General features: G+C 38.4%; 1 protein-coding gene across 1 annotated transcript; it reads right to left on the reverse strand.

The window, feature by feature from the left end:
• Window positions 1-860: 860 nt before the first annotated feature.
• Window positions 861-74,854, reverse strand: MROH2B (maestro heat like repeat family member 2B). Its single transcript, XM_078004356.1, has 42 exons — window positions 74,770-74,854; window positions 74,289-74,350; window positions 71,711-71,821; window positions 69,957-70,116; window positions 65,958-66,112; window positions 65,030-65,104; window positions 62,424-62,564; window positions 61,640-61,732; window positions 61,481-61,550; window positions 60,090-60,203; window positions 59,049-59,122; window positions 56,728-56,850; window positions 55,275-55,388; window positions 53,563-53,719; window positions 53,384-53,424; window positions 52,619-52,760; window positions 52,004-52,047; window positions 48,924-49,031; window positions 39,041-39,157; window positions 36,386-36,493; window positions 35,680-35,832; window positions 30,684-30,710; window positions 29,875-29,994; window positions 29,576-29,655; window positions 21,868-22,003; window positions 21,676-21,771; window positions 21,330-21,419; window positions 20,835-20,955; window positions 18,336-18,433; window positions 15,801-15,953; window positions 13,165-13,322; window positions 12,542-12,668; window positions 11,867-12,054; window positions 10,584-10,724; window positions 8,739-8,853; window positions 7,985-8,131; window positions 7,557-7,739; window positions 3,465-3,620; window positions 2,989-3,120; window positions 2,473-2,575; window positions 1,421-1,486; window positions 861-967 (listed from the first exon to the last, which is right to left on the reverse strand). Exons 1-42 carry the CDS (start codon window positions 74,852-74,854, stop codon window positions 861-863), a joined length of 4,791 nt encoding a protein of 1,596 aa, XP_077860482.1.
• Between the last annotated feature and the right edge of the window lie 44,313 nt (window positions 74,855-119,167).

Here is a 119,167-nt window from a genome sequence, read left to right on the forward strand (position 1 = left end):
TGGACCTCTTTTTAGTGGCAGCAGAATTGTGTGGGTCAAGTTCTGCCACTTTTTGATATCTGCTGGGACTTACTTTCTCAAGATAGAGGGTTATCTTAGGCAAAGCCATGTGGCTGTCACTATCCAAATCACAGGTTATTCCTGAAGTGAACTTGTGGGATTTGCTTTTTGCTAATGGAAGCCACCAAGGAGATTCTTTTTATTATTATTATTATTATTATTATTATACTTTAAGTTCTAGGGTACATGTGCATAACGTGCAGGTTTGTTACATATGTATACTTGTGACATGTTGGTGTGCTGCACCCATCAACTCGTCAGCACCCATCAACTCATCAGCACCCATCAACTCGTCATTTACATCAGGTATAACTCCCAATGCAATCTCTCCCCCCTCCCCCCTCCCCATGATAGGCCCCGGTGTGTGATGTTCCCCTTCTTGAGTCCAAGTGATCTCATTGTTCAGTTCCCACCTATGAGTGAGAACATGCGGTGTTTGGTTTTCTGTTCTTGTGATAGTTTGCTGAGAATGATGGTTTCCAGCTGCATCCATGTCCCTACAAAGGACACAAACTCATCCTTTTTTATGGCTGCATAGTATTCCATGGTGTATATGTGCCACATTTTCTTAATCCAGTCTGTCACTGATGGACATTTAGGTTGATTCCAAGTCTTTGCTATTGTGAATAGTGCCGCAATAAACATACGTGAGCATGTGTCTAGAGGAAGAAATATACCAACACTTCAATATCCCCATCCTAGGCAGCATCTCTTTCCTCAAAATGCTGCAAGTTTGTGAGGTAATAGGATGAAGACAGGAGTCAGATATAGGAAAAGCCAGCAGTTTATTTCTTGATGGCTTACAGAGGAATGCTTGTCTCTTTACACCTTCTCAGGAGGGTCTGCAAAGCAGCCTCAGCTGCTCTCTGGACACGAATACATGGATCTCGACGAAGAGCTTGGAGCCCTGAAATGGCAAGAATAGCAAATAAGCACATGAGGAGAGTCAGAGCCCAGCAAGAAGGGCAAACCAAGCCAAGGCCCAACTTTTTAGCACTGAGGGTCAGATCCAAGTGGGGCTCAGGTCCTCATGCTCGAATTTTATCTTAAAAAGGTAGAATGTGGAACTACAAGAACTGCTTTTAACATTGAAATAAGGGAAGAGAAGCCCTGACCTTGTGATCAGTAGGTTTAGGCAATTGGAAAGTTGTAGTCTATTGGTGTTTCTGATGCCTGCAAAGAGCTGGAGCTGGAGGTTGCTTTATACCCTGGAGAAATTCTAGTGTCTAGAGAGCATCAGATACAATAACTGGTGCTAAGATTTTCAAGTTCTGGGCTCACGTAGAACTTAGAGTAGCAATATTTTCTCTTTTCCTAAGAATGTAACAATATGCTGGGAAGAAACTAGGTTGGTACTCACGTGTGATCAGTTGTTCTCTGTCTAGTAACTCCACATATTGGCTGGTCAAATTGAGAATAATGGCATCTAAAGTTAATAGGAGACAATGTTACTGATTTCATTATAGAGGAAGAAGCCATGAAAAGTAGATCAGGTTAGACTCTGCACCTGGTGAGAAGGTAAATGGTAGGCTGGTGAATGAGCAAACTATATGACTTCCTTTGCACCCCCTAAAATGATGTCAGGGTGACTTCTATTGGGTCCAGAGTGCCATGCCTGCAAGTAGTCACTTATCCAGAATATTTGGCAGAGTTCACAGAATGATCTTCTGAGGAGGCTAGTTGTTGTTGGGATTTCAAGTGTGTGTAAGATAGAATCTCTGTCTTCAAAAAATGTATAATATAGTTGGGGGGATCATATATATGAGTCAAGAAGGAACCCTCATATTTTTAATTTGGTCTTAAAGGTGGTGAAGGGAGTGGGCCTGTAGTCTCTTGGCTGAATTAGTTGGAACAGGCTTCAAAGTAAGACTTAGAATTTCATGATAGAAGGATCTTTAGAGACTTACTTATGTTTTATTTTATACATCAGACAGAGAGGTAACATAAAGTTAAGTCAATTTCCAGAATCACATGGCAGAGCCAGGGGTTGCTGGCCCCCACATGAACATACTTCCCACTTGTATCATGTTACCAAAGCTCTCAGCTTGAACTGAGCTTTGGATGTTGAGTGTGGGTTATCTTATGAGATGAGGTGAAGAAAAATATTTATGTAAGAGCAGCAGCTGGGAGCAAAGAAGGAGCAGGACTTGGAGCCAGAAGGAGCATGAAGGGCTCAGATGGGAGGAGAATTAGTGTAGGTGAGTCAGGAGAGGTCATGAGTTTTCACTGCAAAAGGAAGCAGGTTTCTTTGCGGGAGGATGTTACAAGATGTAAGATAAAAGCCCTTCCTGAGATTTAATAAAAAAGGTTATATTGGTCATACTAGTGTTTATACTGGACAGCTTCTGGTCAAAGCAAAACCAGATGGAAAGAGCAGACATATCTGGGTAGGAAATGGGGGTGTGTACTCACCTGTGAGTTTGACAGCTGCACTCCTGATCACCTCCCAGCTGCTAGTGAAGAAGGTGAAGGAGTGTGTGTGGAGGATCCACAGAATTTCCTGGCTTTTCTTGGCCTAGAAGAGATGTGAATTACAAAGAGAGCAACTGGAAAGTGAACCTTTGTGACATTCAGCATCCTATAGGTCCTCAGAATGGATCTGTAAAGGCCAGTGAGCACTCATACAGCCATAAATTAATTGACTGCAAATTGTCTTATGCGTATTTTGATCTACATTTAATCAGGAAGGCATCAGAGTTTAAGGGATTAATCAACTGATATGAATTTTAGGAACCGAGGAGAACATATCCCAGTCAGGACTTGGGAATGGAGCAGAGGGTCCTGCGGCAGGATACCAAGGATCACTGCCATCCTTCCAAGGCAGTTCTGGCTCTGGCCAGAGATTCCTTGCTACATTGTTTGCCCTTCTAGGATTTATCTAGACCCTTGTCCTGCCTGTTTTGGAGGTGGCATCTATTGGACACTCACCAGTTTCACACAGAATTGCCTATAGAAATCCCTGACCCTTGGTAGATCCTGATCAAGGAGATGGTCTAATACCCCGTAGAGTTCCTGGAGGCCCAAAAAGGGAATGCAGACCATCAAGACATCACGGCAAGCCTGGAAAACAGAGTTTTCTGCATCACAGTCCAGAACATTAGGATCTCCTTCCAGAAGGGAAAAAATGCTGAACAGTACTGGGAAAGAAGCAGTAAAAGTCAGTGGTGTGAATGGCTTTATAGTCATTGCTGGCACCTTCCCAGTTTCAAGGATGGAAGAGTAAACTCGGGAAGAGACAGCAAGAAGAACCTAGAATTGGAGAAGAGGTTTTCAGATTCAGTTCTAAGGGGTGACTTTAGATCTGGCACTTTAGATCTGGCTTCTGGTGCAGCTAGACCAGGTTTATTGGTGCTTCTCAGCCACGGGGAGAGCAGGAGGTGCAGGTGTCTGTGGAGAGCACTTACAACTCCAATCTTGGGGTTGGGATCCCAAAGGTGCAGAAGGAATGAGATCAGGCTCTTTTTTATTTCTTCAGCAAAAAAAATCTTCCACCTTCTTCCTGTTAGGGATGCCAGGTCCTCAAATAAGAAGATGGCAGTCAATCTCACATCATCCTGCTCCTGTGGTGACGAATGCATGTCGTGGTGAATATCCTCTCAGATGCCATTCCCTGCCAGCACACTCTCAGCTCTAATCCCACCCTTCCCACTTCAGCAAAAGAAGGCTGGAACCCAGGCACTGGTCCATCATAGTCACAGCCTCTAAATGTTCCAAGAACTCGTTTTCCTTCCCGAAGCTTTCTCTCCACACTACATGAGTTTAAAAAAACCCTGGGTCTGGGGTTTATGTGATGCCAGAGAGTTGATTTCTGTCTTTGAGTAGCCAGTGGGGAAGTGTGAGGATGACCACAGGAATGATACACAGGGGTACTCATAGACAAAGCCAGGGAGGGCTTCTGCCAGTTGTGTATTTTACTTAGTTTGGTTGCGTTACTAACTTAGAATTATGAGGTCTCTAATCTTAATTGTCCAAGGCCTAGTACTGTTCTCCATGACACCAAATATTTTCTAAAGGGATTACAGGCAGTTTGGGAATTTGGGCCTTGGTTCTTAGAGAGGTTAAACACAGAAGTGCCTAGCTCTACTCTTGAGTATGTGAAGTTATGGAACTTTCTTTTTTTTTTTTTTTTTTTTGTCTAGGATGGCAAGCAATGATTTTAGGAAACCAAGAGAGGCCAGGTGCGGTGGCTCATGCCTGTAATCCCAGCACTTTGGGAGGCTGATGCGGGTGGATCACTTGAGGTCAGGAGTTTGAGACCAGCCTGGCCAAAATGGTAAAACTTTGTATCTACTAAAAATATATAAATTAGCCAGTCCTGGTGGTGTGTGCCTGTAGTCACAGCTACTTGGTAGGCTGAGGCACAAGAATTGCTTTAATCTGAAAGGAGGAGGCTGCAGTGAGCCAAGATCATGCCACTGAATTCCAGTGGTGAAGGAGCGGGACTCTGTGTCAAAAAAAAAAAAAAAAAAAAAAAAAAAGAAAAAAGAAAACAAGAGAAAGGTGGTGGAGGAAGATGGCCTCCTATTTTCTCGTTAGAGTTATGTTTCAGAGTTCCGACAGGGAAGAAATGAAGTGAGATGAATTTCATGGAAGTTTTTTTACTTTTAGGCCCAGAAAACCAGTTTAAAATACCCATATGAACAAAGAGGGATTAAAGAAAAAGCAGTCCTGAATAGCAGAATATTATTTAGATCCACAATAAAGTTAATATAGATCTTCTAAAAAAATGATGATTTGTTGGGAAAAGGCCGGAAAAGCTCAGATGTGACCTTGTATAATGAAAATGAAAGTAGAAACACATTCTTTAGATTTATTAGGAATAAGGTCAGGATATATTTTTAAAAGATATCTCTTTAGAAAGGGAAAGCTAACCAAAAACAAGGTACTAGAAAAGTAGAGAAGCATCTAGTTAAAAAAGTTTGAATTTTGCAAAATCAATGAGCTAATGATAGGTCCAGGAAAAATCGACCAATTGGGATGATGAAAAATCTGAAAGAAAAAGTGGCAAAAGGGTTTTGGGTGCTGGGAGAAATATTAGAGAACGTCTAGTCCAATGTCCTCATGTTTGCTTGAGAACATTGAGTCACAGAGGGAAAAGCGATTGCTCAGGGTGACAGGGTAGGGAATAGTAGCAAGAAGGGAACGGAGCATGTGGCAGCAGCCACATTTTCTGTTCTGTCATTTCATTCAAGTGTCACCATGTTTTGAAAAGTCTAATAAAGTATTTAAATATTGAAAGAACGAAAGAAAGGAAACTTGGAGATTATAGAGAGCTATCCTTAATCTACAGAAAAATATCAGGGCAATAGATCATAGAGTTAAATATACTTATGTAAAGATGGCATTACTGGAGAACAAATAAGAGCCAAAGTTTTGTCCAACTTTACTTTTATGCAAACATGATGGAGTTGACACCTATTAGAGATGAGCAAGGTCTGAGCTAACCACCAGTAAGACTTTAGCACATTTTATCCTTCTCTGATGACACTGAGAAATAGTATCTTGACCACGAAATTGTTAAGTGGACTTGTGATTTACTGGAGGCTCAGATCTAAAAGAATGATTATCAGATCAACAACAATCCAGGAAACTTAACAGCTGGGGTTCTGAAGGAGTGACTTCAGCCCTGTGCAATGAAGAAAAAGAATATCATTGTTACTTTTACCCCAGTAAGCATTTTTGAGGACAAGATAATTAAAAGTTGCTGTTTTTTTTTTTTTGTTGTTGTTGTTTGTTTTTTTTGGAGACAGAGTTTCACTCTTGTTGCCCAGGCTGGAGTGCAGTGGCATGATCTTGGCTCACTGCAACCTCTGCCTCCTGTGTTCAAGCGATTCTCCTGTCTCAGTCTCTTGAGTAGCTGGGATTACAGGCACGCACCAGCACACCTGGCTAATTTTTGTATTTTTACTAGAGGTGGGGTTTCACCATGTTGGCCAGGCTGGTCTCAAACTCCTGACCTCAAGTGATCCATCAGCCTCAGCCTTCCAAAGTGCTGGGATTACAGGCATGAGCCACCATGCCTGGCCTAAAAGTGATATTGGTTAATTGGAGGAAGTAGTTGGAAACAAGCAGAAAGATATTTTCAAAGGCCAGGTTTAGGCTAGCACACACACAAGAAAAACCGCAAAAATACAAAACTGAAGAATGCTGTGGGCATATATTACAGACTAAAATCTAGAGGTTCATATAGTTAGCATGTCAAGATCAGGAAGAAAGGGCAAAATTTTAAAAAAACGAAGCAAAGAAATAGGAAAAGGTTGGATTTGAGAGATAATATTTCCTTAGATTCTATTCAATACTTCTTGAGCCTCATTTAGAGGTCCAGCTCAGTCACAGGCTTGCAAAATATTTAATGAGCAGAAAAATGAGGTTTATGATGAATAATGAGGGAAATGAAGACTTCTCAAGTCTGCAGACTGTACGGTAACTAGGTAATCGAATAAAGCCTTAATGTTTATGAAGAATGCACTAGAGAAGGCAACTAGCAGTTTTCCATCTCCTTTGACAATAGCACACGAGGAAGCAGATTTAGATTACAAAATAATAGGTTTGGGTTAAAAATATTTTTACATCGATGGCAATGAATAACCAAAAATAAATACTAAAATGTGCTTCCTGGAAGGCATAAGGGAAAAATTACCCTCTGCCTAGGACTGCTCACTGATCTTTTTTTGAAACTGGGATTATGGAGCAGGCAAACTTTTTCTCTAAAAGGCCAGACAGTAAATAGTTTAAACTCTGTGGATCCTAAGGTCTCTGTAACAGCCAATCAACCCTGTTAGTGAGTGTAAAGGCAGCAATAGACAATAAGTAATCAATCAGTATGACTGTGTTCCAATAAAATTTTATTTACAAGAACAGGCTGTGGGTGGGATTTGGTCCATGGACTGCAGCTTACTGACGCCTAGATAAAATGAGTCTCTGAATGTTGGAAGTGGAAAGATAGTGTTAGAAGCAACATTGTCTTTACTCAGGTCCTAGTTCGTCTTTGAGCACTGTCATAATTTATGCTTCCCCCTAAAGCAACCTTGAGATGAGGACTTAGGTGCAAGTAATTTATTTGGGAGGTGAGCCCAGGAAGCAGGTCGGGGAGTGGGAATGAGATAGGGAAGGGAGGAAAGCCAAGAAAGGAAGTATTAAGGAGTGTGTCACTGTTATGAACAAGTGGAGCTCAATCTTTCTGAGGGGTGAGGAAGCCGGGAAATTTATCTACAAACTCTTGTTTCTTATTGTTTGAGGGTCCTTCCCAGGGCATTTCTTCCCCCAACAATTCTGGCTCACTCAGCTTAGATCAATCATGACTGCCAAGCCACAGAGCACCCTCAGGCAGGGAGACACAGGAAGCCATCAGCTTGTATGGAGATTGTGCAGGTGACCTGTCTGGGGCAGGTCAAGGAACATGGGTGGGACACTGACAATGTCTTCTGTGAACACTACCTAAACCTTTTTCTGTTCCTTAACTTCTGGAGGGAAGATTCCTAAACAGGCTCACTTACATCTTCAAAGAAGGTCCTTGTTTGCAGCACTATTTCCTTGAAGTAGAAGCTCACGTCTCGGTCTGTGAGCAGATTCAGGATTTTTTTTAGAGCCTTCAAGCTTTCACAGACGACTTCGGTGCGAGCCAGGTGATACAGGCCTCTGATGATAGATTCTAGCATTAACTGCTTATGTTTCTTCACCTATTTTGAAATAAGACCTCTTAATCTTCAAAATTGTTCTGTGCATATCTGGAATAGGGAAGGAGTCCTCAGACAAGAGGACTGAAATTTTGTCAGGGTCACATGTACTTCAACCCAAGAACTACTACTTCAGCAATGTATCTGGATTTCCAATTAATTTTTATGCAACTACTAGGTGTGGGTTAGGAAGTAATTATTTCAAAACTCTACTTAAGTGAACCTTTTCCCCTTAGAACGCCTTTTACCTTGTGAGGAGCCCCAGATGCTGTGTTGCCGAGCCCTCGGATAGCCATCTGCCTCAGAGTGGCGTTGGAGTCCCAGGCACTTTGATCCATCAAGATCAGCACATCTCGCAGATTCCCATGCTTCCAAAGGATTGGCTCCTTCATGAGCTGAAACCAACACACTCCTCCCCTTTAGTTAAGGGTGTGGCCCCCTACTTCAGGAGAGTGCCAAAGACATCATAAGTACAATTAAAGAGAGGACCCCACTGCTTGTGGAGCAGAGGAGGAAGCCCTCTGGGGAACCAGCAAGTCTTGCTGAGGCTGAGCTCTAGATTTGAGCAGCGCACAGGTCAGGCTTAGGTGGTGCTGTGAACCCGGTTACCTGCATAAGAGATGTCTAGTCTCAGTGGAAAACGGGGCAGGGAAAACAGGAATGACTGAAAGTTTTCCTTCTCTGGATTGGCTGGAATAGTCTTTAGGCCAGAATTTGAAGCATCAGTGCTACAATGCTTTGTTTCATCCCTCACAGATTTATTGTCCCCCTTTCTCTGTCTTGTGCAAACTAGAGGGCAGGAGGTGGGTGAGGTGGTTTATTTTTCCTCTTTCACCCCCTGCTTAGGTACCATATCTCTGGCAGTAGCTGGTCTCTCCTCTATTAAAGCCCCCCACTTTGAAGTCTCTCTTCCCTGGTTCCAGTGCACACTGGGCTCCAGACCCTAAGAGAAATACCCCAAGGGGACCCAGTGAGTGTGCTCTGAGGGCTGCTCTCCCTTGCCTCAGAGAAGAAAGCGGTGCCGGTTATCCGGTAGCTCTCCGAGGAGGAGGTGAGAGATGAGAGCAGCTGTTCCATGATGTCCAGTATGACTCCGTGTTGCCACACTGCCATGCTCCTAGAAAATGCACGTTTTAGCAGAGACTTATTTTTCTAAACAATGGAGGAAAGCTTAGTCTATTTGTTCATCAGGCAAGTAATTTGTCTAAAAAGGAATGCTTGGCTGGGGGTGGTGGCTCATGCCTGAAATCCTAGCACTTTGGGAGGCTGAGGCAGGTGGATTGCCTGAGCTCAGAAGTTCGAGACCAGCCTGGGCAACGCGGTGAAACCGCGTCTCTACTAAAATACAAAAAATTAGCCAGACATGGTGGTGTGCACCTCTAGTCCCAGCAACTCAGGAGGCTGAGGCAGGAGAATTGTTTGAACCTGGGAGGCAGAGGTTGCAGTCAGCTGAGATTGCCCCACTACACACTCCAGCCTGGGCGAAGAGCAAGACTCTTGTCTCAAAAAAAAAAAAAAAAAAAAAAAAAAAAAAAAAGAGAGAGAGAGAGAGACACTTGATGAAAGCCCACCAGGGCTCAAATTTTAAAATGACCTATCCAACTGTCCAATTTAAATGTAGTTTGAAATCCCATCAAAAAGCAGGCTAAGGACATGAATAGATAATTCTCAAAAGAAGATATACAAATGGCCAACAAACATATGGAAAAATGCTCAACATCACTAATGATTAGGGAAATGCAAATCAAAACCACAATGCGATACCACCTCACTCCTGTAAGAATGGCCATAATAAAAAAAAAAAAAAAAAAAAAAAAAAAAAGATGTTGGCATGGATGCCATAAAAAGAGAACACTTTTTCACTGTTGGTGGGAATGCAAACTAGTACAACCACTATGGAACAGTGGAGCTTCTTAAAGAACTAAAAGTAGATCTACCGGTTGATCTAGCAATCCCACTACTAGGTATATCTACCCAGAGGAAAAGAAGTCATTATACAAAAAAGATACTTGCACACGCATGTTTACAGCAGCACAATTTGCAATTGCAAAAATATAAAACCAGTCCAAATGCCCATTAATCAATGAGTGGATAAAGAAAATGTGGTGTGCATATATATATCTATCTATATATATATAGATATATAATGAAATACTACTCAGCCATAAAAAGGAGTGAAATAATGGCATTCACAGCAACCCAGATGGAACTGGAGACTATTATTCTATGTGAAGTAACTCAGGAATGGAAAAGCAAACGTTGTATGTTCTGTCTCATATGTGGGAGCTAAGCTATTAGGATGCAAAGACATAAGAATGATACATTGGACTTTGGGGGTTTGGGGGAAGGAGCAGGAGTGGGGTGAGGGATAAAAGACTACACATTGGGTACAGTGTACACTCCTCAGGTGATGGGTGCACCAAAATCTCAGAAATCATCACTAAAGAACTTATTCATGTAATCAAACATGACCTGTTCCCCCAAAACCTAATGAAATTAAAAAAAAATTTTTTTTTGAAAGGCTGATTAAGAAAATGTTCAACAGAATTCTAGGTATGTGAATATTAAATATTTCTTTCAAAAAATAAGTATAGTTTGTCTAAAGATGTTCACCTGAATCATGTTTCTTGAGGTGAGTGGTGTGTGTGGGGCTGATCTTACCGTCACTTCCCACTCCCTTTTCCTTCTTCCCTGTTTGTCCTCCTTCGACTATGAGTCCTAAGTGAATCATTATGCTCAGTGAAGTTGCCTGTATTGCACGTTTTTTTTTTTCTGTTTTTGTTTGTTTGTTTGTTTTTGTTTTTTGTTTTCTTCTTTGTATCTGGTTCTAGAAAGTCTGCACATTACCTGGCCAGTGAACATACGCCTATGTGATGTGTACTAGGACTGCTGAGGAGAGTCCATAAGTTGTCCCCCTCATCAGATTCCTTTGCAAGGCCTTCTCTCATGGCTTGGGCTTGCAAACATCTTAGAGTAGCAGTTGAAAGCCTAAAGAAGACAGTCAGCGTTACAAAACTAAGTCAACCCTTATAGGGAACTGCAAGTTCCCAAGTTTACCTTCCCACTCCTCACAATGCTTTCCCACTGCTGGACTAGGGGATGTTGTATAAGGGAAAAACAGGCAGCCCTATGCTCACATTTTAGCCTTAGGATCCTTGGGGACATTCAGATGACGTGGGTCAGTAAGTAACGCCACAAAATCTTGTCAACACTCCCCCCATGAGAAAAAATAAGCCATAAGAATAAAAAGTGAAAAATACCATATTTCACTGATTCTAAAACAGCATCTCTAAAATCAGGATGCATCCTGCAGTAGATGTGTGTTACAATTGTTCTTGGCCAGACAGTACTTGTGACGTAGTTGCTATTGTCTGTGCATTCACATCTGTTGCCTGTTAAGGTATAGCTCTTTATATTACCATCATTTTAGTAAAGTTACATGTATTATTGGAACTATTACTTTTAATAGTAAAATCAGCAATTACTTTTGCACCAACCTAATACATGTGTTGAATCTAAATGGTGTTTAAAATGTCTTTAAAAATGTTGCACTATAATTTTACATTGGAATGAAAAGTTCTGCAAAAAGCAAGGAAACAGAATGATGTGATATAAAATGAAAATTTATACCTCATAATCCTAAAAGAGTTCTTTTGATAAGTACAGAATAAAAATTTTAAAGTTTAAGAAAGCATTGATTCACTGCTTACTTTGGAGTCCTTTTCTGTTTTCTCAATGGTATGCAAAAATACTTTTTTTCAATTGCTGAAGTCTCAGAATTAATGAAATATGGTATTTATTTTTATTTTTCTTCTTTCCCTGGTAGACTTGAAGATCACAAGAGTCCAGCCTCTTTAGGAAGATCTCAATGATAGAAACCAAAGATAATACAGTAGTTCCTCTAGGAAAGAAAGCATAGACCCTCATTCTTTAAGTGACTGTTCTGTGTAGCTACACTGGATACTGGCTCAAGAAGAACTATGGTGTCATGGCTTAGGGACAGTAGAGCCTTGTTTCTTCATGGACAATGGATGTTATGACAGAAGGGGCAGACCCTGACTTCTGCAATGCTGCTCCTGGAGTCTGGGATTGGGACCTCTGTGGAAGATGCTTCCTGACTGGCCGTTTACCTGCAGGGGTCTGGGATCTGCTGCTGTTCTCCCTGCTGCATCACATGCCGCCTGCGGCTCCAGGAAGACGTGGGCATCTTCTGGCCCAGTGTGCAGCTAACCAGCTTCAGGAGGAGAGTGAACAGTTCTGAATACAAGCCGGTGACAGAGGTGCCTATTGAGATCACTTCATACATAGCACAGGCCACCTGAGAGGAGAAAGGGCCTCTTGGTCAGGCCGTCTCATCTCCTCCAACACCATCTTCTGTCTGGGCTGATGTTCAACTTTGTTTTCTCCACCAGTAAAAACACATAGACATGGGAGGGTTTATTGTCTGGAAATTTCTCAACTCAGGGACTGCCACGTCAGTCCTGTGACTGCCAGGGGATACTAGTCATGTAAAATAAAATGTTTTCAGCACTGGGGTTTTTCGACAAAAAAGGGTCCTTCGGATATCTTCTAGACTAATCTAGAAATATAGATACATAGATTTTGGGGGTGGGGGTTGATGAGAAATTTGCTTCTAAAAATGATCAGCCACAGACAAAAGTACAGCCATAACTATAAACTGAATAAAGTTAGGGTATGAGAGAAGGAGGTGTCATTAATGTGAGAGCACCAAGCTCCAGGTGGGGATAGATCATAGAGGATGGCGCAGTCTCAGGCAAGTGATGGGTTCAGGCTGTCCAACTCACTGAAATTGCCTCAACCCTGGCGATGTCATCTTCTAACTCGGTCTCCAGTTTGTCTATTAAGGCTTGCAAGAGTTTCCCACTGGAGGCTGGCTTTTCAGCCAGCGCCTTCCACAATGTCTTTGTGTCCCTAGGGTGGCGAAGCAGGAAATTGGTAGATAAGGCACAACCCCTCAGGCTCTAAGCTTCTCCATCTGACTCACTCTAAAATCACATTATGACTAATCACAATTTCAAGGGCAGATGGACATGCTGCCATGCCTGGGGATAAGAAAGATGTTTTACATAACAATTCAGCAACCTAGCCTTGGGTTACAGAACTTTGTTAAAGTCCACTAAGATGGGAACCTCTCATGTAGGTGCATTCTAGGCCACCAGAAAGAGGAGAATATTCACTTTTTAATATTCTCTTATTCCTATGGCATATGGTTAAAAATATTGTTATGCAATACATATATATCTTATATATATGAAAAGCACTTGGAAAAACCTCATTTGTGATTCAAATACCAATTGTTAAATTGTTATTCAGATGAGCTATTTTCAGCCTTTGTTTGCTATCTTGCTCTCAAACCATAAATCCCTCCCCAAGGCCTTTCAGAGTGGCCTTCTCTATAAGAATCTACCTGTCAAAGGGCAGAGGCTTCTGTAAAAGGTTGTCAACAACTGTTTCCATGTGAAAGCTGGCTATCTGGGAGATGGCTTCTAGCATGAACTGAAAACTTTCTTCTTTTTGTCTGAGGACTGGCATGTGATGGTAAATTGTGCTTAAGATCTCCAATAGCTAAAGAGAAAAAAACGAAGTCAAACATTAAGTTGCCATTTTCCCTCTATGTGAATGACTCAGAACAGGTACCTGTCGTGGGTGGGCAGTTGATGAATTCTAAATAATGTTAAAAATAATAATTGATTTCACATGTGGCCTATTTCTCACTCAGGAGGATTATTCATGAATTGGGTATTTATTCCTAATTCAATTTAGGAAACATTTTGTGAAAGAGTGTATTATGACAGTTGCTGTGTTTGCCATTGTTGCAATTTACCAAAGATGAAAAAGATGTACCCCTTTTGCAAAAAGAGTGAGTGATCCAATAAAAAATATCAATCATAGACCTAAAGTCCTGTACTTCAAGGCAGTCTATGGCAAATGGTATACATGAGGTGCATACAACCAGAATCCAGGAGGAACTGATTCACATTGGAGGGCCATTTGGTTTGGGTCTTGAAGCATTTGTAGCAATTTCAAAAGGCAAGGTGGAGACAGATGGTGGGGAAGGGCATCCTTGTCAGAAAGAAGAAAAACAGATAAAGATGTGAAGTTAAAAGACATGAGAATAGGTGGAGCACAGAGGATTTTTAGGGCAGTGCAACCACTCTGTATGATCTTATACTGGTGGATACATGTCATTACACATTTGTCAAACCCATGACTGTACAACACCAGGAGTGAACCCTAAACCCTAAAGTCCATGGACCTGTGGACTTTGGGTGATAATGATGTGTAATTGTAGGTTTACGGATCATAACAAATCTACTCTGGCGGGAGATACTGATAGTCGGGAGGCTGTGTGCATGTAAGGGGAGTGGGTAGATGGGAACTGTGCTTAATTTTGCTGTGAACCTAAAACTGCTCTAAAAAATCTATTTTTTAAAAAATCATGGGAACATGGGCATAAGAAAATGCTGAGATTCCTAGTGTAGGAGAATGGTCCAGGCTGGAGTGTAGAGAGAACAAGGGTAATAAAAGGAAGATGACTTTATAGAAAAGATGAACCCAGATCTCAGAGTACTGAATGCCACCTTTATGAATTTGGATGTTAATCTGTGGGCAGTAGGGAATGATATCACACATTTGGATTTTTGACATGGACAAAGGCATATATCTATGCTAAAGTACCTTTGCTTCTAGTAGACATTTCTCTCTCTTATTTTGGATAGACATTTAAGTTAGACATTAATTTAAAATATATTTTCTCTGAATTACAACTCCTTAGTTATAAATAGCCCCCCTTTATGATTACCACAGATTCCCAGCTCAATGATGGTTGGAGAGTATTTAGGTCCCTATTGTAAGCCTTTGCCTACTGTGTGAACAACTCTTTATGCTATACACTCAAATATATGGACATTCCACATTTATCAATTTATCGATTTTGGCTGTCCAGTGCCTACCGCGTAGTATATACTCAATAAATATTTTCAAAAAGACTTATTGAAAAGTAATCAGCACAGAAGAAATTTTCAATGCCCTTGACACAAAAGCTGTGCTTTGGAGAGTCTTTAAATTGAGAGTAGTTGACTGGACCATAGGGACAACAACTTCTTTCTCTTACTCCCTTTGAATTGCTTTCATTTAGGTAAAGATTTTTTTTTTTTTTTTTTTTTTTTGAGACAGAGTCTTGCTCTGTTGTCCAGACTGGAGAGCAGTAGCACAATCTCAGCTCACTACAACCTGTGCCTCCCTGGTTCAAGTGATTCTCCTGCCTCAGCCTCCCAAGTAGCTGGGATTACAGGCACCTGTCACTATGCCCAGCTAATTTTTGTATTTTTAGTAGAGACAAGGTTTCTCCATGTTGCTCAGGCTGGTCTCAAACTCCTGTCCTCAAGTGATCCACCTGCCTTGGCTTCCCAAAGTACTGGGATTACAGGTGTTAGCCACCTCACTCAGCCCATTTTTCTCTTCTTATTAATGTTTGAATAACTTGTATTCTATTTTTGACTTCAGAAGAGAAAAGAGAGGTATCTCCACTTGGAGCTCTTAACCAAGCTTCCTGAATTTAAATCTTGTTCACTCTGCTTAACTCTCCAGTTGGGAAGAAGAATTGAGGACTTTCCCCAGTCCAATGGTTATCAGACAATAAACACTATGGGGTGTGGGAGAAAAGCCTGAAGAGTAGCAGTGAAATTAGAAACTCCTGCCCTTGGTGGTTGTCTCTAAGGCATCCACATGGTCACTCTTATCCTTACAGCTCTAACAACCCAGTTTTCAATCATCCAAATGGCCTTGTTTCAAAGATGCTTCCTCTAGCCAGAGTGAGACAGTTTGAAAAGCTTTTATATTAAAAGACAAGAGACGCAATTGAGACAGGACCTCAACATGAGCCTTGTTGTTAAACACACAATGTGGGTCTCTAATGAGGCCTCTTGAGGCTGTGCAAGCCTTTGCATGCCGCCCATCAGTGGACAAACAGAGGCAGTGGCTGACTTGGCATTTTAGAAGTGATAGAATTCTGCTCAGTTGTAAAACTGGCTATCAGTTCACCTGATCTTCCAGAGCAGCTCCCTGCTCCTTCAGGACAGTGATCATCCATATGCCACAGGCCTTTGTGCATGTGGGGTTGAGGCTCTCCAGACCATCCAGCATTTCCTCTAAGAACATCAGAATTTCTTCATTTGGGATGAATTTACTGACAATCTGAAAATGCACCCAGAAAGATTCATGTAATCAACCACCCCATTTTATATCTAGATACTTACAACATGCTGTTATGGTTTGTTTTAGGGTATTAGAAGCCACTGAACTTTTCAACAGTTTTGACTGAGGCCCCAGAAACTAGAGAAAATACTAGAACAGGGCATAGACATGACCTGTTATTACTAAGCAAACTTTCCATGGAGTTGTCTTTTTATCATTTCATATTTATTGAATCCGAAGCCTGCTAAGGCAATTTCCTCTCCAAGCCTAAAGTTATAGCATACTACATAGGGAAAAATAATGTAGAATGCTTATATAGCAATATATACATTATAAATTCCTTTTACATACATTCCTATATCATAGAAACATGTCTTGAATCTGCCACATAATACCTAAACCTTGAGAATTCAGGAAAATCTATCAATATGTACTAATTACCATGCTGAATAGTCAGGTGGTGGACAATGTACATATGGAGTATGGATTATTATGAGCCTTGTTTCTTGCTCTTCCATATTTCAATATTAAGAACAGTCCATAAAAGGTCAATAAAATGGAAGAACTTTGCAATTGTTATCTCTAGGTGCAAGCACTATACAGAATGCTCGGTTGATAGCAGTGTGTGAATTTGAGTGTGTATGTCTGTGTGTGTGCATTAATGAAAAAGGAGTGGGAGGGCAGGTGAAAAGCTGGTGTTTGAATGAGTTCCAGGATCATTATCTGGGGAATTAACTAAGCAAAATGGTAATGATTATGAGTTTGTAGACATGAGAAAGTTCCTATTTACAGTGGTCTTCCCCTTGCATTAAGTGGCCGGATGATATTGTGAAGATATGAGCTCCTTTCCTTGAATATTTGCACATCCAAGCCATTCGCTGAGTTATTATGGTTCTAAGATCAAAGGACTATGCCATGGCTACCATTCTATGTAACTCCAAATGCTTGTCTGTTGTCCAAGCTTCATGATTAGCTGTTTTGTCTCACAGTGGGTTGGATGTTGATTCAGGAGCAAAGGAAAGAAGGGAGCTCATGTTTTTGAGCACCTATTATGTGTCGGGCCCCTTTTAAGGCATTTGACATATGTTCCCTTCCTGTCCCCCAAATGGCTTCTCTGTCATTTGCTGATCAACTACTCGTGTCTCTGCTACAGCCACCTTCCTTGGTCCCAATTGCCTCATTTGATAGCTGGAGTCTTGCAGTTTCCTCCAAACTGACTTCCCTAATTTTGCTCTTAACAGTCTACATTCAAGTCTCCACATAGCTGCCAGAGTGGCCCTTCAGAAATGTAAGTCTTGTTGTGTTTTTCCTCTCAGAACCACTCTTAGCCTAGAAGAGGCATTTGCACACTAGGGATATGAGCCCCGTCCTCAAGATATTTCACTTCTCTCTTTAAGTATATTGTCATAACGTACTGATTTTGCTGGATCCTTTACTGCCACCTGTGGAAAATTGCCATTAACATCAATATAAATCTGTAATGTCTACATTATGGGTGATGTTGTCACACATGAGGGTGCCTTTTTGCATTTCAAAATTGGCATAATTATGTCTAGTGGCCTGACTCTTCTCAGAACCCTCCACTGGCTTTTGATTTCAAATAGAGCAAAAAAAAAGTTCCTTAAAAAGGCTCAGAAGGCCCTTGGATCAGCCTCTGGTTATCTTTTGGATCTCATTACTCGCTCTTTCTATACTTCAGGGGCTTTGCACTTGCTGTTTTCCCTCTGCCTGGAATTCTCTTTTCCAGATATTTCCATGATTATCTCTTTCAGGGTGTCCTTCTCCAGAGGATCACTTCATACCTATTCTTTATTCCCTTTCTTGACTTTATTTTTCTTGGTTATCATTATCTGATGTTTATTTTTTGGATTTCCTTAACTAAGATGCAAGCTCAGCGAAACAGGAATTGTATTTTCTGCTTTCTTAGTGCCTAGAATAGAGCTTTGCATATGGTAGGTGCTCAGGAGAAGGGAGGTAAGTGAATGCATGACTGAATGAGTGATTGAATTGATCGGCCAGTCCTCACAACAACTACAAAATGGTCTTTTGTTTTTGTTTCTTGAGGATGAGGAGACTGAACTTCAATCAGTGCACACAGAGTGCATCTGATTAACTCCAAAGCTCTTGTTCCTTCCACTCCAACCCACAGCATCCCACGTTCTGGGGAAGAACACTTGGTCTACAAAGTTTCCCACCATATGAAATGATCAGTAGTGAGTGTTGACTAGGCATGTGTACTCAGAGTTAGAAAATGACAGGACCATGAGTCCTTCAATCAGCTTGAATATCTATCTTCCTTTGCAGTGGGGAGTATGTAGCTTACCCATTTGGAAATCAATCCAGAATCTTTATATCCACTGGCCACTCCTCCATATTTATTACCTTAGCTATTTTAGAAGAAATCTTGATCTGAACCTGCACGTCATCACTTTCCAGCCCTTCCTGCAAACCCTGCAGTCTTTCCACTTCCAGGCGAATGCCTAAAATCAACAAAGGGAGAAATGTTTAAGCATTCAAAGACCTGATAGGGGTTGACGAGGCTGGCTACATTTTGATATGACTCTAAATTAGCTGCTGTCTGATGAGAGGGTGAACATAAGCGCTAACACATACTGAGGGGTTTCTACATGCTGGGCACCATGCAAACACTCTGCATACAACAATCTCATTTATTACTCATAAGCATTATCTGAGGTAGACTCTCCTATTCCCTTCTTGGTTTTGCAGATGAGAAGGTGGGAACAGAGATGTGAAGATATGGCCCAAGGCACATGGTGAATAAAAATAGGAGAGTCTGAATTTGAGCCCTGGTCTGTCTGACACAAATGCCCAGGCTCCAACTACTCTGCTATGCTGCTATCTCTCTTGGATTTCTATTCTTCAGTGAGCTCCCTCATTGGGGAAACTGAAAAGTAACTATGGTAATGAGAAGTTTACATCAGCAACTGTGTAAGTGATTGTTGATATCAATTTGTAAATGCAGGCCTAACCAATAAAGATTTTGTTTGTTATTTGAATGTATATTAATCATGGAAACTAACACATGAACCATTCTACGGAAGGCAGCCTAGCCCAGTGCAATACATGTGGACTTTGAAGTCAGATGCGCCTGAGCTCAAAACCCAGATACTCTACTTTCAGTGGTCCAAGTAACTGGAAACTTCTTAATTTCAGATTCTCCCCTTTCAAAACTAAGTGAGAAATGTCCATGAGTATCGATGGGTATTTAATTTAGCATCACACTTGTTACTTGTGTCTAGTAGGTATTTTAGTAGTACATGTTCTTTCTCTCCACCATGCTTGTTTGGTCCATCAGGGAAAATGTCAATGTAAATTACAAAGTATGGGAGTTTTATTAACAAAGAGTGTTTGAGGACCTGAATTTTTCATATTTTAAGAAAATGAAGTAGGCTAAAGGAAAAATAGGTAGAACAATAAGAGAATCCAAATTCCTTTCTTCCTATGAGTTCCCTACTGGCATATTTCTGTTATTACTGTAATGGTTTTTGTTTTGTTTTGGTTTGGTTTTTTTGAGACAGTCTCCCAGGCTGGAGTGCACAGGTACGATCTTGGCTCACTGCAACCTCTGCTTTCCAGGTTCAAGTGATTCTCTTGCCTCAGCCTCCCAAGTAGCTGGGATTACAGGCATCCACCACCACTTCTGGCTACTTTTTTGTATTTTTGGTAGATGATGGGGTTTCACCATGTTGGCCAGGCTGGTCTTGAACTCCTGACCTCAAGTGACCCACAGACTTTGGGCTCCCAAAGTGCTGGGATTACAGGGTGAACCACCACGCCCAGCCTGGAATGGTTCTTTAGTTCTCACTTCCTTAATTCTGCTTTTTTCCTGACTTGGTAAAAACATATATCCTTAATTATCTTCCTATATCCCAAAGGACTTTCATACCTACTTTGATTCTGCTGAAGAGTTTTTTCTTTTCTTTTGACTGACTATCTCTCTCCCCCTAACCAAATCCTACCTTTTGGCTTTAACACGCTTATAAAATGTGAATATTGGAACTGTAATATCTCTGTGTCCCCAGCATTAGAACAGTGCCTGACACATGGAAAGGCACTCAACAAATATTTTGAATACCTAAAAGAATGATGTGTGGAACACAGGCAGGCATGAGATGACATTAAGTCTAGACTGTTTCTGGCTGCGCCTGCTCTGCAGAACTGCACACACACAATGTAGAGCTATCCTTGATGAAACATGGACTCAATTAACCTGGACAGGAAGCCCTGATTGTTGGTTTCAGCCTGAGACGGAGGTTTAAAAATTCCTAATATCTGTGGTATTGACAGTTATTCACATGTACTTGGAGAGCAGGAGGAGCTCCTGCTCTGAAAATTTCCACAATGTTCTGTCTCTTGGAGAGCTTTGAAAGGCACTTAGTACCATGATAATACTGCAATTTTCTCCTGAAGAAAACCATGTGATAGAGGAAGCATTGCTAATATGCCCAATTGCTTAGTGATTTAAATCGGAGACTCTCAAAACATTTTACCTACTTTAATGGATCTTTATAATGCTTTGGTGTTATTATCTCTATTTTAAAAAATGGGAAAACAGAGCCACTGAGGAAAGAAATACTTGTTTCAGATCTAGGAGACAGATTCTGTGATATAATTAAGGTATTAAAACAGAAATTGCTGAACTGGAGAGGGAAGGAGAAACAGAGAGAGAGAGAGAGAGAGACAGAGACAGACCGAGAGAGAGATGGGGAGGGGAGAGGAGAGGAGAAAAGGAGGAAAATGAGGAAAGAAGAGAGAGGAGAGGGGAGAAAGGAGAGAGACATAGGTGCATAGGAGAAAAGCTGAGAATAAAAGAAGATGGGTTTCTTTTCTTCATTTGTGGGCTCCCCACCTTTCCCTCACCTTTTATATAGAACAGACCAATAGTTGAGCTAGCAGCCGCCTGACGGATGGTGGGCAGGGTATCACAGGAGTGAGGAGCCAGGAGTCCAAGCAGTGAACCAATTTTAAAGTTCTCTGGTGCCTGCAGGATAAAGGAGGCACCCTGTTGTGATGAGGTAGCTTGGTCATATCCCAGGATATTCCCAACACTGCATCTCAAGTCTCTTATTTTCTCTCTGCAGGTCCTTGGAATGAAATCTGATCTTGCACTTTCTCCTACAAGATGCCTATTTTTAAGGGCAGTGGAAAAGTAAGCATGCATGTAAAGACAACCCAGTAGCTCAATTTGTATGTGTGAGCTGCACTCTGAAGTTAGAGCTCTCTCCAAAAATACTTCAAAAAGCACTTTGCTCTGAGATGCAAGATCCACCATGCAGGAGTTTTGGATTCCAGACGTCTCGGAGATCCCTGCCGTTCACAAGCAATAAAGTCTATTCATTCCAGGGGATTACTTACCACAATATCATTTGTCAGCACTTTCGCGGTGATCTGGAAGGCTCTTTCTCTTTCCCACTCTTTTTGTGAAACAAGCCACATTCGGAGAAGCTGTTGGTCAAAGAATAAATGTTCTTTCTTTAGTATTCTTCATATTCATCTAGTTTCATATTCTCTCTTTCTGTCTCTGCCTCTTCTGTAACAGGGTGCTCGCCTCCCCACAATTTTTAAGTAGATGGCTGTATGTGGGGTGTGGGTGGGTCCAGCTGGATGTCTTCATGTGAGGAAAATGCAGTAGAGTTTGGAGTGAACATTGAAGAACAGGTTAGGGAGAATGAGAATCAGTTTGAGTAGAGGCTCTACTCACATTAAACATTTCCTGACAGTCCTCTGCATTCACATTATCCCACATCATGGTCTTCAGAAGTTTTCCTAGGGCATCCATGGATCGTTCATAGAGAAACTGAAATCAAATACATGTGTGTAAGTCTCAGGCTGGGGTGAGAAAGTAAGGTCCCACTGCAGATTTTCATTCTGCTTAGGCCTCACTAGTGCATACTTGAATGTGCTCCTTGTCCTTGTCTGTCTGGCCTTCACTTTTCAGATTTTCCAGAGGTGGAAGGGGCAGCAGCCTCCGAGTATTCTCTTCAAGAATGTTAAGGTGATCTTGTAGTGACAGCTGAGGTTTCAGTTTACTGAAATGAGAACCAGGTGGAGGAATGGATATTACAACGACCAACAGAACATACCCTGTGGAGTTCCCAAGAACTGCCAATCACGTCTGACCACGTGACTAATGTGTCACATTTTCTGACATGTTGGGATGTTGAGAGAGGTGGTAACAGGAGTAGGGAGAGATGGGAACGTAGAATCAGACTGCATTGGTGAGCATAGTCAATACACCTCCATTCTTTAGATTGATGAACAAATCACCACTCACTTTGTGTTCCTTAATACTTTATTATATGATCTGTGACCGTTTTAACCCACTTGTTTTCTCCGTCTTGTGTGTGTGTATGAGAGAGAGTGTGAGAAAGAGAGAGAGAGAGAGAATGACAGAGAGATATATATGTATCTCCTCAACTAGATTGTAGGTCTGCAGCAGTGACTTTTATCAGTTTCATGTGCCTTTTCATGTTCTAAATAGTGCCACATATACTATAGGTTCTTATGAATGCACAAGTGAACAAATGACACTGGAGTGTTTCTTCCTTTCTGCCTTTCTTTCAAATGTTTACTATAGACTTCTTAAGGATATGAAAAAGTCTAGACATGACTTGGGAAAATGCACATGTTCAATAAGGCTGAAAAACCCCATTTACTTTTAAATAAATGTAAGTTAAGACAATAAGATACCATTAGTCAGCTACCAAATTAGCAAAGCAATTAAAAATGATGACACCATCAGGGAAATAAGGTTCTCTTAGAGAGGAATAAAATTCAGTACCAGCTGGGAAAGCTCTATGTAGTATTCTCGTCTTTATTGTCTGGCTCACTGCTAATCAATGTATCAAAGTATAATTTATGTATAGTAAGCTGCATCCATTAAAACAATTTTGAGAGATATTCATACTTACGAAAACACTGACAGTTAGATAACCAATATAGAATATTTCTATCATACTTTATTTTTTTTCTATTCCCCTTTGCAGGTTATCTTTTCCTCCCCCTTGACAACCACTGATTTGCTTGCTGTCATTAGAGATTAGTTTTCAAGTTCTACAGCTGTGCTGTCTCTAGCCACATGTGCTGGTGAACATGAGTTGTGGGCTGATCCGGATTAAGATGCAATGTAAGTGTAACACATGGGATTTTGAAGATTTAGTATGAAGAATAATATAAATTATCCAATTTTAAAATACTGAATATATGTTGAAATAATATAATAAATATATTGGATCAAATAAAATATACTATTAAAATTAATTTAATCATTTCTTTTCACTGTTTTAAAAGTGGTTACCAGACAGTTTTAAATGACATATGTGACTTGCATTGTATTTCTACTTGACAACACTCTTCCAGAGCCTGGTTAATTCTTAATTCATCTTCAAGATTGATTTATTTGAGATTTCTACAAACCTCTCTCATTTTGTTAACATGGCAACCTGTACTTTCTCTTATCTTGCCTCTTACCACATTTGGAGAAATTACGTGGGTGCTTCTTACATCCGTTTCCCCCAGTAGGCTGAAACTCTGTCAGGGGAGGGTCATATCTTGTTCATCATCACTCTTTTGCAACCGAGTTCACTGACTGATATGACATAGATGCCACTTAATAATATTTATTGAATAAAACTATCAACTATTATACTTAAAAGTTCAGAAAATAATTTTTTGCACAAAGGTGTTCATCAAAGTATTATTTATAGTTTTTAAAATAGGCAACAATTATATATAGCAATAGGAGGTTGGTTCAGTAAGATGAGACATATTTATACAAAACACTAGGCAGCCATTAAAGATATATTTGTTACCTCAACGTAATCAACACCATATGTTAAAAGCTTATAACTAACATTATACTCAATGGTGAAAGGCTGAAAACATCCCCTGTAAGATCAAGAATAAGGCAAGGATACCATTTTTACAAGTTCTATTTAGCATAGTACTGGAAGTCCTAGCCAGAGCAATTAGGTAAGGAAAAATTAAAAAGGCATCTAAATTAGAAAATTAGAAGTAAAACTATCTCTGTTTAGAGATGACATAGTCTTATATGTAGGAACCCTAATGACTCTACCAAAAAACTGTGAGAACTAATAAATGAATTCAGCAAAGTTGCGAGATACAAAATCAACCTACAAAAATCTGTTGCATTTCTACATACAACTGATTTGTTAAGAAATGAACAAACTGAAAAGGAAATGAACAATTCCATTTACAGCAGCATCAAAAAGAATAAAGTACTTAGGAATAAACTTAACCAAGTGAAACACAGAAACCCACTAAACATTGTTGAAAGAAATGAAAGAAGGCACAAATAATGGAAAGGCATCCTGTGTTCATGAATTAAACAATAATGTAAAGATGATGAGATCTTAATATTGTTAAGATTAGATCTACAGAGTTAATGTAATTCCTATCAAAATACCAAAGGTGCTTTTTGTAGAAATAGAAAAATTCATCCTAAAATTCACATGAAATCTCTAGAGACCCTAAATAGCCAAAACAATTTTGAAGAAGAACAAAGTTGGAGGTCTTATATTTACTGATTTCAAAACTTTTTACAAAAGCACAGTAATCAAAATAGTATGTAACTGGCATAAAGTTAGACATGTAGGCCAGGTGTGGTGGTAGGAATCTGTACTCCCAGCATTTTGGGAGGCTGAGGTGGGCTGACAGCTTGAGCCCAGGAGTTCGAGACCAGCCTAGACAACATGGCAAAACTATGTCTCTACAAAAATAGAAAAATGAGCTGGGTGTGGTGGTGCTCACCTGTGGTCCCAGATACTTGGGAGGCTGAGGAGGGAGAATCACTTGAGCCCAGGAGGTCAAGGGTGCAGTAAGCCGAGACTGTGCCACTGCACTCCAGCCTGGGTGACAGAGTAAGACTCCGTCTCAAAAAACAAAAACAAAAAAAGAGACATATGAATCCATGGAATAGAATAAAGAGCTCATAATAAACCATTAAATGAACTACGACAAGGGTACCAAGACCATTCCATGGGGAAAGGACAATTTTTAAAAAAACAAATTTTATTAAGTATATTTAAGGTTTACAACATGATGTTATCAGATATACATAGGAAAAGGTTACCATAGTGAAACAAATTAACATAGCCATCATCTCACATAGTTATCCATTTCTCTTCTACCCGCTCCCACCTCTGCCCCATGGCAAGACCAAAAGTAGGAGCAGCTATAATCTACTCACTTAGCAAAATCCTTAATACAATACAGTATTATTCAATATAGTCCTAGGTTGTACATTATTAGATCTTTAGACTGGTTCATCAGACTTCCTTGCTACTTTATATCTTTTGACTTACATTTTCCATTTCCCACCCACCACTAGAATAAAACAGTAGCCACTGTTTTTTATTCTCCATTTCTGTATATCTGACATTTAAAAAAATTCCACATACAAGTGAGATTATGCAATATTTCTTTTCTGTGTCTGGCTTATTTTACATAGTATAATGTTGTACAGGTCCACTCATGTTGTAGTAAATGGCAGGATCTCCTTTTTAAAGGCTGAGTAATATTCCATTATGGGCATAAATATCACAATGTCTTTATCCATTCATTCATTGACAGACACCGAGGTTGTTTCTACATCTGAGCTATTGTTAATAATGCTGCAATAAATATGGAAGTACAGATAACTTAAAATTTTTTTAATTTAAAAAGCTGTATGGGTACAAGTTGTTTTTGGTTACATGGATGAGCTGTATAGTAGTGAAGTCTGAGATTTTAGTGTACTTGTTACCCAAAGGGTGTACATTGTACCCCAATAGGTAATTTTTCACCTCTCAGGGAGTGCAGATATCTTTATGAGGTGGTAATTTCATTTCCTTTGGGTATATACACAGAAGAGAAATTGCTGGGTCACATAGTAATTCTATTTTTAATTTCTTTTGGGCCCTCCATCCTGTTTTCCATAATGGATGCACCAATTTACATTCCCACCAACAGTGTGCAAGGGTTTCCCTTTCTCTACATTCTTGCTAACATGTGTTAGGGTTTCTTTTTGATAACAGCTATCTTAGCAGGTATGAGGTAATATATCAGAGCAGTTTTGATTTGTATTTCCATAATTATGAGTGATATTGAGTATTTTTCATTTGCCTTTTAGCTATTTGCATGTTTTCTTTTGAGAAATGTCTACTCTGGTCCTTCGTCCATTTTTAAATCAGGTTATATATTTTCTTGCTATTGAGTTGTATGAGTTCTTTTTAATTTTGGATATTAACTCCTAATCAGATACATGGTTTGCAAATATTTTTTCCAATCCATAGGTTGCCTTTTCATTTTGTTGACTATTCCCTTTGTGCTGCAGAAACTTTATAGTTTGATGTAGTGGCATTTATTTGTTTTTCCTTTTGTAGGCCAAGCTTTTGATGTGAGGACAATCTTTTTAAGAAACGTCGTTGGAAAAACTGAATATCCACATGCAAAAGAGTTAAGTTGGACCCTTATGTTACACCATATGCTAAAATAAACTCACAATGGATCAAAGATCTAAATGTAAGAGCTAAAGCTATGAAACTCTAAGAAGAAAACATAGGGAAAAGCTTCATGATCTTGAATTTGACAGTGATTTCTTGAAACACAGGCAAGAAAAGGAAAAATAGACAAATGGACTACTTAAAAATTATAAACTTCTGTGCATTTGGGGAATACAAAAGAGGGAGTGAGAGTGGGGAGCAAGGTTGAAAAAAGCTACTTATTGGGTACTATGCTCACTATCTGGGTGACAGATTCATTTGTACCCCAAGTCTCAGCATCATGTAATATAGAAACTTGCACATGTACTCCCAAATATAAAATAAAGGTTGAAAAAACAAACTGAAATAAAACTTTTGTGAATCAAAGGATAGAATCAGCAGAGTGAAAAGGCAACTTATTAGATGGGATAAAGTATTTGCAAATCATACATCTGATAAGAGGTTAATGTCCAGAATAAATTTAAAAAATACTATAATTAAACAACGAAACACCAAACAACTTGATTTTAAAAATATGGAAAGGACTTGAGTAGACATTTCTCCATAAAAAATATACAAATAGCTAAAAAACATATGAAATGATGTTCAACATAACTAATCATTAGGATAATGCAAATCAAAACCACAAGAAAATACCACCTCATACCCATTAGAATGGCTATAAAAAACAAAGTTTTGGGTCACAAAAATCAATATACACAAATCAGTAGCTCTACTATATACCAACAATAGTCCCTTTTACAGCAGCTGAAAAAAAATTAAATACCTAGAAATATACTTAACCAAGGAAGTGGAAGATCTCTATGAGGAAAACTACAAAACACTGCTAAAAGAAATCATAGATAACACAAACAAATGGAAACACATCCCATACTCAAGGAAGGGAAGAATCAATATTGTGAAAATGCCTGTACTGCCCAAAGTAATCTACAAATTCAATGCAATTCTCATTAAAATATGATCATCATTTTTCATAGGACATAGGATAAACAATCCTAAAATTCATATGGAATAAAAAAAGAGCCCACATAGCCAAAGCAATAGTAAGAAAAAAGAACAAATCTGGAGTCATTACATTACCTGACTTTATACAAAACTATAGTTACTGAAACAGCATAGCACTGGTGTAAAAATAGGCACTTAGACTGATGGAACAGAATAGAGAACCCAAAAATAAAGCCAAGTACTTTTAGCCAACAATGTGAATGTACTTAACAATACTGAACTGTACACTTAAAAATGACTGATTATAAATTTTATATTTTATTTATTTTGCCACAATTAAACATCAACAAAAACTAAAAACTAAGAAAAGTATGATGTTTGTGAAGAATTGGTGATAATGTGGAAATATGTACGGTGAAGTTAGAAAAAGCAGGATGAAAAATCATATGCAGAGTAGAATCTCAACTCTGTTATAAAAATGGAGGACTACAAATAAAGACTTAAAGGAATGTATTAGCACATTTTCACAGTGCTATAAAGAAACACCCAAGACTAGGTAATTTATAAAGGAAAGAGGTTTAATTGACTCACAGTTCCACATGGCTCAGGAAGCCTCAGGAAACTTATAATTGTGGCCGAAGGCAAAGGGAAAGCAGGTACGTCTTCACAATGCAGCAGAAGAGAGTAAGCATGTGAAGGAGGAACTGCCAAACACTTATAAAACTATCAGATCTCATGAAAACTCACTCACTATCACGAGAACAGCATGGGGGAAACACTCCCACGATCTAATCGCCCCCTTCCCTTCACACGTGGAGATTACAGGTCTCTCTCTCAACATTTGGGGATTACAATTTGAGATGAGATTTGGGTGGGGACACAAAGTCAAACCACATCAAGGAAATAGACCAGAGTTTTAGCAACAGGGGCACGATGGGTGGTTTTTATTATTTCTTAAAAATTTTGTGTGGTTTCCCAATCTTTACAGAGGACTTCTATTTCTTTTTCTTTTTGTTTCTTCATCTTTTATTTTAGGTTCAGAGGGTACATGTGTAGGTTTGTTTTATGGGTAAATTGTATGTCATGAGGATTTGGTGTACAGATTATCTCATCAATAAGCATAGAACTAGATAGATAGTTTTTAAATTCTCACCCTCCTCCCAACCTCTACCCACAACTAGGCCCCAGTGTCTATTATTTCCTTATTTGTTTCCATGTGTACTCAATATTTACCTCTCACTTATAAAATTAGTGGTATTTGGTTTTCCTGCATTAATTTGCTTAGGTTTATGGCTTCCAGCTCCATTCGTGTTACTGCAAAAGACAGATTTAATTCTTTTGTGTGACTGTATAGTATTCTATGGTGTAATGTATCACATTTTCTTTATCCAGTCTACCATGGATGGACATCTAGTTTATTTCAAGTCTTTGCTGCTGTGAATAGTGCTGCAATGAATATATGCATGCATATGTCTTTATGGTAGAGCTATTTATATCCCCTGGGTATATACCAAGGAATGGGATTGCTGGGTTGAATTGTAGCTCTCTTTTGTGAGATATCTAAACTGCTTTCCACAATGGCTGAACTAGTTTACATTCCCAGCTGCAGTGTATAAGTGTTCCCTTTTCTCCACAACCTTATCAGCATCTTTCTTTGAGTTTTTAGTAATAGCCATTCTGATTGGCATGAGATGCTATCTTATTGTGGTTTTAACTTCTATTTATTTTACTGCAGGGTGAAAATATTATTTTTAAATTGTGCTAAAAATTATTTTCTTTTTCAGGATTATTGCTGCTAACCAACCAGAATGTGATTAGGGCTTTCATAAGATTTTAATTGAAAGTTTAAAATTTGCTTGGAGGCCAGGATCTAGAAAGAGGAATTTCCTTTTGCAGAGAAATTTTAGTCCATATATCAATACATGTAATTCATCTGAGTGGCTCTTCAGTCTCTGTCAGTCATCAAATGACCAATCTCTCAGCCAGATCCGTAACTCTTTGGAAGGAGAAAAAGCCCCAATTTGAAGCTCTTATTAATGAACTATGTTCAGTTTTTGGAGTGTGTACCGAATCTGCACTAATAGATGTTAGTTGATCAGGAGGAGGATAATTGGGAAAATACTTTTTCAATAAAAACAACAAACAATTATCTACCTGAGATATCTAATGGCGATTAAGGCTTTCCACCGAACAGGGCTAGCTAAGGAATCCAGGGGCTCGCCTCTAATGAAGTCCTGCAACACAAATAAGGAGATCAAATGTTTCAGAAAGGCTCAGGAAAGTTTCCAGATGCAGCTGCAATCTCATCGGACCATTGGGTGCCCTGGGTCATAAACAAGGCAGAGATCTGTTATGTGGGACTGGTGAAGTCTATTCACTTTTTAAAAAGATAGCCCTGAAGTCTTGGTAATAGAATACTCAGGACCTTCCTTATTCCCTCTCTGCACACTCACCAGCATGTAGCCAATCAGCATCTCCTTGTAGGAAAACTGGAACCCCTGATCCTCAGCATCTTGGACAGCAATGCCAATCTCAGTGATGCTTCTTGTGAAACTCATTTGCAGATCCATATCCTAAAGAAAAAGCATTCACAACGCAAGTCAAGGTCTAAGGCACCACACTCAGGTCTATTAACATGTGACCTAGCTTTGAAATATGTTCCCAGACAGGAGTGAGGATCTTTGCTTCCTTTGCCATCTCTACTCCAGACTAGGGTTTAAGTTTCAGGGAAAGTGAGAAACAAAGGCCATTTTTCCTCCCTACCACACACAATAGAATAAAAGTTCTCTAGAGCAGTGGTTTTCAAACCTTTTTGACCATAAACAACAGTAGAAAACATTTACAATTCCACCTAATATCTATATGCCCCAAATATGTTTAATATATAACAGAAATAATAGTTATAGTTTTTATATGTAAAGTACTCTGTTATTTCATTAAAGAATTTTTCTGTTTTTGACCTATTAAACTGATTTCATGGTCAACTTGTGGGTCACAACCCAAAGTTTGAAAAACGTTGCTTTAGTTTATAGCTCAACTTCTAAAGACCCTGGAACCAGAATATAGTCCCTTGTTCTGCCCTGGATTAGGATGATGGATTCTGACTTCAGAACTGGATTTTTACATGTTGGAAATCTTTCAAATGGAATCAAATCAAAAGAACATCTTTGCTTGGCATACTTCAGGGGGGCATTTATCTATCTATCTATCTATCTATCTATCTATCTATCTATCTATCTTATCTATCATCTATATCTCCTACCTTGTTCATCACAGACATGCCAAGAACCTAAAAAAAAATAAAGGCAAAATTAGATTCTCAATGAGTAGCAGTCAGATATACACTCAACCCAACAAAATGACCCACCCATCAACCTGAAGGAAAACAGTAAAGCAGAAGGTAGAGCCTTGCCAAGGGGGGTCTTGCCAAGGGGAGGGAGGCAATTCACTTCTTCCATTTTTAAAGTGAGACCTTGTACATTTGCAGAGTCTTTCCCCCAGGTGAATCATGAGTAAGCTGCAGAAGGCAGGTTAGAGACCTCAAGTCTTGGGTTTTTAGCCTTCACAATCATTTAAAGAGGCTCAACAGACTTTGGTAAGGAAGGGTAAAGGCTCTTAGGGAAATGAGAAGTGAAAAATTATAAAATGAAAAGTCAAAGGGCAGCTAACTCTGGAACTGTGAGTACAGTGAGTTCTGCTATAACATTTGTGTTGAAAATGCAGATTTGTTCCAATGAGATTGACATACTGTATCAGAGAATACTTTTAGTACATGCTGAATTCACATTTGCTTGTGTGCAGTTTCCTCGGTGAGAGGAAAGGTGCACAGGTGAACCGAGCCACGTAGGAATACTCAAAGCATACACATGCACACACCCCATGAATCTACCAGCTACCTCAGTTTACTGTGTGTTATGAGTCTTTCCCATCCAAATCTGGTATTACAACAATCCATTAGACTTCAGATAACCCTCCTTCCTTTTACCATTTCATAGGAAATTCCAACCTTCATAACTGACCTCAGGTGTTTCAAGGTAAAATGCCATTTTTTAGGTAGCATTTCTGTATTTTTAATTTTTTGTAAAAAAATTCCTATTCACTGGCAAAATGATTGCATACACAGGAAACCCGAAAAACTCCACCAAAAGACTGCTGGAGCTGATTAATGATTTCAGTAAGGTTTCAGGATACAAAGTCAATGTATAAAAATCAGTAGCATTTTCATACACGAAAAATGTCCAGGCTGAGAGTCAAATCAAGAACATAATCTCATTTACAGTAGCCACAAAGAAAATGAAATACCTAGGAATACAGTTAACCAAGGTCATGAAAGATCCTTATGAGAACTACAAAACACTGCTGAAAGAAATCAGAGATGACACAAATAAATGAAAAAACATTCCATGCTCACAGATAGGAAGAATCAATATTGTTAGAATGATCATACTGCCCAAAGCAATTTACAGATTCATTGGTATTCCTATCAAATTACCAATGTCACTCTTCACAGAATTAGAAAAAAACTATTGTAAAATTCATATGGAACAACAAAAAAAGCCTGAATAGCCAAAGCAATACTAAGATGGAAGTATCATACTACCTGACTTCAAACTATACTATAAGGCTATAGTAATCAAAACAGCATGGTGCTGGCACAAAAACAGACACATAAACCAATAGAACAGAATAGAAAACTCAGAAATAAAGCCATACACCATATGATCTTTGACAAAGTTGACAACAACAACAAAGAAGCAATAGGAAAAGGTCTCTCTATTCTATAAATAATGTTGCTGGGATAACTGGCTAACCATATGCAGATAAGTGAAACTAGACCCTTATCTTTCACTATGTATCAAAATTAACTCAAGATAGATTAAATATTTAATTGACAAGTGGGATCTAATTAAACTAAAGAGCTTCTGCACAGCAAAAGAAAATATCAACAGAGTAAACAGAAAACCTACAGAATGGGAGAAAATATCCTCAAACTATGCATCTGACAAAGGTCTACTATCCAGAATCTATAAGGAACTTCAACAAATCAACACGCAAAGAACAAACAACCCCAATAAAAAGTGGACAAAGGACATGAACAGACACTTCTCAAAAGAGGACATATAAGTGGTCAACAAACATGAAAAAATGCTCATCATCACTAACCATCATAGATATGCAAATCAAACCCACAATGAAATACTGTCTTATAGTGGTTAGAATGGCTATTACAAAAAAGGTAAAAACAAACAAACATACAAAACAGAAGCTGGTGAGGCTGGGGAGAAAAGGGAATGTTTATACACTGTTGACGGGAATGTAAATTAGTTCAGTCACTGTGGAAAGCAGATTGGAGATTTCTCAAAGAACTTAAAACAGAGCTACCATTCTATCCAGTGATTCCATTACTGGTAATGTACTTAAAAAATAGATCATTTTACCAAAAAGACACATGCACTCATATGTTCATTGCTGCATTATTCACAATAGCAAAGACATGGAATCAACCATGGAGGACTGGATTAAAAATGTGGGATACACACACACACACACACACACACACACACACACACACACACCCCATATTTACATAGTTTGGCTGTATCCCCACCCAAATCTCATCTTGAATTCCCATATGTTATGGAAGGGACTTGGTGGGAGGTAATTGAATCATGGGAGCAAGTCTTTCCTATGCTGTTCACATGATAGTGAATAAGCCTCATGAGATCTGATGATTATATAAGTGGGGAGTTTCCCTGCACAAGCTCTCTTCTCTTGTCTGCTGCCACATGAGACGTGCCTTTCACCTTCTGCTGTGATTGTGAGGCATCCCCAGCCACATGGAACTGTAAGTCCATTAAACATTGTTTTCTTCCAAGTCTCAGGTATGTCTTTATCAGCATAGTGAAAATGGACTAATACAGTACATATACCATGGATTACTATACAGCCATAAAAAATAATAATATCATGTCTTTTGCAGCAACATGGATGGAGCTGGAGGCCATAATACTAAAAATTAATGCAGGGACAGAAAACAAAATAAGTGTGAGCTAAATATTGAGCACATAATCATGGGAACAAGACACTGTGGACTATTAGAGGAGGACAAGGGTAAAAAAACTAACTGTGGGGTACTATGCTCACTACCTGGATGCAATATACCCATGCAACACACCTGCACGTGTACCTCCTGTATCTAAAAGTTGAAAAAAAAATTCAATGGGAAATAATTTTGTTCAGATCTATGAAAAGAAATAATCTGTCCAGGAGGGGCTTCTAAACTAAAGAGTGTGTCACTGATGGAGTTTTTTGAGTGTTATGCCTCAACCTCATTTCCTCCTTATGTTTTTACCTATATTATCTTGTGTATATGTTGTTATAGCAGAACGGACTGTACCCTGAAAGTGTATAGTAATGTTTATCTTAATCATTCTTATTTTCTTTCCTCTTTTATTTATTTATTTTTAGAGATAAGGTATTGCTCTGTCACCCAGGCTAGAGTGCACTGGGACTAATGGTATGTACCACCCCACCTGGGCAATTGTTTTATTTATTTATTCTTATAGATGAGGTCTTGATACTTTTCCCTGGCTGATTTCAACCCCCTGGTCTCAAGTGGTCCTCCAACTTTGTCCTCACAAGGGGCTGAGATTACAGGCTTAAAAAATAATTTCTTGTAGAGATGAAGCCACACTATGTTGCTCAGACTGGTCTCTAACTCCTGGCCTCAAGTGATCTTCCCACCTTGGACTCTCAAAGTGGTTGGATTACAGCCATGAGCCACCTTGCTTGGCTCCTCTCTCTTGTATTTTCCTCATAATGTTCCTCAATTACTGACTATAAATTAATGTAACATAAAACATAATTTATTATGTTTTCTATTTTCATCATTGCTTATCAGATTTTGGGGGCATCAGAATCAACTCTTGAGGAGCATGTTGAAAATACAAATTCAGTGATTCAACTCTGAAGACTGGGATTCATTAGGCATCTCTATTTTTGACAGGCTCTCCAGGCAATTCTTATGCAACTAAGGTGTGAGGAAGACTGCCCTATACCCTTCCACTAGCATATACTGATGACTACAATTTCATGAGTCCTTATGAGTCTATTCTTATCACATGTACATATGAATAAATTTGAAGAGCACTTATGCATCAACATGTGGTTTGTGGAGACACAGACCAGAAGCTAAAGGAGTCAGCAAGGTGCTGACAATCTAACAGGAGAAGCAGATGTGCTTATAATCAATGAAAGCCTCCTACATCGATCTATAAATAATCACTTGACCCTTTAACCATATAGATTTCCAGAGTTTTCCCAAGACTTACTGAAGTAACTTCTCTAGAAAACAACTCTAGGAAGCTATATTTTAAACTTGATTCTTATGTGATTCTTAGGTGGCCAGCCTGGTATCTGTCAGCAAAATGGATGAATTCACAACATGTATAAGGCAATTTATTAAAGATACAAATAAAATGCTATGGAAGACAGAATGATCAGATAAATTTCAACCTGGTTTGGTGGCTCTGAAGGTAGAACATTCTTCGTATGTTTGAGAAGCATCAAGAAGGGTCAGGGTGGCTGGGATGAATGTGGAGAGGAAGACAGTGCAACATAGGTGAACTGAAAAGCCTGACGAATGACCTATTTTATTCACTTAAAGTATGTATATGACACTTACTATTTGTGAGACACTGTTCAAGGTAATTTGTAAGTCTTATCACATAAAAAGTTAAAGAACTACCATGGGCTAACACTTCTGATACTATTACAAGGAAGTAATAAGCCAGGTGCCCTAAAATAGTACAGGAGTAACTGTTTTAAGTTCAAACATGGGTGAGATCACTATGGATATGATTGATCTGGGACAATCACACATCACAGCAGTGGTAGGACATGAACAGCTCAGGGCCTTAGGAAAGAAAATAGATTACCTGATGCTATTTTAAAATGAATTTTTCTGTTCCCATATGTTCTCATTTCCCAAACATAGCAGATCCTATCTATCTTTCTTTTGGCCTGTATCCTTTGAGCCTGAAGGATGCAGCCATCCATGTTGCTGCAAAACACATGTTTTATTCTTTTTTTATGGCTGCGTAGTAATCCATGAGACATTTACTGTATTAGTCTGTTTTCACGCTGCTGATAAAAACATACCCAAGACTGGGAAGGAAAAAAGCTTCCCAGGGGCTGAGTCCCTGCAAGTTTTAGGAACCCCAGCCTAGAAATGGAGGCAGTCCTGCAATGGGCGTTACCTGAGAGCACTGGCCATGAAGTAACAGGACTTGGGATATGATGTCTTGATTAAGTCTGGAGAGAAGTTGCTTCTTGGGAGCATGGAGGGCCACAGCTCCATAGATGACCATGACATCTGTCTTGGTCAGGCTCTTTTTCCCAGAAAAAAGGCTCTGAAGACCAGGAAAGGGAGATGTGAAAAATGTGACTGAAGGAGTTTTATTTTCTCTCATGTTTTTTTCCTAATCCCATGGACCACTATAGGGATAAGAAACTGAACTGGGATGATTCAAATAAGTCTAAAATGAATGTATTTTTGCCTGTTTAAATGTAAACACGCAGGATGGTCCTGTGGGACGATCAGGGCTTCAGAGAGATGACTGGGAGAAGCTTTTGTTAATTATTTACTTATCAGGCCCCTTTCCTTCAAGGTAAGCAGAGTATACATGAGAGGAGCTATTCCTGAAGGCTGAGCGGTTGGCAGAGCAGCAAACCTAGGCACATGCAGAGCGCATTTAGGATCTTCCAGATCAGCTTTAGGGTCAGAGAAAATAGACTTTTCATATAGCTGATCATCCTGCAAAGACTAGGCTTAGACGGTTCTGACCTGGAATAAGAACCTGGCGACAGGAGTAAGCGTAATGTAGAGAAAGGATATTCACTGAAGAAATCGGGGTTGTCTGGCCTTGCAATCCTGAGAACCTTGAAGAAGATGATTCTTCTTACCTTACATCGATTCATGAAAAACTTTTCCTGATTTTGAAATGTTTTAAGTACTTTTAAAACAATATCCAAATGGTTCTCGGCACAGTGTCCTAAAATAGATGTGATTCCCTAAAATCAGAGAAGGTATGACATTTTGAGTTTAACCATTTATTTACTCAACAAATACTTACTGAGCACCTATTATGGGCCAGGTACCCTTTTAGGTGCTGAGGGTACAGTAGTTTGCAGAACATACCAAAGTCCCCATCTCTGTGAAGTATACAACCAGGAGGACTGACAGGGAAGTAATAGGGAAGTGAAATAAGTAAACACATCAATTCAGTAAACAGGTAAATATACAGCGTGTGTGCCAGATGGTGATGAGTGCTACGAAGATGAGTAAAGCAGGAATAGGTAATGAGGATTGGGGGAAGTTTGCATTTTTAAAATAGGATAGTCAGAGATGGTCTCATGGACAAGGTGACAATAAGCAGAGCCCTGAAATGAGTGAGGGAGTGAGCCATTAGACTGTCTGGAAAGGAGAGTTTCAATCAGAGAGAAGGTAAGTGCAAAGCTCCTGAAGTCCACTGAGAGGGCTGAGTGAGCAGTCAGGGAGGAGAGCAGTGCAAAATGAGTCAGACTGGAGGTGGCAGGTTCGTCACAGTAGGGCCGTTTAGGCTATCCCCAAGATCTTGGACTTGTAATCTATGATTGCTGGGATGCTAATGGAGGTTTTTTCCAGCTTGAATTAACTGATGCTTTTAAAGAATCATTCTGTTCCTGAAACTTTATTGTATCTTAAGAGGTTAAATTTCTGAAAGTCGGCAGCTCTTGTTTCACACTCAGGTTATATATTCTGGCTGTCCCCACCTCTCTTGTCCAAAGCTGATTTCACCAGAGTTCCTTCATGGCAATTTGCTCCTGAAACCTGTTATATGTCTGTCATTCAGTTGCATAACCCTGCCAGAGCCATTATGAAAACTCATAGACTAGATCATTCTTGTAGAGTCTAGATAATAATCGTTCTAGTATGAAGCTAGAATTGGAGCTCTGGCATCACATGATTGAAAACATTATGCTTAGGAGATTGAAAACCAAATAGGTTTGGTGGGTTATGAAAGTCACGTGTTAACAGTTTATTCATCCAGAGGTCATTTACTAAGCCACTTTAGTATGTAAGACATATTCAAGGACTTAAAATTAAGTCAAAAAGGCATTTGAGAAGCTCAATTGGACGTCATAACTTTTTATTTTTTTATTTTTTGAGACGGAGTCTCACACTGTCACCCGGGCTGGAGTGCAGTGGTGCAATCTCAGCTCACTGCAACCTCCGCCTCCTGGGTTCATGTGATTCTCTTGCCTCAGCCTCCCGAGTAGCTGGAATTACAGGTGCATACCACCACACCTGGCTAATTTTTTGTATTTTTAGTAGAGACGGGGTTTCACTATGTTGACCAGACTGGTCTCTAACTCCTGACCTCATGATCCGCCTATCTCGGCCTCCCAAAGTGCTGGGATTATAGTCGTAAGCCACTGTGCCCAGTCACAATTTATTTTTTAAGTCTGTGAAACTCTCAGAGCTTGAATGCTTATTATATGCTTATATCTAAAATCAAGTTACTTTGTTTCCTAACCTATACCAGAGCTAAGATGGAAAAAAAATGATATTGAGATGGTGCCAATAGCAATAAATGATGATAATATCTGACAAGAAAAAAGGAAATAATAGTAACATAAAAGCAGTTTCAAAAGTTCAGTGAGGTCTAGTGGTTTCTGGTCATTTAATGTGTGAGAAAGAACCCTAAATATCTCATAATTTCTGAGGAGAAAGTATAACACACTATACTTTTTTTATACTGGTGGTCTTTATCAGCCTGGGAACTATTTTTTGTTGGTTTGTTTGTTTTAAAATATACATCTTCAGTGGGGCGTGGTGGCTCACGCCTGTAATCCCAGCACTTTGGAAGGCCAAGGTGGGTGGATCACCTGAGGTCAGGAGTTCAAGACCAGCCTGGCCAACATGGCGAAACCCTATATGTTAAAAATATAAAATTAGCCGGGCATGGTGGCAGATGCCTGTAATCCCAGCTACTTGGGAGAATGAGGCAGGAGAATAGCTTGAACCCGGGAGGCGGAGGTTGCAGTGAACCAAGATCCTGCCACTGCACTCCATCCCAGGTGACAGAGTGAGACTCTGTCTCAACAACAAAAACAACAGCAACAAAATGCACATCTTCTGCTTCCTCCATATTTACATATGCTCTATAGCCACAGGCTATGGTAGGAAGTAGGTAAAGCTTTGCAGAAACACTTCAGGTTATCTTTACATTCTCTCTAGATTAGTCTAAAAGTAGCTTTCAGCTTGTAAATTCAATCATTTTGATGCTCACAATCATGCTGTAAGTCAAGCTAAGGTCAAAATATATCAAATATACTCTCGTTAGGTAAGAATTATTGAAATTGATTTTTCAATATTTTCACGAACTTGGCTAAAAATGAAGTATTGATTTTTAAATAGAAAAGCCTAACTTTTCTGAAAAATTCTGTTAGGCTATTCTGAGTGTATTAATTGATAATTCTGATTAAGTAGAACATTATTATAAAAGCTGTCAGATGTTTTGTGGGTAGGATTAGTTGTTATCATCATAAGAGGAAATTGAGAGCAAGGGGTCCCACCTGTCTTTGATCCCCCAGTTGGTTGGGAGCAGTCAGAAACTCCTTAATCTGTGAGTTTACAAAGTCTGAATCTTGGCAGGATGCTAAGGTGGTTCCCAAGGCTTTCCAAAGGAATTTCTGGAAAACAAAAGATAAGCAACAGGATTTTAAAGGTTGGAAAGCAAGATTCTGATGAAGAGTGGAAAGAGTTAAAATAATCATCTGAAGGAAAGAAATTGGGGTGACTTAATCCACTTAATAACCAGGTACCTCAAGCATTCTGTCTTCTTCAGAGTGTTTCCTTACTCCAGGCTCTGCCCTCTGTCTGTGCTCTCCTATGTTCTTCTCTACTTTGTGCCCTGCCCCTAAAATATTCTTCACTCTCCATTCTAATTTTTTATTTTCTTGCTTGTCTCCATGCTTAGGATTTGGGTTCATTGTAGCAAAGGGTCTTATTCATTATTTCCACTGTATAGTTCCTGGTTGTTTATATGTGCTCAACAAATGCTCATTGAACATGCTCAATAAAAAGAGGGTTTTGTGTTGTTGTTGTTGTTGTTGTTGTTTTTTAGATAGAGTCTCACCCTGTTTGCCCAGGCTAGAGTGTAGTGGTATGATCTCAGCTCACTGCAACCTCTGCCTCCTAGGTTCAAGTGATTTTTTGCCTCAGCCTCCTGAGTAGCCAGGATTACAGGCATGTGCCACCATGCCCGGTTAATTTTTGTATTTTTAGTGGAGATGGGGTTTTACCATGTTGACCAGGCTGATGTCAAACTCCTGGTCTCAAGGGATCTGCCTGCTTCAGCCTCCCAAAGTGCTGGGATTTCAGGTGTGAGCCACCTTGCCCAACTGGTTATTTTGAAGATGGCTTTAATTTTTTTATAAGGTTCAAATCATTCCTAGCCATATAGTATCAGATTGGCATTTATTTAGAATCTCCATATTGTCACACACAAGAGACAAAACTGGCTAGTTGGTGGTTGACTTCAAGGACTCTGCATAGCTGGCAGGACTGTTCCTAATGAGTGGTCATTATTGACCATAGGAGAATCTGTGGAGCAGGAGGACAGGACATTCTAATAGACACAGACCAAGTTAAATTAGTACATTCAGGAGAAATGTGCAGCTCAGTCTGGCTTGAAATAAGAGGGGTGCATAAGGTTAAAAAGAGGTGGAGCAGTTGCTGTTATCTCAACTCCCAGAGTGACAGTGGCCTCAATCAAAGTGAGAATCTGACCAGGTCGCATCCACCCCACTTTCACTTACTCAGGTCAAAGTCCCTATAATAAGGAAATTATACTGGAAAAAACTGTGTACAATACAGATGTAAATACAATTTGGGGACGAAGCTGCTAAAGTCTATTTAAGCCCACCTTGGAGGAAAGAGTGGAAAGAATCTGGGAAAGTCGTGCTGCAGGAAAAAATTGATGTCATGAAGGGAAAAGTTCGACTTAGGTGTAAAATATTAGTCTTAGTGCCTCCCAGTCCTGCTGACCTGTTGCTTCTCTGCAGATTTTGGTCCAGTGCATAGTACATTCCTGCTTTGGTGCTTCACATGGAATCCAAGAAATCAGGAGCCTAGCACTGGGAGAAAATGTGGTAGGGTGCAAAAATAGCAACTTTTCTATCCTACTTCTGTCCATGCCTCCTTACCATGGGGTGTTGCAGCTCCTTCAATCAAAAAAGGAGTCTATTTTTCCATTTATTTGAACCTGGGCTGGCTTTTTGACTTGCTTTGGCCAATAGAATGTGGCAAAAATGATAATGGGCCAGTTCTGAGCCTATGTTGTAACCAAGCGAGTGAGAGAGAAATGCCGCACTTTGAGACGAATTCAGGAGTCCTTTATCAGCCAGCGACTGAGAGACAGCTAACGCACGAAATTCTCTCGGCCTAAAGAAGGGGCTAGATTTGCTTTTATACTTTGGTTTAGAGAGGGGAGGGGGATTCTAGCTATAGCATTCTTACAGAAGTAAAACAGACAAAAAAGTTAAAAAGACAAATGGTTATAGGAAAACAAACAGTTCCAGGTGCAGGGACTTTAAATTCATCACAGGGTGATAGGTGTGGGGGCTCTGGGTATTATCTGCCAGACACAAAAGCAGAGGCTTTATTGTATTCTCTGCCAAGTGAACTCCTGGGAACTGCGGACATTACTTGCCTCAGTACCTTTTTAGTTAATTGCACTCTTTGATATGTTGAGAGTCAGCTTGCACAAGTTAAGTCCTTCAGGAAGAGGGTGGGTAAGGAGCCCTTGATGTCTTGTAAATGAAGGAGCCAAGGGTTTTCTCAGCTAATGGAGAGCCTACTCATATTAAAATAAGGTGAAGTATTTAAGGGAGAGTCTATTCATGTTAAATACAAGGTTGGTTATTACACCTATACCTCAAGAGTCCTTACATACTTTGTTGCTATCATCCTGAGAGTTAGCTTGGGCTAGCTTGCTAGAGGATGAGAGAACAACAGGAACAGAAATCAACTGTGCTATTTAAGATGCATCATAGGCCGGTGGTGTGGTGGCTCACACCTGTAATCCCAGCATTTTGGGAGGCTGACGTGGGAGGATCATGAGGTCAGCAGATCAAGACCATCCTGGCTAACATGGTGAAGCCCCATCTCTACTAAAAATACAAATAAATATATTTGAATTTTACAAATATATTTTGTATATTTTTATATACAAATATACATTTGTATTTGAGTTGGGTGTGGTGGCATATGCCTGTAGTCTCAGCTACTCAGAAGGCTGGGGCAGGAGAATTGCTTGAACCCAGGAGGCAGAGATTGCAGTGGGCCAAGATCATGCCACTGCACTCCAGCCTGGGTGACAGAGCAATAGTCCATCTCAAAAAAAAAAAAAAGATGCATCATATACCAGCCAACCTCAAGTATACCTTGTAAGCCTAGTTAAGATTAGATGACTACCCACCTGAGCCCAGCCCAAAGTGTCAAGGTATAAAATTGTGAGATAAATAGGTAGCTATTATTTTAAGCCACTAGGGTTAGTTTGTGATTCAGCAGAAGCTAATTAGTACATTCTTACTTTACTCTTGTTCAGCGTAAGGCTTGAGAGCATCTCGGCAGCTAATTACTAAAATTGCTCTGCCTACCAGTACCACCATTATTCTGGAATAATCTTGTGAGTCTGGAAGCTGTTGAATACATGGCATGGACCTTTGAAGGGAGTAGTGGTTCTCCCACATGGAGTTTGAGATCTGAGAATGGACAGACTGCCTGCTCAAGTGGGTCCCTGACCCCCAAGTAGCCTAACTGGGAGATACACCCACAAGGGGAAGACTGACACCTCACACCTCACACAGCCAGGTACCCCTCTGAGACGAAGCTTCCAGAGGAATGATCAGGCAGCAACATTTGCTGTTCAGCATTATTCACTCTTCTGCAGCCTCCGCTGCCAATACCCAGGCAAACAGGGTCTGGAGTGGACATCCAGCAAACTCCAACAGACCTGCAGCTGATAGTCCTGACTGTCAGAAGGAAAACTAACAAACAGAAAGGACATCCACACCAAAACCCCATCTGTACATCACCATCATCAAAGACCAAAAGTAGACAAAACCACAAAGATGGGGAAAAAGCAGTGTAAAAAAGCTGAAAATTCTAAAAATCATAGCACCTCTACCCCTCCAAAGGAATGCAGCTCCTTGCCAGCAACAGAACAAAGCTGGATGGAGAATGTCTTTGACGAGTTGAGAGAAGAAGGCTTCAGACAATCAAACTTCTCTGAGCTAAAGGAGGAAGTTCAAATCCAAATCAAAGAAGCTAAAAACCTTGAATAAAGATTTGACAAATGGCTAACTAGAATAACCAACATAGAGAAGTCCTTAAATGACCTGATAGAGCTGAAAACCATGACACGAGAACTACGTGACAAATGCACAAGCTTCAGTAACCGACTCGATTAACTGGAAGAAAGGGTATCAGTGATTGAAGATCAAATGAATGAAATGAAATGACAAGAGAAGTTCAGAGAAAAAAAGAGTAAAAAGAAATGAACAAAGCCTCCACAAAATACGGGACTATATGAAAAGACCAAATCTATATCTGATTGGTGTACTTGAAAGTGACAGAGAGAATGGAACCAAGTTGGAAAACACTCTGCAGGAAATTATCCAGGAGAACTTCCCCAACCTAACAAGGCACACCCACATTCAAATTCAGGAAATACAGAGAACATCACAAAGATACTCCTCGAGAAGAGCAACTCCAAGACACATAATCATCAGATTCACCAAAGTTGAAATGAAGGAAAAAATCTTAAGGGCAGTCAGAGAGAAAGGTTGGGTTACCCACAAAGGGAAGCCTATCAGACTAACAGCTGATCTCTCAGCAGAAACTCTACAAGTCAGAAGAGAGTGGGGGGCCAATGTTCAACATTCTTAAAGAAAAGAATTTTCAAATCAGAATTTCATGTCCAGACAAATAAGTTTCATAAGTGAAGGAGAAATAAAATCCTTTATAGACAAGCAAATGCTTAGAGATTTTGTCACCACCAGGCCTGCCCTACAAGAGATCCTGAAGGAAGCACTAAACATGGAAAGGAAAAACCGGTACCAGCCACTGCAAACACGTGGCAAAATGTAAAGACCCTCGATGTGAGGAAGAAACTGCATCAACAAATGGGCAAAATAACCAGCTAACATCATAATAACAGGATCAAATTCACACATAACAATATTAACCTTAAATGTAAATGGGCTAAGTGCTCCAATTAAAAGACACAGACTGGTAAATTGGATAAAGAGTCAAGACCCACCAGTGTGCTGTAGTCAGGAGACCCATCTCACATGCAGAGACGTACATGGCTCAAAATAAAGGGATGGAGGAAGATCTACTAAGCAAATGGAAAACAAAAAAAGGCAGGGGTTGCAATCCTAGTCTCTGATAAAACAGACTTTAAACCAACAAAGATCAAAAGAGACAAAGAAGGCCATTACATAATGGTAAAGGGATCAATTCAACAAGAAGAGCTAACTATCCTAAATATATATGCACCCAATACAGGAGCACCCAGATTCATAAAGCAAGTCCTTAGAGACTTAAAAGAGACTTAGGCTCCCACACAATAATAATGAGAGACTTTAACACCCCCCTGTCAACATTAGACAGATCAACGAGACAGAAAGTTAACAAGGATATCCAGGAATTGAACTCAACTCTGCACCAAGCAGACCTAATAGACCTGTACAGAACTCTCCACCCCAAATCAACAGAATATACATTCTTCTCAGCACCACATCGCACTTATTCCAAAATTGACCACATAGTTGGAAGTAAAGCACTCCTCAGCAAATGTAAAAGAACAGAAATTATAACAAACTGTCTGTCAGACCACAGTGCAATCAAATTAGAACTCAGGATTAAGAAGCTCAATCAAAACTGCTCAACTACATGGAAACTGAACAACCTGCTCCTGAATGACTACTGGATACATAATGAAATGAAGACAGAAATAAAGATGTTCTTTGAAACCAATGAGAACAAAGATACAACACACCAGAATCTCTGGGACACTATTAAAGCAGTGTGTAGAGGGAAATTTATAGCACTAAATGCCCACAAGAGAAAGCAAGAAAGATCTAAACTTGACACCCTAACATCACAATTAAAAGAACTAGAGAAGCAAGAGCCAACATATTCAAAAGCTAGCAGAAGGCAAGAAATAACTAAGATCAGAGCAGAACTGAAGGAGATAGAGACACAAGAAACCCTTCAAAAAATCAATGAATCCAGGAGCTGGTTTTTTGAAAAGATCAACAAAATTGATAGACTGCTAGCAAGACTAATAAAGAAGAAAGGAGAGAAGAATGAAAAGATGCAATAAAATAATGATAAATTGATATCACCACCAACCCCACAGCAATACAAACTATCATCAGAGAATACTATAAACACCTCTACACAAATAAAGCAGAAAACCTAGGAGAAATGGATAAATTCCTGGACACATACACTCTCCCAAGACTAAACCAGGAAGAAGTTGAATCCCTGAATACACCAATAACAGGCTCTGAAACTGAGGCAATAATTAATAGCCTACCAACCAAAAAAAGTCCAAGATCAGACGGATTCACAGCTGAATTCTACTAGAGGTACAGGGAGGAGCTAGTACCACTCCTTCTGAAACAATTCCAATCAGTAGAAAAAGAGGGAATCTTCCCTAACTCATTTTGTGAGGCCAACATCATCCTGATACCAAAGCCTGGCAGAGACACAACAATAAAAAGAGAATTTTAGACCAATATCCCTGATAAGCATTGATGCAAATATCCTCAATAAAATACTGGCAAACTGAATGCAGCAGCACATCAAAAAGCTTATCCACCATGATCAAGTGGGCTTCATCCCTGGGATTCAAGGCTGGTTCAATATATGTAAATCAATAAATGTAATCCAGCATATAAACAGAATCAAAGACAAAAAACCCATGATGATCTCAATAGATGCAGGAAAGGCCTTTGACAAAATTCCACAGACCTTCATGCTAAAATCTCTCAATAAATTCAGTATTGATCTAACATATCTCAAAATAATAAGAGCTATTTATGACAAACCCACAGCAAATATCATACTGAATGAGCAAAAACTGCAAGCATTCCCTTTGAAAACTGGCACAAGACAAGGATGCCCTCTCTCACCACTCCTATTCAACATAGTGTTGGAAGTTCTGGGTGGGGCAATCAGGCAAGAGAAAGAAATAAAGGGTATTCAATTAGGAAAAGAGGAAGTCAAATTGTCCCTGTTTGCAGATGACATGATTGTATATTGAGAAAACCCCATTGTCTCAGCCCAAAATCTCCTTAAGCTGAGAAGCAACTTCAACAAAGTCTCAGGATACAAAATCAATGTGCAAAAATCGCAAGCATTCTTATACACCAATAACAGACAGAGAGCCAAATAATGAATGAACTCCCATTCACAATTGCTTCAAAGAGAATAAAATACCTAGGAATCCAACTTACAAGGGATGTGACAGACCTCTTCAAGGAGAACTACAAACCACTGCTCAGTAAAATAAAAGAGGACACAAACAAATGGAAGAACATTCCATGCTCATGGGTAGGAAGAATCAATATCATGAAAATGGTCATACTGTCCAAGGTAATTTATAGATTCAATGCCATCCCCATTAAGCTACCAATGACTTTCTTCACATAACTGTAAAAAATTACTTTAAGGTTCATATGGAACCAAAAAAAGCCCATATTGCCAAGACAGTCCTAAGCCAAAAGAACAAACCTGGAGGCATCATGCTACCTGACTTCAAACTATACTACAAGGCTATAGTAACCAAAACAGCACGGTACTGGTACCAAAACAGACATACAGACCAATGGAACAGAACAGAGCCCTCAGAAATAATACCACACATCTACAGCCATCTGGTCTTTGACAAACATGACAAAAACAAGAAATGGGGAAAGGATTCCCTATTTAATAAACGGTGCTGGGAAAACTGGCCAGCCATAAGTAAAAAGTTGAAACTGGATCCCTTCCTTACACTTTATACAAAAATTAATTCAAGATGGATTAGAGACTTAAATTTTAGACCTAATACCATAAAAACCCTAGAAGAAAACCTAGGCAATACCATTCAGGACATAGGCATGGGCAAGGACTTCATGTCTAAAACACCAAAAGCAATTGCAACAAAAGCCAAAATTGACAAATGGGATCTCATTAAACTAAAGAGCTTCTGCACAGTGAAAGAAACTACCATCAGAGTGAACAGGCAACCTACAGAATGGGAGAAAATTTTTGCAATCTACTCATCTGACAAAGGGCTAATATCCAGAACCTACAAAGAACTCAAACAAATTTACAAGAAAAAAAACAAACAATCCCATCAAAAAGTGGGCAAAGGATATGAACAGACACTTCTCAAAAGAAGACGTTTATGCAGCCAATAGACACATGAAAAAATGCTCATCATCACTCACCATTAGAGAAATGCAAATCAAAACCACAATGAGATACCATCTCACACCAGTTAGAATGGCGATCATTAAAAAGTCAGGAAACAACAGGTGCTGGAGAGGATGTGGAGAAATAGGAGCACTTTTACACTGTTAGTGGGACTGTAAACTGGTTCAACCATTACGCAAAACAGTGTGGCGATTCCTCAAGGATCTAGAACTAGAAATACCATTTGACCCAGCCATCCCATTACTGGGTATATACCCAAAGGATTATAAATCATGCTCCTATAAAGACACATGCACCGGTATGTTTACTGCAGCATTATTCACAATAGTGAAGACTTGGAACCAACCCAAATGTCCATCAATGACAGACTGGGTTAAGGAAATGTGGCACATATACACCATGGAATACTATGCAGCCATAAAAAATGATGAGTTCATGTCCTTTGTAGGGACATGGATGCAGCTGGAAACCATCATTCTCAGGAAACTATTGCAAGGACAGAAAACCAATCACCGCATGTTCTCACTCATAGGTGGGAACTGAACAATGAGAACACTTGGACACAGGAAGGGAACATCACACACCAGGGCCTGTCGTGTGGTAGGGGGAGTGGGGAGGGGTAGCATTAGGAGATATACCTAATGTAAATGATGAGTTAATGGGTGCAGCACACCAATATGGCACATGTATATATATGTAATAAACCTGCATGTTGGGCACATGCAGCCTAGAACATAAAGTATAATAATAAAAAAAAATACATGGCATGACATGACGTGCACAGAGCTAGTTTGTATTATAAGAAGATAGAGCATTACTCACCAAATCTTTCCCATGTGTGTTGGTGGGTTTGATAAACCCATATGGAAAATCAGTACTCTGCACCAAACTAGAGAGTTTTGAAAATTACATATGTGAGGAGAATTTTGAAAATTACATATGTCAGTCAAAGATTGATAATGAATAATTTGTGGAAAGAAATACTGAGTACTGGAACTGAGAAACGTAAATATTTTTCCAGGAAAATAAACTTATGAATGGTATTAACATAATAAAGACTATGTTAAAAGACCATGTTCCAAGCTACTATTACATGAAGCACACGCCCTGTGTTAAGCACTTCACCAGGGACTTTATATACTGTATGTCATTGAACCCTCAGAATACTACAACCCTCAGAGGTGGGTATTGTTTCTATTTTATTGATGAGTATGTTGAGCATCCAGAGAGATAAAATAATTTACCTAAAGCCCCATTAGTATTAAGTAGGGGGGAAACTGGCTCCAAACCCCATTGGGAATGGATGGCTACAAGGTGGAAGGTTAGGTAGGGGCCATTTAGAGACAGAGGGATAGAAGAACTGACTTTAAAAACATGGAAAAGAATAATGTTTGAAAAATACTTTATTGCTCTGACTTGTCCTGTTAACCGACACATGGATGTGGGGCCTTTAATCATTGTTCTCCATGGCCGTACCTCTTTGTCACTGGAAATTAAAACATATTTCTTTGGGCACCCTTTCCTAGAAGTGGCTTTTGAGTATTATTTTAGCTATAAGCCTATGTTAAATTGTAGTAGATTCTTTTTGATAGCCAGCATCACAAGACTGGCATAATGGAAGCCAAGACAGAAGCTGACATTAAGCATTGCTGTTAGCCTTCCAGTATCTATTCTTCTTCCTCCTCTAGAAAGAACCTCTGAATATTAGTCAGGCACATATCTATCTTATCTACCTCTCAGTCTTCCTCGCAGATATGTGAGGCCATACAAGTAAATTTGGGCCAAATGTGAGGTGCAGAGAAGGTAGTATTCAGCTTTCAGCTAGTGGCCTTAAAAAGAAGGAACTCTTTTTTCTAAATGTGCCTCCCTCCCTTTGATTGTAATACAGACAAGATGGAGCTATAGAAGCCATTTTGGATCACAGGTAAAAGCTAAGGTTTCCCCCTTAGCTGAAAAACCAACCTTCTCAATGGAGGTATTGCTGTAACTGCCCATTTGTTCTTTGAAATCCCGAGTCAGTTGAATGGTCCAGGCCACGTCATCGATCTTCCACAAGGATTCTTTGAGCAACTGTTGTAGGAAGTGGAAGTTAGATATGAATATGACAGTTTCATGTGCTTACTTGGTATTTTTTTGGTTACTTATCTTTTAAAAGTTTAAATCTATTTTAAACAGTATTATTACTTTTCCCATAAAATAATTAATTCCTTTGAAACTTTCCTGTTAGTTTATTCTAAAAAACATTTTATGATATGTTCTGAATTTGCATGGAGAATAAGATACACAGAATGTGGAAAAGCAACTTCCTTTTCTTCCTTTAAATAAACATTGCTAAAAGACCTAAAATAGAAACTAATCTAATCTGAAACTTAAATTTGGCATTTTTCTAGTTTTGATAGATTTGGAAAAACTCCATTTGTTAATATTAATTTAACTTATTACATACTTAAAAAAAAAAAAACCCAAACAGGATAGAGATTTTTGGAATCAAGAATTAAATGTCTTAAAGAACAGGCACATTTCAATGTACAGGTACATTTCTGCAAACTTCAACTCTAGTAACTAAAGATTCGTGGTTTTACCAATATCTATGAGACAGGGTCACATCAATCCTTTGAATCCATGTCCTTTTTCTTTGAACAATACATAGAAAGGTGTTCTTTTTTCTTTTTGACAAACACATTGCAATATATATATTATTTCTCCTATATTTTTTCAACTTAAAGCTTAGAAAAGGACACAACGCCAAACAAAACCAATGAAAGGATGTGTATGTATGCTCTTAATAGGAGCTCATTCATGGGTTCTTTAAAGAAACTAAACAGTTTTGGAAATTTAAGAGAAGAAGACATGGGCAGAAAGTTTTGGGGAAAAAAAGACCAGAAATATATTCAAAATTGGAAGAGGAAAAGGAACTGTTGTCAAGGCTTCCCATTAGAAAAAAAAATATTTTTCTCCCTAGTAGAGATAGTTATTTTAAAATGGTAGCAGAAGAAAATCTGGTGGGAATTTTGAGAGAGGGAATGGAACATAAAAGAACCATAAATATAGGAGAGAGGTGGATCCTAGAATTGAGGACCAGGAGAGTAGAGCAGTCACTTTCTTTTTTTTTTTTTTTTTAATTTATTTATTATTATTATACTTTAAGTTGTAGGGTACATGTGCATAACGTGCAGGTTTGTTACATATGTATACTTGTGCCATGTTGGTGTGCTGCACCCATCAACTCGTCATTTACATCAGGTATAACTCCCAATGCAATCCCTCCCCCCTCCCCCCTCCCCATGATAGGCCCCTGTGTGTGATGTTCCCCTTCCTGAGTCCAAGTGATCTCATTGTTCAGTTCCCACCTATGAGTGAGAACATGCGGTGTTTGGTTTTCTGTTCTTGTGATAGTTTGCTAAGAATGATGGTTTCCAGCTGTATCCATGTCCCTACAAAGGACACAAACTCATCCTTTTTGATGGCTGCATAGTATTCCATGGTGTATATGTGCCACATTTTCTTAATCCAATCTGTCACTGATGGACATTTGGGTTGATTCCAAGTCTTTGCTATTGTGAATAGTGCTGCAATAAACATACGTGTGCATGTGTCTTTATAGCAGCATAATTTATAATCCTTTGGGTATATACCCAGTAATGGGATGGCTGGGTCATATGGTACATCTAGTTCTAGATCCTTGAGGAATTGCCATACTGTTTTCCATAATGGTTGAACTAGTTTACAATCCCACCAACAGTGTAAAAGTGTTCCTATTTCTCCACATCCTCTCCAGCACCTGTTGTTTCCTGACTTTTTAATGATCGCCATTCTAACTGGTGTGAGATGGTATCTCATTGTGGTTTTGATTTGCATTTCTCTGATGGCCAGTGATGATGAGCATTTTTTCATGTGTCTGTTGGCTGTATGAGTGTCTTCTTTTGAGAAATGTCTGTTCATATCCTTTGCCCACTTTTTGATGGGGTTGTTTGTTTTTTTCTTGTAAATTTGTTTGAGTTCTTTGTAGGTTCTGGATATTAGCCCTTTGTCAGATGAGTAGATTGCAAAAATTTTCTCCCATTCTGTAGGTTGCCTGTTCACTCTGATGGTAGTTTCTTTTGCTGTGCAGAAGCTCTTTAGTTTAATGAGATCCCATTTTTCAATTTTGGCTTTTGCTGCCGTTGCTTTTGGTGTTTTAGACATGAAGTCTTTGCCCATGCCTATGTACTTTCAAATCATATATTGGATAAGAATCACTGATAGAAACCTTTAAAACATGCCAGTTCTCAGGTACCACCCCCAGAGATTCTGAATCTGGAAGGATGGAGATAGAAGGTAGAGGAGGTGCTGTGGAGAGATCATTGAAAACTGACTCTTCTAAGAAGCCATAGGTAATTCCTAGGTAGGTGCCTTATAAACTGAAAACCTATATTAAAAGCTCCCTATCTGTGGGCTTCTTCCCTCCTGCAAGTTTCTGAAGTCACATCTTTGTGAAGTCAATGTCCACCGCCTGTCTGCAATTTACTATTTCTGGGATTTGGTATCACCTGTAGTGCTGTTAGTTGTAAAGCTCCAAGAAGTTTATGGGTGAGAGAGGAAATTCGTTTTTGGAAATGGGATACAATGTGGCCGTTTGTTTTCTAGACATTAGGAAAAAGACATTAAGCCACAAATAGAAGAGGAAATACAGTTGTGTTTAGGGGCACGGAAGTGGAAATTATGTTAATCTGTGCTTCATTATGTGGCTGGTAAAAAAATAAAGTTGCAAGAAGTAAAAAGTTGAAAATTAGAGAAGATTTAAGAAAGACACAGGAAAAATATTGCTAAGTAAAATCTTCAAAACTGTCTGAAACTTACCCAAGTGGATTTAAGATTGTTGTCCAAATTATGGCAATTTAAAGAACGTTATCCTTAAGTGATCACTTATAACATTCTAGTTCTTTTCCAAAGAAAAGAAAAGGTTATTATTCTCGGGAATCTAGTTCCTTTAATTTAGGATGGGTAACTTTAGCTGATTTCATCATGCCATTATCAACAATTATTCTAGAAGCCAGCCTTACCTGAAGCAGCATGGTTTCCCATAGAACGGTACTGATGTTCTTTCCTAGAAACAAAAATTGATGTAATAATCGCAAAAAAAACCAAAAAACAAAAAACAAACACAAAAACCACCCCTAGACTCAAATTCTCCTGGCCAGGCCTCCAGTGGTGCTGGAGTTCAATTTTAAGCTTTCTTTTTGCTCATAATGCTTATCTGAAATCAAATATACTACATTGGCTAGGTAGAGAGAAGGTCTTCAATCCATCATAAAAATCTAGGCTTTCCGCTAATTTTGATGACTACTGAAATGACCATATTTTGATATTCTAACATGATTAATAACTTTTTAGAACAGTACTAAAATAGAATTTCTCTAGATACAAGAAAAAGACAAGCGCGAAAGTAAAAATTCCCGTTAAGAATGTTACCCACTAGGTCTTCTTGTAGTATGAATATTGGCAGAGAAACAGAACATAAGGAGTCAAGAAGAAAAAAATAGCTATCTACCTTGCATATCAAGTTCATTGTTTTTATTGCCTAAAATGAGCAATAATGGCTTTACACAGAGAAATGGTGCATCATTTCTTTATGTTCCTGCCCTGCTGGGTAAAGACCTGGCCCCACTCCCTCGTACCTTCCAGAGGCTGCAGAAGCTCAGGTAAACGTTTTTTCCATAGGTCTACCAATTTTGGGTGAATGATCTCAGGCAGTATCTTCAAAAGCCCTATTGCACCAGCCCCACGTAACTCCCCTAAACTGGCAGGCATAGATATTACCTGAAGGATAGAAGAGAAAGAGCTTATCAATTTCAGGGGCCTTTAAAAGGCCCACTTATTTTTTCCTTTTACCATTGTTCCAATTCCTTTGATTTCTGCATTGGATAATCTTTTAACAAATCATCACAGTCTGTTCTTATTTATTCTAGAATGAAGCTAATACTTAGCCCTTCTCCCATTTCCTTTTCCCTGAGGATGAAGGTGAAAAATACATGGAAAGCACCAACCAAAAATAAATGGAAAGAAGACTTAGATATATCAATTAATTAAATAAAGACACGAGGAAAGAGTGCTTGAGTAAATGATCCATATGGGGCCAAAGAGAGAGATGGGAAATCCAAACAACAGATGTGGAATTTGTTTGATGGTACGTACGAATGCGATTCAGTATATGCTCACTTTAAAATTATAAGTAAAGTTTAACAAGTATTTCAGAGTGGGAAGGTAATCGTGTGAATAATAAATACTCATGAATGTCACTAGTATAGCAGAAATTTATTATGCTTTTTTAGTGTTTCTTTTTGTTTGGAGTCTCCATGTAATTTATATTAGCATTTATTTGGAACTGAATTATCCTTATCAGCTTAAATTTGCTGTAGTTTGGTTCTTTGTAACTCACTCACCAGAAGTCTGGCCAGTAGCTGCTGTGGTGAAGGAAGTTTCACTAGAAAGAGAAAGCAATTTTCATCATCACTGTAGGGGTTAGAGATTGGGGTTGGGTTTAAGATCAAAGCACTGTAGCCTTCCTGGAAATGGATCCCTCATAATAGAAAAGCTTTTCTGTGTTTATGAATGTACAGACCAGCTCCCGTAGAGATGACAAGTGCTGTTGACTCCTTGGCACTGTGCTTCTTCTTCTCCTCTGCCATAATCAGGATTCTGATGATACTAAACAGGGGCTCCAGAGCTTCTGTGTATTCTGCAGGTACCACAAAGGTCAGGATCCTTGGCCACAGCACCTGTGGAAAATAGGGCAAGATGCAAGGATTACTTATTCTTTTCCATTACTTCTCCCTGGTCCTCACTAGATGTTTTTCTCTGATGTAGAAGCTTTTATCCTGTTATTATTTTGCTTTTCGGGCCAAGTCAAGATGAGATCATTAAATGAAGCCTCTGCATAGCACATTCATTTTCAGGTGTTAGCCGTAGTGAGTGTTGGTCAGTGTTTCTCCATGGGGATGTTGCTGGAATGTGGGGCAGGACAATTCTTTGTCATGAGGGACTGCTCCAGACACTAGGGGAATGCTGGCATCCCTGGGCCCCACTCACCAAGTGCCAGTATTCCTCTTGTCAGTGTGACAACCAAAAATCTCCCAAGTACTTCCCAAAACTCCAGGATTGGAGTGTGACTGCCCCAGTGAGAAGCTTGGGAGAGGATAGTGAATGGGCTGCTACTGTCCTCTGTGCTTCAGGCTCTGACCTGCCTGCTCTGGAAGTCTGAAACATTGTGTTTCTTTAGTATGTTTTATATCCTTTAGAAAACTCTCTTGTGGTAATGGAAACCTTGGTGTCAACTTGTACTCTTCTCTCTTCTTTGTCATCTATATTTAATCACCAGACTCAGTCTTTTTTTCATTGTGAGATCTCTTGTGCCCTTCCATGTCTCATTTCTATTGTAATGACATTGCTGTAGTTCCTACAAGTTGCATCTGATCTCCTAGACAGTCTCTTTGCTGTTAGTCTACTCATGTGTGAATCTACTGATTCCCTACAATTATCATTTTAAATGTTTAGCTCTTGCTTAAAATTCTCACTGGTTTATCAACCATAAGGTAAAAATTTGGCATTCCAGGCCCTTTAGGGTTTGACCCTAGATTATTTTTTTCATCATTTACTTCTATATCAAAAAGTCTTAAACTTTAGTATGTATCAGAAATATTGGAACTTAGTTGATTGTAGACTTTTGGTCTCTATGTCCAGTTTTGCTGATTTAGTAGGTCTGGTATGTGACCTGGAAATCTGCATTTTAAGTAAATATCTCAGATAACTCAGGAACCACATATCATCCTAGATGAAGCCTCTGATCTACTACTTAAATGGTGTGGTCTGTTGTTTGTCTTCTGATTGTGCTATGTACTTCTGGGCACTACAGATTTTAAGGCTCTTCCCCTTGAGTTTCAAATGAATCAGGTCTCCAGTGAGGCCTGAGAATGGCTGCTTTTAACACTTTCCCAGATGGAATAGGGTAAGTTGGCATTGGTTGCATTAAAACCACTACTTAGTATTACCGTATGCATTAGAGGAAGAAGAGAAATCATATACTAATATTATATATATAAATTGTCATGAACTATCCAGATGTAAGATACTTTATATTAATTATCTTAATTAATTCAACATCTGTTTTTGAGGAAGCACTATGTGCTGGACACAGTATTGCCATACACCTCCTCTAGTCAGAGCATCAGGAAGCTGATGACAAATGGAGCACAAACTCATGCCTTTATTCTTACACAGACTGGACTTTAAGAAGGTGATCAAAGTAACTGTAAGTGGTGACAAAAGACCCCTTACCTGAGGCATTCCAATGACCAGTGGGTCCAGGGTTTTTAAGACCTCAAGGCTTGTTTCTCGGACAGATTCCTCTTCCTTTTCATTCTCATGAAAGTTAGTTTTCACTGGTTTCTCCTTTAAGAAAGGTCAAACAGGTGACTTGTTAGCGACTCCTAAGGTTAGTCTCCTCTGTCTTTCCTTGGGTGCATTCTCAGACTCTGGAGTAAAGGATGTAGTCCCCCAACTTAAGTGGCTCATGGAACCTAGAAACCTAGAATTCCTTGGAGGAATTAGTTGGGAAACACATCCCTTGCTAAAAGAGAGAAACAGAAATTGTGAGGCTCCTTTAACTGCAGATATCCCCTCTCTTTCTCAGACCTTTGTCATTGTCTTCAGGGCAAAATTTTCAAAGCGTGCTTCTTTGTGGAGGGAACTGTGATTTCAGTTGCAACTAATTTGCTAAAATCACAGAGATCATAAGCGCATATTTTTCAGTCAATTGATCCAAAGAAAGCTGACCTCAGTTGCTGTGGTCTGAGTGTTTGTGTTTTCCCAAAATTCGTATGTTGAAATCCGAACGCCCAAGGTGATGGTATTAGGAGGTGTGGTCTTTGGAAGATGATTAGGTCATAAGAGAAAGGCCCTCGTGTTTGGAATTCATGCCCTCATGAAGGAGACCCTGGAGAGCTAGCTATTCCCTTCCACGGTGAGAAGGCACCATCTGTTAGGAAGGAGACACTCATTGGACAGTCTTGGACTTCCCCGCATCTTGAACTGTGAGAAGTAAATATTTTCTGTTTATAAACCATCATTTCACGGTATTTTCCTTTATATATGGTGAGTGTTTCTAAAGGATTTTAAAAGCCTGCTCCATCAGCATACAGCTTTTTCTCATTTATATAACAGATACATTTCTGTTTGTGCACAGCAAAGGGTTAGAACCCTAATACACTTGTTTATGATTTCAGAAGTATGCTGTTTTAGAAATGCACTTCATAGAACTTACTTCACTGCTCCATGGTATTTTGCTATAGCAGCCTGAATGAACTAAGACATCATTGCAGCAAGTATTGATATCTCTTTTGCTTTCTCTGAAGCAATCCAGTTTCTGTGCCCCTCTCCAGACAATCCCAATCCAAGCTTTTGGTGGCTAGGTTAACTTAGAGAAAACTGATTTAACCTATCTTGTGCTTATTGTAAGTTAGAGGTCATTTTAGAAAAAAAAAAAAAAAAAAAAAAAGAACTGAGAAAACTAGAGGCTGTAAAAAATATCAGCAAAAGTGACAAGATTAAAATATTACTTCCAAATCAGTTATTTAATTGAACTCTAGTCATTTTTATTTTTTTTACAATGTATTTTTTTTACTCTACTCCTGTGACAGATTAAGGACCCTAACAGTTTTTTAAAAAGAAACATAGTTGAGCGAACTGTACTTTTTATAGTGCATCACTCAGAACTGTAGCCTCTGCATACCAGATTCCTGTTCAACGTTGCAGACTGGGAGAAGACATAATCAATCAATGGCCATCCTTCCCGAGCTTCAATATAGGACTTTTCACACATGGTTTGGATGAGGAGAAGAACAGAATTTCTTACCTAGGGTAAGAACAACGCAATAGCAACATTTTACTATGTTTTGCAGAAGGGAAATTTACCTTCCTTTTTTCTATAATCTTAAGGATAATTAAGTGGGAACATTTTTGAAAAAGGAACATAAATTGAGTAATGTTAATACAGGTTGAATAATCCTTATCCAAAATGCTTGGGATCAGAAGTGTTAAAATTTTGGAATTTTTTTCAAATTTTGAAATGTTTTCATTATACTTACTGGTTGAGCATTCCTAATCTGAAAATCCAAATTCCAAAATACTATAATGAGCATTTTCTCTGAGCATGACCTTTGAGTGTCATGTTGGCTCAAAAAGTTTTGAATTTGGAAGCATTTCAGATTTCCTTTGGATTAGGGATGCTCAACCTGTAGAAAGTGACTGATAGGTTATGAAAGAGTCACCAGAAATGCTCTCTTTAGGCAAAATCTTTCTCCTTGGTTCCCAAAGACATATTGTCTATCACTATAGATTATGAATTGTTGGGTAACTTTGGGCTAAAACACTGCTTAGCTTTTAAAATACTCAATGAAAGATAACGTATTGAACTACAGGTCCACACCTGCTTATTCGCAATTTCAAAGTCCAAACAACTATGAAAACTGGAATTTTGTTTCTTAAGTTTAGTGCCAACTCATTTGGTGGCAAACCCAAACTGAACTGTTTTAAAGCTATTTGTAATCTTATTCTATGCTGTGTGGATATGCATTAATTTTCTTGCAGAAATATTCATGGAATTTGATTGTGGGTTACTATCAGAGAAATGTTTTTCTAAAAGCTGAAAAATTGTCAATTCTGAAATACATCTGGCCCCAGAAATTAGAGTGAAGTTTTATGAACTTGTATTATAGTATTTATAATAATTTGGTTTTAATTTGTTTATTATGTTGCTTCTCTGGTGAATAGAAACCTGAGAACCAATCCCTTAGTGAACAGGCCTTTGAAAAGAGAGTGGGAAGAAAAAAACCATTTTGAACAGGGAAGCAGAGTTATATGGTGGCCAAAACAATTAGCATAAAGACTCTGAGTAGTCTACCTAGAGAAGAGGTACACCTTTTCTCTATTTTTGCCTGGGGAGTTGGCCTTCCTCAAAGATCTGTGCTCTTTATGCTATCCTAAACTCTTCTCGTAATTCTTCTTTTGTCTTTTGTCAGTTACAAGGCCAGGTTTTTTTGTATAATCACTCTATTGCTTTTTATTGCAAAGCTTTTACTATTTTAAACGTAGTCACTGGCAGTCAAAGTTTCCTAAAAGAATTTATTCCTCTTAATTGGCTTCTGTCTAGCATTTTATTCCAAACAAAATGTGGTATTCTTACAAAAATGTAATAATTGATAATGTTTCTTGTTTTCCCAGTATAAGTTCTATAACTTCTAACATAGAATCCCCCCACCTTTTTTTTTTTTTTTTTTTTTAAAAAAAAGAGAGAGTCTCACTCTGTTGCCCAGGTTGGAGTGCAGTGGTGTAATCTGGGCTCACTGCAACCTCCACCTCCCGGGCTCAAGTGATTCTTGTGCCTCAGCCTCATGAGTAGTTGGGATTACAGGCGTGAGCCACCACACCTGGCTAATTTTTGTATTTTCAGTAGAGATGGGGTTTCACCACATTGACCAGGCTGGTCTCGAACTCCTGACCTCAAATGATCCACCTACCTCAGCCTCCCAAAGCACTGGGATTGCAGGCGTGAGTCACTGTGCCTTAGAACACTTTAATCAAATAATCAGAAATATTGAGCAATCCACTATGTGCATTACTTGCTCTAGGTGGTGCCTGGTTGGAAATTAGGATGTCTATGCTAAGAACAAGGTTTAGGGATTATTATTTCCTGAATGAAGATACATTATCTTTATAATTAACAAGTAAGTTTTAAACTATCTGAAGTACATTGGCATAGTGAGATACAGTCTCTTTGCTCTTATTCTACTCATGTGTTAATCCACTGATGTCCTACAATTATTTTAAATAAGCAAAAATCTTCCTTTCACTGAGATGTCCTTTAGCTGTGTGTACTTTAGGCCTCTACCTTGATGAAGTTTATCTTTTTGGAAAAGATGGAGTTCTTTGAAAAACGGAATTGACCACAGAGTTCTTTATAAAATAGTCTCATAAGTAGGTCATTAAAGAATCAAAGTAATTTCATTTATTCTTAAAGCTACCATCGACAAAAGTTTCTATTAATTCTCTTACTTTTGTATTGAGATCACCCATGACGATTTTGACTGTTCTTTCTATTGAAATGATGTGATCCCTCAACCTGGGCTCTGAAAGACAGAGGGAGAAACTGAGAGGCCTGACTCAACAGAAGCACAGTATGTGCTAGGATTGACGAAAAGCTATTCGAATTATGGCACATAATTGCGAAGTCAACAGAAGCACAGTATGTGCTAGGATTGACGAAAAGCTATTCGAATTATGGCACATAATTGCGAAGTCTCTTGTCTTTAACAACTTATTTTTTTTCAATTCCCTCCCATCCTCTTTGTTTCCAAATCTTTAATGATGTCCAGTGCTTTCTTTGTTTCTTATTACATTTGTTTCATTTTGTTTAAAATGTTAGGTTCCATAGTGGTTTCAATATATCATTCCTGGTAGATCAGATCTAAATATTGTGAGACTGCTTCATATTCATCTGCTGATTCTTCAGTAAATCAAAGTGCTAACTGAACGTTAAAAAACTATATCATACTATGCAAAAACTAATTTTTGTATTTTAGCAAGTCTAAGATATCACCAGTTTTATGATGTACCATTATTTCATATTGCACCAAAAAAAGTGGCTAATTATAATTAAAGATGCATTCAATTGTAAGATGCATTCGATGTTATGAAAATATGTACTTCCTGGAATAAAATATGGCAATTCATTAAATTCTGCTTTTTTGTAACCGTATCAATCTCTAGAGAATTGTACACTCTCTCCCACTCACCCCCTGATATTGGACCATTTAACCAACCTACAAGAGCTTCTAAATTCTAACTTTAATTCTCAAAAATTCTGCTCATTCTTCTCAACTGGGTGCATCCATAAATGTTATGAAAGAAGTGAAGTAACTAAAGATGCCTGTTGAAAGGAATTATAGATTGTGGAAGATTGAGAAGACAGAGTTTCATTTGCACATGATGTTATATAAGCATCCAAAAGATGTAGAATAGGATTAAAGAGTGCATAGGCTTCAGTCTGCTTCTTGGCATGAAATAAACCACGTTGGTTTCGACCCTCTTGCTTACCCTCAGCACTGACAGCCGATCTTAACAAAGTCAAGATTCCCATTCGAATGGCTTCATTATTACTTCTTATTTGTTCATCAAAAAATTCCATCAGCTCTCCAGGATTGGAATGGGCTGCAGGTTCAAGAAACACTAGGGCTGTAAGAACTCATTTTCATCTTTGGTAAAATACTTGTGAATGGGAGGAGGGAAATTCACCATGAAGATTATCCAAGGCACTCTTCAGTTGGTAATTTGATTTTATTATGTCCATGCTTCTTCAGTGTCACAGAATTAATCAAGCAGTTTGGTTCCTAAGAGAGCTTGCTATGCCTAGGCCATTTCTGTTCATATCCGTGAATGTGGCCTTATTTAAAAATGAGGGTCTTTGCAGATATAATGAGGTTAAGAAGGTTATTAGAGTGGGCCTGAATTTAATATGACTGGTGTCCTTATAAGAAAAGGAGAAGAGACATGGGGCACAGTGAGAACACCATGTGAAGATGGAGGGAGAGATGGCAGTGATGCTTCCCCAGCTGTGAGAGCTGCAGGCGTTGAAGCAGGGAGGGGTGAAAAAAGGCCTGGCTAGAGGACAGTGGTTTATTCTAGAAAGTATCATGGGTAAGGTGAATTAGTTAGGCAGGGATTGGGGAGAAGAAGAAAGTATAACGACAAAGGGGCCAGTCAGGAGAGAAGTAGAAAGTTATGCATACACATGACAGAAAGATATGCAAGGAGGTAGAAGTGATGTAGTATTTGGGGGAGTGAGGAGGTTCAGGAGGTATTGGATTGCTGCTATCCCTCCTCCTCAGGAACTGTATGGGAGCATAGTTTTGTATTCTGACCCTGGGATTTTGGTGCCCCCCATGCATCCCATGTCAGGCCTTCTAATCAGGTGATATAACGTAAGGTCAAGATAAAGAAGGATAGAGTGGAGGACAGAGAGAGAGAGAGAGAGATACAGAGTGACTGATGGTTAAAGAGATGTAGACATTAAGAGATAACCAGGAAGAAAAAAGAGTGACTTTGGATTTGACACAGACTCAAATAATCTCAAATATCAAAAAAAAAAAAAAAAAAAAAGAAAGAAAAAAGAAATTTCCTATTTTTAGGGTTGTCAACTCATTCCAGTTTTCCTGGGACTTCCTTGGTTTGAGAACTGAAAATTTTATCTCCCTGGACCTATCCCAGTCGTGGGAACCCTGGCATCCTTGGCCATTCTTCCCGTCCTGCTCCTCCTGGGAACTTGTGGGGAGAGGGGCAGGCACAGAAAACTGTGAGTTAAAGAAACAGTGTGTGTGTGTTTGTGTGTGTGAAAGTAAGTTAATGCGACGGTTTGCCCTCCTTTTACCATTGTCATCATCATCACTTGGGGACATTTTTATTAAAAGCCTTCTGGATGCTGGTCCTACCTAGAATGAGAAAACAGCTTGAAGCTTCCATTTCATTTTCCTTTACTGGAGGCTCTGGAGCTCTGCAGATCTGAATGGGGGTGGAAATCAGGTGGTAGATGTTAAAAACAGAAAACAGGTTGAAATTAAAAATCGGAGTTGACAGCATGGTCTTCTTACCTGCTGCAGTAAATTGATAAAGATGGATCTTCTCAAACTCCTTGGCAGGCCAATGTCATACAGAACTGCTGCAGTCAGTATTTGCTTTAGACTCTAAAGTGGAAACTCCCACAGGTTAGTTGGAGGCTGCCAGGAAAGCAGCTGCACAGGATGTGGAAGGCAAATAATTGTGTTCTGAGAGAAAAACAAGCTCCTCATCTTCCTGCAGTTACAAGTTTTCTTGAATGATTCTGGCCCCTTCTACCCGGTTCAGTGCCTCAGCAGCTTGGAACGAACATCCTCTTTTATTTTTTTTTGAGACGGAGCCTTGTTCTGTCACCCAGGCTGGAGTGCAATGGCACGATCTCGGCTCACTGCAACCTCCGCCTCCCGGGTTCAAGCGATTCTCCTGCCTCAGCCTCCCAAGTAGCTGGTACTCTATGGGCATGCACCACCACGCCCAGCTAATTTTTGTATTTTTAGTAGAGATGGGGTTTCATCATTATGGCCAGTCTGGTCTCAAACTCCTGACCTCAAGTGATTCACCCGCCTCTGCCTCCCAAAGTGCTGAGATTACAGTTGTGAGCCACTGAGCCAGGCCCAGAATGAACATTCTTAATCCCTTTCTGAAGTTCCCTTCATCCAGTGATACAATCCTTTTCCTATCTCATATTCTTCGAGAGATACTTAAATTCAGCTGCCCAAACAGGAGTTTAAGCTGCTTCGGCTCTTTTGAGACTTACTAGCCTCTGGGAGGGTTGCATGCGGGTTCTCTGATTCAGTTCCTTTAGGGTATGACTCTTACCTGAGTGACATGGAAATCAATCTCTTTGTCTTTATACTGGCTCAGGAGCCAGGGCACCTGGCCCAGAGCGTATCCGCAGAAGTCTTCCCGATGCAGCAGCAAGCTCACCGTGGGCCCGTGGGCCTTAATGATGCTCAAAGTCTGTACAGGCAGCAAACAAATACCATTTCTGAGACTTCCTTGGGTTTTTCATGGGTTTTCAGAACACCAAGAGCTTTAGGTACGCCCCAAAACTTTCCTCGCTGCTTTCAGTCAAGAAATAGTTCTTTAAATTCTTTAAAATCTTTTAAAAATGTTCAGATTAAGATCATTCCATGGGACAGAGCTGTATTTGTATTTACCTCTGTATTTATACTGATACTCATTTCAATACTTGCCCTTCTCTCCTATTTTTTATTTTATTGTATTTTTTTGAAACAGAGTCTCACTTTGTTGCCTAGGCTGGAGTGCAGTGGCACGATCTGAGCTCACTGCAACCTCCGCCTCCCAGGTTCAAGCAATTCTCCCCACCTCAGCCTCCTGAGTAGCTGGGATTATAGGCGTCCACCACCATGCCTGGCTAATTTTTGTAATACCAGATTGTATTTTATTTTATTATATTATATTATATTTATTTTATTTTATTTTATTTTATTGAGACAGAGCTTTTCTATTTTTTAAACCTCTCTCTAATAGTCACTTTCTTTCAGTGTATTAAGCAATAGAACTTACCTCATCTTAAAGAATCTTCAAGTTGTTGTGGTGGCTCATGCCTGTAATCTGAGCACTTTGGGAGGCTGAGGCAGGCAGATTGCCTGAGGTCAGGAAATCGAGACCAGCCTGACCAACATGGTGGAACCCCCATCTCTACTAAAAATACAAAAAGTAGCTGGGCATGGTGGTGGGTACCTGTAATCCCAGCTACTTGGGAGGCTGAGGCAGAAGAATCACTTGAACCTGGGAGGTGGAGCTTGCAGTGAGTGGAGATGGAGCCGCTGTACTCCAGCCTGGTTGACAGAGTGAGACTCCATCTCAAAAAAAAAAAAAGAATCTTCATTGATTCCACCTCACTTTGACCCCAACTATTACCCCCACCTGACTCTGTTTCTCTTTCCTGCCCTTGGAGCAAAGGGTTTCCAAGGTATGGTCTTTATTTGCTATTTCTACTTCTCAGCTCCCATTCGCCTCCCAATCCACTAGAATCTTGCTGCCATTCAGTGTAGAAAATCAACAACTTCCAGATTATGAAATGTAAATGTGATAAATTCTGATTATAAAAATGTAGAAATCACAAATGTTATGATGAAGAAAATGTAATACACATAGTACCCATGGATAAACACTGGTATATTTTAGTATATTTTTTATTTATTTGACTTATTCTTTCCTATGTTTTCTGTGAATTTTAATTTGTTAAAGATGACATCATTCTTATAGAGTTCTATATTCTTCCTTTTCTATCTAATGTTTGACAATTTTTTGTATCAGCTACATTTTACAACAAATCATCTCAAAACTTAATGGCTAATGGCAACTATCATTTATTTCATTAAAGACTATGTATTAGCTGGGTGGTTCTTTCACCATACATTTCCAAGGAATGGACACTTGTCAAGATTTTTCTTGAGTGCTGTAACACTCAGGACTAGATCTTTGCTTCTTGAAAACTTCTCCTTTCTAAGCTTCTAAGACCTCATTCTACTTCACTTTCCTACATTCTTAGCACATTCCGTATTCTCCATCATGAGTTCTTCTCCCTTGCTTTCCCCTTAATATTGATGCCCTCCAGAACTCTATTTTTGCCACTTTCCCACTCTATATACTCGCTTTAAACAACTCCATCTAAATCCACTTATTTGGTTGTTACTTATGCAATGATGATACTCAAATCTGTATGTCCAGTTTTTGCTTTTCTTTTTAAACTCCAAATGTGAATATCCTCAAACCTACTAATATCTCCACTTGACAGTACCATAGGTGTTCAAATCAAAATGTCTACATCAAACCCATTTTGTACTGTTCCATATTTGTAATTCCTCCTCATTTAAATTGATGATCCCAAGATCACCTGAGTCAGAAACCTAGGAAACCATCCCAGGTGTTTCCATTGTAATAAGCTTCCAAATGATGCCAAGTGCTGGTCATTCTATTCTTCAGCATCTGACTACTCTGATCAGTTCCACAAACACTATGTTAATTGATCTCTTTACCACTTATGAGCTGGAATATTTCTATAGCCTTCTAGCCAATAGTCTTATCTTAGTCCACCCCATACCCCTCTATTTTTAATGTTGATATTAGAATGATTTTGCTACTACAGTACTCAAATCCTTGCTTAAAACCTTTCAAGCATTTCTTGTTTATTAAAAAAAAGTCCAAACTTGTATGTAGCAGCTAAGGCTCTTCATTATATGACTAAGACCATCTTTTTGGTTTCATTTCTTTCTGCCTTATATCTTTTTTTCTCTCTTCCCTTCCCTGTCTCCCATCACACTAACTCAGGTGTGCATGATCCCCCATTTTCAACCTCTGCCTCAGTAAGTTTTAGTCCCTCTGTAGGGAATGCATCCTCGCTGTGGTGAGCAGCTTCATGGGCTGCAAGGATCAATTCCAATGCTGCAGCTCACCAGGGCAGCTAAGTGCTTCCCTCTCTGTGCATCCTTCTCACTTTGTGTACCTTCTGTGCACTTGCCTGGCTCTTCCTGTGGGGAGCAAGGAGAGTAGTCGTTAAACAGATGCATTGAATTTGTTTTCCAGGTGCCTTGAAGAAAACACTTCCCTACAGAATATTTTTAAAGTTCCATGTTGCTAATGATTTAACTACCTCAGGATGTTAAAAAAATAAATGCTTTAATAGTTTAAAGTGTTGAAAAGAAACTAGAGAAAGCTGCTAAGTGTTAAACTTTTTATAATAAAGCAATGAAGATACCTAAATAGAATATCATTTAGCCTTCTTAAAAAAAACTATAGCAGTTAAGCAAGATAAGGGGAAGACACTTTTAAAGCAAGATATGTGTGAATGTACTTTGTAATCTATTCTTTACAAGGACAAGGCACTGCAGTATTTTGAAGCAGCCAAGTATATTCTTTAGATGTTATTTTATTTAATCATGATATTTTTAGACACAAGAAGCATCTGTGAACTGCTATTTTTCCTAATTAGTGACTCAGCTCAAATATGAGTTTTAATATATAAAACGTGAAATATCTAACTTTTTGGGTTTTCTTTACTCATTTTATCTTATTGATTGTTCTTTCCACATACTGAAATGTCAGTTTCATGAGTGTGGGATTTTGATTTATTTAATTCCTGCTATAACCTCAGGATCTGGAACAGTGTCTGGCATGTCATGGGGATTCAATAAACATTAACTGAAAGAATAAATAAATGGTGATTTGAAATAGGTGGAAAAAAAAGAAAAAATGGATGAATCTCATAAAATACAACCAATGGCTTCCAAAAATACTGACTATAATTATCATGTTACAAACAGAAGAGAAATTTCAACCAGCATGTAGGGACATCCAGCTTGAGGCATCCTGAGGCCCACTCACCTGCATGGGTGAGGCCGAAGGAGCCCACTTCTCCATTATATACCGGAACAGCATGAAGATCTTGTCAGACAGTCGGTTGGCATCCAGTCTCGGGTAGGGAAAATCTCTCCAGTGGTTGACATATTTGTAAATGGCTTTGCTGAATTTCTCAAGGGCTGCATTTAAAACACACAACCACAGACTGAGAAAAATATAAAAATGGGACAGACGATAAAATAATTTGAGAAGAGAGTGCTGATGATTAGTAAATATGCAATGGTTTTTATATGATCTTACGACTGCATCAAATACACATATAGAAAGTACTCAGCCACAATAGTGAAATGCAAATTAAAAGCATAATAAGACACTACTATCCAGAATGTCTAAAATTTAAGACTGTCAATGCCAAGTGTAGACTAAGGTGCAGTTGCTATTCTCACATACTGCCGTGGTTCAAGCATTTGGCAGGACTCTTTGGCACTATCTAACAAAGTTGAATATGCATTCTATTTGACCCAACTATTCCAGTCTTATGTATATAGCCATTAGATATGTGTAGATATGAGCACTAAAAGTTTGTACAAGAATCCATTCATATTAGCTTTTTGTTTTGGTAATAGCCCCAAACAGAATATAGTATAAATATCTGCTAATAGGTAGAATTCTATTACATTCTATAGACATGTAAAAGAATACAGAAATAAAAATGGGTGATAGCTCCACAGAACAACATGGATGAGTCTTACAAACAGGCAAAGCTAATGGTGTTTGAAGTTAGGACTGTGGTTACCCTTTGAAGGTAACATGAGGGAGCTTCTGGGCTCTGACAGTCTCCCACTTCTTGACCTAAGTGGTGGCCACATGGGCAACTTCACTTTGAAAGAACTCATCAACATGTACACTTCTGATTTGCGTGCTCTTCTGTGTCTATCTTTTACTTCAATAAAATTAAAAAGAAATCTAAGCCTGCCAAAATACCATTTGGGCAGTGAATCCACATATATTTGCATGAAATGCATAAAATAATAATATTATTTTCTTCAGCCCTTGTGTGCTACTTATTTTGCTCACATTCACAAAATACCCCGGAAAAGACCCTGAGCATGTTATAGCAGTAGAGCTGGCCATTTATTGGCTCATTCATGGTCTCTCCAAACTCCCTATAATTTCTTTGAGAATCTCCTGCTATACTTTCTAATAATTTATTTCTTGGTGTATGTGTGCATGTGTGTGTGCGTTTCTAACTGACTTGTAAGCAACCTGAAGTAAGGGATGATGTCCTGCTGGTTCATGGTATGTGAAGCAGCCAGCATAATGTCTGCTAATTTGCTGATTGATCAAATGACTAGGTATGAATGAATGGATGGATGGCTGAATGGCTGGCTGGATGGATAGTTATTTTTTATACCTTTTCTTTAGTTGCAGTCAGGCAAAAAGTTGCTTTAAGACCAAAGGGCGCTTAGATAATTTTATAACACAGAGAATTCCCTTAGTAATGTTCATGAGGATTTCCAGTTTTATTTAATTTTACATTCTTGGTTGTTAATATTAAATGTAGAAATGCTGTTAGAGGCTCCAAAGTTTTTTTTTGCAGGAACACAGTGTTAGCTATGATAATAAGTAGGAATAGTAAAAAATATTGAAAGTAGGTTAGTCTAGTATAGTTGCACAGGTCCTTGAGTCAGACTGTCATAGTTGACAGTCTTAGCTCTGCCATGTACTGGCTGTGTGACCTGAGGCAAGCTGTTTGAAACTTTCTAAGTCCAATGTTCTCACTTGTAAAATGGTGAAAAACATGCTACCCATCTAATGTGGTTGCTGTGAGAGTTAAATGAAATAGTAATCTTTTTATTTTTATTTTTTATTTATTATTATTTTTGAGACAGTCTCGCTCTGTCGCCCAGGCTGGAGTGCAGTGGCGCGATCAAGGCTCACTGCAAGCTCCGCTTCCCAGGTTCACGCTATTCTCCTGCCTCAGCCTCCTGAGTAGCTGGGACTACAGGTGCCCGCCACCACGCCTGACTAATTTTTTGTATTTTTAGTAGAGACGGGGTTTCGCCATGTTAGCCAGGATGGTCTCATCTCCCGACCTTGTGATCCGCCCACCTCGGCCTCCCAAAGTGCTGGGATTACAGATGTGAGCCACCGTGCTCTGCATGAAATAGTAATCTTAAAATACCCAGGGCAGTGCCCAGGCACACAGCAAGTTCTCAATATATATGAGATAAAAATATTACTTTGATGACAGAACAAGAAGAAATGGGAAAGATGGAATAGAAGAACCTTTATTAATAAGTAAAGAAGACATTCCTGACAGTGTGGGCTTTTAAATTACAAAATAGTAGTGTTAGGGTATGTTGGAAGTGGAAGGGAACGTAGCAATCACTTATTCTGATGTTTTTGGAGTTGAAACTGGGACTGAGAGAAGGGCAGGGTCACTTGGTGGCTCAGTGGCTGAGCAGAGTCAAGAGACCAGGTCTCCAGTCTCATCCAAGAAACCTCCCTGTACACTGTAAACACTACTTCCCAGGAATTCCAAGGCACGTTTTTCTCTGTAGGCTCTTGATTTCTGTGACGTATTTCAGTTTTAGATAGAGGAGTTCGTGACCATAGTTTGCTTGCCTGTTTTTCTTGATTTTATGATTGCTTGTAGTTTGGTTACTTTGTTTCGTTATCATTATTAGAATATTGCATTATAATCAGATGCCAAAATTTAACCTATGCTAAGAACTGGTAAGTGCTGACAATCATTGCCAAGAAAGTATCCTCCAATTAGAGAAGGAGGTCAGTTGAAATGGAAGTTTGTACAGGGCAGTGAAGAGTGTAGACTGGGTGGTCCCATAGACCTGGGTTTGAATGCCACCTCTGTATCTCATTGACTGTGTCATCATTTTGGGAAAATTCCTTACTTTCCTTGCACCTCAGTGTCTCCTCTATACAATGGGAAAATAGTACTTATCTTGCAGAATTGCTGTGATGATTGAATGAGATAACTCCCTTGCTGAGGACTTTCCATGTGGTAGGCACTCAAAAAGTGGTAGCTATTATTATTCAAAAGGACAAGATTGGAATTAAAGGGAAAATAAGACTTTTGCCTAATTTGTAAGACAGTTCACAGTCTGGTTTTAAGCAAAAAGGAAATCATCGGGATACCCACCAATACAGAAAGTCCCCTTCATCCTTTCATCCTCGGCCAGCCTGAGCATGGTTTGCATGGTGAGCAGGGTCATCATCATGAAGGGAATACTCTGGGACACTGCAGTGAGGGGCAGAAGGGAGAGAGGTGTTATTTGTCTTCTCAAATTCGGGGTTCTGTGACTCCAAATCAACAAAAAGCATTTCAGGGCTGCATGGAGGAGGCAGATGAGGTGTAGTAGAAAGATGTTTCTATAATTCCCCCATCTCTGCCCCACTTTAATACCAGGCTATAGTTAGATAATCAAGGAGGGGCTGATTGAAAATAAGGTTCTAGCTACACAGCCATTTGTACCTGTTGTTAAGTGGCAGTTGCTTATTTGGAAGGCAGCTATTCTCACCACTATACCATCAATGCTGCCAGCAATTGCTTAGTTGGATAATTAACTTATTAATGTCAATCTCTCCCACCAGATCTTCCCTGTATCCCCCAAGTATATGTAAATATATATAACAGATGATTCCTAAATATCTGTTAAATACAGTAGTGTAGAAATAAATGATAGGGATCCCTATTTCATGAAAGTGTTCAGTGGTTAGTAGAATATACCTTACAGAAAATGTGCTTCTGCAAATGCAAAGCTGGATGAAGGGGAAGGTGAGGATGGGAGAGTGGCCAAATTCAGAGCAGTCTAGACTAGTGGCTGGGCAGCAGAATCGTCCATGCTCATTTTAAATAGCTGCCCATATCCCTCTATCAATATTTCTTGGTACAGAAGAAGGTAGAGATGCTAGCTCTTCTACCATTTGCTCCCATTTAGCTTTTAGACAATTAGCAGTTGTCATTTCCCAGGGAAAACATGGAGAATATTCCCACTATACCATAGCTGGTTGCCAATTCAGCCAGGGCAAGCACAACGAATTCATTTGGTAGCTCTAAGATCCTGAAGTTACTTTGTACTTCATACATCACAGAGTTGAAATCATGTGCAGCAAGAGACACCAAAACCTCACCAGCTAGCATTCTGATTTCTCTGAGCATCTGAAGAGGAAAAGAAAAATAACAATAACAACTGAAAAAGGGGTAGAGTGAGGCTATGGAGGGGAACTAGTCAGCATAATATTTATGTATGTATTTATTTATTTTTAAAATTACAGATTCACGGGGTACATGTGCCGGTTGGCCACATGGTTCAACTGTGTAATGGTGAGATTTGGGCTTCTAGTGGACCCTCACCATTCCTCCCACCTTCCCTTCTTTTGGAGTCTGTGAAAACGTCTACTGACCCCCAAATCTGCAAGAACACTATTAAAACTAGTTTTTTAAAGTGCAATCAAGTTACCTCTGCTTTCCCAGCAACTGACACCTACCAAGAATCTTTCACCATGGTTTTCTAGCAGCCCGTTCTCTACTATCCAGCCATACTATTTATAAGCTACTCTAGCGTTGGGACGAAGGGAGAACAGGCTGTTACAAAACCATAGTGAGAAACGCTTGGTAGGTGTCAGTAGCTGGGAAAGCAGAGGTAATTTGAATACGTTGAAAATGCTGGTTTTAACAGAGTTCTAGTAAACAGGGAGGTCAGTAGCTGTTTTCTTGCTGATTGATCTGGTACCATGAACACAGGACTTATATTTTATGTTTAAGTGATGCAAATTACTGTGGTTGAAAGACTGAAAGGAAAAGTGAAAGGAAATGAGCTAGGAATTGAGAGCTTTGGTTTCAGTGTTAATCTGGCCTAATTATCTCCATCGTATTGATGGTACTGGGAAAGACTTCCGATTTTGGTGATAGTGAGCTAGGTAAATTTGATCAACTCCTCCTCCTGAGGAAAATAAAAAAGACCCAGATAAGATATAAAAATATATACTCATAAAGCCATCAGCAAACTCACAATATAGGTTGGAACGAATTACTGAGTTGAGGCCTGGAAATGATTATTGATCTAGAGAGATAAGCCCTGCATTTGAGACTGTTTTGTTGCATTTTGAAGCAATAGTCAGAGTTCAGAGCCAACCAGTGGTGAGACTCTGCTCATCCCACCTCTTGTCTTTTGGGCTAAGACACCAAAGGGCTGTGCTCAGATGAAAGGTTAAATTGGTGTTCTCATGAATAACAATCCAATTTTGAGTTATAGAAGTGACCCAGAAATCTCAAGCCCTGAAAGCATCATAAATTGTTAGTGCCATTGGCGGGAACAAGTAATTCTTCTTTCTGGAAGAGATAACATCATCCTAGGATTCAAATTATTTCTACAAATTATTATTTTTTGCTATGTTGTCTATCAGACAATCTAAGATAAGTAGGTACATAAAAAATAAGTCATAAAGAATCCAAGAAAATTGGTTTCTAGTTCTGTCAATAGACAGCTATGTTCCTTTGAAAAAAATATATCTCTAATTGTGAACTTCCTCTTCTAAAAGGAGGTTGGATAATATCACCTCTAAAATAATTCTTATCTTTGCCTCAGTTTCCTCATCTGTGAAGGAGTAAATATCAGGCATTATAAGGATATCCAAGTTACTGCAAAGAACAAATACAAGTGATTTGTGGTCCTGGCAACAGTGTAGAACAGTCCACATGGGTGCAGTTGGATCACTTAAAGACCCTTTTCACCATCATGAACCAAACTTACATTGTTGTCTCTCATGTCCTTAGAAGCATAATAAATCAACTGTTGGACAATTGCATCATCCAAGATGTCAGTATTCTGAATAACAGAAGTGAGATGACTGTAAATGTCTTCCTGTGAACATACAAAGGCATACATAGAAATTTGGATTGCAAAACTAAAGAATCAAATGAAGTCCTAATGAATAACACCATTAAAGTAAGCAATTTATCTTTTCTACACAATGAATTTCATATTATATGCCTTAATTAAGACTTTCTTTTTTTTTTTTTTTTTTTAAGGTGGAGTTTCACTCATTTTGGCCAGGTCAGAGTGCAATGGCATGTTCTCAGCTCACTGTAACCTCCGCCTCCTGGGTTCAAGGGATTCTCCTGCCTCAGCCTCCTGAGTAGCCAGGACTACAGGTGTGTGCCACCATGCCCGACTAATTTTTGTATTTTTAGTAGAGACGGGGATTTGCCATGTTGGCTAGGCTGGTCTCGAACTCCTGACCTCAGGTGATCCACTTGCCTTGGCCTCCCAAAGTGCTGGGATTACAGGCATGAGCCACCGTGCCTGGCCTTAATTGAGGCTTTCTGAACATAACGTGCATCTTTAGGAGTCAAAGGCTACAGAGCAAACTTAATTCTAGAAACTATTTTAACTTGGCTACATTTCTATGGCAAGATCTGATTGAAGACCAGGATAGGCTACCTGCCATTCCATGTCTTTTGAAAATCACTGTTGTGGGACACTCAGGGGAATGGAAATGGCTGTCAGCCTAATTGCTGCCCTTACTACCAGGGAGTGATATGGTACTAGGGAACACACTGTAACTCCCCAAGAGGCTGCTAAACTATGAAATTGGATCCTAAGGGACATTTACAGGCCCTTGTTTCATTCATGCCTCTGCAGACAGAAAGTTGTGGACAACCTTTTAGACAGGGCCTCCGGTTGTGTGGCTTGACTCGATGCCCTGTGTGAGGGCTCTTGTAAATCTTTTAGGTGGCTATGTGTCCTCTGGAAGACAAGAGACTGGTGTTCTGAAATCTCCAACAGCTTCAACATGTACTTCCAGCCACTGCACCCATGCTTAAGTTGTTAAATAGCATCCTTTGCATTATTCCTCAGGGCTGGTCCTTGGGAAGTTTGAGAATAATGCATAATTTTTCTTTGCTTTCTTCCTTGTATTTTCTGGGCCTGCCTAACTATCTCTGTGAGTCTTTTTCTTGCTCCATGTGCTTACTCTTCTGTCTGCAGGCCTTGTTCTTTGGCAAGGCTAACATTTATGGAGCTCTCACCACATTCCTGGAACTGTGCCAGACTCATTATCTGGAACATTTTATTAATACTCACAAGTCCCTGTGTTAGGTACCACAAATATATTCATTTTATAGATCAGGAAATTGAGCTTCAGGGAGCTTAATGTACTTAGTATTACGTACTGATGCTACAATTTGAAACCAACAGACTGAATTTTAGCTGGCACCTTAACCTCTTGGTTATGCTGGCTATTATTATTCTTTAACTAGACTCACCATAAAATAAATAGGAAGTGCTTCTTAAAAACATGTATTCTCTGATCCCTTTACTGGAAATTCTTCTTCAGTGCTTCTGGGATCCGGAGGTTATTCTCCAAGTGATTCCCAATGTTTGAGAAAGAGTGCTCTTTGGGAAAGGTGACTTCTACTGAGAGATTAATGTAATGGTTTTCAACCATACCTAAATATTTGGATCACCTCCAAGAGCTTTAAATGCTCAAGATTTTCACAGACTGATCCAATAAGAATCCCTGGTGGTAGGGCCTGGGTGTTGATATTTTCTCAAAACTCTCTAAAGGATTCTAGTACGTGGTCAGGGTTGAGAACCATTGAATTAAGAGACAAAGGTATAGGCACTGCCCTTCACATGGAGACAACACTGAATAATGATTAGGAACATTTTTTTGGAGTCAGATGGACTTGCTTTTGGATATAGTCCTCTGTTCTTAGTTGAGCAAGTCGTGTAACTTCTCTGTGCCTAATTTTTTCTCAGTTATCAAATGGAACTAGCAATATCTACCTGATAAAATTGTTCTGGGGAGTGAATATTATACAATACACTGTTGTTTGGAAAATATCTAGCATTTTCCTTCCCAGGTAAGTGTTCGATGAAGGGCAGTTATTTCTTTTATTTTACAGAAGGTTGTTGAAATGTGAAAAGTCTTCAATTCTTAGGTAAACTTCTAGCTGTGAAATAGCATTATAGATGAGCAGGGAAGAGCTTTAGGGATTTTTGTAACAACCCTCAAATTATAAAGGAAACAGTCTCATCCACATGTTTGTAAGTCTGACATACACCTTTCAACATCTGCCTATATAAAGTTATAAAAAGGAACTTTTTTTTTTGCTATTTTCTAGACATAGATACTGTGATTCTTGAAATGCTAAATATCATTGCTTAAACATTACAATGACTTTCATTACAACAGTGTTTACTGAAAAATTGAATGCCATGTGACTCGCCAGAGAAAAATAAGAAAGTTGAGGCAAAGAAAAATATATACAAAATATTGCAACAACAAGACTGAAAAAGGGAAAAAGATTTTTTCTACATTCCCTACCTTGTTAACAATATCTTCCTTGTTCAGCATGCCAAGAGTGAGGTTAATATCCCCAAACATCTCTAAAATGTACAGAAAAATATGAATTAAAATATGTGCTGAAATGTCCTCCTATTAATTATTTTGTAATCAACACAGAAAGTTCATTCATTCATTTATCCTCTCTCTCTTTGTCTCTCTCCCTTGACTGCTAGCTCTTTGACGGCAGGAACTGTTTTATTCATATCCATGACATAATTGAAACTAGCAGATGCTCAATTATTATTATTATTTTTTAAACCTGAATCAAATGTGAAAGGGAAGATAAAAGATGCTGGATTCCTCTTCATCCCTCTAGGCAAGTGGGCATTGCCTTGTAAATTATCTCTTGCAGGGTTTAGCTCTAAGTGTCAATGAGTTGAATTTCTCACTCCTGACTTGAGCATCAGAAGGCAGGGGTGCAACGTAGCTGTTTATTTTTCACTCGTCCCCCCCTCAGTACCTCTCCCATCTTCTTTTTCCATGCCCTCTTCAACTCCATCTATTCTCCTGTGCCTGCTGACTCCCTCTTTTTGTCCCATCCCCATGTCCTGTTTTCTGACAATGACCTAAATGTGTTTGACTTGCATTTTCTATGAATATATGTTTTGGAATAATGCACTCTAGAAAACTGGAAAAAAATGGAGTCAAAGGAATTGAGCAATTTCAAGCTACATGGCAAGTTGATAGGAGAAATGCTTTTGGAGATGAAGATTTCTCATGAATTTCCAAACCAAACAATATACTCATTTAGGGCAATCTTTTTGGCAAAGCAGAAAGGCAACCATACCTGGAAATTGGGAGAAATACTTCCAAAGGACTCTTCTAGTATTTAAAATTAAATAACAAACTGCCTTTCTTTGATATGTAGCCACTTTCTCCTCAGGTAGACTATAAATTTTAAAGCACAACCATCCCTTAGGCTTCCAGTCTATTATTGATCCTTCACAATCAGCATAACTTTATTATGTATTTTGCATACCATTTCATAAATCCTTTGAGGTGTACAGACCTCCCACAATGACGCACCACCCCCAGACCTCATATATGCCTATAATTCCACAGACACAAAACACAGGGAAGAGCCTTGACTTCTCAGGATCTGATGATGCTTACCTATGAATTCCTCTGTACTGGGTGTCATGTCTTGGCTGTTTCAGGGTCTCTAAAAGATAGCACCTAAGTATTCGAAATAGTAAGGCTAGAAAATCAAACAGGCAGGTTGGCAAGTTTCTCATATAAGGTTCACATAAGCCTCTCTAAATGAAAGTGCCTCCTCCACTTGATTGGCACAATGGTCTGGGAGCTTCCAGCGATGGGCTTGCTGTTGAGGTTGATACTGTATTCTACCACTATGACATTTTCTTGTGTCTGAACTCCTGCTAACCAACAAAATGGCTGCATCTCACCAAATATTTCCCTTTGATTACCAGAGTATTTGGGAAAGAAGTAATTAGAGACTGGGATTCAAACCATAGTTGTAGACCAAAGGTGCTCCTCTCCCTAAACTTGAGTCCATTGATCACAAATTCAGGAATGGTTTTCTGTGGTCACTTTAGTGTCCTGATGTTGGGAAAGGCTTTCTGGTGAACTTGTTGATTGTTATACTTAGTGAAAGTCAGTCATATGAACTGAGCATGCTCAGTGGGCTGGAATGTACTTCAGGGGCAGTTGGATGGAATGTCCAACTGACAGCAGCAAAGCGAAGCCCTCTCTACCTCCCTCTCCATTAATTCTTCACTGGCATGTTCAGGATCTTGGCCTCACTCCAGGCTCAGGCTTTTTCTCTGTCTTCATGCTTTCTTTTTGTTTTCAAATTATTTTTTATCTAGACCAATTTTCCATAATGCTTTCAACTTTTCTAGCATGAACTGAAATCTGGTCCCCAACTATAAATCTATGTGATGACAATCTTCGATATATGTCCAGACGCTATGTGAATATGGAGGATGATAGATAATGGAAAGAGGGTACTGCTAGTCTGTAGGGCTAAATGTAGAAGGCGCTGAGGAGGGGAGCTCATGACAATTTTCATCTGCTGCTGCTTTTTTGGCTATCTTACCTTCATCAGCAAAGCTTATTCCAGATTCAAAGGTCAAGTGCCTCCAACTAAACCTTTGAATTAATCATTCTTCTCATAGACATTTTGCACTGTATTAAAGAGTTCCTCAACATTTTCCTCTTCCAAAGTCAGCATCACTTTCAGAGTTTTGTCTGGAAGTGACTTATCATGGGATTTAGTTGGTGTCCTTATTTAAAATGTGAATTCCCAGTCCCCACTTCAGACCCAGTAAATTGGAATGAGGGGGCAGCAATCTATAGTTTTAATGTGCGCCCCTGGTGATTCTTAGGTTCGTTAAACTTTGAAAAGCATTGACCAAGGTCCTTCCCCAAATATTCATTAGTGGATCAGTAAATAGCAGTTAACTGAAGAATGTTTGTTGTGTTTCGGCAAGGAACTCTTCCCCAGCATCATGACTCACTCACTGAAGAATAGGCCAAGATTGGTGAGTCAGGGAAGTACTGGGGTGATTAGAGGCATTTTGAAACTCTTAACATCTTATAGGGAAAAAAGATATTACAAATTATGCGCTCTTAAAGTCTTAAAGAACCATGTACAGCAGAATCGATAATAAGAAAGCTAGGAATTTAGGTAATTATTACAACCATTTTCTTAATATTTTTGTGAATGGTGACAAATGATTTTTCTGTATGTCTGTACATAAAGACTTCCTTGATTTCATAGAGATTAGAGAATTTAGGAGACAACTGATTTATATTGGCTTTAATTTATTAATCACTACAATCAAAACACGTTTTGCTAAAATCCTTTCAGACAAAGCAAATTCACTCATTGAAACCAATATTGTAGATAGTTTAAAAATCCCCAAATCCTCAAAACAGCTAATTTGCTGTCATTTCATTTCATTTTCAGTGGCCTGGTTGTTGCATCTTCCCATCATTTCTTCCTCTTCTCATTATACGAGGCTAGCACAATATGGGTTTGATTTCTCTAAGACTCTACGAGGATTCTAAACATGAATTCTCAAAGTGAATAGGATGGCATGTGCTAACTATGCCTAAATCTAGCCTGCTAAGGAACTACAGTGCCTCATTGGGTATGTGGTAGCCATCGCCTTTCAATGTAACTTATCAAATGAAGCTACCCAATCCCAGGCCGACTATGTTCCCATGTGATGTTATCAGACAAGAATATTAATAAAGCAGTAAAGGTAAAATATAAAGCTATAGAAAAATAGATACATAGAAATAATACAGAAACATTATAAAAATTGAAATTTTGTGGTTTTATTACTTTTATTGTAGATGATTTTAATGTAGACAATCATTAATTTAAACTTTGAGATTTCTCCTTTTATTCTTCAAATGAAATGTTAGATTTTTATAAAGTATATTAAAAGTGAAATTAGGCTCTGTTTTGTTTGATTTGTCAGTTTCATGGGATAAGCCTAATCTCTTTTACTCTAAGATACAAAAGGGAAAGAAATATTAGCTGGCAATGTCATGTAGAAGTAATTATGCCTTTTGACGTTAGTAGCCCTAATTTCTCTTCTTTCCTTTTCCCTTCCTCCTCCCTTACTACTTCTTCCCTCTCCTCTTGTCTCTCCTATCTTCTCTTTTCCTCTACTTTCCTATTCCCTGGTCTCTCTTTTCTTTTCTGTTATTATTATTTTTTACTCTTTTTCCTTTGCTTTTCTACTTGTAGTAAGTAAAACAACAGAATAACTTCCAGTAAAATTTACGTTAGCTGAATTCAGCACATATTTACTGACTACTTAGTAGGCAAGAAGCCCATGATAGGGATTCTTGGACAGATCGTAAAAAGAGAACCATGTCCTAACCTCAAGGAACTTGCACTCTAGGGGAGAAGCCAGTCCACTCATTCAACAAATGGAAAAATGAGCCAGGACAGTGATCGTTATAATAGAGGAGTAAACAAAGAACATGGAAGAGTTGTGAATTTTGTCTGCAAAGCATGATGGTAGGACTTGAGTTGGTCCTTGAAAGTAGAGATGAATCATCTTCATAGCATTCAGAGAAACCTGTCTTATTCTCCAAGTAGAAGACTGCACATCCTCTAATTATTTTTTCTTCTTCAGCATGAGTAGCATGAGTAAATTGTAGCATTTTTACTATGATGATTACTTCTTTTGCTATGAAGAAATTCTTCAGTTTAATTAGGTTCCTTTTATTTATTTTTGTTTTTGTTACATTTTCTTTTGAGGTCTTAGTCATAAATTCTTTGCCTAGGCCAACATGCAGAGAGTTTTTCCTAGGTTTTCTTCTAGCATTTTTATGGTTTAGGTATTAGATTTAAGTCTTTAATTCATCTTAAGTTCAATTTTGTGTATGGTGAGAGATGGGGATCCAATTTCATTCTTCCACATATGGCTAGTCAGTTTTCCCAGCACCATTTATTAAACAAGATGTCCTTTCCCCAATTTATGTTTTCGTATGCCTGTGGATCAGTTGTCGGTAAGTATTTGGCTTTATTTCTGGGTTTTCTATTCTCTTCCATTGGGCTATCCATCTGCTTTTATACAAATATCGTGCTGTTTTGATACTATAGCCTTGTATTATAATTTGAAGTCAGGTAATGTGATGCCTCTAGATTTGTTCTTTTTGGTTAGAATTGCCTTGGCTATTTGGGTTCTTTTTTGACTCCATGTGAATTTTAGGATTTTTTTCCTAATTCTGTGGAAAATGATGTTGGTATTTTGATAAGGAATTGCACTGAATATGTAGATTGCTTTGGGACATACGTACATTTTCATGATACTGATTCTTCTAAACCATGAGTATGGGATGGATTTTTATTTGTTTGTGTCATCTATTTCTTTCAGCAGTGTTTTGAGTTATCCTTGTAGAGATATTTTACCTCCTTGATTAAGTATATTCTAAGGTGATTTTTTCTTTCTTTTTGTTTTGTAAAAGGAACTGAGTTCTTGATTTGATTCTCAACTTGTGATTTACCAAGATTTAGACTGTTATTGTTTTCAGTTGCTTTTTATTGGAAATATATAGTGTTCAGCTGTTACTATGATAAAATATATATTCAACATCCTTTTTATAGAGCAGGATTCATATCTGAAATAAAAAAGAAGAGGAGAAACAGTATGAGGCTTCTAGCTCAGAAACTTGAATTGCCTTTAGATTCTGCTTCAAACTAGTTTTATTACTGTGGGAAAATCAACCCAGTTGATATGGTTTGGCTGTGGTCCCACTAAAATCTCATTTTACATTGTAGCTCCCATTATTTCCATATGTGACAGGCACCCAGTGAGAGGTAATTGAATCATAGGGGTGGGTCTTTCCTGTGTTGTTCTCATGATAGTGAATAAGTCTCATGAGATCTGATGGTTTTATAAAGGGAAGTTCCCCTTCACATCCTCTCTTGCTTGCCACCATGTAAGATGTGACTTTGCTCCTCCTTCTCCTTCTGCCATGATTGTCAGGCCTCCCCAGCCATGTGGAACTGTGAGTCAATCAAACCTCTTTTTTTTTCATAAATTACCCAGTCTCAGGTATGTCTTTATTCGCAGTGTGAGAACAGACTAATATACCAGTCCCTGGATTGATACATGAAAAAGGAGGAGATAAGGTTAGTTGGCCTAAGGATCATTTCTTCTGCCAAGCAACTTTGTTTTCACTTTCTTTGTACCACTAAAAACATTTGCAATGCTGTTTCTAATTTTAAAGCAGCAAAATTATAAATAAAACTTTAAAATATTGGAACCTTGCTATGCATGGTTTGAATACATCTCTCAAAGTTTATGTGTTGGAAATTTAGTCCCCAGTGCAACAGTGTTGTGAGATGGGACCTTTAAGAGGTGATTAGCAGGGTCATCAGGTCTCTGATCTCATGAATGGATTAATGTGGTTACCAAGGGAGTGGGTTCCTAAGAAAAGGTTGAGTTCATTCCCCTTTTCCCAACCCCTCCCATCTTTCTTGGATGTGTGTGCTCTTTTGATCTTTTATTTCCTGCCATGGGATGATACAGCAGGAATGCTCACCAGATTCTGGTACTTTGGTATTAAACTTGACGTCTAGAATAAGAAGTAGTATATATTGTTTATAAATTACCCAGTCTGTGGCATTCTATTAAGCATCACAAAATGGACTAAAACAAATCTTCTGTGAATAAGGAATTTCTTACACCTTTCCCCATATAAACCCAGGATGAAGATTTCCTTTTCCCTTGCATTTGATGTAGGGACAGGAGGTTAGAGAATTTTCTAAGGACTGAATGCACAGCAGCCATTGCTGTGGACAATAAGGTAAGGCAGGATAATACATCTCAAAGCTTAATAGAATGACCAGGCTTCAGTTAATGTTTTTTGATTAAAAATCCCCCAGAGATATAAGCTATAAATTGCTAATATGAAATGTGTAAACAAAAGCTACTTTTCTGTATGTCATCAAGGTCATGCTTGATGACACTTTAAAATTGAGAGAATGGTTTGCAAATTATCCCTTTAGGAATTTAGAAAGAGCTTAAGAATATAATCTTGGCCAGGCATAGTGACTCATCCCTGTAATTCGAGCACTTTGGGAAGCCTTGGCAGGAGGATCACTTGAACCCAGGAATTTGAAACCAGCCTGGGTAACATGGTGAAACCTCATCTCGACAAAAAATAATTAAAAAAGAAAATAGCCCACCCACTGTGGTAGTGCGTGCCTGTCATCCCACCTACTCAGGAGGTTGAGACCAAGTGCAGGGTGGGGTGGGCGGTGGGGGGTGGGGAGATCACTTGAGTCCAGGAGAGAAGGTGCAGTGAGCTGTGATTGCATCACTGCACTTCAGCCTGGGAGACAGAGTGAGACCCTGTCTTAAAAGAAAAAAAAAATTAATCCCTCTAGAATTTGCAGACGATTTAAAAAAATGATTTCACTCTCAAGTGATAGAAAATTAAATTCCCTGTAGATAAGTAATTTACTAGTATGGTATTTCTCAGAGCCTCTTTTATTAGGCATGTCTAGCTTTGCTACTGACAGTAGCTGAGAAAAGAACTCAGCCTATCTTTATAATTTGGGGTAGTGAGAGAAACAACAGAGCCCTTTACCTCTGAAGATGTTACCTAGTGACTTGGCCTCATGGTAACTGGGGCTTTCTGCTTTTTGGAGCTCATTATACCTTGGCCAGAACTTTTAGGACTAGATTTTAACTGTCAGTTCCTGAACCTGTAGGTTGTGTTAGTGAGAAATTAGACATCTTTTTTTTTTTTTTTTTTTTTTTTTAACTGAACAACTCACTTTTTGTGGCAGCTAAATAATTCAAAGCAGGATACTTTGATTATCTCAGCTTCTCATAATGAATGACTTGGATATCATAATTGCCCAAGTAAATAATCTTAGATGAAAAAGTTGTTAGTATTATATTTTTAAGGATTAAAGTACAAATTCATTGCCTCTGAATGATTCTCTTACATTTTGATTTTTTTCCCCTTTTTTAAAGAAGAAATAAACATTTTCCTGTTGTCTTTTGTTTACCTTTATGGGATTAAAAATATGCTTTTGATTCATTCTTTTTGTAGTTTCAATGGCCTCTAGATGTGCCATAAAAATGTGAAAATTCTCATGTTACAGTTAGAGACTTTTAGAATCCTAGAAACGGTCAGTAAGTTTTATAAAAATAATTTGTTGGTGAAACTATTAAAAAACATTTAAATCAAAAAGTGAAAGTAAAATATTAGATACAGTTTCAAGTAGTAAATTTTCTGGTACCAATAGCATTCAAATATGATAGGAATATTTGCTGGAAAAGAAGCAAATAAAAAAATAAAGTGGATCTAGGATTGAAAAACAAAACATAACTTTCATTGTTGGCCCTAGTATTCATATATGTAACTCTTCATCCGCGTCTGTAGTGCACAGAAATGAGTACAGAAGCTTAGAAAGATAAACCTGGCACTCATTTTCATAGTTGGTACTTACTAAAAGAGGAAGTAGATATATATCCGTTAATATTACAGATTTTTTACCAGTAAGGTTATTTAATCCACCTGAGTCTTAGTTATATTGTCTGTAAGATTGTTTGTTGTATAGATTAAGTGAATAATGCAAGGAAAATATGTTGTACTGAGGTAGCATTATTTATAATCTGTCATTTTTGCTGTTGCTGCTTTTGTTGACATAATTACACCAAAACAGCCTAATGAGACCACATCATTCCTGCAACCTTTCTGCTCATTGAGGTGTTAATATCATGATTTCCGGTTTTAAGAAAATGCTTGTAAGCTTTGTAAAATGTTGGAACCAAGCAATCTTAACATAGGGCTAATTTAAAGAGAAAGTGTTATGTATGTAATGTGTAGTTTTTCTTCTAGCTGATTTTTAAAGTTCTTTTTATCACTTATTTTAAGCAATTTGGCTATATTGCAGCTCAGCATACTTTTCTTCATGTTTCTTTGTTTGGAGTTCACTAAGTTGCTTGAATATATTAATTTATAATTTTTATCAAATTTGGAAATATTTTAGCCAGTACGTTTCCAATTTTATTTTTATCTCTTCTTCTTTCTTCTGCTTCACTTCATCAGGGATTCCAATGATACATATGTTAGGGCACTTGACGTTGACTTATAACTTGCTGATGCTCTGTTAATTTTTCATCTCTTTTTTATCTTTTTGTATTTTATTTGGGATATTTTCTATTGCTTTGTCTCCAATATTTCTTTCAGCATTGTCTAACCTGATGTACCGCCTGGTGTACTTTTTGTTTTTCTGTCCTGAGATGGAGCCTCATTCTGTCGCCCAGGCTGGAGTGCGGTGGTGCCATCTCAGCTCACTGCAGCCTACTCCTCCTGGGTTCAAGCGATTCTCCTGCCTCAGCCTCCCGAGTAGTTGGGATTACAGCTGCCCACCACCATGCCTGACTAATTTTTATATTTTTAGTAGAGGCAGGGTTTCACCATGTTGGCCAGGCTGTTCTCAAACTCCTGACATCAAGTGATCCACCTATCTCGGCCTCCCAAGGTACTGGGATTACAGGTGTAAGCCATTGTGCCTGGCCTGTATTTTTTATTTCACACAATTGTTTTCAATTCTAGAAGTTTTATTTGGATCCCTTTTTATATATACCTTTTGTGTCTCTATCTAATTGGATCAATTTTTCCTCTAGCTTCTTTAGCATCTGTAATAGTTATAAGACTGTTTTAATGTTCTTATCTATTAATTCTGTCATCTGTGTCATTTCTTAATATGTTTCTATTTGTTTTTTTATTATAATTGATTGTATTTTCTGCTTTTTTGAATGCTTTCCCTCCATTAGATAGCGGATATTGTGAATTTTATTTTGTTGGGTGTTAGATACTCTTGAGCTTTGTTCTGTGATTCACTTGTTATTTGGAAACAATTTGATCCTTTCAAAGCTTGCTTGTAAGTTTTGTAAAATGTAGGGACCAGACAATCTTAATATAAGGCTAATTTGGTGTATTCTTTTGAGTATATCTGATGTCCCATGAATTACAAAGCTTTCCACTCTGACTGGTTGAAAATATGGGTTAAGCCGGGCACGATGGCTCAAGCCTGTAATCCCAGCACTTTGGGAGGCCGAGGCGGGTGGATCACAAGGTCAGGAGTTTGAGACCAGCCTGGCCAATACGGTGAAACCCTGTCTCTACTAAAAATACAAAAAAAAAATTAGCCGGGAGTGGTGGTGGATGCCTGTAGTCCCAGCTACTCGGGAGGCTGAGGCAGGAGAATCACTTGAACACGGGAGGCGGAGGTTATAGTGAGCCGAGATCAGGCCACTGCATTCCAGCCTGGGAGACAGAGTGAGACTCCGTCTCAGGAAAAAAAAAAAAAAAAAAAAAGAAAATATGGGTTATTCCTAAACCTGTGTGAACTTTGGAGATTATTGATTCTTTTCTTTCTGCAAGACTTATTTCCAAGCTTCAGTTCTCCTCATATGCATATCCTAGTAGGTACTCAACTGAAGACTAGAGAGGAATACAATGGAGATTGTCAGAGTTCTCTCTGTATGCACCTCTCTGCTGTCCAGTATTCTTCCACTTAAACTGTATCTACTTTGCCATTCCTTGACTCCCAGCTCCATCTCTCCAACTCAAGGATACCTCCAGGCTCCTTCTGGTTTCTCTTTCCTGTGCTGAGGCTTAGAAACTTTCTCCAGAAAGTAAGCTTGAGCAATCATTGTGGCTAACCTCATATTTTCTCCCTCTCTCAGAGATCAATGTCCTGCATCAATGGTGTCCAGTATCTGAAAACTGATATTTCTTAGACTGTGAGTACCTGGGTTGGTTTTTTTTTTGTTTGTTTTTGTTTTTGTTTTCCAGTTGTTTCAGTGGAAGAGTAAATTCAGTTCCTGTTACTTCATCTTTGTCAGCATCGGAAGTCTGCCAAGATTCTTACATATATTTATGCTGTTCAAGTCTTCTGAACTTCTGCCACCTATTTTGCTCCCACGAATAGTAGTGTAAAAGTTAGGACTATGTTACCCTTCCCCTCCCACCAAAACCCCAAATAATGAACCCCCAAACAAAAAACAGACCCAGAAAGCGCTCTTAACAGTTGCTTAAATCTATAATGTTTTTGTTTACTTGTATAAAGCTCACCTGGAGACAGGTAGCCAGGGCTAAAACAGCTCTTCAGCAATGTGTTATGGATCTGTACTCTTTCTTTTTTGCTATCTTTAGCATGTTATTTGACCTTTAGTTACAAAATGACTGCTACATATCCAGAGCTCATGTTTACATCCAGGCAGGAAGAAGGTAAAATACAAAACTTTCTTCATGTGAGAGTTTACATTTTCAATTTGGAAAGAGAAGACATCCACAGTGAATTTCATTCACATATTATTAGTAAGAACTTGGTCACATAGCCACTCTTCACTACAGTGTAGGTTGGGAAACCATGTATTTTAACAGTTTCAATGCTTCTCAATAGAGGAAGGTAAAGAAGAAAAGGGCTGTGAGTATCTTTCAAATAGAGTGTCTATGGTATCTATTAGAATAATAATTCTTTCATGTTCCCAACGTTTAAGGATATGCAAGATTGCCACAAGCCTAAATCTGGAACTATGACTAAAGATCTGTGGGAGCCAGAAGTAGCCACTTATTTCCTATGTTTGATAACATTTTTCTTATTAGTCAGTCTTCCATATGTAAATCATGAACAGTGAATGAGAGTAGAGGCAGGATGATAAAATTAGGTTATAAGCGATAAATTCAAATAGAGACTATACTTTATATCATTGTCCTAATTTGTTAGTTTTACACCATGTTGAATTATCATTTTATTTAATTCAGAAGCTCTCAAAAGTATTTATTTTTTCAACTCTCATTTAAGCTTTTGGGCCTCTTGATCAAAGATGTACAGATGCATATATGCACGCATACCTGCGAGTATGTGCATGCATACACACACAATAAATTAGATGCTGTTTTGATAATAAAATTTTTGGTAACACATTTTCTTTGTTTAAAATATCCTGGTGTAATGATATACAAGGAGAACCACACATAGGCTAGCTGATGTTTATATGTTTATATGTTTTAGTGTGAGAAGCAAGACATCAAAGGATAGGCTCTAAGCATAATTATTAATAATAATCTTTAATGTGCTGTTTCCAGGCTGGGGCTAGTTAGCTGCAAGACTTTTGTTTTTCTGTTTGAGGAATATAAGTGTGAGGTGAGAGCTGACTTACTTGGGAAAATATAGGAGTTTGGAAAAAATGTGGTGAAATAAGAAAGTTTGATTGTTGCTGGTTGAAGACTTTGGGAGACAAATGTCTAACTGAGATTGGACTTTATTTGTAAAATATGAAAATTATCAGACATATATAAAATGGAGATAATTGCATAATGAATAATTGTATATGTTTAAATCCTAGTTTTAATAATTATCAAGTTATTGCTCATCATGTTTTATTTCTATCCCCATTTCTTTGATTCACATATTATTTTGAAGCAAATACCAGATATTATATAATCTCATTCCTAAATATTGTAGATTTTCTTTTCCTAAAAGGTAAGGGTTCAAAAGAGTATGCCAAGAAAAAATAAGACCTAGTCAGAGCTCAATTTTCTCATAGTACTGTTATATTTAGAGTTTGTTTAAATAAGATCCAGTTATGACTCATCTATTGCAATTAGTTGATATGAATCTTAAATCTCTTTTAATATATAGATTTTAATTGGGACTTTACTAATTTGATTTCTATGTAAAGAGTGAAAACATTTCTCCCTCATCTTCAAATTAAATAATCAATACAATCTAAATAATTTAGTTGTGCTATTTGAAACATATTAGTTTCTGATGCAATGAAATAGTCATAGTATAAGAAAAAAAGCAGTATCAAGGAAAAGAAAAAAGTAAGCTTAAAGACATCAATACTGTACAATTCAGCTATAAACACTTACTTATAAAGACAAGTTTATACACTCTAAGAAGGAATTCCTTAAAAAGCATGCATGGATGTGTGTATGTCTGTATACCTTATTTGCATTATAAATTGGCAAAGTATCTTATTCTAAAGTTATGGTATTTAGACAGATTTGTGGTTATAAAGTTGGCACTTAAATATTTATCTTGTCTGTCAAGAAATATCACTTAAAAATTTATTAAATAAGTACTATGGGCCGGGCGCGGTGACTCCCGCCTGTAATCCCAGCACTTTGGGAGGCCAAGGCGGGCGGATCACAAGGTCAGGAGATCGAGACCATCCTGTTAACATGGTGAAACCCCGTCTCTACTAAAAAATACAAAAAATTAGCTGGGTGTGGAGGTGGGCACCTGTCGTCCTAGCTAACTGGGAGGCTGAGGCAGGAGAATGGCGTGAACCTGGGAGGCAGAGCTTGCAGTGAGCCGAGACCTCACCACTGCACTCTAGCCTGGGTGACAGAGCAAGACTCTGTCTCAAAAAAAAAAAAAATAGTAATAATAATAAAATAAATAAATAAAATAAAATAAATAAGTACTATGCACTTTTAAATTTATACAGTTTTATTTAGGTATTGAATTAGCATTCTCACAGGGGCCATTTTGTTTCAATTTGTGCTGACTTCATTGTTGGATATAACTTTCTCCACTGTGGGAACATCATCAGGCTAATTACTAGGAAATCTCTCTCTCTCTCTTTTTTTTTTTTTGGTATATGGAGTAATATACATGGATGAAAGGACCTTAAAATTGGCGGATTTTTCGGTCTAAAATTAGATGCTCATACAAGAGAACCTCTTTCCTACTCTAGACTCCCTTCTGCTAATCCCCATCCTGTTCTTAGCAGATGGAGACTGGGCTTATGCTAAAAAACTTTCAGGGACAAAGACGTCGCTACTTGTACACAGGAAGACTATTCCATTTTGACGCAACTCAAATTACTAGAAAGTTCAACCTTATGAGACAATTTCTTTAATTATGAATATCCTATCTTTGGCCATAGTTCTGCTCTTTGTAGTAGGAAAAATTTATATTCTCTCTTCCATATAGTGGTACTTAAAATATTTAAAAAGATTTTCAGAAATCCTCTACACCTCAAAGATTTTTTATTTTCTAGGAAAAAAAGTTTCTAAATGGTCTCCTAATAGTTCCTTTAGTAATTTGATTTCCAAGTCTCTTACAATCTTTCTCACTTTCTTTGAATGATGAATAGTGTTTAGAAGCCCTTCTATGTTATCAATAACTGATCAGAATATTTCATACTGATATGAACATGAAATTTTTCTTAGTTTAGCCTAAGATGTAAGGTTTTAAAATTTCTTTGCAGTTCAGTTACATTGTGTTTCTATTCTTAAATTAACTCATAGATTTTTTTTTTTTTTTTTGAGACGGAGTCTCGCTGTGTCTCCCAGGCTGGAGTGCAGTGGCGTGATCTGGGCTCACTGCAAGCTCCGCCTCCCAGGTTCACGCCATTCTCCCGCCTCAGCCTCCCAAGTAGCTGAGACTACAGGCACCCACCACCACACCCGGCTAGTTTTTTGTATTTTTAGTAGAGACGGGGTTTCACCATGTTAGCCAGGATACTCTTGATCTCCTGACCTCGTGATCCACCCGCCTCGGCCTCCCAAAGTGCTGGGATTACAGGCTTGAGCCACCGCGCCCGGCCAACTCATAGATTTTTTTTACTTGAACTACCAAAATATAAGAACCTCCTTATATTTGAGAGAGATTTTAAATCCAATTAAAATCAACCCCATCAAAAAGTGGGTGAAGGATATGAACAGACACTTCTCAAAAGAAGATATTTATGCAGCCAACAAACATGTAAAAAAGTTCATCATCACTGGTCATTAGAAAAATGCAAATCAAAACCACAATGAGATGCCGTCTCATGCCAGTCAGAATGGCGATCATTAAAAAGTCAGGAAACAATAGATGTTGGAGAGGATGTGGAGAAACAGGAATGCTTTTACACTATTGGTAAGAGTGTAAATTAGTTCAACCATTGTGGAAGACAGTGTGGCGATTTCTCAAGGATCTAGAACCAGAAATACCATTTAACTCAGCAATCCCATTACTGGGTATATACCCAAAGGATTATAAATCATTCTACTATAAAGACACATGCACACATATGTTTATTGTGGCATTATTTACAATAGCAAAAACTTGGAACCAACCCAAATGTCCATAAATGATAGACTGGATAAAGAAAATGTGGCACATATACACCATGGAATACTATGCAGCCATAAAAATGCATGAGTTCTTGTCCTTTGCAGGGACATGGATGAAGCCGGAAACCATCATTCCCAGCCAACTTACACAAGAACAGAAAACCAAACACTGCATGTTCTCATTCATAAGTGGGAGCTGAACAATGAGAACACATGGACACAGGAAGGGGAACATCACACACAGGGGCCTGTCAAGGGGTGTGTGGCTGGGGAGGGATAGCATTAGGAGACATACCTAATGTAGATGACAGGTTGATGGGTGCAGCAAACCACCATGACATGTGTATACCTATGTAACAAACCTGCACATTCTGCACATGTACCCCAGAACTTAAGGTATAATAATAATAAAAAAAATGTAGCCTAGTGATGTCAGCAAGATGGCAGAATAGGATTGTTTGTGCTCATCATTTTGCAGAAACATCAATTTGAAAAACTCATTGTGTAAAAATACCTTCATAAGAGCTAAGGAATTTAGGTGAGAGATTATAGCACCTGGGTATAATACAGAATTAAGAAAAAAGAATCATTGAAGAGATTAGGAAGGACAGTTTCAAATTATACATGTCACACTTTCCCTCGGCCTAGCCAGCACGGCACAGAGAAAGATATACTCTGCTTCTGAGTAGGAAAGTGAAGTGAGCACCAGACTTTGTTGTGGACCTGACTACCAGGCCTGTCCCAGTGAAACTGAGTGCCAGTCTTGTGCTTAAGGCTTCAGGTTTTAGGTTGGCACTTGTAAATTGAGTTCCAGGCCTTCTCTAATGCTAGACCAGCCCCAGTGGCCTCAGGCTTCAGGCCACACCTACAGACTCAGACTCCAGACTGGGTCTCACAGACCCAGACATATCATTATCCCCTGCAGACTTAGGCACCGGGCCTGCCTGCCTGAAGGCTACAACAACAAGCCTACTCATGATCTCTGGGCTGACTGATGAAGGGCTTTGCTGGCCAAAGCCAATCTGTAAAGACTGGAATAAGTACCAACTTCTTCAAATGTGCGGACACCAATGCATGGCCACAGGGATCACAAATAATCAGGGAAACATTGTATCACCAAAGGAATAAAATGAAGCTCCAGTAACCTTAAAAATGGAAATGTGTAAACTACCTGATAAAGAATTCAAAATCGGCTGGGTGTGGTGGCTCACGCCTGTAATCCCAGCACTTTTGGAGGCTGAGGTGGGTGGATCACGAGGTCAAGCCCATACTGGCTAACATGGTGAAACCCCGTATCTACTAAAAATACAAAAAAAAAAATTAGCCGGGCATGGTGGCAGGTACCTGTAATCCCAGCAACTTGGGAGGCTGAGGCAGGAGAATGGCATAAGTAAACCCGGGATGTGGAGCTTGCAGTGAGCCTAGATCGAGCCACTGCACTCCAGCCTGGGCGACTCTGTCTCAAAAAAACAAAAAAACAAAAAACCCCACGAATTCAAAATAATCATTTTAGTGAATTATAAGACAACACGGATAAGTGACTAAATAAAATCAGAAAAGCAAAAACACAAATAAAATGAGAAGTACAATAAAGAGATGTAAATCATAAAAAAAAAGCAGAAATTTTAGAGCCAAAGAATATAATGCGTGAAATGAAAAATTTCATAGAGAGCTTCAACAGCAGCCTTGATAAAGTATAAGAATTTGTGAGCTCAAAGACAGTCCATTTGAAATTACTCAGAGAAATAAAAAGAAAAAATTGAAAAGAATAAGGAAAGCCTGTGATGGAATACCAGCAAATGAACAAATATACGTATTATGGGTGTTGTGAAGAAGCAGAGAAAGAGAAAGAAGGCAGAAGTTATTTAAATAAAGCTCCGCAAATCTAAAGAAGAAAATGATCGTTCAGACCCAGAAGCCCAAGAAATCCCAAATAGGAGTTAAGTTACATGTGATTTAACTCCAAATGAAACTTTGACTCCATTAACATGGCTAGGCACTTGCTCACTACTCTCATCTATCTTGCCTAATTTTGCTTCTTTTAACTTTTCTTTCATGAGTAATTCTCATTCATGGATGGGTTGGAAGCCACTTAAGATTGAATCACCCAGCTTTATCCCTTTTATGTGTTATCAGTGACCCCCCTGCAACACTGACCTACTGTTCTTTTTCTAAGTCCTTCCTTCAAGCACTGTCCTCAAAGTCCTGTGGTCTTTCATGCCTGCGTGCTTCACTGCCTTCTAAGTTTTGAACACCCCTAGATAATTCTTAGAGTCTCTTGCTTCTGTTTTGTATTTGTCCTTGAATATGAAGTACTCAAAAAAGAGAGGAAGGGTCCCACCAAGACAAGAATTTAAATGTTGTTCCCCCTTTATGCCAACTCTTTCTTTTGCACACCTAATAAAAACTTCACACAATAAGCTTCCATGGAAAGTATTTATTGAACATACACTATATCCCAGACACTGTCTCTTAGTGCATTTTATTATTTTGATGTTTATTCCTTCAATAAACCTAAAAGGTGAGCATTACTATTTGTATTTCATAAAGGAGGAAATCAAGACTCACAGAGGATGTCATAAGAGGGACGTGGGAAGAAAGCTAATTAACCTTTACAGCCAGACTTAATCCTTATTGTCTAGATTTGAGTTGAGTGATTAAGTAGATGAAGTTTCTCTGTAACACTGCCTCCACATTTCCCTTTTGAGACAAATCCTAATTTCATCCTGCTTGTGTCCTACCCTAGCACATAATTAGTTCAGTTAAACTAGACTTCTTTATTCAGTCCAGCTTTCCTCATGTTGTCCCATTTTCTAAGGTATCTAATATTCCATATGGCAAGACCAAAATGAAATAATCTGATACATTTCTCTCTGTATCTACCCAAGGTAAAGGGGGTCAGTCAATCTTAACTATGTTTTACTACTGTGGAGACCAAAATTCCCAGAGACCTGGCAAACTGTACAAGTTCTCTTGACTTCAGCGATAATCCCCCTTCCTACTATCCTTATTGAGGCCAGCAGGTGCTCATTGTGTGTTAGAACATGGAATTCTTGGTTGTTTAAGTCATGCGATTTTGCTGAACACTGAGGAGGAGAGCAGGAGCAAGACACTTGTGTGGGCTTAAAGGCAGAGATGAGAATTGAGTGAACATCATCCTGGAGCCCATGGGTATCATGGTAGAGGCAACAGTACAGAAAGGGGCAACTATTACAGGAGGCAGGGGCTACCGAGTGGGATTTTGTAAGAGTAGTAGTCATAAGATACTGATAATAACATAGAAAAATATTAGTGTGTACAATGAAAAACCCTAAAAACAGAAACCATGGTTCTCTAAAAAGTCCTTGATAACATATAATCTAGAGCTGCTACTTCCTTTTGCACCTTACTCTCCTTTAAAGGAAAACCTGTTTCTTTTTTTAGACCCAGAATCTTGGCACAGCAATGGCAATTTCCCAGCATACTCCTTCATTTCTGCTGAGCAGTAATTGTTGGCAGTGCTTTTAATGAAGTCCATTATCATTTTGGCAGTTCAATAAGACTTCCAGGAGAGAAACAGTGAGCATCATTTGGAACAAACACATCCTTGAGCTGTTTTCTATTATTCATACAGGCTACTCAGCTTTTTTTTTTTTTTTTTTTGAAGAAAACTAGATTAGAGTAAAAATTAATTGCTATATTAATGCATCACTCTTTTTTTTTAAATACATCACTCTTAACAGGTGTAACTCTGTGGTGTCTGGAAGCTAACAAGCTAACTTTCTGAGTGGCATGTTTTTTGGGAATCCCTTAGGTCTCCCCTCAATGCAAAAGATACACAAAGAGAGCTAGAGTCAATGCTGGAGTGCAAAAGGAGAAACTTTTTGTGGTCTCTAAGGGCTCATTTATCTTCATATCCCCATTGTCTACATACTGCCAGGCACTCTGAATCAGCTTTAATTGCACTTACTTCCATTTGTAATCATGTTTCTATTTTGTGATTATGTGGATGATATCATGAAGGCAATGATCACGTGCATTTTGCTATGTATTCGTATGCCCTCTGCCTAACAAAATGACTTGCCCATGGCTGTCCTTCAATAAATAGATGACCACTAACCATGTAGTGAATAAATACAGTTCATCTGCCTGAGTATCATTTGTAAAAGTCATACGCTTTTTATTTCAAAATGAAGTTTACCCAATATTGATCCTGTGGTAGCAAGAAAAATCCTCTGACCATTTCAGGCAGACTAAAATTATGGTCCTATTTTAAATATATTTCTTAAAACCTCTTTCCTCAATATTTATTTAGTGGAAGTAAGGGAGAAAAGTGATTCGTATTAAAGAAATGTACATACAGATCTACTTATGAATTAACATGCACTGACCAAAGCAGAACGAATGTTTAAAAAGTTGTCAAAATGTTTATCTGAATGTTACACAGAGACTAACTGTCTCTTAAATATATATTCTCTCCTTCAATAGTAGTTGAAAAGCTTTAGCTGGGTAGCAACATTTTCATAAAAACTACATTTCCCAGCCTTCCTTGCCATCAAGGAGCCATGTGACAATGCTCTGGCCTTTAGGATGTGAACAGAGGTGCTGTGTACAACTTCAAGGTCATGCCTGTTTAAGTAAAGGAGGCCGACCTCTGCTTCCTTCCACCTCCTTGTGGACTGGAATGTGGATATTGTAGTAAGTCATTTTGACTTGAGAATAATGGTGTCATTTAGGATGGCAGAAAAGTACTGTAGAAGACCTCAGACACTGATGAGTCTGTGTACCAACCAGGACAGTGAAACAAACCTCTAGAGAGAGAAGTAAACTTCTTTATGCATGACATTTTTAGTTATCCAGGATTAGTACTGCAGCCAACTTTGAATTGTCAGCTTGTTGCTAAATGAGCTAGCTCCTATTTGTTTCAGAATACTCAATAGAGGTAAGCCAGTGATGAGGAGGAGGCTTATCAAATTTCCGTTCAAGGGTCCTATTTACTTTTGTAGGGTTTATGTATGTAATAGTGTGTGGAAACTCAAGTTAGTTTACTCTAGTGATGACTCAGCATCGTTTTGAGATTGATCTGCCCATAATCTGATTCTGCAAAATACGTTTTTTTATCTTTCAAAAGAATAGATTTGATGTAAAGTGGCAGTTCTTAGGTAAAACATTAGGTTTTTTTTTTTTTTTTTTTTTTTTTTTTTTTTTTCTATAATGGACAGAATGTTTGGTATTGCAAAGATGAGAAACAAGGAAATTAAATAGAAGTACACTCACTATGAATGCCTATCATGTAGGACAGTTCTCCAGGTGTCCTTAGACCAACCCATGTCTCCCCACTTTCTTGCTTGTAGTTCTCAAAAATAACTGCAGAATGTGCTGAAGATGTAAGATCCTGAGATAAAGAGAAGCTGGCCAGAGTAGCCTAGGCTCTGTTCCAATCTCCCACTGGAAACATGATATCCTTCAATGATTTAGCCCAGAGAGCTGCACAACCTTGGTGTATAAAACCCAGGGCAGGCTGTTTTTTGGGGTCAGTTATCTGTGGTACAACTGGGGCATGTGCAGTTGAGAATCCATCTGCTGTGGGCAGCTTTTCTGAGCCTTGCGGAAATCCTAGGCTTCTGTTTTCTCTTGCAGTCTATCTGTAAGTAATAAAGCTGCTTTATGTAACTTGTTACATGTGAGTGTATTCTGTCTCATCAGCCTCAGTCAAGCTGGTAAGCAGTGCACAGTGAACCTGTTTCACACTTCCAAAAACTCCCGGTAATGGAGGTTGAGACCTAGAGGCTGTGAGTGAAACTTGGTTACCAGAATGTTTTGTGCTTTAACTTTTCTCTTAAAATGTAGGGCCAATTTTAAAAGTCAGATTCTAGACACAAAAATGTTGTGTACAATACAACCCTGGAAATCTCAACGGCACACAACACATATTTGACTTTTTTGCTCATGTGTCTTCAGGTCAGCTAGGGTGACTCTGCTTGTAGGTCAGGGTTCAGGTCTGCTTCATGTGTCTCTCATTTTGTGATCAGATACTACTGGTGGCACATTTAAAACTCTGGCTAGACTTGGAGTACAATGTACAGTCAATGCCTTTCTAAGTGGGGCAGGGTATTGCATTCTGCCCCAAGAAAGTGGGTATGTAATTTTATTACAGGAATAGAACGAATTCAAAACACTAACGAAATCTACCATAGCAATATTTTAAGATGAATATTTTCACATAAAGTTGGGAAATTTTACATAAAAATGTGAATTTTTTAATCTTCTTAAAAATTGGAAGATTTGTCAACTCTGATCTTATATTCTCCTGTTGACAAAAACTAGGTGGACCCAAGTGCAGTTTTCTCCCTTCTGATGGGATACGCTCTTTTGTTTCGTTAGAACCCCCACCACCCTTGATTGCCATTCGCCAGCTCTATTTAATCATCATTTTCATCTTGGCTTCCGGAAGCAATTCAGCTTGTGACCTACTGTATAGCAGATGGGTTAGAATGCACAAAAATACCTCAAAACTCTACTGCAAAACATTAAGAGGCTATAAAAAGGGGCAGATAAATTGCCATGGAAAACTGTGTGAAACTGTGTGACAGAGATTATTTTTGGCTAGTGGCAAGTCATTAGGATAGAAAGGGAGGCTAGCTGATAGCAATATTTATTAAAGAGAGAAAATTGGAGCTAAGTCTCCAAGTATGGGTAAAAGTTTGATATATAGCCACAAAGACCTATTCTTTTTATTTTTATTTTTATTTTTTTATTTTTAATTTTTTTTTCCTTTTTTTTATTATACTTTAAATTCTAGGGTACATGTGCATAACGTGCAGGTTTGTTACATATGTATTCTTGTGCCATGTTGCTGTGCTGCACCCATCAACTCGTCAGCACCCATCCACTCGTCATTTACATCAGGTATAACTCCCAATGCAATCCCTCCCCCCTCCCCCCTCCCCGTGATAGGCCCTGGTGTGCGATGTTCCCCTTCCCGAGTCCAAGTGATCTCATTGTTCAGTTCCCACCTATGAGTGAGAACATGCGGTGTTTGGTTTTCTGTTCTTGCGATAGTTTGCTGAGAATGATGGTTTCCAGCTGCATCCATGTCCCTACAAAGGACACAAACTCATCCTTTTTGATGGCTGCATAGTATTCCATGGTGTATATGTGCCACATTTTCTTAATCCAGTCTGTCACTGATGGACATTTGGGTTGATTCCAAGTCTTTGCTATTGTGAATAGTGCCACAATAAACATACGTGTGCATGTGCACAAAGACCTATTCTAAGAGGTGGACTGCAGCCACTAAAGAATATATGAAATAGAAGCATACCCTGAGTGTTAGTAAAAGGGCAATAATAAGAAAAACTAGCAAGATTAAAAAACATTATAGCCTGTAATCCCAGCACTTTGGGAGGCCGAGACGGGCGGATCACGAGGTCAGGAGATCGATTCCATCCTGGCTAACACGGTGAAACCCCGTTTCTACTAAAAATACAAAAAACTAGCCGGGCGAGGTGGCGGGCGCCTGTAGTCCCAGCTACTCCGGAGGCTGAGGCAGGAGAATGGCGCAAACCCGGGAGGCGGAGCTTGCAGTGAGCTGAGATCCGGCCACTGCACTCCAGCCCGGGCTACAGAGCAAGACTCCGTCTCAAAAAAAAAAAAAAAAAAAAAAAAAAAACCATTATAAACTTTAAGTGGGACTTTTTATTTCATAGTTGTTTAATTGTGTATCATGGCTGTGTCATTTCAATATTTCAAAGACTCTTAGGGAACACTTCTAGGATTATTTCTTTGAAAAATTTCCCTAAACTGTGTATAGAAACAATATTCAATCTTTTGTAGGTTGTGCAACCTGTAGGATTAAAAAGAAAAGAAAAACATGCATCACAACCTAATTCCTTATGCCTATGGTATAGAGTATAAGGAGGTATACTCATTAGCTATTGCCACAAAATTGTTGATAACAAATCATCTCAAAACTCAGTGGCTTGAAACAATAGCATTTATTTTCACAGATCTGTAGGTTGACCAAAGTGACTGAACTGGGGATGGTGTGGCTGGATGGTTCTGGTGGTCATGGCTACATTTACTCATGTGCCTGCAACTCACTGGGCTCACCTGGTGCAAGCTGGGTGGATTTGATTCATGTGTTTTTCATCCTGTCTCTGGACCAGTGAGTCTTTCTCACGGTGCTGGTGCTCATTTGCATGATTGAACTTTCCCTGTTGCACAAGTCCAGTCTTGCAAATGCTCTTCAAGCCACTGCTTACATAATGCCTATTAATATCCCATTGGCCAAAGTAAGTTACATGTTGGAACTAGAATTGAGATATAAGGGGTACCTCTTTCCACAGTGATAGGGCCATATGAAGTTTCATGACAAAAGGCATCTTAATAGGAAGCAGTGAGAGTTGGGAGCATTAATGCAACCTACCCCTAAGGCCAGATCACATGCTTATTCAACATATGCACTGTAGTACACAAAGCTGAAAAGATCAGTGGTTTTATAACTAACAGACCTCGATTCACATCTTGGCTCTGCTATTTATATGATCAGTTTTGTCATCTGTAAAATGAGGATTGTAGTAATATCTACTTTTTATGATTGCATGAAGGATTTAGAACCTAGCATGCACTTAACGAATGGCAGGTCTCTCCCTCTGCAAACATTTTTTCGTTCAATTACCTTTTCATCTTTCTTTATGGGGTTGTTCTTTATTTATCAGACTCATTTAATAATCTTTATCTTTAAATGAATGATCACCTAACATTGTTTGGTGACATGAATCAAATACCTAGGACACTTTAAATTCTACCAGAGAGGTAGGGATGAACATATTCTAAGGCTGTCATGCCTCCCTAGGAAATTAGTTCCTTCAATTATCTTTCACAACATGTTTATTGAAACTCTCCTGGAACAAACATTTTTGTCAGAACACGAGTCTAAACTGAGTTAAGATAGATTTGTGATTTCTGATGGAAGTCATATAACTCTAAAAGTAAACATGAACTGCAGACAAACCATAGCATTCTCTAAGGCTGCAGCAGATTGAAGTCTAAAGTAACAGAGAGATGCTGCACCCTGGGAGTGCATAAGGGGATGTGTTTAAAACTAAATTGACATTATTAAACTGGATGGAAACAGATTTGTTGTCAAGGGATGCATCAAATTCCCCCCAAACAAAAAAAAATCAGGAATATTTTTATTGCAGAAGAATATAGGCTTTGGTTATGAAAGGATGCCAATTTGTGTAGATGAGGCAGAATGGAAGGATGAGACCAAATGAATTTTCCGCTTCAAGTGAAACAAATAATTCTGGGAATAAATATACCCTCTATTGGGTTCATTAGGACTATTAAACATATTTTTCTTTCATAGAGCACCTCAATTTTTATTTATTGTCTACAAGTTGAATGGGAGTGATAAAATAACTCTTATGTCAGAGATAAAAATAAACCATGACATTTTGTCTAGACTCATCAGCAACTGGAGTGCATTTACGAGCATGGAATAGAGGTCACCCAGCTTTGAGGATATTATGGGTATAATCTGGATAAAGTCAATACTAGCTCCTAGTGGCTGTTTCTGCAATGTCAAAGTTAAAGTGAAAGATGAGAATAAACCTCTAATTACACTCATTTGAAAAGGGTTACTATTAACTAATGTGCATATACAATATTAAATCAAATTGAAGGCTATGGAATAGGGAAAATGCACGTGGATGTAGAAGATTCATTTTAGTCTTTGTTGTATGAATTCTTAATTGATTGTTTTTGAGCAAGTTACCAATGGAAATATCTGTCATACCACTTCTACAGAATTGTTTTGACTGTCAAATGAAAGAAATAATATCTAACAAGACAGTTTTCTTAAGTGTTAAATTCCAGTACATATTTATTTTAGTTGTTGTGAAAATTCTTATAGTGGAGTGCTCTTACATTTTCAGGAGCTTTTGGACTTGGAGGTTCCTTTGCTTTACAGAGTGTCTTTCAAGTCAAATGCCACGTTTTAAAAGTATTGTTGAGATTAGGCAGCATATACCAAGTGCTTTAGCAGTATTATCCTTTTGTGACCCAGTTGCAATTTCACAAACAATGAAACAAGGATAGCAATAACAGTGATATTTATAAAATGAAAATATATTTAAGACCTTAATTGTGCAATAATAAGAACATAATTGAATAAATTATGGCATATTCATAACACAGGCATTGTGATAATTTAAAAAATGAATTACATGGACATAGTATACCTGTATGGTACAGGTGCAACTTATCATATGGGATTCTGACCATTATGCTGGAGTAGACATCTGGAACTGTCTGGCAGTGTCAGAAATATTCCTCTAGTTGATGAAATGTAAGGAAGTCCAGTAGTGGAGCTGACGCAAGTTTCCTAGGGGCAAATGAGCAAACTTGGGGCGACAATCATTTCTCACCACGGTGGAAATATTTTAATATTTTCGGAACTAAAAGGGTTGTACTGTGTTTTCCAGCTGAGTATCAGCGCATTCGTGAACTTAAAAGGATAGAATACAAGACTGCATTTATAGTATTATCCCATTAAATTGTATTTACGGATAGGAAAAATACTGAAGATAATATTCCTATATTTTCTTCTTTATTTTTGCCCATATTTTCAATAATGAGAATTTTTGTGACACTTAGTTTATTTCTAGTTTTTCTTTTTTTAAAAAAATTATACTTAAAGTTCTAGGGTACATGTGCACAATGTGCAGGTTTGTTACATATGTATACATGTGCCATGTTGGTGTGCAGCACCCATTAACTTGTCATTTACATTAGGTATATCTCCTAATGCTATCCCTCCCCACCCCCCATCCCCACAATATGCCCCAGTGTGTGATGTTCCCCTTCTTGTGTCCAAGTGATCTCATTGTTGAATTCCCACCTATGAGTAAGAACAAGCAGTGTTTAGTTTTCTGTTCTTGCGATCGTTTGCTGAGAATGAGCACAAACTCATCCTTTTTTATGGCTGCATAGTATTTCATGGTGTATATGTGCCACATTTTCTTAATCCAGTCTGTCATTGATGGACATTTGGGTTGATTCCAAGTCTTTGCTATTGTGAATAATGCCACAATAAACATACCTGTGCATGTGTCTTTATAGGAGCATGATTTATAATCCTTTGGGTATATCCCAAAGGATTATAATGGGATGGCTGGGTCAAATGGTATTTCTAGTTCTAGATCCTTGAGGAATCACCACACTGTTTTCCACAATGGTTGAACTAGTTTACAGTCCCACCAACAGTATAAAAGTGTTCCTATTTCTCGTCATCCTCTCCAGCACCTGTTGTTTCCTGACTTTTTAATGATTGCCATTCTAACTGGTGTGAGATGGTATCTCATTGTGGTTTTGATTTGCATTTCTCTGATGGCCGGTGGTGATGAGCATTTTTTCATGTGTCTGTTGGCTGTATAAATGTCTTCTTTTGAGAACTGTCTGTTCATATCCTTTGCCCACTTTTTGATGGGGTTGTTTGTTTTTTTCTTGTAAATTTGTTTGAATTCTTTGTAGGTTCTGGATATTAGCCCTTTGTCAGATGGGTAGATTGCAAAAATGTTCCCCCATTCTGTGGGTTGTCTGTTCACTCTGATGGTAGTTTCTTTTGCTGTGCAGAAGCTCTTCAGTTTAATGAGATCCCATTTGTCAATTTTGGCTTTCATTGCCATTGCTTTTGGTGTTTTAGACATGAAGTCCTTGCCTATGCCTATGTCCTGAATGGTATTACCTAAGTTTTCTTCTAGGGTTTTTATGGTTTTAGGTCTAACATTTAAGTCTCTAATCCATCTTGAATTAATTTTCATATAAGGAGTAAGGAAAGGATCCAGTTTCAGCTTTCTACTTATGGCTAGCCAATTTTCCCAGCACCATTGATTAAATAGGGAATCCTCTAGGAGAATTCGGCTGTGAATCTGTCTGATGCTGGACTTTTTTTGGTTGGTAGGCTATTAATTATGGCCTCAATTTCAGAGCCTGCTGTTAGTCTATTCAGGGATTCAACTTCTTCCTGGTTTAGTCCTGGGAGAGTGTATGTGTCCAGCAATTTATCCATTTCTTCTAGGTTTTCTAGTTTATTTGCATAGAGATATTTATAGTATTCTCTGATGGTAGTTTGTATTTCTGTGGGGTTGGTGGTGATATCCCCTTTATCATTTTTTATTGCATCTATTTGATTCTTCTCTCTTTTCTTCTTTATTAGTCTTGCTAGTGGTCTATCAGTTTTGTTGATCTTTTCAAAAAACCAACTCCTGGATTCATTGATTTTTTGGAGGATTTTTTTGTGTCTCTATCTCCTTCAGTTCTGCTCTGATCTTAGTTATTTCTTGCCTTCTGCTAGCTTTTGAATGTGTTTACTCTTGCTTTGCTAGTTCTTTTAATTGTGATGTTAGAGTGTCAATTTTAGATCTTTCCTGCTTTCTCTTGTGGACATGTAGTGCTATAAATTTCCCTCTACACATTGCTTTAAATATGTCCCAGAGATTCTGGTATGTTGTATCTTTGTTCTCAGTGGTTTCAAAGAACATCTTTATTTCTGCCTTCTTTTCGTTACATACCCAGTGGTCATTCAGGAGCAGGTTGTTCAGTTTCCGTGTAGTTGAGTGGTTTTGATTGAGTTTCTTAGTCCTGAGTTCTAGTTTGATTGCACTGTGGTCTGAGAGACAGTTTGTTATAATTTCTGTTCTTGTACATTTGCTGAGGAGTGCTTTACTTCCATGTGGTCAATTTTGGAATAAGTGTGATGTGGTGCTGAAAAGAATGTATATTCTGTTGATTTGGGGTGGAGAGTTCTGTAGATGTCTATTAGGTCTGCTTGGTGCAGAGTCGAGTTCAATTCCAGGTTATCCTTGTTAACTTTCTGTCTCGTTGATCTGTCTAATGTTGACAGTGAGGTGTTGAAGTCTCCCATTATTATTGTGTGGGAGTCTAAGTCTCTTTGTAAGTCTCTAAAGACTTACTCTATGAATCTAGGTGCTCCTGTATTGGGTGCATATGTATTTAGGAATAGTTAGCTCTTCTTGTTGAAATGATCCCTTTACCATTATGTAATGGCCTTCTATGTCTCTTTTGATCTTTGATCGTTTAAAGTCTGTTTTATCAGAGACTAGGATTGCAACCCCGCCTTTTATTGTTTTCCATTTGCTTGGTAGTTCTTCCTCCATCCCTTTATTTTGAGCCTATGTGTGTCTCTGCATGTGAGATGGGTCTCCTGAATACAGCCAACTGATGGGTCTTGACTCTTTATCCAATTTGCCAGTCTGTGTCTTTTAATTGGACAATTTAGTCCATTTACATTTAAGGTTAATATTGTTATGTGTGAACTTGATCCTGCCATTATGGTATTAGCTGGTTATTTTGCTCATTAGTTGATGCAATTTCTTCCTAGCATTGATGGTCTTTACATTTTGGCATGTTTTTGCAATGGCTGGTACCGGTTGTTCCTTTCCATGTTTAGTGCTTTCTTCAGGATCTCTTGTAGGGCAGGCCTAGTGGTGACAAAATCTCTCAGCATTTGCTTGTCTGTAAAAGATTTAATTTCTCCTTCACTTATGAAACTTAGTTTGACTGGATATGAAATTCTGGGTTGAAAATTCTTTTCTTTAAGAATGTTGAATATTGGCCCCCACTCTCTGCTGGCTTGTAGAGTTTCTGCCAAGAGATCTGCTGTTAGCCTGATGGGCTTCCCTTTGCAGGTAACCCGACCTTTCTCTCTGGCTGCCCTTAAGACTTTTCCCTTCATTTCAACTTTGGTGAACCTGACAATTATGTGTCTTGGAGTTGTTCTTCTCGAGGAGTATCTTTGTGGTGTTCTCTGTATTTCTTGAATTTGAATGTTGGCCTCCCTTACTAGGTTGGGGAAGTTCTCTTGGATAATATCCTGCAGAGTGTTTTCCAACTTGGTGCCATTCTTCCTGTCACTTTCAGGCACACCAATCAGACGTAGATTTGGTCTTTTCACATAGTCCCTTATTTCTTGGAGGCTTTATTCATTTCTTTTTACTCTTTTTTCTCTAAACTTCTCTTCTCGCTTCCTTTCATTCATTTGATCCTCAATCACTGATATTCTTTCTTCCAGTTGATCGAGTCAGTTACTGAAGCTTGTGCATTTGTCACGTAGTTCTCGTGTCATGGTTTTCATCTCTATCAGTTCGTTTATGGACTTCTTTGCATTGGCTATTCTAGTTATCCATTCTTCCATTGTGTTTTCAAGGTTTTTAGTTTCTTTGCACTGGGTCCGTAGTGCCTCCTTTAGCTCTAAGAAGTTTGATTGACTGAAGCCTTCTGTCAACTCGTCAAAGTCATTCTCCATCCAGCTTTGTTCCGTTGCTGACGATGAACTGTGTTCCTTTGGAGGGGGAGATGTGCTCTGATTTTCTGAATTTCCAACTTTTCTGCACTGCTTTTCCCCATCTTTATGGTTTTATCTGCCTTTGGTCTTTGTTGATGGTGAAGTACTGATGAGGTTTTGGTGTGTGTGTCCTTTGTGTTTGTTAGTTTTCGTTCTAACAGTCAGGACCCTCAGCTGCAGGTCTGTTGGAGTTTGCTTGAGGTCCTTGTCAGGCCCTGTTTGCCTGGGGTATCAGCAGCAGAGGCTGCAGAAGATAGAATATTGCTGAATAGCAAGTGTTACTGTCTGATTCTTGCTCTGGAAGCTTCGTCTCGGAGATGTACCCAGCCGTGTGAGGTGTGAGGTGTCAGTCTTCACCTAGTAGGGGATGTCTCCCAGTTAGGCTACTCAGGGGTCAGGGACCCACTTGAGCAGGCAGTCTGTCTGTTCTCAGATCTCATCCTCCATGCTAGGAGAACCACTGCTCTCTTCAAAGCTGTCAGATGGGACATTTACATCTGCAGAGGTTTCTGTTGCTTTTTGTTTAGCTATATCCTGTCCCCAGAGGTGGAGTCTACAGAGGAAGGTAGGCCTCCTTGAGCTGTGGTGGGCACCACCCAGTTCGAGCTTCCCGGAGGCTTTGTTTACCTACTTAAGCCTCAGCAATGGTGGGCGCCCCACCCCAGCCTTGCTGCCACCTTGCAGTTAGATCTCAGACTGCTGTGCTAGCAATGAGGGAGGCTCCGTAGGTGTGGGACCCTCCGGGCCAGGCGTGGGATATAATCTCCTGGTGTGCTGTTTGCTAAGACACTTGGTAAAGCACAGTATTAGCGTGGGAGTTACCCGATTTTCCAGATGTTGTGTGTCTCAGTTTCCCTTGACTAGGAGAAGGAATTCCCTTCCCCCTTGCATTTCCCAGGTGAGGTGATGCCTCGCCCTGCTTCAGGTCTCGCTGGTTGGGCTCCATCCATTGACCAGCACTGACTATCTGACACGCCCCAGAGAGATGAACCTGGTACCTTGGTTGAAAATGCAGAAATCACTCATCTTATGTGTCACTTATGCTGGGAGCTGAAGGCTGGAGCTGTTCTTATTCGGCCATCTTGGGCCCCAAGTTTTATTTTTTGTTCTCTAATTTTTCACTATTACAACCTAGAAATTATATGGACTTTTTCTCATGTCTGCAGGCAAGATGTACAGGAATTTCTCCAGGTTATACCCTTATAATTGGAATTGCTAAGTTGTAGAGTACATGGATGCTTAACTATGTAGTATAATACTACAGTATGTTCCAAAGTGTTTATGATAATTACACTCCATCAGCAGTACATAAATGGACCCAGTAGTAGCTTACCCCTTGTGCTTGGTATTGTCAGATTTTATTTTTCCTAATAATATGGGAGTATATTTAGTTTTCATTGTGATTTGATTTGGATTTTCTTGGATATTTTTTGATTTTTTTTTCTATATTATGAAGGTCTGTATTAGTCCATTCTCATACTTCTGTAACTATACTACCTGAGACTGGGTAATTTATAAACAAAGGATTTTAATTTACTCACAGTTCCATATGACTGTGGATGCCTCAGGAAAATTACAATCATGGCAAAAGGTGAAGGGGAAGCAGGCACTTTCTTCACAAGGAGAAGTACATGAAGGAGGAACTTGCCAAACGCTTTTAAAACCAGATCTCAGATCTCATGAGAACGCACTATCATGAGAACGGCATGGGGGAACCTCCCCCATGATCTAATCATCTTCCACCAGGTTCCTTCCTCAACAACTGGGGACTATCATACAATTCAAGATGAGATTTGGGTAGGGACACAAAGCCAAACCATATTAAGGACCTATTCATTTCTCTTGATTATTTTCATATTTGATTGTTTGCTATTTCTTTATTTATTTGTAGGAATTCTTTAAACATCCTTGATGCTATTTTATTGTCAGTTATTTGTTTGCAAATATATTTTGCTGGTTTATAGCTTGTTTGATAATTATTTGTTAGGTGTCTTACTGAACAAAATTTTCAAATTGAATTAATCGATTTTGCTTCATGGTCAGCACTCTGTGTATCTTGTGTAATCCTCCCTTACCTCAAGATCAAAAAGATATTCACCTTATGTTTTCTGAGGGTTTTAAAGTTTTGTTTTTAACATCTATGTTCTTAATCCATCTATAGTTGATTGTTGAATATGATTGAGGTAGAAATCAAATTTCATTTTTTTCCATATGAATGACCAGTTTTCCAGCAGCATTAATTAAATAGGCTCCTCCTTTCCCAACAACCTGCCACTTGACTTTTACCATTTATTAAAGTTCCACATGAAGGTGGATCTTCTCCGAGGCTCTCTGTTCTGTTGTATCTGTTTATTGGCATTTCTCGGCATCTATGTAATACCATCTTAATTATTAAAGTTCCATAAAAACAGCTTTATATCTAGTAGAGCAGCTAGTTCACTAGTCTTAGCTATTCTTAGCCCTTTGTTCTTCTATTTACTTTTTAGAATCTACTTATTAAGTTCCCTCTCATTTCCTCAACAAAACTTTTAGGAATTTTTATTCGAATTGCATTACATCTTTACATCAATTGGAGAACTGATATTTTTGTAATATTATCTTTCTATCCATTCATGAACATGGGATGGTATCTCCATTTACTTAGGTTTTTAGAAATGCCCTTCAGCAAAGTTATGTAATTTTCTATGTACCAGTCTTGCACATAGTTTTATTTATTCCTGAATACTTTATAATTTTTGTTACAATTGTAAATTTAAAAAATTATGTTTTCTTGTTCCTTGTTGCTGTAATGTAGCAATTTTTATATTATATAAAGCTATCTTCCTATACTTCTATTATTTTAAATACTTTTTTAAGAGACTTTTTAGTGTTTTGTGTAGAAATAATATTAGCTTCAAATAATGACAGTTCTTGAATTTATACTGACTAGAACTTTCAGTACAATGTTAAAAGAAGTGGAGATAGCAGGCATTTCTCTCTTTATAGCAACTCTTTTAATGTTTCCTCACTTAAGATCATGCTTGTTGTAGGTTAAAAAAAATAGTTATCCTTCCATTTCTAGTTTTCTAAGAGCCAGATCTTTATCATGAATGGGTTTTGAATTTAATAAAGTATTGATCTCAATTTACTCATGTAGATAGAAAATGGTATTTATAGATTTTCTAATATTAACTCAGCTTGTAATTCTGGGGTAAACAATTTGGGGATGATACATTTTCATACACTTTTGAGTAAGGTTTGCTAGTATTTTCATTATAGTTTTTACATCTATATTTATCATGGATATAATGAGCTTGCAATTTTTCTTTTGTATGCTATATCTTGTCTTCTCTTATTGTTAAAGACTTGACAAGTGAATTGAAGTCTATTTCCTCTAATATTATTTTCTGGAAGAATTGTCTAGATTACAGGGGTCCCCAGCCCCCCAACCATGAACCAGTGAGGAGGAGGTGAGCCCTGGGTGAATAAGCATTATCGCCTGAGCCCCACCTCCTGTCAGATTAGCGGGAGCATTAGATTCTCATAGCAGCGGAAGCCTTATTGTGAACTGTGCATGGAGGGACTTAGGTTGTTTGTTCCTTAAGAGAATCTAATGCCTGATGATCTGAGGTGGAACAGTTTCATCCCCAAACCATCCCCACTTCCCCTCTGTTCCTCACCTCCCTGCTCCATCCTGTGGAAAAATTGTCTTCCATGAAACTGGTCCCTGTTGCCAAAAAGGTAGGGGACCACTGGTTTAGAATAAACTGTGTGACCATCTAGACCTGCTCTTTTCTCTGTAGGAAATTTTAAAATTTTTACTTTATATCCTTTACTAGTTACAGGAAAACACAATCTTTCTACATCTCCTTTAATCAGTTTTGTTAAATTTTTAAAGGCATTTGTTAATTATTCTTAAGCTTTCAAATTTGTTAGCATTAAGTTGTATTCCCTCATTTTCTTTTCAGTCTCTGCAGTATTTACAGTTATACTCCATTTTTCATTTAAAATACGAATTCTTGTCTCTCTGTTTTCCCTCCACTACCAATCATACCAAAAATATTGTCTACTTCGTTAGAATTGTGAATTTGGTTTGGTTGATTACATTATATATTTAAAAAAAATGTCATTTGTATCTTCTCTCATCTTTAAGATCTTTTTACTTCTTTTAGATTTATTCTGTTGTTTTAGCTTTTTAATCTCTAGCCTTAAAGGTATATGATCTAAAAATATAATTATAATACATGAAGCACCACTGTCACTGCCTTCTAGAAATTTTGATAATATCAGTTTTGATTATCATTCATTTCTAAGTATTTAAAATTTTTTATTATGGTGTCTTTCTTGACCTGAGAGATATTTAAAAATATATTTTAAAAGATTTTCTAACATGCAGGTATTCATAATTTATCTTTTTTGTTATTAGCTCCTATCTGAAATGTATTATGGTTGGAGAACACAGTTTTTATTGCATTGATTCACCAAAATTTGTTGGGAATTGATATGTTTCAGCAGATGGTCAAATTTTGTAAATGTTGTATGCATGGTTTGGAAAAATCTGTACTCTAGTTGAGTGCAGACTTCTACATATGTGAGGAAGAAAAAACCTTTTGCGCCAAATGGCCATGAGGGCTTAGTTCCTACCTCTCCTTTTGAGTGACTATGTAGGGAACTGTCCTTTAACATATCAGGGAAGGGAGAATCACAAGATCTCTGACTGCTATCAGCAGCATTGGTATGCAAATGGCCTAAATGAACTTCGGAATCTCTTCAAGATTACTTTCTGGACTGCGAGCCACATAAGAATATGTTCATGATGATACTTTAGTTGTGTTCAAATCATCTACAACTCTTCTAAATTGTTTTCTGTGTCACCTGTCAACGTTGTGAGATATATTACAATCATCTACTATAAAGATGATTTGCTAAATTCCCCCTACAAGTTATTAACTTTTGCTTTATTTATATTAAGATTACTTTATTTGAGGCATACATATTTTAAAGTGCTACGTTTTCCTGGTGAATTGAACATTGTATAATTATGTAATAACTCATCTCCATGATAATTTTTTTAAAAATTAACTATATATATCTCCATTTGCATAATAAGAGTTTTCTATTCTTTTACTTTTAACATTTCTTTTTTTTAAAAAAAAATCTAAATTATGGGATGCAATTGTAATATTGTTATACGGATACGTTAAGCAGTGGTAAAGTCAAGGCTTTAATTTATCACCTGAATAATGTACACGGTACCCATTAAGTAATTTCTCCTCATCCTGAAATCATCCAGAAATCATGTCTTTTGCTAGAAAACAGAGTATCAGCATCTCTCCTGTCCCCTTGTTTCTTTCTCACCTGCCCCCACCATTCACAGTTAGATTTTTTTTGTTATGTCCTCTTACAGGTTATTTGATATATGTAATTTTTTGGTATTGATTTTTTTTTTTAACAATAAAATTTATGAAAGTGTGTTTGATTACCCTTAATTTCTCTTACAGAATCGCCTGTGTTTGTTTGTTTTCTATTAATAATTTGAGTACTTTTCCCAAAGCTATCCAATAAGGGACTTTTTGTGACAAATCTTCTAAGGCCTTTATGTCTAGGAATATTTTTATTAAACCCTTACATCTGAGTGACAATTTGTCTGGTTATGCAATTCAAGGTTTAAGTTACTTCCTGTTAACATTTTAAACCTGTTCTTTCATTTTCTTCTTGCATCCATTGACGTTATTTGAGGGTCTGATTAAAACAGATTCTTTTTCCTTTGTAGGGAATTTGTTCTTGCTTCCCAGAAGCTTTAGTTTTCCTTTATTTTTTATATTGTATTTTTTGGGTGTGGGGTGGGGTGGGGACAGAGTTTCGCTCTTATCGCCCAGGCTGGAGTGCGGTGGCGTGATCTTGGCTCACTGCAACCTCCACCTCCCAGGTTCAAGTGATTCTCCTGCCTCAGCCTCGCGGGTAGCTGGAATTACAGGTGTGCACCACCACACCCCGCTAATTTTTGTATGTTTAGTAAAAACAGGGCTTCACCATGTTGGCCAGGCTGGTCTTGAACTCCTGACCTCAGGTGATCCACCTGCCTCAGCCTCCCAAAGTGGTGGGATTAAAGGTGTGAACCACCACACCCAGCCTATTTTTTATATTCTTAACATTTGCTATACTGCATATAGATATAATTTTAGTCTCCCTTGTAGGGTATTCTCTGTATTCCTTCAACATAAAGGTATTTATCTTACTTGACTCTGAAGGATGATAGCAATTATTTTCTAAGTATCTCCTCCTCATTATTTTTATATTTGTCTGCTTCTGGAAGTTTTATTAAGCAGATGCTGGCAATTGTAATCTTATTTTCATTTTTCTTAAACTTTCTTTTTATATTTTTGCACTATTCTCCTCTTTCTATTCCATCTAGGAAGATTTCTAGAATTGCTAGAAAGAACCCATTAATTCTTTGTTCAGGTGTATTCATTTTAGTGTTTATCTCATTGATTGTGTTTTTTCAATTTATCTTTTTCTGATTTAATATTTCTAATTTTATTTTAATTATTAACTTAAAAAGTTCATTATTTTTATTTACTACTCATAATTTCTTAATTTCCTTTTGTATATTTATCATACTTATTTAAACATTTTTGGGCTGTTACTATATTCATTTCATTTCCAGTGGTATATGTTGATCAATTTTTTTTGGAAGAAGTTGTACTCCTTAAATTTCTTATTATTTGGGGTTGTGAGTTTATATTCCTCCAAAACGTTAGCACCTTTCTCTGATATTGTGTATTAAGCATGGTTAGAATCCAGTGAGCTCAATGAGAAAGAAAGTGGTGAGCTGTAGCCTAGAAAGTTCACAAAAAGAATTTGGGCAGTTCTTCACCTTTTTATTTTTGTGGGATTTTTAAATTTGTTTTGAAGAGCAGAAATTACACATTTTTTGGAATAAAAAGGACATTGTCTTCATAATTTCTTCATTTATTTTATAATTAAAAATATTGGTCACCCTTCCAATATTTTTTACAGCTATAATGAAAAATACATTTAATCCTTTAATCTGCTTGGAACTTCTGTTTGTGCCGTTATTTATTGATTGAAGCTTTAGTAAGAAGTTGACAGAGACAGATTATTGAGGGTCTTTTAAGATTTTTGCTCCTTCAAAGCAGCATCAATTATATTTGCTATTCTCTAATAGCATGTAAATGGAAAAATAAGGTAGTATGTGACCATAACTTATAATTATTACTTTTTGTATATATTAAATGTTTTTTCTGAAAAATAGTATGCAACCCAAATAATATTTAATGTCTTTTTGCTCTCAGACTGACAAAGGTAAAAAAACATATAGTAGCCAACATGGTGTTGAATAGAAAAGTGGGCATTTTTTAGAGCAGTTTTAGATTCACGTAAAAATTGAGTAGAAGGTACAGGGTCCTCCTATAATCTTCCCTCTCACCAGTTTCTTCTGTTATCATTATCTTTCATTTGTGTAGCACACTTGCTACAATTGGTGAACCAATATTAATACATTATCATTAACTAAAGTACATAGTTTATATTAGGATTCACTCTGTGTTGTATAGTTCTATGGGTTTTAACAAATGTATAATATCATGTATCTGCCATTGCAGTATCTTAGAAAATAATGTTACTGCCCTAAAAATCCTCTGTGTTCTACCTAATCATCCCTCTCTCCCCCTAATTCCCTGGCAACAACTGATCTTTTTTCTTTTTTTGAGACAGAGTCTCGTTCTGTCGCCCAGGCTGGAGTGCAGTGGCCGGGTCTCAGCTCACTGCAAGCTCCGCCTCCCAGGTTTATGTCATTCTCCTGCCTCAGCCTCCCGAGTAGCTGGGACGACAGGCGCCCGCCACCTCACCCGGCTATTTTTTTGTGTGTGTTTTAGCAGAGAAGGAATTTCACCGTGTTAGCTGGGATGGTCTCGCTCTCCTGACCTCGTGATCCGCCCGTCTCAGCCTCCCAAAGTGCTGGAATTAAACAGTTGATCTTTTTACTGTCTCCATAGCTTTGCTTTTCCCACAGTGTTGTGTAGTTGGAATCATATACTATGTATCTGTTTCAGACTAGCTTATTTCACTTAGGAATATGTATTTAAGGCTCCTCTGTGTCTTTTCATGACTTGAGCTCTTTTCTTTTTATTGGTGAATAATATTCCATTGTATGGATGTACTACAGTTCCTGTATCCATTCACCAATTGAACGACATCTTGATTGCTTACAAGATTTGGCAATAGTAAGTAAAGTGCTATAAACATTCACGTGCAGGTTTTTGTGTGGACATACATTTTCAACTCATTTGGTAAATACTGAAGAGCATAATTGCTGGATTGTGTGGTAAGACAATATTTAGTTTTATAAGAAACTGCCAGACTGTCTTCCAAACTGGCTGTACCATTTTGGATTCCATCAGTAAATGAATTAGAGTTCTCGTTGTTTCATATCCTTGTCAGTATTTGATGTTTTCAGTGTTTTGGATTTTAGCCATTCAAAAAGCTGTGTAGGAATATCTCACTGTTGTTTTAATTTGCTATTCCCTAATGATGTATGATGTGGAACATCCCTTCATATGCTTATTTGCCATTTGTATATCATCTCACTTGATATAGAAATCCCACTTCTAGAAATCTGATACTTAGAGATACTTCTGGATGAAAATTTATGTTCAGTGATGCTCAATACTGCATCATTTGTAATAGCTAAATGTTGGTTGCCTCTTAATTTCTAACAATGTAGTAGAGAGAGAGAGAAATATGACTTCTCTGCATATTCCTTTGTGAAAAATACTCCAAACATATTAAGTGAAAAAATAGTCACAGAACAATGTATCATAGTGTGATCCAATTTATATAAAAAGTATATACTAAACACTATAGTGAAAATAATTTAAATATCTGTAGTTTATAAGAATGTTTTTCTGTAAGATGATTGCATAAATTTTTCAAGTTTGACATATAGTATTATGCCATTCTTGTATAATGAAGTTGCACAGTATCTTTTAAAAATTTTATTTTTAAAAATATTTCAAGAGTTTTGGGGGTACAGGTGGTTTTTGGTTACATGGCTAAGTTATTTAGTGATGACTTCTGAGATTTTAGTGTAACCATCACCTGAACAGTGTACACTGTACCCAATATATAATCTTTTATTCCTTACTTCCCTCCCAATCTTCCCCCCACCAAGTCCCCAAAGTCTATTATATTATTATTGTGTCTTTGCATCCTCTTAGCTTAAATCTCACTTATAAGTGAGAACATATGATATTTGGTTTTTCATTCCTGAGTTACTTCACTTAGAATAATGGCCTCCAGTTCCATCTATGTTGCTGCAAAAGACATTATTTTGTTCCTTTTTATGGCTGAGTAGTGTTCTGTCATGTATATATATCATATTTTCTTTATCCACTCATTGATTGATGAGAACTTAGATTGGTTCCATATCTTTGCAATTGCAAATTGTGCTTCTATAAAAATGCGTGTGTATGTGCCTTTTTCATATAATGACTTCTTTTCCTATGGGTAGATAACTGGTAGTGGGGTTGCTGATCAAATGGTAGTTCTAATTTTGGTTGTTTAAGGAATCTCCATAGTTTTTTCCATAGTGGTTATACTAATTTACATTCCCACCAACAGTGTAAAAGTGTTCCATTTGCATCACATTCATGCCAACGTCTATTGTTTTTTGACATTTTAATTATGGCCATTCTTTCAGGAGTTAGGTGGTGTCTCGTGTTTTTAATTTGCATTTCCCTGATTAGTGATGTTGACCAGTTTTTCATGTTTGTTGGCTGTTTGTACACTTGATCTTAGCCAAAAGGCCAAGAAGAAATGTTGTTGGCTGTTTGCGTATCTTCTTTTGAGAAAAGTCTATTCATATCCTTTGCATACTTTTTGATGAGATTGTTCTTTTTTTTTTTCTTGTTGATTTGTTTGAGCTCCTTGTAGATTCTGAATACTAGTCTTTTGTCAAATGCGTAGTTTGCGAATATTTTCTCCTACTCTATGGGTTGTCTGCTTACTCTACAAATTTGTTTTTTTTTTTTTCTTTGCAGAAGCTTTTTTAGTTTAATTAGTTTCCATTTATTTATTTTTGTATTTGTTGCATTTGCTTTTGGGATCTTAGTCATGAATCCTTTGCCTAAGCCAATGTCCAGATGAGTTTCTCTGATGTTATCTTCTAGAACTGTTATGATTTCAGGTGTTAGATTTAAATCTTTGATCCATCTTGAGCTTATTTTTGTATAAGGTGAGATGGGGATCCAGTTTCATTTTTCTACATGTGGCTTACCAGTTTTCCAAGCACCATTTATTAAATAGGGTGCCCCTTCCTCAGTTTATGTTTTTGTATGCTTTGTCAAAGATCAGTTGGCTATAAATATTCGGCTTTATTTCTGGGCTCTCTATTCTGTTCCATTGGTCTACATGCTCGCCCCTCCCTTGTTTTTTTTTTTTTTTGAGACGGAGTCTCGCTCTGTCGCCCAGGCTGGAGTGCAGTGGTGCTATCTCAACTCATTGCAAGCTCCGCCTCCTAGGTTCACGCCATTCTCCTGCCTCAGCCTCCCGAGTAGCTGGGACTACAGGCACCCACCACCACGCCTGGCTAATTTTTTTTTTTTTTGTATTTTTTAGTAGAGACAGGGTTTCACCGTGATAGCCAGAGTGGTCTCAATCTCCTGACCTCATGATTCACCCACCTTGGACTCCCAAAGTGCTGGGATTACGGGTTTCAGCCACTGTGCCCTGCTGGTCTACATGCCTTTTTAAATAACAGTACCATGCTGTTTTGGTAACTATATCCTTGTTATATAGTCAGGTAATGTGATGCCTCCAGCTTTGTTCTTTTTGCTTAGTATTGCTTTGGCATGAAGTTTCCTTTCTGGTTCCATATGAATTTTAGGATTTTTTTTTCTCTAGTTTTGTGAATGATGATAGTATTTTTCTGGAAATGACACTGAATCTGTAGATTGCTTTGGGTGGTATGGCCATTTTCACAATATTAATTCTTCCCATCCATAAGCATGGGATGTGTTTCCATTTGTTTGTGTCATCTATGATTTCTTTCAGCAGTGTTTTGTAGTTTTTCTTGTAGATATTTTTCACCTCCTTAGTTAAGTATATTCCTAAATATTTATGTATATGTATTTGAAGCTGTTGTAAACAGGATTGAGTTCTTGATTTAATTATCAGCTTGGTCATTGTTGGTGTATAGCAGTGCTACTGATTTGTGTACATTGATTTTGTAACCTGAGACTTTACTGAATTCATTTATCAGATCTAAGAGCTTTTTGGATGAGTCTTTAGGGTTTTCTAGGTATAGAATCATATCATCAGTGAACAGTGATAGTTTGACTTCTTCTTTTCCAATTTGGATGCCCTTTATTTCTTTCTGTTCTCTGATTGCTCAGGCTAGGTCTTTCCGGGGTATCGTTTTAAAAAAACATTTATCAATAATTGAACACAACTATCTTTTCTCACTGAAATAATTGTGCCTCCTTTAAATACTATACAGAACATCCCTCAAACCATATGAATCTTTTTTTTATTATTACAATGACCATCACAGTTATATGAATTTTCCTCTATGATTTTAAGTGAGATACACCTGAGTCCTAGGACATCTTCTCCCTTGTTGGAATGTTTTGGAATTGTTGGTTGATTGGGTTTGGATGATGTATTAAAGAGAGATATTCCCTGCGTACATAGATGGTATTGCAGTGTAAACATTTGTGAACAATCTAAATATTCACTGCATTAGTTTCCTAAGGCTGCCATAACAACATACCAAAAAATGGCAGCTTAAAACAAGAAAAATTAATCATCCTACAGTTCTGGAGGCTAGAAGTGAAAAAGCAAGGCATTAGCAGAGACAAACTCCCTCTTGAAACCTTTAGAGCAGAATCCTTTCTTGCCTCTTCCAAGCTGGTGGTGGTTTGTCAGCAATCTCTAGTATTCTCTCCTGTGTCTGCATCTCTGTGTCTCTGTCTCTTATAAAGACATCAGCCATTTCAGCCCAACTTAATTCAGTACGCCTCATCTTAACTTAATTACATCTGCGAAGACTCTATTGAAATGAGGTCACATTCACCAGAACTGAAGGTTAGGATTTTAATATATCTTTTTGGGAAACACAAGTCAATCCATGACGTTCATCAGTTGGAAAGTCATTAAGTAGAGCATGTTATAATTATAATATAAAATGTCATGAAGTAGACCTGTATGTACTGATATGACAAGATATCAAAGACCTATTGTTAATAGAATAAAAAGGTTGCAGACCAATATGTAAAATATGGCCCTATGTGTGTAAAAAAGATCTGTCTTTATATCTACATAATCTATGTAACTATCTTATTTTTATCTTTACTCATGTTTATATCTATACTCATATTATTTTCTCTCTTCTGTGACACTATCTATGGAGAGAAGAGTAGGCAAATGGAGAAGAATGAACAGTCTTTCATAATATGAATCTTATCATGTATTACTGGTATAGTTTTTCATTTATTAGAGAAAAAACATAAATCACCAAAGAAACAGTGATGGACAGAGATAGGAAAGATTTTTTTTTTGGTGGTTGTCTTAAATTAGCTTCATTTTTTCTTTTTTGAGACAGTTTTGCTTTGTTGCCTAAGCTGGAATGCAGTGGCACGATCTTGGCTCACTGCAACCTCCGCCTCCCAGGTTCAAGAGATTGTCCTGCCTCAGCCTCCTGAGTAGCTGGGACTACAGGAACGCACCACCACATCATCTTATTTTTGCATTTTTAATAGAGATGGGGTTTAACCGTGTTGGCCGGGATGGTCTCGAACTCCTGACCTCAAGCGATCCCACCTGCCTCGGCCTCTCAAAGTGCTGGAAAATTAACTTCATTCTTATTCATTTCAGCAATGTAGACAAATCATTTGTGGTTTCTGAAACTTTCCTTCTTTTCTAAATCTACAAAAGTTATTTGCTGTTTTTTCTCTCAGCCTCATAATTCACTTTACTTACATAACCATTTGAAAACTTGATTGAAGTATCTCAAAGAAAGGAAATGAATGCGGTGATATATTATCACTTGAGTTTAGTATCTGGAACTTGCTTATGTGTGAACAAGGTCTTTCAATTACAGTGAAGGGAAGCAAAAAATGTTGAGGAGGTGGTATTTCAGTTATATATAAGTTTTTAATCTCTACCAAACCCTATTATATACATAGCATTCCTTTTTTTCTCCCCCTTCCTCCTCCTCCTCCTCTTTTTCACTTCCTCTTTCCTTTCTCTTCTTTCATTTGCTCTGCTCTCACATTGCCCGATCTCATTACATTTAAACTTTTCTTTTTACCTTCCATTAAAAAAATCCAACATTGAAACTCCACGGGAAAATAAAATATTTGAAGCTTTCTAATGTCTTTTTGTTGTCTATCTTTTCATTATGGATATTTTCAAATATACACACAAAAGAGGGAATTTACAATAATAACCAAACACATACTCTTACGTGGCTATCAACCAGTTTCGATGGTTACTAACATTTTCATATTCTAAGTCCATGCATAAACATTGTATTTTATTTAACTTTCTGTTGGAATATTGAAATAAAATCACAGATATCATACATTTCAGTTGCAAATATTTCAGTTTGTATTTGATATCTTTTTCAAAACAAAAGACTTCACTGACTTAGGAATACTTTCTCAAACATAGGATTTAGGACCCTGTCAGAGACCCCAGGGGATGGGTAAAGTTAACTGCTTGGATGGTTCTTAGAAGCCTGGAAAAAGTGTTAGCCCTGCTGAGTGAAACTGAAATGCTTGAGTTGCTAAGGCAGATTTTAGAGGAAGCAAAAATGCTGAGGGAGGTGAGCATGCTGGAATGGATATATTATGAGATCAGAAGACTCATCAGAGGATTACCTTACATGGAAAGACCCAGAGAACACTCTATTCATTCAGGCCATTGGGTATGGCTCAGAGGGGCAGCCAATGAGAGCGATAGCCACAGGGGTTCCTGCCTACATTTACCATCCAAAGAAGACAAGAAAAAAGGAACTGAAGGATGGGAAATGGCTGCTAAATAAAACATCATGATTCCTTGTTCAGCTGACTTTTCCATACTTAGCCAATTGTCAAATTAGGAACTCAATAATTTTAGGGATGGCCAGATCAAGAAGAAAAACCCTGCAATAACATTGCACGTATATACTATAAAAGTATCTCTAGGCCTTCCCCAAATGGACTTAGGGCCATTTACTCGGGTCACAATACACTGTACATAGGGGAAATGACAATGTCCAAATATTTTTGAGGACTAGTGGACACAGAGTCTGAGTTGACATTGACACCTTGAATCTTGAAGGATCATTGCAACTTCCTTCCTAGTGTGGAGACACCAGGGAGACAGATAAAATATGGAGTGCTGTGTAAAGCCTACCTTACAAGGGACCCATTCCTTGTCACTAGTGTATAATTGGGATTGCCATAGTTGCCAACAAACCTTCACTGGAGTTTTTGACTTGTGGGTTAAGATCTACTATGTGGGGAAATGACAAGCGTAAGACTTGAAACTGTCTCAAATGCAAGACAAGATGTTAAATATAAAACTATTCTGGTGTGTATGTATAAAAACTACTGTCAAACTTAAAGATCTAAAAAATGCATGGGTGGAGGTTCCTATCGTATCCATCTGGTTAGCCACTATGGCCCCTGTAGAAATTGGATGGTTGCTAAAGAATCCACTATTCCACTGTTAGCCAAGGGACAGCCCCAACTACAGCTGCCATGCCAGCCATGGTATCATTGGTAGAGCAGAGTAATTATGTCTCAGGGACATCCTATGTGGTCTTTTATTTGGTAAATGTGTTCTTTTCCATTCTCAGTAGAACAGAAACAATGTGCACCCGTGTGAACAACAGTTAATTTAGTGTTGCCTTAGATACTAACTCTACTACTTTCTGTCATAACATAGTTCAAGGAGATTGGAACCACCAGGTCCATCTGGATATCCCACAGAAGACCACACTGACCCATTATTACACTGATGACATCATGCTGATTGGGCAAGACAAGCAAGCGGTAACTAGGTCTTGGTAATCCAGAGGATGGAAGATACATTTATGGAGACTTATGGCCTTGACACATGGGTAAAGTTTTTAGGGAGCATACTCAGGAGTGTGTCAGGATATCTCTTCCAAAATAAAAGATAAATTGCTGCACAATGCCTAATGGTCCTCTTTTGGTTCTAGAGGCAGTATATTCTATACCAAGAAGCTGTGCCCTGGCCCATATACACAAAAGGCTATCAGCTATGACACAGCACCCTTGCCCCTTGCACCATATGGTCCAGTCAACACGATGCTATTGGAAATACGCTATGTTTAAAAAAGATTCATTATGGAATTTATGGCCAGCACCAGTGAAATAATTACAATGCAGGCTTCTGTTGTTCTGGAGAAAGACCAAGCCATATGCAGTAGAGAATGATATACTTTCTGAGAAACAGCCCCTGGAGTGCTACTGAGTCCTTGTAGAATACTTAATCATGGGTACCAAGTGACCATGCATCCTTAATTTCTTATTATGATCTGGGTTCTGCCAGACCTGCCAAATCATAAGGCCAGAGAAGCCAGCTGTGGCTCATTGCACAATAGAAGTAGTATGTCCAGAATTAAGACTTTAGAGATCAAAATGATATACCCAGGATCATGTAAGTAGGGATGCTTTAATAATGGAAACAGGCACAAATATACGGTATTTCAAGGAATACAGAATCCAAGGGATCCAAGTGGGTCCATTTTGTTACTTTCTTACCCACTTGTAATTGTGAATACACAAATGCTGCAACTCTGTCCTGAGGACAGTCTGATTATCAGAGTCTCAGACCTTTCAGAAATGAGGCTTTGGGTAGTATTATCAGGTAAGCATTAAAACTCGCAGCAATGATAGCAGAGGGT

The sequence above is a fragment of the Macaca mulatta genome, chromosome 6 (genome assembly GCF_049350105.2).
Source record: "Macaca mulatta isolate MMU2019108-1 chromosome 6, T2T-MMU8v2.0, whole genome shotgun sequence".
NCBI lineage: Eukaryota > Metazoa > Chordata > Mammalia > Primates > Cercopithecidae > Macaca > Macaca mulatta.

What these genes read in the sequence shown, in the direction of transcription:
- MROH2B (XM_078004356.1), bottom strand. Translation starts at nt 74,854, where the DNA reads ATGGGGATGGGACAAAAAGAGGGAGTCAGCAGGCACAGGAGAATAGAT. An exon ending in AGGACATGAGAGACAACAAT is followed by an intron (nt 70,117 to 71,710) that starts GTAAGTTTGGTT and finishes TTTCCTCTTCAG; the next exon opens with ATGCTCAGAGAAATCAGAAT. An exon ending in TGCTGATTGGCTACATGCTG is followed by an intron (nt 29,656 to 29,874) that starts GTGAGTGTGCAG and finishes TTTGTGTTGCAG; the next exon opens with GACTTCATTAGAGGCGAGCC.